The 124,600-nt window shown below is 32.8% G+C and overlaps 3 protein-coding genes across 5 annotated transcripts; 2 read left to right on the plus strand and 1 right to left on the minus strand.

Annotated features, from left to right (window-relative positions):
• The first annotated feature begins 1,953 nt into the window (after positions 1-1,953).
• Positions 1,954-4,101, plus strand: LOC140438682 (uncharacterized). Its single transcript, XM_072528327.1, has one exon. The coding sequence runs from the start codon at positions 1,954-1,956 to the stop codon at positions 4,099-4,101; it is 2,148 nt and encodes a 715-aa protein (XP_072384428.1).
• Positions 4,102-38,258: 34,157 nt separating this feature from the next.
• On the plus strand, positions 38,259-101,483 carry dikar (CECR2 histone acetyl-lysine reader dikar). 2 transcript variants are annotated; one of them, XM_072529519.1, is made up of 12 exons: positions 38,259-38,649; positions 38,734-38,822; positions 39,146-39,778; positions 59,972-60,221; positions 68,515-68,701; positions 77,727-77,989; positions 79,099-79,757; positions 80,809-81,088; positions 82,594-85,662; positions 87,494-88,000; positions 92,847-93,463; positions 93,762-101,483. In XM_072529519.1, the coding sequence occupies exons 1-11, from the start codon at positions 38,622-38,624 to the stop codon at positions 93,422-93,424; spliced, it is 6,543 nt and encodes a 2,180-aa protein (XP_072385620.1). In that variant the 5' UTR covers positions 38,259-38,621; the 3' UTR covers positions 93,425-93,463; positions 93,762-101,483. The 2 variants fall into 2 exon arrangements, with proteins under 2 accessions (XP_072385620.1, XP_072385619.1); XM_072529518.1 differs by having other exon boundaries at positions 92,847-101,483.
• A 2,955-nt stretch (positions 101,484-104,438) lies between these two features.
• LOC140439545 (probable cytochrome P450 49a1) lies at positions 104,439-121,599 on the minus strand. 2 transcript variants are annotated; one of them, XM_072529521.1, is made up of 7 exons: positions 120,569-121,599; positions 120,058-120,489; positions 119,742-119,934; positions 115,372-115,523; positions 113,739-113,956; positions 110,403-110,603; positions 104,439-104,615 (listed from the first exon to the last, which is right to left on the minus strand). In XM_072529521.1, exons 2-7 carry the CDS (start codon positions 120,341-120,343, stop codon positions 104,499-104,501), a joined length of 1,167 nt encoding a protein of 388 aa, XP_072385622.1. In that variant the 5' UTR covers positions 120,344-120,489; positions 120,569-121,599; the 3' UTR covers positions 104,439-104,498. The 2 variants fall into 2 exon arrangements, with proteins under 2 accessions (XP_072385622.1, XP_072385621.1); XM_072529520.1 differs by having other exon boundaries at positions 120,058-120,471; positions 120,569-121,598.
• Between the last annotated feature and the right edge of the window lie 3,001 nt (positions 121,600-124,600).

Consider the following 124,600-nt stretch of genomic DNA (forward strand, 5'->3'; position numbering starts at 1 on the left):
ATTAATAGAGTACCGGCATCATTTTAACTTTGTATCGTGACCTGAAGATGCTTTGCATATTATAGAAAGCGAAACCGGTCGTCCGATTAGTTAAATTAAATTGATTGTGAGTAAGTCTAACTTATTATTTCTCTTACCTTTTGAAATGGACTCACACAAGCAACACATTCATGATTTAAATTAAACAAATTTTGTTTTGTTGTTACATGGTGAAAAATTCTTCTAATAATTTAATTTTATCTGACTCATTTATATTGCCAAATCAGACATATGTTATACATTTTACAGTAGACTTTAAAATGATATTGCCAATATTGTTGAGATGCGGTCCTGGGACCATGGGACCACTTTACTTGTAAGATAGTTCATTCGATTACATGAAATCAAGTTTAACTTAAGAATATCCATCAGAAAAAATCATAGCATGTAATTTGTCTTTAAAAAGACAACCACATGTCATGATGACAGTAAAATTCTCCTGTTACTTAAAAAATTATTGTCCATGATCCGCGAAAGGTTGCAATTTCATATATCTAATTTATTTTTTGTTGAACAAGATATTGTCAGCATTGAAGATTTGCTTTTCAATGTAATATCAAATTCTGATTTTGATCAAATTATTTTTAGTTTACTTATAGTATATGAAAATTCATATAAGAAACAAAGAAATATACATTTAAATAAATTTAATATTCTTTTGGAACAAAACAGTATACACACTTTAGATAACCTCAATAGAAATAATGACATATTAGCGACAGTTCTCAATCTATAAAATAGACATTTAAATTCAACGAAGAGTTTAATACTGTCAAAGAGTCTAAACTTTGTTGTTACTCATCCATCTATTCCAAAATTAGACATAATAAGCTCAGTGGAAAAAATATCTCAATGTTTACCAATCCATAAAAAGGAAGAATACAGAGGATTATGTAATCTTGGATTGGAAAATTTCCTACCAGCAGACAAGAGGAATGCAACTGTGATAATGGATAAAATTCAATATGAAAACAAAATTAAAGATCCAATAATAAACAAACCTTATACAAAATTAACAAAGGATCCAACAAAGACTTTGGAAAACAGAATATATGGAACTTTATTCAAGTTTAAAGATTGTTTACCAAGTTAGCAAAGAAGATTAATTACATCCCATTGCACTAAGACCCCTCATTACACCCCTCATTTTTATGGAGTACCGAAAGTTCATAAAACGAATATACCACTTAAACGCATTTGTAGTACCATGAATTCTCCTTGTAGTGAACTATCAAAATTTTTAATAAATATGATACAACTATTTGCAAATAAAAATGACACATTTATAAAAAATACACAACATTTTTTAAATAAATTATCAAATATTGAATTTAAGTCAAATAATATTTTGGTAAGTTTCGACATAAATAGTGTCAGAGACACTCAGTAGATTATTTTAGTAGTATTATTGCTTATTAAGCATAAGACGCACTTAAAAGATGTTTATTCTAAATATTAGGGCGACGTGGTTTTTATGTTTATATCTCACGTCTAGAATGTGTAATTAAATTTAACGACTTCCCGCTTTGATTATATTTTTATTTCGGAGAAGCCGTGGCATGTTTGTATTAATATAAAAGATTGTAAAATCAGTACCTTTGTGAACTTACCACCGATATATTCTTTAGAATTATTTCATTTTAAAACTGCCTGTAATTTTTGAATAGAAGTTATTGTTAATAATTTTGGACTTTTATTCCATCGAACGATATTGATGTAGAACGGGTAGATTTACATTGATACAACCAACATTTGGCGACCGTGACAGGACGGGCAGTTTACGGGAATAATCGTTTTTGAGTATACCGGGTGTGCCGAAAGTGTAGTGATCTAACCGGACACACTTGACCGCACGTTTAATTTGTTGTTGTTCCGATAAACGTGTGTAGTTTGTTCAAGTGTGCATTGTGAATCATGGATCAAAACAAAAAGCACCGTAAAGTACTCCGTACCACCTTTACTAAATCGGCGAAAGAGTTGGAAGAGCTGTTGTCGGTGCCGGAAGGAAAGGTACGTTTAATCATGGTGACCTTAGAAATTTTGAAACAAAAATATGAGGATCTAAGGAAAGTTGACAGCGATATATACCAGTGTCTGTTGGAAAGTGATGAAAGTGAAGCAGACTTGTTGGCAGAGATAGATGGCAGCGAAGTTTATCTAAGGAAATTTACCGACCTGAACACACAGGCTGAGGATTTTCTACAGAAGCCGCGGGACGAGCCAGGTAAAGAGGTAGACTCCATGGTCTCGGAAAGTAGTGTAGGCAGCAGATCAGGTAGGCGTAAATTTAAATTACCTACTCTAGAACTTAAGAAGTTTGATGGAAATATCAGAAACTGGTTGCCCTTCTGGTCCCAGTTTCAAAAGATACATAATGATCCGGATATAGATTTAAATGATAAAGTGGAATATCTGGTCCAATGTACGTTAATGGGTAGTCGGGCAAGACAGTTAGTTGATAGTTTTCCAGCCACTGGGGACAATTATGGTAAAATGGTAGACTGTCTTCTTTCGCGATTCGGGCGGGATGATTTGCAAATAGAGGTATACGTGCAGGAGTTGCTAAAATTAGTAATTAATAACACCTCGTCTGGCAATAAAAGGGATCTATCTTTGTTGTACGACAATCTCGAAACTCAATTACGGGCGTTAGAGACACTTGGGATAAAATCAGATAATTACGCGGCGATGCTGTTTCCGTTAGTAGAATCGTGTTTACCATCGGAACTATTGAGAGTTTGGCAACGTATTCCCGAGGGACCCGAGGTCGCTGGATCAGAAGCTTTTATAAATACGGTGGGCGTTTCTACTGTAGAAAATCGACTTAACAATCTCATGCACTTTTTGAAAAAGGAAGTCGATAATGAACAGCACATTTCTTTAGCGGTGGAAGGCTTTGATCTACCTAGTGCAGCAAATAGAGATGTTAAACGGCCTAGTCAGAAATCGCAGATACCACAAGAAAACTTTTCTACGGCAATGGGTCTAATAAATTCAGAAGTGACAACGAAGTGCCTTTTTTGCCAAAATTTGCACGACAGTACTGGCTGCTTTAAAGCTCAGAAGTTGACCTACGAGCAAAAAAGAAATATTTTGGCACAAAAGGGTGCATGCTTTCGATGCTTAAAAATTGGCCATCAAGCTCGAAAATGTCGAGGTCATTTAAGTTGCTTAGTTTGTAGTAGATCACATGTTTCTCTAATGTGTCCGACACTTTCATTTAATAGAACAAAGGCAAATAATTTGGAGCAAAAACAACAAGATGATACGGTAGCGAAAGTCGATCAGGCACTTGCGAATAGTTCTAATACGAACACACAGGTTTTTTTGCAGACGCTGCGCGTAAAAATGACTCATTTAGGTAAATCGAGACATGTGCGAGCATTGATTGATACTGGATCGCAGAAATCATATATTTTGAAGGCGACAGCTAAATTTTTGGGATATCAGTCAAAAGGAAAAATTAGTCTCGTTCATGGGTTATTCGGAGGAAGTAATTTGATGCAAAATCATGATTGCTATGACGTGAAATTAAATCACGATACTTATAGTTGTACCTTTGAAGCACTGGATCAAGCTGTTATTTGCAATAGTGTATCTTCCATATTCGATGGGCCCTGGACGGAAGAGCTTCGTAAATTAAATATTGAAATATCTGACTCATATGATTCTACTCCAATTGAACTTTTGATAGGATCAGATATCGCGGGCAAACTTTATACTGGAAGAAGACATATTTTGAATTGTAACTTGGTAGCGATAGAGACCCTATTAGGCTGGACTCTAATGGGAAAGATACCAGTTGAAACGCATAGTAACTTATCTATGATCTCGCTCTCTCTTTTTGTCAATAATGCCCCTATTACGAATCTTTGGGAGCTCGACGTACTAGGCATAAATGATCCAGTGGAAAGGAAGACTCGCGATGAAACCGCATTAGCAGCAAAGAAACTTTTTCTGGAAACCATTTCTGTTGACACCGATGGACGATATGAAGTTAGGCTCCCATGGTTGGAGGGACATCCAGCGCTGCCTAGTAACTCTTGGCAAAAAGTAGATTAGATAACACGGTGAAGAAGATTACTAAGGATGGTTATTTTGAGGCATATGACCAAGTATTTCAAGAGTGGTTCAATGACAATATTATTGAGGAGGTAGTGGAAGAGCAAAGGAACCAGGAAGCCCATTACCTACCACACCGGCCAGTGATTAAACCAAGTAGCATTACTACGAAAATACGACCAGTTTTCGATGCATCAGCCAGAGAAAAGGATAGCCCTTCTTTGAACCAGTGTCTAGAAAAGGGGGTGAATTTAATTGAGCTAATTCCCGCTATTTTGTTGAGGTTCAGACAGCAGAAATTTGTAGTAACTTCAGACATTAGCAAAGCTTTTCTACAGATCAGTGTACATCCGAAAGACAGAGATTTCCTTCGATTTCTATGGTATGATAAGGAGAACAACCTTAAAGTGTTTCGTCATCGACGGGTAGTGTTTGGAATCAACAGTAGCCGTTCTTGTTGGGAGCTTCATTAGAATATCATCTGTCAAAACTTGTGGATGAGTATGACTCGAAAGCTTCTTTTACTACAGACACTGTTAAGAAACTGTCAAACAGTTTTTACGTGGACAACTGTGTTACTAGTGTTGCTAGTGAAATAGAATTGAAAACCTTTATCAAAGAGGCAAATATGATAATGGCTAAAGGAAAATTCGACTTAAGAGGGTGGGAGTTTACTCACCAAGTTCAAAATGATTCCTTTAACATTTTTACGGTGGTTCTGGGAATTAAGTGGAACAAGCTGGATGACACTTTATCTATAAACCAAGATGACGAAGATATCGAACAGATTTTAAGTAAATCGGTAACCAAAAGATTGATGCTATCCCAAGCACAACGAATATTTGACCCCATAGGTTACAGCTGCCCAGTCACCCTACTACCAAAGCTGTGGTTACAGAAAACATGGGAGAAGCAACTGGGATGGGACACGCCGGTTGACGAGGAACTGGAAACTCTTTTCCGTAGCTGGATAAAGTTAAATTGTCGTGGCTGTCCAGTTGCACTCTCTTTATTAAAAAAATATACGAAGCCACTTACAATCTCCAAGGCCAAGAAAGATTATCTCTTAGAATTACCACCCCCTATTCCAGATGTGTACAAAAGCTTTTATAAGCAACTTGTACATTCAAATGCAACAGCTGACGTTGACCCAGAATTAGAAGACCTAGATCCAGACGCAATACAATTACAATGCAACATTGAAGACCTTACGAAAGTAAACGACTAAGAGGAAGACCACAGATGAGATGGGTTGATGATATTAAAAGAATAGCCGGAACAAATTGGAAATATGTTGCTCAGGATAGAGACCGATGGAAGGAGTTGGGAGAGGCCTATGTCCAAACATGGACGACAGAAGGCTAAGAAGAAGAAGAAGATCCAGACGCTGCAAATCCAGACGTAGAAGAGGTACATACGTAATAAACATTTGCATTGATGCATTTTACTTGTATTGTTGTTTTTTCAGCGAATAAAACTTAATCCGTTATTTTACGTTTCTGTATTTACCTGTATTTCTGGATGTTATTTAAACACTAAAGTGTTACCATACTTATCATTATTCAACCAGAATAACAGTCTTGTCATTATTACTATAATGGCTAGTATGTTAGTTCACATAGGCTTATGTCAGCAATCGCAAGTCAGATCCACAAGACATAAGTCAATGAAAAATCATCAATTTGAAAAGACATAACTTACTTGATTATTGTCTATACGGTTGATTAATATATTGTATTATAATATTAGTATAAACGTAAGTTTAATTTAAAAATAAATTTATACGAGAAGAATGAAACCTTTCATAAATTCATCTGAAAAACAACAGATTTCGACTTATACCCTTTCTCCAACACTCGAGATATGTAGACATCAATCTAATGTAACAGCTCGAAAATCGATAAGCTTTAATAATTTAATATCTGCTGTAGATCAACAATATGGGAAATAACATACATATATTTACTTTTATTTCATTAACTTAATCTTAGATATTAAACTATTAGGTAATTTTTATTTTGCTTTTTTCTTCTTGACTACTTACAGATCAAACTCCAAGTTGTTTGCCAGCCCGCGGACTATAGAGATACGTTTTAAGATGGAGTTAGTTAACATTGCATTTTATCTAAAAATGAAAAGAGATGGAGCAACAAAAGTAGAGAGAGAACGATATCTCTCGTACGGAAAGCAGAGCTTGAGTGAAAACTTAATTTTTCATTAAAATAAGTAAGTTTATAGAAACTGGCTTAAAAGAGATTCTAGCAATAATTGTCAAGCAGGATCGTCTTCAGGTACCTGGCTAAGTGCATGTGCACATTAGGATTTAAATTATGGGGGGTTTTATACTATGAGAATAAAGTACATTATTCGGGACACTATATGAATATATAAGTAGAATAAGCATGTAAAGCAAATGATATTAATCGTTTAAGCTGACGAAATTATGGCTGATACATAGAGTGTAGGAGTACTTACTCAACACTTATACATTTTATATAGAGATTAGTCGACAAAAGGAAGCCTGAATGTGAAACTGCTTATGACATTTAAATACCACATTAGGAAAATTATCGAGTAAACCAAAAGATATTAAGTGAGATATATCGAAGTGGAGTGCAAGATCTAGTTGTGCAGTCAAGACAAAAATAGAAAAAAAAATTCCAGGTCTTTAGTTGACTTTAAGAGACTTCTAAAAACTTACGTACAAAAAAATGCGAGTGTCCTTAAATATCCATACATACACTATATTCAATAAACATTCAATTAAAAAAATACTCTCGTTGTATTTCCACTTAATTTTGTCAATTAGATTTACTTTTATTATTACTTTGGTAATTACTAATTTGTTTATTTTTTTATTTTAGCTTTGGTTTACGACCTTTAGCCGCCTAATTGCATACAAATATTAGTATTCATTCAATCAGAATTGTACAGGGAGGACACTTTCCACGCTCAAAGGTTCATCAGAGCGACTTCATTATAACACACAAGACAGAAACCACGAGAAAACGAGAAGAAGCGTAAATTTGACTTCGAAAACATTAAAATTTTAACAACCGAAAAAAACAAAAAGAAGAGGAAGATATACGAATAAATAGAAATAAAAAGAAATACCAACGCAATCAATGACAAAGAAAAATACACAGAATCTAAATAAAATATATTTCAATCTGATTTAAATAATAATAAATATAACACCATAAAAAGCTCTTAAAGTCGTAACATATCTACACTTTACCTTTTTCGAAAACACCAACAATACGCCCCAATAAGAATAATTATATACTAATGACAGTAAATCATGAGATATCAAATATCAATTTTTACTTCAGTCAATTCATTAATGTCAGTGTCCCGTTTTACGTTTTGGTAAGTTTTTTATATATTTTACAATAACTTTTTATTCCTAATCTTGAACATTCTAGAATCTTGACAAAGGCAAGGGTTTCCTGTCGAAACGTTGATCTCGATGGAAAAATCTAGTTCCAAATTTAATATTACTTATTGAACCTAAACCCAAGAAATACTAATTTTATATTTATATATTTATATAATTTAATAAGTTTGTTTCAATTTATTATTGGATGATGAATATAGTATTTTTTATTAAAGAAGAAAAATCAGAGTTTTGTCATTATGTTTTTGATACACATTTCCGTATACACAGTTCGCCACTGGCAAACAGGAAACTTATAGTTGTGTGTATTCTGACCAACACTTTGAAAAGCCAGTACTTCTTCCTATACTTTTATTATCTTCCTCAGCTCAACAGGTCCCAAAGAATTTGGTTTGGATGACAATTTTGCTCCACCCCTTCTTGTCAATAACTTTGTTTCACATTTTCTCATGTTTAGATTTTGTAGATCTTCTTCTATCGCGTCTTGCCATTTTCTTAGGGGTCTTTCTTTCTTTCTTTTCCCTGCTAGTCTTGTTTTTAATATGTTCTTTGTTGTCTTATTCTCTGGAAGTCGCTGTACACGTCCTAGCAGCTTTTGTCCTGTAGCCTAGGGCTACGAGTAGTATAATATAAGTATAGAATACTATTTTGGATTTTAGCAATTTCAGCAACCCTGCTGCACTTGTTTATTGTTTACTATATAGTTAATTTCTCTTCTTTCTTTATTTCTAGTGTTAATGTGTACTCTTAAGGAAACAAAATTGTCTGTGGTCATAAATTTATACCTTTTCCTTCCATGTTGTTATTCCACTTCATTCAGTTCATCCACTCTATTGCCACTTCTTATTACTATATATTTTGTTTTCATTTATAAACCAGGGAAATAAGTAAAAATAAAAAAAGTACTCTGTTTCTGCAGTCGATTTTTTGTACTTAATTAATTATTAACAAATTAAGATCAAAAAAAGGAAATTTTCACTTTCGCCTATAAGCAAAAAGTGAAGCATTTGAAACAAATTTAAGTAAAATATACCTATAAGTCATATAAAAACCTTATAAATGGTGTTTTTTAAGTGTTTTTATCCTTATTTGTTGCTTAGAAAGTTGCAAAATAAGTTAGAAATTTTGGTTTTCTATATATACTAGTAACTTTTTTATTTAAAATCTGGTTAACGTATCAAAGCGATCGTCAAATTGTTTAAAAGTTAATTTATTTGTTTATTTCAAATTATTATTATTTTTTTTTTCAACAATTTAAGTCAGTAAGAAGAATCATTCCATCAACTTTATTTAAAAAATAAAGAAAAATGATGTTAAATATTGCAAAATTATTTTCCAAAAACATATCAATTTTTTCTTATAAACAATTACAATAACTTTTTAATTGTTGTTTGCAGGAAAATTATTATTTCGTATTTGGAAAGCTTGCATTTTTCTACAAATTAAATGTTTCATGTCTTATGACAGATTTATCAGCATCGTCGAATTTCTCTTTAACAACACTTACTTCTCATTTAATGGTAAATTCTATCAACAAACTTTCGGTACCCCTATGGGAGCAAAGATTTCTCCTATCATTGCAACTTACGTTATATCCTTTCAAATTCCTTTTATTAAAAAATATGTTGATGATATCATTTTGGCTATACCCAATGACAAGGTAGATGAACTATTAGATACTTTCAATGGTTATGACCCCTACATCTAGTTCACTATAGAAAGGGAAGATGGTAATTGGTCTATCCCCTTTCTCGACATAAGGATGATCAGGGAAAACAACAACATTAAAATAGATTGGTATCAAAAACCGACCCATTCTGGTAGATACCTTAACTACCACTCTTACCATAATAATTCTACCAAAGTGAACTTAATCAAACAGATGAAAAATAGAGTAATAAAACTATCAGATCCTTCATTTCATACAAAAAACCTACAAATACTACAGAAACTTTTTATTTCAAACGCTTATCCAACATCATTAGTGCATAAGATTTTGTTTAATACTATCCATAACGAAGATACTTCACCTTCCTTCGCGACTAACAATGCTGATCCTGATGTCTTAAGTGGGAACCCAGTCTCGGATACTCCTATCAACAAATATTTTTCATTACCATATTTCAGAGATATCACTCCGGGGTTAACAAGGATTCTGAAAAGTGTTGAAAATAGCTTTGGTAATAATAATAACAACATTAAACTTAATGTGGCTTGTAGATCAGCTCTAACAATTAATAATCTTTATTCTAAGATAAAATATAAGACTCGCATAGATAGGCTTAGTAACATTGTCTACAACATTCCATGCCTCTCTTGCAGCAATTCCTACATCGGCCAAACATCTCAATTATTGAAATCACGTATTATACTACACAAAAGTGATTCTCGACTTTACCCTGACCGCTGTGCATTAGCCAAACATGTCCATTCCACTGATCATCTCATGGACTATACTAACACTACAATTCTCCACCGAGAGAACAATAAATCCAATAGAGAGTTCATTGAAAAGTCTTATATTTTCCTTAACGATTTCTCCATCAATCTTAAGAGTGACATTAAGTTTTTTAACATTCTAACTCTACAATTTTAAGTTACGGTAAGATCAATAATGTTTTTAATAGATAATATATGGTAGCTAATTATAATTTATTCTCTTTCAGCCCTGAAGAAGCCAAATTAATTCTCTTTGGCGAAAACGTTCGGCGAAACAATTGATACTCATTAGAGTCTTTCTTGCAGATTTCCCCAATATTTAAGAGTTTACTATATATATATATATATATATATATATATATATATATATATATATATATATATATATATATATATATATATATATATATATATAATAAAGACTAAAAAGATTATAGCAGGAGCAGGTAAATGTATGGCTATATCGTTCGACTTTGAACAAAACCTACCATTACCGCATATAAGAACTAGCGACGTATTTTTTAAAGGCCAACTGTGATACTATGTATTTGGCATTTACGACATGGCGGATGATTCAGCATCAATGTACGTCTATACTGAAGATATTACAAATAAAGGATCAAACAATGTCTATGTAACAAACTTCTATGCTATCTTAATCATAAAGATCTATCTAATGATTATTTAGTTCTTTATATTATATATCATTATTAATGGATGTTCTGGCCAGAACAAAAACCATGGTATGGTTTATTTACAATATATGCTGGTGCATTCTTTAAAGATTTAAAAAAAAAATAACGCACATATTTCCCATCAGGGGTCATTCCTCTCTTTCGAATGACCAGAACTTTGCCCTGATTGAGAAAAAAAATAGAATATGTAGTCCAGAAGTTCCAGAAGATTGGGATTAACTCATACGTCAATGAAGAGAAAAGCCATCCTCATTTAAGGTGGTCAATATGACTCAGAAAATTTTTTTCGATATAAATAGAGCATGTTCTCAATACTTTCTAAAGAGCCCAAGACCAAGTTTGGGTTTTAGAGAAGCACGTACTATCAAGATATCTATAAATTCTCCATACGTTAAAACGCGTAGTACATATTATGGTCCAAGGACTCACTGTTGTGTTCGGAATATAAGAGCATTGGCCAATGCTATAGACTTAGATAAGTTATATGAGTGTCCGATTGCTATGAAAAGTCAGAATATTGTATCACTATCTGCATTTCTAAAAAAAAACATTCCCTTTTATCAAAAATTTCGAGTCACTGAAACGGCACCAACTATTGACGTTGATGAAGACGACGCTCGCAGTGAATGCGAATAACTAAAATGTTTAACCCTGTATCTCTCAAAGTGCTTCAAAATATTTAAAATAATATGAAATTTGATTTATGGTATCAGTTTGATACAACAAATGATAAGCAAAAAAAATAAAACTCATAAAACTAAAGGAAAGTGACTTTTGAATTTGTAGCTAAAAAGTTACATTGCCACTTTGAGGTACAGTCTTTTATAGCTAAGTTCTGGGGTGAGGTAGAAATTACATTATCAAATATTTTATGTTCATTTAGAATCAAAAATTAATAATCAAACATTTAAAATTAAAAATATGTAAGAAGAATATATGAAATGCTGCCAAGGAGCATTTCATATATTCTTCTTACATACTAAACTTTTATGCTTCATCGTGAAAAAAATATAAAAACAATTTTTACTTTTAGTCAAAAATAGTCATAGATAGATATCGCATTTACTGCATGCTATAACAGTAAATCCAGATGTACAATATCTACACCTACCCTTGGTGATATGTTTGGGCCAATGAGCAACTGAATCCTGTGTAGTGGCTTTATCTGGTCTCAGTGCAAGAGATTGAATTTTATTTTTCAGCTGCAGGGAAGGCTCCTTTCCTTTCTTTTCCTGTGTGTGAGAGAGAATTTGCTAGCTGTAGTCTAAATGCTTTCAAAGGTGTAGGTTTTTCTTTCAGAGCAGTGCAGCCATTTTTATAGAGAAACTATGCATTTATGGCCCATATGACCAATATTCAAGGCAGAATGGGAAAAGACCATCTCTTGGCTCTACTTGAACCGTTCCCATGTGCTTGTCATATTGGGTAATTAGAGAGGGACAATGTTCTTGCTCAAACTTATAACAACGCTAGCAGCTATACCAAAAGAAGTTTCTTCTTCAGTAAGCGCGTTTAGAGTATCGTACAACTCAGAAAATGTAAAAGCCTCTTGATATGCAATAAAATCAGCAGCTCGAATAAACATTTTGTATCGTTATTTATGAGGCTTATTTAGAATATATTTCCTGAGATTCACTGAACGAGTACCTTTACATGTAATCATAGTTCTGTCTATAAAATACTGCTTTTTAAATTGATGTTTCTGACAATTAAATCTGACTGCATCCAAAAGTGGTCTGATTTTGAAATATCGATCTTTCGTTTCGTCTGTAACTAGGCTGTTGTCCAGTGTATAAATATTCTGAGAAGTTGAAATTGTTTTAGTGGCATGATATCCGCAATTTGGGATATTCTACAGAATGTCGCCCAATAGTCTTTTACTGCTGGTAAATTTATAACTCCCATCAATAACAGACAGATACAAAATCTGTTATTTCACGGGACAAAGTGTTGATGGATTTTCCTCTTACCTCCGTCCTGTACAAATTGGTACAACCGACTGGTACACGATATTTTTAATAACATCAAGTAAAAACAATTTGGTAAAGTACTCCAAAGGCCCAACTTCCTCTCACTGAGAAATCGATCTGGATTAGAAATGGAAGTAGTTGTAATATCATCTTCTGTCCAATTGAAATGGGTAGAATCTCTTTTTTTTTCTTCGTACAACTTCCTTTTCTTCCTTTGTTCCTTCCTCATCAGCTTCTCTATCTTTATCTATTTCTTATATAACCATATTGTTTGGACCTGCTTTATCATCAGAGTTTTCGAAAATATTTTCGTATTGCAAATGATTTTCTTCCTAATCAAAAGATAAATCGGAAATATCCGAAATATTTGGATCTACCGGATTTATTGCAAGCGTTAGTTTCTTTCAATAAAAACATGCAGCCCTGATTGGCTTAAAAACTATTATAAAAATAGTTTTCTTTCTCAAATCTGTAACAAAAAACACTTGCTATAAATTGTCAATGTCGCTTTTTACCTACATAGTTTTTTGAATGCAGATTTTACCATTATATAGGTCTTTTATTACCTACTGTGAATATTTGAAAAAACTAAAGTAATGAACCTTTATAATCATTGTAAAGCCAACATATCGTCCAAAAAGGGTTTTTACTTACTTTTATGATGCAATATTTATTTACTTTTAAGCAGCATGTACGCACACAGCTGTTCACTTTCGGTTATACTGAAATAAAATTTCTCAAACCTTGTAATAGATGGTGCTACCAGCCTTAACACTAATAAAAGACGTAGTTTAAGGCCACGGTTCGTAGTTTAAGGACACGGTTCGTAGACTTACTACGGTTGCCTCTTCCGCCTAACCAATGAACATTAAGCTCGAAACTGTACTCTCGTGACGTAATTCTTCCCCTTCAACCAATCAACACTGCAATCGACCTGCCCTTTACATTCAGTTTCAATCGCGAATAAATGGGTTTTGTATTCTTGTGTACTCTGGTGACGTAACTCAACCATCCCCACCCCAGTCGGAAGAGGCAACCGTAGTAAGTCTACGGACCGTGGTTTAAGGCAACCTTTCTAGATAGGGTATGTAAAGCACCAGAGCATATATCCCCCTAGTAAGGTAAGTGCCGGAGAAAAAGTGGGAAGAGAGTTTCTAGCGCCAAATAAGTTCGGAATCGGGAACTAAAATATTTAGCGGCAAATTCAAAATATAGGATCTGAAATTAAAACGGGAAATTCAAAAAGGATATACTGAATTTCAGGCGGGAAATTCAAAATGTTCCGAATTTTATATGGAAAATAACTATAGTCATAAAATAATAAATAAAAACTTATTCTATGTCAAAATATATTCTCTGTCCAAAAATATGCAATTTTATATACCATAAATGTATAACATATCAGATAGAGACATATGTTTTGGTACATAATAAGTTTTTATTTATTATTTTATGACTATATCTGTTTTCCATTACATTAAAACATCAACATAAAGACAGATATTCTTAAAAATTTATTTATTTCTGTAATTTATAAAATTTGCGGAATCACAGAGGTATAATATATTATATAGATCTAAGTCATCACTGCCATTGTGGTGGTCTTCACCTGTATCCCTGTATAGGAATCTGTGTCCACGAAACTAGGTTCCATTCTGAACTTAACCATCTACTCACTGCAACCTACTAAATGATATATGGAATTACACACAAACAAGCAACCAAAATAAGTAAGCCCTACCGGCGGAGACTTGCATGCCCATACGGACATTCAGGCATACAATTCATTGAGGTGAGAAGGATTGGTCCTAGTAAATTAGAGACCACTCCTTCAAGCCCCAATGCCAGTGTATATGTTAGAGCTTTATTATTTATCTAATGTATTTTATACACAAACATATATAAATAAAAAATAAACTATTTTTATGTGAAAAATAAAAGTAAAATATGTAACTATGTACAATAAAAGGAAAATATGTGACTATGTATAATTAAAGTGAAATATGTAACTATTTAAATAAAACAATGGAACAACAAGGGTATACCTAAACATCATTTCTATAAACTTTAACAGCACAAGGTAGATACAGATGGAAGCAATTGTGAGAGAGGAGCAGATGGAAAATGTTTGATGATGAAGATATATGTAAAATAATCAAAAGAATTTTAAAGATTCCATATGAGACCAGTAAATAGAAAACACAATTTTATTTGTTTACAACAAAATGGAAATATGAGACTGTAAACAGAAATTATTTACAAAAAAAAGCAGAGACGTTTTTTGTAAAACATGTATATAATATAAAAAGCGTAGGATAATATATTATTAATGAAGAAGCTTTTCAAAATAGATTGAAGAGAACTATAACATACAAATTGTAGTTTTATACTGGAAATAATTTAATTACATTTATCACCTGTACTTACAAAATTGTTTTCTCCTACTTTCATATTTTCTATGAGCAATTAATTTCGTATTATCTATCCTAGTGCATTCTGGTTTACTTTTAAGGAAGTTAATAAATTTCTGGTCTTTGCCATTTACAATATTGCATTTACACTTTTACACCACATAATATACAAAGTCCTATAAATTTACATATTTCCGTCTTACTACACTATCATGGTACCCTTTTATTTTGTTCCATTTTAACGATCGTGGAAAAATGTTTAAAACTTTTTTTACAATTCAAGATGATTACAACAAAGACAACACAAAATTAAAATTGTAATGGCGTACCAACACCATTATTCATTCATTATCTTCACTTCAATTCTTCCACGGCACATGCGTCTCCCTTTATGTCATACCCCCACCTAGAGTGACTGTAGCGCCGCCGCCATTACGTACGAGTGGAATCGTCAAAACAGACTTCCCCGATGTCCTATCTCTCTTGCACTACTATTTTTTTTTATGTACTATGGTAAAGCACTATGCCATTGAAATTATCGTTCAAACTTGTTGTCAAAAAGCTACAGGACCAGATACAGGGTTAAAAAATATACTATGTTTTCATCTATGTTTTGGTTAATAAAATATTTGCAGCAAAACGTTGTATTTCTTTTTGTATTTCAGTCAAAAACAGCCAATGTCATGTGTCTTTTATTATTTTTTCAAAAAGTAAATACCCTTTTGGCGTCTAGTATATTAAATAATATTTGTTTGCATATATCCTAATTCATAAAAATTAGAAAAAAGCATTGGCTTCGATATTACCAGTTTATTAAGTTTTTATTAATTTCTGAAAATTTACTTTTTTTGATATTGGTTGTTTTTTAAATAAACCCTTCATTTGCTAAGATACTTTTTTATTTAGAAACAAAATTTTATTTTATTTACTTTAACCATGCCAATACGATCATAACAATATATTTTATTGTTTTAAAAATTTTCCAGTTTTTGATCGTACTATATAATGTAGAGTTATACCGAATCGCAGAAAATTTTAACCGTAAACCCGGAATTACCTGGTAGGAATCCAAAACAACAAAAACGTTTCTCTTTAATATCAGGAATGATATTTCCACAAATACAGCCGAGAATGTGAAAATCCGGAATAAATTTGTCTTTCGCGTCTTGAATTCCGCTACGTTCGGCTCGGTTATGAATTTCATAGCCAAAGACATTATATTTACAGAGTACTTGTCGAAACCAGTTTTACGGTTCGAATATTAAAGCCGACAAAAATGAACAAAAGCAACTATACGAATTTGTTGCTACTTTAAAGATAAGAATTAAATCTTCGAGAAATATGAAAACTGCAACGGCTAAAGATACACATGCAGAAAATTTGATCTTTTGATTCCTTATATGTATATCTCTTGAGACTTTACCAAATAATGTATGTCTTAAAATTTTATATTACTAAAGGATATGTGTCTTATAGCTTCTTTCTAGAGAAACTCAAAAACGTATATTTAATCATAGTGTTATATACATTTACATAGTACATTTAAGTGTTCTTGACGTTTACCTAGGTACACAGTACAAACTATTTTCATATTACCATCTCTCTCGATACGTAAAGATATTTTAGATTATTGTGCAACCAAATTTGTTATTTAACCTATCAGACCTGTTTTTCCATAATCTTTAGTCCCGCTTTTTATATCAAATTTCATTTTTGATTTATTCGTTTAGAAATAAATAAATAATGTTTAAACACATGCTTTGTACTATACTAAATAAAGAAATAATGCTAGTCTAGGCAACATAGTAAAAATATACAATTTCAGGGATATAAATAAATGAGACTTGTTTTACTTATAGGAGGCGACATCAGAATGTTCTTTACCATTCTTGCAAAAAACGGTTTTTGATTCTCAAATATAACTTTAAATTTTAACTTTTTTTTCTTGCTAAAATTTTTTTCTTGAGACTTTGTAAGTTAGTTCAGGGGTGTAGAGGTGAGTTATAGAGGTAATTCCTTTTATTGGAACGACCACATCGAGCGTCATAGACGGGAGATGGTTCTTGATAACTGGTCCTCATAAGACACCTAACTCTCACTTATGGCTCCACGTGCCACACCCCTGGCAACTGCATTGGTCTTCAGACTAAACTAAGTGAGGGTAGCCAGATATGGCGAAAATTTCACCGAGCGATTGCCGGTATAAGCAGTCCCCACTTAATGACCAATGGCTTGGGGCGGACGAGTCAGTAAGTGTTTAGGGCACTCTTTTGTCCTGGAGTTGAGAAATCGGCTCCAAAGGCGGATGAACCAACAATGTGTCAACGGCATAAGGATCAAGCAGGCAAACGGAAAACCACTTGTTGGAGTGACTGGAAACCCAAAAATAAAACTACGTACAAAACACCTTATAGCCACATTGAACGCTAGAGGTTTGTTAGAACCAGTAAAACTACGTATCTTAGAACAAGAGCTTATGAGAGAAAAAGTAGACATATGTGTTTCAGAGTTTCAAAAACCGACTGGAAAGGTCAGGGTCACTGGGTTGCCAACTACTATAAAATATTCATGTCGGGAGCCAATAAAACCGGTCAAAAAGGCGTAGCAATACTGGTACAGAAGAACCTGGCAAAATGTGTATATGAATACCTTCCAATAAATGACCGCCTAATTAAAATTACTCTCGATGGACAGCAAACAAATATCCATGTACTACAAGTGTATATGCCAACATGCGATGGAACAGATGAAGAAGTGGAAGAGATGTACCAGTTATTAAACAGTAGCATCGCTAATATGTCCAAAAAAGAACCAGTCATAATATTGGGTGACTGGAACGCAAAAATAGGCAAAACAGCAACAGAAGATCTGCTGAAAAGAACAGTTGGTGGGTTTGGAATAGGTGAACGAAATGAGAGAGGAAAAAAGCTAATTTGTCATCGACACTGAACTTCGTATCTTGAACACCATGTTTAAGCATCATCCGCGAAGACTATCAACTTGGACTTCACCGGGGGGGAAGATATAAAAATCAAATAGATTATATTCTTGTCAGCAAACGATGGAAAAGTTCAGTAATCAACGTAAAGACAAAACCAGCGGCTGATTGCGGAACAGACCATAAACTGTTACAATCCGAATTCCGTATAAAATTTCGTAAAAAATCGCGATCCCAATCAAACATGGGAACATACAAAGACGTGGATGATTATAGACGCAATAAATATTACAAACCCCAAGGAAAGAAAAACACTGGATGACTAATGAGACACTGAACCTAGTAGAAGAACGAAGAAAAATTAGAAACAATGCCTCAAATCCAACAGAAACTGAAAACAAGATAGCAAATGTAAACAGACGCATAAAATCATCAAGTAGAAGAGACAAAAATAATCATATTAAAGAAATATGCAAGCAACTACAAGAACACGCCGACCGTCAAGAATCGCAGATAATTAAAGATAACTTGGGAACGATCATCCCTAATCCAGAGGGCATAGCAGCGACATGTTGACCTTCAACAATCATATGAATCAAGCTGAATTTTGCGGACAATGTTAATTTTGGGACCCCAAAAAAGATGCAAAAAAGTTTACCACCTACCCTCGGGCTTCCCCCTAAAACCCCGCTCGTAGGGGTGTAAAAACGAAAACAAATCGATTTACCAAGATTTTGTACTCCGAAGAAAAAATTGTTTCAAATACAAAATGTAGCCAAGATAATTTTAAACAAAAATATTTGTTAGCACTTCTTGTGTATGAACCGTTCTCCCACAAACAACGCTTAAAGCGACCGTCGTTTTTGAATATCAGTCACGATTGATCAATAAAATTTGTATCAACTCGACGGTAAAAATTCGATATCTTTTGATCCAAATGTTCTATCGACAAAAATCAGGATATGTTTTAAAGGTAAAGAGTGCAGCATTTAGATGCAGTTTTTGTATTTTGCCGCGAGTAAACTCAGTTTTATAAAGATGTTAAATAAATAAACGTTGCGCGATTTTTGCCATTTTTTACGATTCTCGTGAGGTCAGTAAAATTGATCGCTTTCATTGACCAGTCGTAGCAAAATTTCCATTTTTAGGGATTAATCTTTAAAACATATGACATGAAATTTCAATTTTGGGTTGTGGCAACAAAGATGGGGCATTTGAAATAATAATAAAAAACAGAATAAAAACAGAATTTAATGCTTTACAGAAAATGCCTAAAAGAAGACGGCTTTAAGTGTAGTTTATAAAAGAAGTTTGGTCCTTTTGAAAAACGGACTAGTTTAATTGAAAAAAAAGTTTTAAATGTTCTAGATAGTTTGTTATGTGAAATTTTATATTCAACGTTTTTTAAGCATATTTCAAATGCATCACATTTGTTGCCAAAACTCAAAACTAAAATTTCATGCTATAGGTTTTAAAAGTTATTCTCTAATAATCGAGACTTTAGTGGCCAGTCATTAAAAGTGATATATTGTATCGATCTCATGAGAATCATAAAAAATGGCAAAAATCGCACCACGTTTATTTATTTAACACCTTAATAAAATATGAATTTACTTGCGGTAAAATACAAAAATTGCATGCGAAAGCTGAACTCTTCACCTTTAAAACGAATCTTGATTTTTGTCGATAGAACACTTAAATCAAAAGATATCAAATTTTTACCGTCGAACTAATAAAAATTGTATTGAACATTGATTTTGCGTGCGTAACCGACATTCATAAACGAAGGGCGCTTCAAGCATTTTTTGTGAGAGAACGGTTCATTCTACACAAAAAGTGTAAACATTTTTATTTAAAATTATCTCAGCTACATTTTTTATTTATTAAAACATGTTTTTCTACGGCGTACGGATGATTCTTCGTAAATCTATTTTTTTTTTTTTGTGTTTTTGCCCCCTTACGAGAGAGGTTTTAGGGGGAATCCCTAAGGTAAAATTTTTTGCATTTTTTTGGGGTTCCAAAATTAATAAACTCGGCAAAATTCAGCTTTTTCGTATGATTTTCAGAGGTTTAGTGGCATTTTCGTCTCTGACGACTGGAGTAAGTATAATATGGTTAATTTGTTTATGAGAAATTAGCAAAAGACTGTCTAAAATGACTGTTATTTGAAATTTATTTATTTAATGTAAAAAAACACTATATTATAGTCTATTTAATCTTGAAAGGAAGCTTTTTCAATGACGAATCAATCAATGCGGTTGTGAAAAAAATGCATCAAGTCGGCGGCGCACCAAAAAATTTTGCATATCTCCGGGAAAACTAAACCGATATTGATTTAACCCTTTAAACAACCACGATTGTTATTTTAATGCATGAATTTGCCTGAAGTCAGAAGTTGAATTCTGACTTTCAATTGAATTAATTTTATTATAAATAATGTATATAATTATATATATATATATATATTATATATATATATATATATAATATATATATATTATATATATATATATATATGTATTACAGGATCCAACTTGTAAATACAATACATTTTGGAGACGGCTATCGCCGTATTCCCGTTCTCCTCCGCCAATCCTCCTGGTCCAAGGCATTCTCCTCCTCCAAACCTCTCGATTCCATCGCTCTTCTAATTCATTCATTCCATGAGCGTCGAGGTCTACCTCTTTTTCTTCTTCCAGGGGGCTTCCATCTGTGAAGTTTTTGGGGCCAAAGTTCGTCAGGCATTCTCAGTAAGTAGGTGTCCAAACCATTTTAAACCTCTTCTTTCTATTCTATCAATGACCGTTTCTGTAACATTCATTTTATTTCTTATAAATTCGTTGGTCTTCCTTTCCAGCCTTAATATTCTAGCACTTCTTAAATATTCCATTTCAACTGCCAACAATCTACTCTTCAGGTCTGCATTAATTGTCCGTACTTCAGAGCCATAACAAAGAACTGATTTAACCATGGTTTGCCCTATTATTTTTTGTTCCTTTTGGAAATGTTGCGATTCCATCATAAGAAGTTCAGACATCCTACAATTTTACGTCCCTGATTAATTCGGTGTTTAATTTCGGTTTCTCCTAATCCGTTCTTATCAATGAGTGCACCTAAATATTTAAATTTTTCGCCTTCTTTGATTTTCACGTCCTTGTCTATGAACACTTCAAACCTTGCATCTGAATCGATAAATAAATATTCTGTTTTCTTCATGCTTACTTGTAACCCCCATTTTACCTATTCTCCGTATAGACGCTTTATTATAAATTCTAGATCATAATAATCTTGAGCTAGGACGACTTGGTAATCCGCAAAGTTTAAAGAGAACACTACGTCATTTCCTATGGGGATTCCCATTCCCTGGCAGTGGTTTTTCCAATTTTTGAGGGCTGCCTCAATATATAAATTAAACAGTAAGGGTGACATACTGCATCCTAGCCTTAGTCCTTTAGTTACTTTTATTGGCTTTGATAGTCTATTTACGATTTTTAGGTAAGTAGTGTTATCCCTGTATGTTTCTGTGATTATTCCGTGATATTATATTATATTAGATTATATATATACGCGTTCATAATTTTCTTATTTAATTTCATTGCATATTTAGTTTAGTTTTATATTATTTTTATAGGTTTAAATGTCCATTAACAAGCATATGAATCTTCCGGAACTATAATTTAGCATTCGGCATCACAAGGTAAACAGATTGAACATAGTATCAAGTGTTTCAAATTTCAAATATTATGAAAATCTGTAATAAAATCTTAATGTGCATCAATTGTATAGCCTAAAGTTTTCTTAAATGTTTATTCACTTCGCCAAGGCTGAAAGACAGAAAAATCAATTAGACATAATATATTCTATGTAAAATGTTAGTTATATTACCAATACGCTGAATTGTAGATTTCAGGTTTTCAGGAAAAAATATATCAAAAAGGATATGCAAACGGTATCATTCTTAAATTTTATTCAAGAGCACTGCGTATAATTTAACAATCATAATATTTTGTGTTTAACACTCAATCGTGTATGTAAGTTTCTACATTATTTTGTCGGAATAAACAGTAGACTGTCAGTAATAACTAATGTGATTGTCGATGTTTTGTTGTACCAATATTTAAAATTAGAGCATTTAAAGAAACAAAAAGTATTGGTTATAACGTACAAAATTGTTTTTTGTGTAAAATAAACGTATTATAGGGTCAGTTTTTCTAATTTCACTTTAATTGAATAAGTCATATCATATAATGAGTAGAGCAAAAAATGAAAAGAAATAAAAACTACGTACCATAATTTTTTGCTACTGCTTTCTTAAATGGAGACACAACTGAACGGGATGGATTGTTTTATTTCTGGGGATTAATATTAATAATATTATCAACATTAATCGCAAAACACCTGTACGCACGTGGTCAGATAACATTTAAAAAGAAATCGACTATATTTATTGCGACCAATTTGTGGCATTGCTCCTGTAGTGATCCTTTCTTAAGTTAGCATGCTCCTCTTCTAACTTGGCTGCACCGTACTGAATAGTCCACGACCAATAGTCAGAAATACGTATATGCGGTTGCCTTCCATCGATATACCTTTTTTGGTTTTCTGTTTTGCGGGACATGCCATTACATTTTACTTATATGTATATATATATATATATATATATATATATATATATATATATATATATATATATATATATATATATATATATATATATTATATCAATGGTATTCCGGGTTTGACTCCGCGTTAAATGTTGTTGGTTTTGATAAAAACCATTTTGACGACGTTTCGGCAAGATCTCACTTGCCATTTTCAAGTCTCTCTGGATGGTCTGCTTCTTGTCGATGTTCGAGTGGAACTTCCACTCGAACATCGACAAGAAGCAGACCATCCAGAGAGACTTGAAAATGGCAAGTGAGATCTTGCCGAAACGTCGTCAAAATGGTTTTTATCAAAACCAACAACATTTAACGCGGAGTCAAACCCGGAATACCATTGATATAACATACAGCTCCCGCGGAAATATCAAAACTAACATATATATATATATATATATATATATATATATATATATATATATATATATATATATATATATATATATATATATATATGTATATATATATATGTGTGTATATATATATATATATATACACATATATATATATATATATATATATATATATATATAATATATTAAAAATATATTAAAATTAGTAGTTTTTGTGGATAGGTGACGCTGGGATTTTCATTACGGAAAGACAGACAGAATAAGCAAATTATAATATTGATGGAATTAAGCCAAAATTAATTGTAATAAAAATTACATTTTTAACTACTATTTGACGTTTCGATTTCCAGTCCGGAAATAATTTTTTTTTAAAATGATTTCAAAAAATAGTGAGCTGTTATAAATAAAAGTTGTTTAGCGGTTATGTTTTTCAAACTTGACGGGTGAGTTACTGTGGCCTCGATTTTGTTGGTAAATAACCTTACTTTTGGTTGCAAATTCTTAGGGTGGTATTTTTACCCTCAGCATGTTATCAAATCCTGATTATTTTGTGTGTTGGTGTATTATTTGTTTGTATATTATTCGTTTGTTTATTATTTATTTATGTATTATATCTTTATGTATTGTGTTATATATGTGTAATTATAGATTATGTATCTCCGACTTTCTATTAATCCTGCTACATTGTTCTGATGAGTTTGCTCCAAATTTTTCTTTATTAAGTAGGATGAGGGCTTCTTCTTTGGTTTTACTCTTTTTCATTGTCCCAAGCATGTTTGCATATCTGTGGTTTGTCAAAGTCTTTGTTTTTTATGTATGTTTAATGTTTGTTCATCCTGACACTGACAATATGTCTGAAAAATGAATTGGTCATGGCAGGAAACTTATAAACACAATTCAAATAAGAAAAACATCGTATCTGGGCCACATACTTCAAAACGATAAATACTGTCTTCTACACTTCAGCATGCAAGGAAGAGTAAAGGGAAGAAAAGGCTTGGGAAGAAAGAAGAAATCTTGGGAGAGGAATATCAGATATTGGACTAACCTCAGTGTTGAGGTTGATAATTCTAAACAGATCAAGAGAAATAAATAAAAAATCAAGAATTATTTAATTAATTACTAATAAATTTGACTGATATAAGGTTGAATGCTTGAATAAATGAACTTTGAAAATTAAAGGCAGATATCGAGCACAGTTTTATTAATTAAATCTTGCCCAAGTACTTTCGCTTCATAGAGCATCTTCAGCGGCATTTCGTCAATTTTGGCCTATCCAAAAACTGCAGAATGTCATACACATAAAACTAAACTGTTCAACTTTATGTTTATGAAATGTGCAAGAAGGAAGAACTCCCAAATATTTACAAGATGCTCTTGGTCTTTTCTGTTTACAGTTAAAGGAAAAATACTGTGAGCATAAATTAAAAGCACTTAATTAATTAAGTCCAATATATGAGATGTTTTTGAAATAGCAAAATTAAAGCAAACTATGCTATTGTTAGAAAAAAATGTTAGCGACCTTTCAGTGGACTATTGAATGATTTGAATTTTAAATAGGTATCCTATTTTTTATGGCAAGGAGTTTAAAATATGCTTGAAACAAAAAAAAATACATCGATTTATTGCGAACTAGCCTTGTGTCGGTACTTTTCTTAAACATAAAATCTTTGTTTGTACCACCGTGTAAATTTTTAAAATAAAATAAAAAATAATACGTATGTAGGTACTTACGGTTTTGCCACAACATGAGCAATAGTCTTTATCCATATCCATAGCTCTTTGTAAGGTTTTATCCAAGTTGAAACATTGCTTATTTTCGACATTTTCAAAGCACAATAATTATTCACAATAAGAAATACACGTTGTTTACGCCTCCAATTTTACAACAAAAGTGAAACTGACCGTCAAAATAAAAATTTTTACCTAGAGATATAAACTGGCAAACACAAACTCTTAATTCCAGGACAAAACGTGACAAAACTATAAGCCGCTGTCTTTTATTAGTTTCTATACCAAAAATTTAAATACCAAGTGATTATAAAACAAAATTCAATATTGGCATTTTCATGCTATCTGTAAGTTTGAATATAAAAATACATAGGTAACACCAAATTTTCAAATGATATGCACTTTATGCTCACTTTTATAAAAATATGCAAAATTTGACATTTTTGCATTTTTTATGTATAAAATAATAATAAACAGCATTGTGCCAAAATGTGGATATATTTACCAACTGAAAATAATAAAAGAATTATTCTATGTATACTAATATAATAGTGGCGCCATCTCTCAGAAAGCTTTAAAACCTATTTGGACGATCACTGCTGTGCTTTTAGTAAAGACAACATCTCGACAGACAAACAACTGAGTACAAATATTTTCTATCTATCGAATTTATAAAAAATATATATTGGTTCTTTTATTATATAAATTCTAATTCAGATAAAATTATTTCAGTTGTAAACTAACAAACACATTTCAGCATTATTTTCTGTAAACCTAGTTCCGTTCCGTATATTTCTAACAGATGGCGCAAAAAGTTTCAATTTTTATTTCTTAAAAAAGATTATACGAAGTTAATAAAATATCAATTTAATTCAATAAATAGATATAATAATTAATTAATGAACATTTTGATACCTATATAACATTGAAAGTTATATGTATAACGTAGATTGTATTAAACAAACAAAATAGAAAATGGTTAGAATAATGAAGCATAAAACCGTGGTGCACCCGTATATTTATGTGTGAAAAAATCATTGATTTCATGTATAAGTCTTATACAGATATTTGAAGGTTCTAAAAGGTACCTATATGAAGGGTAGTTGATGAAAAATTTGTGATGATTTACCTACAGCTGATTTTGCTTTATTTTTTTTTACAATCTTGAAAAGCACAAAAAAAAACATTTTTTGGCTATTAAAAATTTGTTATACCTAGATGTTAGAAAAAATTTCAAGGCCTTAAGAAATCTTTAATTTGCGAGTTTCTTAATTAAAATACATAATCAATTGACCAAGATAGTTGCAAAAAAACCCTTATTTTTGCAGTAATTTATAAATTTTAATAACTTTGTTTTTTCACGACGTGTAATGTAAGTACTCAAAATTGTGGCAATTAATAAGTTATTAAAGTGTGCTAAATTTTAAACAGATCGACCAAATAGTTTATAAGTTATTTAATTTGTTTACCCGGAGTGCAATTGTTTAAACAACTGTGCTTGCCCAAACAGTCATTCTAGACTGGTTTAACCCCCCAGGTCACATAAAGTAAAAAATATATAAAGAATAATAGGAAAATGTAACTTGTCTTTCACACACAATATAAAAAATCCAAAACGCTAATTTAATAATTAAATTATTACTTTAAATATGTAGAATACAATAATTATTTTATAAATACACAATAATTAATAATATTTTTTCATTATATTTATATATAGATACCTAATATTTGACTCATGATAAAAGTATACAGAACGAGTCTGTTGCGATTAGCATGCACCTACTGGACTGTATCTGCGGTAAACTTGAGACTATCACGGGTTGTGTTCCTCTGCATGTGTTAGCACTAGAAAGGAGACTCTATAAGAGATCTCTATAAGAGATGACAGCATTTGACAACAGCCATAAAAAAAGAAGAAAGGGAAATATCAATGAAAAGATGGCAAGAAGAATGGAACAACGCGGAAGATGTTGCCCAGTGGACCAAGATGCTGATCCCGAGCCTAAGGGAGTGGGTAGAATGCCTGTTTTAGGGCGTATCTTCATAGGTTTAGAAAGACAGATACAGATAAATGCGATACTGCGAATATTCCGACACTGTTACTCGCACAATGCTGGAGTGTAATAGATGTACAGTGGAGAGAAACAGAATGTATAGAGAAATAGGTATGAACCCTGTGACTGTGAGAGAGATGATCGTGAAGATGACGGGAAGTAAGAAGGGATGGAATAGTGTTCAAAATTACTTCCGAACGGTAATTAAAAAGAAAAAAGAAAAAGAAAAACACCAACTGGACCAACGACATAGATAAGATCTAGATAAGAGAAGGGAGTGTTCCAAAAATATCGTCAGCCTTACAACGACCATCCCACTTTCGGAAGTACAATTTGCGACAATCAACTGCGTACCTACAAGTAGGAGAGGGTGGTTTTAGTTGGTAGGCAGGATAACAGATACCTAAATCTTTGGCACTGCTGTCTTTAGTACTTTAAATTTAACTAAAACCCAAATTTTAAGGACTCAAAATGGAGGTAACATAAAATAAATGTCGGAGTCAAACCAAACCCCTCGCGACACATGCACATTTTAGGTACGCCACTTATTCTAGAGGTATTCTGTAAATTGCAATCGATTCTATAAGTTCATTTTTAAGGTACGATAAAAAAACATCAACATTTGATTAAATGTGTTGTTTAAAAATAGTTTGAAAACAGTTAGTTTTTAGCTTATAAACATTTATAATATCTAACTTTGACATTTTGTCACACGATTGTAAGTGGGCTTAATAAAAAGCTGGTGAAAAAACACTTTTTCCAAAAAAACAGAACCTTCTATGACTATTAGGAAACAATATAGCATTTTTTTAAAACCATATTTCCATTGTTTATTAGCATTAAGAGCTGAAAATTGAACAGATTGTAAATGAAGATCTGAATTTTATGATCCAACTTATAGATGGCATTACATAATGAAGAAGTAAAAATATACAACCCGTTAAAGCGATGAGACTCGTAAAATACCGCCAAGGAAAAGTGGAGTGGAGAGCTGTCAGCTGCAATAGCTCGACTTATTTCTTGTTATTGGTCATAAAAGGTTCTGTTTTTTTTACCGTGTGAGTAAAAAATATCAAAGTTATTATAAATATCTATAAGCTAAAAAGTTAAACCATTTTTAAATAACAAATTTAATAAAAAGTTTTTTTTTAATATACTTACCCTAAAAATGAAGCCTCAATGAATCGATTGCGATTTACAAAATACTTCTCAAGTGACTGTTTGTGCAAATACAGTTAAATAATCGTCCGTGATAAACAAATTGAATAACTTATAAACTATTTGGTTGATCTGTTTGAAATTTGACACATACACACATAACTCGTTAACTGTCACAATTTTGAGTAGTTATATTACATGTTATACAAAAAACAATGTTATTCAAATTTATAAATAACTACAAAAATAAGGATTTTTTGGAATTATCTTGGTCAATTGTTTATGTATTTTAATTTGGAACCTCTTAACATTCAGAGAACTTTTTATGGTCTACAACTTTTATAGGCAAAAATGATTTTTTCACTTTTTAAGATTGTTAAAAAAGACAAAGCAAAATCACTCTTTACGGTTTTTTTATCAGCTACCCATCATATATCTTGTAAAACCTTCAAATATCGGTATAAGATTTTTTCAGGTTGTTTTCTTCCTTGACTGGGGTATAGGTTTCACAATCAATATCGCAATAGCACACACAGACACACTCATATTAAGAAGTAAAATTATTGAAACGTGAAAAATGAACAATTATAAATTTACTCAATTCTATTTTCTTTCATGTGAACCGAGTTTATTAGTCTAATTTATTAACTTTGTTTATTATAAAATATTCTAACACTTAGTTTATTTAAGTCTTTATTTGTACAATATTATACTAATTTATTTCACACTATAATTATATAATTTATTTACAACATTTATTACAATTTATACTTTATACTCCCGACAATACGCGACGCGTTACATTTCAAAACTCGACTCGATATTCATTTTTGAGTGACTTCAACAGTAAAAATTTCTCTATATATATATATATATATATATATATATATATATATATCAAACAGCCGTTAGCCTGGAATCTCTCGAAGCGGACGGATGTTGACCTGTGCTGACCCTTCACGAATGAAAGGGAACGCCAGACCGGTTTCTAGCGGGTCAAAGAATATACGAGAACATTCTTGTTAAGAATAATAACATGTTTAGAGGTTAAATATTAGTCATAGTTATCGTAACATTGCCCCCCTCTTAAAAGATGGTTCCTCCTGGAACCTTGTCAGGACTGGAACTGGAACAGTATGCTAGTATTGGCAACTGGACTCTCTTTTACAACTTCCAGTTGTATAAAAATGACAAGGGACGGTTTTCTCTCCGCACCAGTAACTATGCGGATTGCAACAGACTAACACCTGGACTTCGGTGTCTTTAAAGATCTCCTCCACCATACTTCGGATAACCCTCCAATCTAATTGGCGGCACTCTAACTTTGGCATGGCTAACTTTTGCACTTCGGACTCTTGTACGTGCTCTCTCAATTGAAATAAGCCTTCCCATACATCTCGGTAGGTAGGTTGTTACCAGGTAGAAAAGGTTACGTGATGGATCTTGGAGTTTCAAGGCTTTCCCGGCAGCTGGCACTTGGCATTGAAGTTCGAGCGGCAACTCGACCGAACTTCCTTCGAAAGACAAATGCCAACCCTGGTGCGTCTTTGATACTGGCCGGAATGGTAAGGGCCAGCGAGTAGTCATCGGGAAAGGCGAGTAGATCTTGCTTTTCCTCAGTGGTAACACCATGTCTTGCTTTACCGGCACCTCCATAGGCCCCCATGAATTCTTCAAACGTGAGGTCAGACACATCTTGGACTTGGTTTACTTTCACTTATTCATCTACGTCGTGGTCACCTTCGAAAGACGCTAACCGGTTATGGTGTACTATCATCGGTTTTCCCGTCGGAATCTTGCTTATTCGGTAGATGACATCAATGATCTTCTTCATAATGAGGTATGGACCTTCCCAAAACTGCTACAACTTTGGAGAACAACCTTTTCGCTTCTTGGGATTATGGAGCCAGACTTTGTCGTTCTTCTTAAAGCACCCCTTTACCGTACCGTATCTGAAGATGGGAACGGACAAACTCGTGTACATCGTCCATTCTTCTTCGTAATTCGATCACATAATCTTCACCTGCTATACCTTCTCCATATCGATACCCAAACTCTAGATCACAAGGTAGTCGCATCTTGCGTCCGAATAGGACTCTGGCTGGTCTCTAGCCTGTTGACTCGTTAACAGCAGATCTGTGGCAATCTCGCTGATGATCGGACATCATCTTTGTCAAATACTTGCCAACTGTCCTATTCATCCGTTCTACCATACCATCCGATTGCGGATGATATGCTGTAGTTCTTGTTTTCTTATCTGCACTCAAGTGAAGTAATCCATTACTATCAACATGTACTTGCCTCCATTTTCACTTTCTGAAAATGGCCCAGCAATGTCCAAAGCTATTTTTTCAAACGGGCTTCCAACATTATATTGTCTCATAGGAGCTCTCCTTTTTCGGTAAGGCCCGTTACTCGTAGCACAAATAGTACATTTCTTACACCAGTCTTTTACGTCGTCGGAACTGTTCATCCAATAAAACCGTTCCCGAATTTGCTGAAGGGTTTTCTTTATACCGAAATGCCCTCCTGGTGGATTGTAGTGTAACTGACGAAGTACTTGGGCTATTCTGCTCTTTGGGATCACCAACTATCTTCTCTTCTCTGAACCGTCATCATTTTCCAGTACTCGTTTGAGCAAGCTATCTTCCATGATAAATGAGTCCTACTAGGCCCAATATATCTTAACTACTGAACATAAGTTTGCCAGGGTGGTCGACGGTTTTCCTCTTTCCATTGTTGAATTTTTTGTATAACTGGATCTCCTCTTGTTCTTCCCTTATCTTAATAGGCGTCCAATCGTCGTTGACCATCGTTGTTCTTAGCACTGCTGCTTCCTTGGATTCCGTTTTGTTGCAGTGGAAACACTCTGCTGGGCATGGCCTTCTGGAAAGAGAATCAGCGTTTCTGTGGTTAACTCCGGCCCGGTGCTCAATCTTGAAATCGTATTCTTGGAGTCGTTCGATCCATCTGGCTATCTGACCCTCTGGATTCTTAAACTGCATCAACCACTTAAGGGCGGCATGGTCGGTTCGGATTAAAAACTTCCTTTCATAGAGGTGTTGATAGAAGTGCTCTACTGATTTCACTACTGCTAGAAGTTCTCTTCTCGTTACGCAATAATTCGGCTCAGATTGTGAAAGAACTTTACTAAAATATCCAATGACTCGTTCCTGTCCTCCTTGAATCTGAGATAGCACTCCTCCAATTCCCACATTACTTGCCAATCGATTTTTCCCTTATCCACGGCCACTCCTTCTTTACTGACTATATGACCCAGATAATTCACTTTACCTTGAAATAGCTGGCACTCCAAGATAACCCTCTCAACACATTTTCCATAAGCCTCTCAGGAGGCCTAAATGTCGCAGGAGCATTACAGAGTCCATATGGCATAACGTTGAATTGGCACAATCCAGATTCTGTGGTGAAGGCTGTCTTCTCTTTATCTACTGGGTCCATTTCTACCTGCCAGTATCCAGACTTCAAATCCAAAGTAGAAAACAATTCACTTTTACACAGTTTACTGCCTTATCTTGACGGCCGTCGAGACCGTGTTCCGGATTTAAATCCTATCGAACATGTATCGGATATAATGTGAAGGAGACTGTCCACTTTTCACCATCCTGCACAGACTCTGGCACAGTTAATATATGAAGTTTAAGTTGCTTAGAACGAGGAGCCACAAGCAGACATTGAACATCTCATTTTGTCCATGCCTAGACGTATACAGGAGTGTATTCAGCTACGGGGTCGCCAAACACATTATTATTATTTTTTTTTGATTACTTGTTAATAAAAATTCTTGACAACGTTATCGTTTCATTCTTGATGTAAATCTACCATGTTGCCAAAAAATTAAGTTCAAGAAATTATTCCTTCTGGGTGTAACACTTCTAATGTCACTGAGTATATTTATTCCGCCTGTGTCATATTTTACTCCACTAAATACTTCTTAAAGTATTAGGCAATTGAAAAGATACATTAATGTGGGTACCTATGTATAAGTATTTGCCGACTTATTAGAAGCCGGCATAAGGATTGTAACTGAATTAAAAATACTTCTCGGGTACGCGGTATGATCAATTACGTGAATAAATTCGTTTCTAATTTAAGTGATATTGCTCATTCAGTATACGAGTTGTTCCGCTCTAATCCTGAATGGATATGGAACACTAGTCAAGATAAAGCTTTCCAAAAACTAAGAGATGTTCTCATTAGTGCACCAGTTTTAGCATTGTATGACACTTCCAAAGAGACCTTGCTCTCTGTACATAGTTCTTCATATGGTTTAGGTGCTGCTCTTCTTCAGAAATAGGAAAATGGTGAATGCAAGCTGGTGGCGGTGGCATATTCATCAAGAATATTGAGCTCTACTGAGAAACGCTATGCCCAAAAACAATATTTAGCTATGTATAGTTAAAAGTTCTTAAACTTGATTACTAACAAAACAATCTTAGTTTAAACAGACCACAAACTGTTAGAATTTTGGAACAAAAAACTTAGATTCTCTTACTCTATGCCTAAAGAGAGTAAAACTAAGACATGAGATATTCATATGATATTAAATATACTTCTAGTACGCAATTGATATTCTTCTTCTTCTAGTGATGACTCCACTAACCCTTATCCAGGCAACACGTTTTACTTACGTAACCAGGTAACTCGGGTCCGTTGGGCCCATCACTGTTCTTGAATGTACCATTCATATTTACCCATATATTTCTGATATTCTTTTTTGATTTTTATTAACGTTACATTTAAATTGTCTAGATTAAAAAAAAGGTGCTACTATAGTATGCAGTCTACTTTGAGGGTGCGATCTACCTGAAGGATTTGCACAAAATATTGAAATGCAAGAAAACTTTTGTAGAAAAAATATTTATTCACAAGTAATAAACATTTGGAGCCAAATAAAGACTTAATTAGTAAATAAATAAAAACTTTTGTAAATCTACCAGGCCATTTTATTTGAAAAGAGGGGTTGATATTTACGCTTACCTTGGAAAAAATTACGATGTTGTTGCCCTTCATTATTGTGTGAAAACAGTTCTGAGAAAAGATTATGGTAATTAGCAGCTCATGTATAAAGTACCGACAAAAACAATCTTTACAAAATGAATAACACGCATAAGTCAGAAGCATGGACGTATAAACACAGATGTGTTTATACGTCCATGGGTCTATCCTATGCTTTTAATATTATTTTCATTGTGACGTTTATGTATACTTTGTTAGCACCGAATTTTTACATACAAAGCACGTCGTGGTGTTCGTGTGTATTAAGGTATAAAAACTGCTTATTACAAGCTTAAAATTTTTTATTTTAAGATCTTTTCGGAATTAAATCATTCCATCATCAGTTTAATAAAAAGTTGTTAAAAACATTGTATGGCCACATAAAAACATTGGAAGGACATCCGTATTAAAATATAATCCTCATGGTATTTATCAAGGTAAATTCATATCATGGATATCTCCACTTCATGGTTTGTTCCAGTTTCACTTTGAATTTTTACATGTTTGGTAAGTCAAAAGTTTTACTTTTAAATTGTATTATGTCTTTGATAAAATGTTCTTTTAGTCCATATTACTTCTTGAAAAAGGCATGGATTACTTCTTGAAAAAAGCATTCCTGCCGAAACGTCAAAAAAAAATATAAAAATGTCTTAGTATCAAAGCAATTTTATTTATGAACCTAAGCCCAAGATAATCCACTAATATATATATATATATATATATATATATATATATATATATATATATATATATATATATATAATCGAGGTTCCTACAGCATCTGCCGCTTCTCGCATTTCGACCGCCATCTTTTTCTGTCCATCCATTCGTCTTCTTTGATGGCTCTATCTCTCATTATGTGCCGTACATTTTCTTCCCAGGCAACTGAAGGCCTTCCCCTTCTTCTTCTTTGTTGTGGTATGTAATTTAAAGCTTTCTTTGGCCATCTATCTTCATTCATTCGCTTCACGTGACCATACCACACTATAGTTGTCTCGTTTCAATCCTGTCTATACTGGAATATAGAGTATTTTCCTTCTTCTAATATTTTCATTCCTGATATGATCTTTTTTGGATATACCACACACTCTGCTTAGAAAACCCATTTCTACTACTTCTATTCTTTTGCTATCTTCTTTCGTGATCTGCCAAACTTCTGCCCCATAAGTCATAATAGGCTCTACCAAGGTTCGATAGATTGTCAATTTCGTTTCTTGTCAATATGTTTAGACCATAGTAGAGAGTTTAGAATGTTTACCGCTTTTTTACCTGCTGCGTTCTGTTTTCGATGTCTCTTTTGGTAGTGCCTTCTTTAGATATTATAGATCCGAGATATTTATATTCATTGCATGTTTTTGTGTTTCTAATTTCTAACACTGGATCTTCTTTATCATCTCCTATTTTAAGATACTCTGTCTTTGACATATTCATATTAAGGCCCCATTTTTCATATTCTTTCTTTAGTTTTTTAAACATGTAGTCCATGTCTTCCTCATCATTTGCTACTACTACCTGATGATCTGCGAAAGATAAAGTTGTTAGACATTTACCACCGCCTATGTCTATTCCCATTCCGGATACTTGTTTCCTCCACTGCTCTAGCGATGATTGAATATATATTTTAAATAAGTTCGGAGATAGACAACATCCTTGTTTAAGCCCCTTTGTTATTGGAAATGATTCAGATATAAAGTTTACTTCTTTAACGACACTTCTTGCATTTTTGTATATATTTGCGATAGCATCCACATACTCTCTACTGAGACCTACTTTCGTCAATGTTTGAAACAGTTTTTTCAAAGGTACCGTATCGTATGCCTTCTCTAAATCTACAAACAATAGGTGGGTAGATAGATTCCTTGCCTTCCGTTTTTCGATTACCTGCTGCAGAACGAATATACCATCAGTGCACGATCTTCCTGCACGAAATCCATTTTGTTCTTCTATGTCTTTGTATTCTGATTCTATTCTTTCTTTTATTATTCGACCGTACAACCTCCCCACTGAGCTGATAACTGTTATTCTCCTATAATTAGAGCATTTGCGTTTATCCCCTTTCTTGAATATTGAGCTGATGTATCCAACATTCCAATCATCAGGGATATTTTGTCCTTTTAAGCATTTGTTAAATAGTTGAACCAACATCTCATGTAATATTTTTGGTCCATACTTTACCAACTCAATTGGGATATCTCCAGGTCCTGCTGCTTTACCGTTTTTCTATCTTTTGAGGGCATCACTTAACTCTCCGGTTGTTATCTCAATTATTTGTGAATGTTCGGGTATTTGTTCCATTTCGATCTCTTGGAATTTGCATATATCCACTGTCAGTAAGACCTCATAATGGTGGTTCCACTGTTTTACATCTATTAACTTTAAGTTAGATTTTTCCTTTCCTTCCCTCCGGAGAGACTTTATCGCCTTCCACGCTTGTCCAACTCTTGTTCCACCCATATACCTATCCACCTCTGGACATCTTCGATCCTACATCTCATTTTTACTTTTCACTACTTCTCTTTTTACATCTCGATTTAATTTTTTATATATCTTGTAATCTTCCTCCTTTCTCGTTGAGATCCAGTTCTGATAAGCAGTTTTCTTCTTGTTCACTAACGTTTGCATATTCTCCGACCACCATTCTTGATTGTTTGTTTCATGTTTCATGTGTCTTTATACCCAAAAACTTCACTTGCAGCCTCATGAATGTATTTTTTAAGTTACTGGTATAATTTTTCGGCTGATATATTTTGTGGCCAGTCGTAATTTGTAAAGAAATTTCGTTGAATCTTCTTTTATGCTTTCTAGGTTATATTTAGGGGATGTTACTTCTTGTCCCTTTTCTATATTATATACCTGCGTGTTATTGTTTTTGCGATAGTTAACTATCGCGTTGGCCATAAGTAAATGATGGTCGGATCCACATTCTGATCCACGGTATACCCTTACGTCAGTTGTTTTCAGCTGGGAAGTTTGACGTTGGATTACATAGTCGATTATCTAGCGCAGATTCCTAGTGGATTGTATCCATGTAAATTTGTGAATGTCTCTATGTTGAAAAAATCCATTCATAATTTTGAGAGACATTGTTTCACAAAAATCTTTGAGACGCATTCCGTTATCATTGGTTATTTGTTCCCCATATTTTCCTACGACTCTGTTATTTTCTTCTCTCCCTACTCTACCGTTTAAATCTCCTAGTATAAAGATTTCACAGTTTTCTTTAACTTCAGAGATAGAAATCGTCTTTACTTTCTGGATCTGAATCTTCATTTGGGGCATACACTCCTACAATTACGATGTTGTGCCCATTCTTTTTCATTTCCAGCATTAGCAATTGTTCATTTACTTTAGTCCACGATTTAATATTGTTTTTAAGGTTTTTTTGAATGACAATAGAGACTCCTTTCTTAGCTCTGTTATCTGTACTCACTCCACTGTAGATATGTAGATATTCTCCTATCTCTTCATTTCCTTTTCCCTTTTTCTTGGTCTCGGTGAGAATACATATATCTATTTTTCTTTCCGCTAATTATTTGAATACTCCTGCTTATTTGGTTCTAAGTCCTTGTACATTCCATGTACCAATATCATTTTCCTTTTCCGTTGCATTAGTCGTCTTTGTTTTGATCCATCCTTTGTATTCCCAGGCTTTTGGTCGAAATTTTTAGCATTTATTTCTTTTGGCAAGGGAAGAGTTACTAGCCCATCGCCTCAACCCTCCTCATTTGTCCGGGCTTGGGACCGGCACCGGCATTTACTGAGCTACTTAATCCACCCAGCACTTACCGGAGGCGGAGTTAAACCTGCCCTCTTACATGTTCAAAACTTTTACGTAAAACGGGACGCAAAGGAGATTATTTTTCTTCGTTTGAAAGAAATAATGGCATTATATTCTTAAGGTGGTTGGACAATAATGAGGTGACAATTGCTTCGAATGGCTATGGTATGAGGACGCCTTTGTCCCAAGCAAAAAGAAACTCTAAACCGAACACAAACATATTCAAGTACCATTACCTTTTGCCATAAGTCAGTATAATAGTGGAATGGGTGGAACTGACCTAATGGACGGACATGTAAGTCTACATAGGATTGCAATACGTTCGAAAAAATGGTGTTTGGTGATATTTACATGGTTGGTTGATGTATCGATTGTAAATGCTTGGATTATTCATCGACCATCTATGTTTACAAAAATGTCACAACTGGACTTCAGACGTGAAATTGCAAATATATATCTATCTTGATATGGAACTGCGCGTCAACGGGGTGAAAGACCAGCTACATCAAGAAATAGGATTTCCTTGAACAGAATTAAGGATGATTTGAGGTATGATGGAAGAGATCATCTTTTGATACCCACTAGAGAAAAAAAAAGAAGAGATGTGCAGGTGAAGGATGTTCGTCAATTTATTCGCACAATGTGCAAAAAATATAATGTCTGGTTATGTTTTGAATGTAATTTTATATTTCATCAAAAATGAGTAATAAACCTGAATAAATGTTTTTAACATGAATGTATAGTAATTTTTTGAAATAGGTAGTCTGTGCAATCTTATAAAGATCTAGCGTTGCCATAAGGCAACATGCATTGTTGAGAAAACTACAAATCTTTTTTGAAATAATAAATATTTTGGTTTAATTCAACTCATTGGGGATTAACTTCAGTAAAAAATCAACAATTTTCAAAAAAAAAGTAATTCGGGCTTTAATGGGTTAAATCAATATTAACAGTCCAAGTTTCGGTGCCATAAACAAGAATCCACTTGTTCAATATCTTCATTTTTTATTTGGATCCTTGTTATGACTTTACCTCTCCTACTGATAACCATGGTTTTTGTTTTCTTGTTTCTTATTAAACTTAACTGTTCCCCAGTACCTATCACAAATTGTATTTAGTAGCGCCTTCAGGTCTTTCTCATCTGCAGCGATAATGACTGTATCATCGGAATAATATATGTTTATATTTTCACCATTTATCTTGATCCCTTCTGTACAATTTGCAAATGCTGATGTAAATAACTGTTCGGAGTATATATTAAATAGTAATGGAGAAAGTACACAGATTTGCCTTATAGATACTTAAATATACAAAATGAATCCAAAATAAGTCCGTAAGTGATTAATTTGATGTAGAATTTATTATGTAAAAGTATCTTTCACTTCGTTTTTCTGAAATAAACCATTTCATCACTTGAAACCCCTTAGCTTCCAATCATATCAAAATTATTATTTAATTTTATAAAATTAAGATTAAGTACATGTACGCCTATGTTTGACAAGCGAAGCCACGCCTGCGTAGTAAGTAGTATTTGACGTTATTTGCAGTAGACAGTTCTTTTCTCGTTCTTGGCTTTAAAAGTAATACGTAGTTTTCAGTGTGTTTCACTCTTTACTTTGTGAGCCAATATGTAGCCCTCTTTATCTGAAGAATTCCGAACTAAACACTAGTGACAAAGGAAGAAAAATCAGTTATTGAGGGTGGAGTGGAACAACGAACAGGCAAGCTACTGAGGAAAGAGAAGAGCTTGTTGCAAATGGCATTTTTGACAACCCGAGAGTATACAAATAAATTAAATGTGCATTTTTTAGAAAAATTTCCTTAATCTGTCACCAGTATTTTATTTTTGATGATTTTGTTGGTGTTGAAAGTTGTATCTTATGTCTTTGTATGTACTGATCTACGAATAGGTTATGTTTCCAACTTTCATTAGCATCCTAGGTGTGTTTATAAACCATTATAATCGAAATTTGTTTATATATATGTTAGGTTTGTATTTATTATAATTTCTATTTTATTTTTAAGATATTCAATCATGGTGGGAGGTCCCAAGTATCGCTCACTTTTGTTCGCTTTTTCGAACAGCTTTTAATCTCTTAGATTTTGATATTGAGGTGAGTAGCTTGTCTTAAAATATTTTGTTAATTTTTAATTAAATAAATAAGGCGTTTATTTACTTTGCAAACGTTTAGAGACATAAGTTCAAGTAAAATAATATAAATCCAAAAGAATATTTAGGGAGTGAAAAATATAGTGAGTGTTATAATAAAAAATATGAAAACTAGTTTGCATGGATTTGGTTTAGAGTATACACAAGATATTTTTTTTTATTCACAAAGATATACTTTTACCTATGAGGCAACAAATACAAGGTGTATCTTTTATATTAACATTATCAAATATATTTAAACTTCTTTTAAAGAAAGTTTTGTTTTAGGATCTTGAAGAAGCTCTTCTTACTGATGGTACAGAAGAATATTCTTGGCTACAAGATTTAATAGTACGCCTTTTAAGCGGTTGTCTTAAAAATAATGGAATCTCAACTTTTAATTACCAGATGTTCCTGAGAAGGTTGTTCCGCCAAAAATGCCAGGAACACGATCGTTATAATCCTTTTAACACAGATATTGATTTTCAGCTTCTACCACTTAGAACTAAAGTTGATATTTTGCATGCTCTTTGTGACTTTCGCCTAGATGCTACTGATGTGTTAGACCAGCTAAAAAACCTAGAAGCAGATAGTCTTAGAGTGGAACCTCTTGGATATGACAGTAATGACTCTGCATATTGGTACTTTTATGGGACTAGACTATATAGGGAAGATTTTGCATCAAAGAATGATAAAAAGAAGACTGTATGGCAAGTTATTTGTTTTACACAAGATGATTGGTTGCAATTAACCAAGAAATTTAAGAAGTCCACAAATAAAGCAGAAAGGCAGTTACATCATACTTTAAGTGAAAATTTTCTACCAGAATTGCCAAGATTGTTTAAAGAAAAAGAAATCTTAGCTAGGAAGAGGTTGTTGGCTAGGTTGCCTAAGAGGAGTTCTGATAGGTTAAAACAGCAGGTAAGCACAGCAGAATACAGTTTTATTACAATAGTTTTTATTTTTGATAAGTTAAAAAACATGAAGTAAAAAAAATGTTATTTGGTAAAGTAATAAAATTTTAACGAAATGAGGGGACAAAAGTAAATTAACACTTACATAATTATAAAATATAAAAATTGTAACATATCAGCAAATCCTGGTCAAGCCATAGTTAGCCCTTTGCTGCGTCAAATACTTGTTCAACCATTGTTTTTTGTACATGTATTAAAACTGACTATAATATTTTTTCTTCAGATTTTTTGCAAGACACACATGTGTGCTGTACTCAGTTTTCAAGGAATTTCTTTTAAAAAAGTGAAGGGCGCACTTGTGTGCTTTAATACAAATTGTTGTATTTCATAAATTAACCTTTTTAAGGCCACACCGATTTCAGATGTGCTTGCAAGTTTATTCGACTTTTGAACCCACGGAACCACATTTGGTTCACAAATATATATATATATATATATATATATATATATATATATATATATATATATATATATTGTTATGCTATTTAAATTGTATTATATTGCTTACTTAGGAAAAATCCTGTCTATATTTATTAAATGAACTAATCTCCAATTAATCACAATAAATCAGCATTAATTAATTACAATCTCAGGCTATTTAAATTGTACGATTTACCTTTGATCGTGGATTCAAAATATTTTCCAATTGGCGTCCTAATCGGGATAGGTAATATGACCTGAATAAAATACATAGAATTTCAACTGAACTATATGTGAGATGTCCTTTATTTTAATGAAATTTTATACAACAATCAATCCTGTAATATTTGCAATATACTAACTTTAAATATATGAGAAGTTGTTTTCTATCATGGACCCAAATGTTATTTTACATTGATTTTTAATATGTGTTATAACTAAGCTCTTTTTATAATTCCTTTTTTTTTTAGTGATCGCAAAATTAACTGTCTCTATTTTTTATTCAATTTACTTAATTAATAAATGAAAATCACACTCCGGCTCTAATGAAATTTGACTGACCTTTCCTTCTCTGCCGTTGCAATTCTATGGCCACGCCACAACAAAAAAATCCTTTCTCTGCTTCTGCTCCTATTGTGGTCCAGATGACGTACACCTTTCTCCTATCTGTCCTTGTATCTCCAAATGTTTCCGGCTTCGTCTGCTATTAATATTCTTAGGCCCTTTGGTTTTCTATCTCTCTGTACCCCGTTCCTCACACTGGTCAGCTTTTCCACCGCAAATAAACACACCCGGTAAATTACGTCTTCGGGACTTCAAACAAACACAAATCACAAAGCTCCTTCCTTCTTGGACGACGAAAACTGACTAACCAACCTTTTTTTCTCTCTCCTATCTCATAGCCAAAACCAAACCTCCTTGCATTCAAAATTTGACCAATAAAAATCATCCACCTCTTGTGAGTATATCGTTACCACCCAACTCTCTCTATAAAACGTCATTCGGGTAATTCCAGAAAACAAATCTTCTTTAATTATTCTAACTAAATCTATCTACTTTACAAATATTTCTTACTAATAGCTACAAACGATACCTGTTTCTCAATTCAATGTCTTTTGTTAATAAACTTTTACCGATATAATCTTTCGGGGAGAAAACCACCGCAAATCCCGGTCCATTGTTCAACACTTTCTATATACACTTTTATTCCGGGTAAAACCATTTCACAATAACCGACTTATTTAAATTTCTTATCGATAATATTTGAAAGTCTTGTCTCTGAGGCCTAATGAACAATTCTTCGAACAACTTAAACTACATATTTTGTCTTATACAGGATGTTTGAAAATTCATATGCCCGTGTCTTTATGAAATATCAATAATTTTAATTTTTATTTAAGTAATAAAATTTGTATATCGGTTTTTTATTGCTTATGGACATTCAAAAGTACAACAAATCCCCGCCTTTGTAATCGATAAAATTTATCAATTTATGCAACTAAATTTTCTCGAGGCAAAATAAACGCACTTCCTGTATGCTATCTGTACTTATGCTACGTATTATCCTATCCTACTATCTACTTTATACAAATTTAAATCTTCATTCGTGATATTTATATACATCATGGATATTATAAATACCTCTGATCTTTTCAGAATCCATATGTTTCAACTCATAGCTGTTTACTCCATCTTCGTTGTTTACTATGTATGGCCCTTCGAAAACAGGCATCAATTTTGCGCAAATACCGGTCTGAAGATTTGACACTCTTAATGCTCTTACCATTACTTTGTCACCCTTTTGGAAAGTTACTGGTCTTCGTTTCCTATTATGACCCTGTCTCTGGATGTATTTCTCATTGCTTCTTCTTAATCTCCTCTGAACGGTTTCTATAACCTGTCGATACTCTCTTTGTTCTGGATCTTCCCACGGTCTTATCGGCATGACGCCTTTCATGATGTATTCTGGTGTTTCTTTCGTTACTGTACTTGGCATGGAATTTAGGTACATCTCTATTTCTCCCAATTTTCTGTCCCATCGCCGATGTTGACCATCCGTTGCAATACGAAGAAATTTCGTTACCTCTTGTATAAATCGCTCAGAAGGATTACTTTGGGGATGCCTGATGCTTACAAAGTTCGTCTCGATTCCCCGTTCTCTAAGCTGTCCCTTGAAACGATCATTTCGGAAGTACGTTGCATTGTCTAGTAAAATTTTTCTTGGGGTTCCTACCGTAGCGATGAAATTGTCTATTTTTCTCAATATTTCTTCCCCTTTTGTGGTGCGGCAACTATATAATTTTACGTATTTTGAGAACACATCCACCATCACCAGAATATGCTTGTTCCTTTGCGTGGTCACAATTAGATCGCTTAACATGTCGATGGCTATAATGTCCAGGTTGTTCCGGGAAACAATGCTCTTTGCAATATTTTCGTTTTTAAAATTCCTGCTCTTGTATTTCTGGCATACTTCGCATTTCTGTGTGATCTCTTTTGCAATGCGGTAATCTTGTCGACTGATGTAGTTTTCCCTAAATACAAGCCATACCTTTCTACTGCCAATATGTCCATTTTCCTCGTGTAGTTTCTTGATGATTCTTTCTGCCAATGTCGGTGTCACTAAATATAATTCCTTTCCGTCTATTCTCTTAAAAAATATCTCGTTTTCTAGCTCTGCTCTTCTCTTTTCTCTTTCTTCTAGGCCTTCCTGGTCGGTCCTTATCTCATTTAACGAAAATATCCCTTCGTCTTGTGTCAGTATATTCAATCCCACATGTAATGTAATTGTCTCCTTTTTTCCTGTATCTTCGTCCCGTGTTAAAGCGTCAGCTATTATGTTGTCTTTCCCTTTGATGTATCGAAATTGGAAATCATACTCTTGTAAGAGCAGAATGCCTCTGTGTATTCTGTTATTTACCAATCGATTCTTCATGATGTGTATCAATGCTGCATGATCCGTTTCGATGGTGAATTTAGCTCCCAATAAGTAAAACCTTAATTTGTTTACGCAAAATAGTACACTGGCGAATTCCAACTCGGTGACACTGTATTTTCTCTCATGTGTTTTAGTCACTCGAGATATAAAACATATCGGAACCTCTTGGCCGTTTTGTATTTGCGACAACACTCCTGCAAATTTCTGTATCGACGCATCCGTACGGAGTATAAACGGCAAATTGTAAATAGGGTGATATATTTTTGTTCCTTTAGCAAATTCTTGTTTCAATATTTTGAAAGCTTCCTCCTGTTCTTCTTTCCAATTCCATTTTGTCCCTTTCTTTAACAATTTTATTAAAGGAATTTCTTTTTGGCTTAAATCGGGAATTAATTTCTTGAAATAATTTATCGTACCGAGAAACCCTCGCAATGTTTTTAGATTTGTTGGTCTTGGGTATTCGTCGATGAGCTTTACTCTGTCCTCGGCTAGACTTACAGTTTCGGTGTCAAGTTTGAAACCCAAATAAATCACTTCCTTTTGAAAAAATTGACATTTTTCAATGTTTAGTTTTAATCCCGCTGTGTCCAATTCTTTCAAAATTATTTTGATATGTTCCACATGACTCTGCATATCTTGTGAAAAAATTAATAAATCGTCGATGTAATGGACGATGAACTCTTCATGGTGATTCAAAATGGTATGCAAAGCTCGTACAAGTGCTGCACAGGCGCTTTGTAATCCAAACGGAACTACCTTAAATCGGTATACTATACCATCAATTGAAAAGGCAGTGTAGTTTCTACACTTTTCAGCCAAAGGTATTAACCAAAAACTATGCTTTAGATCAATTTTTGAGAAAATATGTGATCCCGTGATCCTTCCAAAAATGGCCTCGATATTTAACGGTGATTCATATTGTGATACTGTGTGTTGGTTGATATTTCGGGCATCTAAACAGAGTCTTAACTCTCCACTGCTCTTCTTCACTATCACAATTGGGTTAATATAGGGTGAGTCACATCTCTCAATGATTTGATCTTCCAACATTTTTTTGATTTCTTGCTTTACTTCTTGCCGATACTTATAAGGAATTGGATAAGTCTTCGATCGAAAATTTCTCAAGTTTTTCACCTCAAATGAGTGCTCGTATTTTGTGGCCACTCGGTTTTCCTCATTTATCAGCGTTTCATAGTCTCTTAAAATTATACGCAAATCATTTTCTTTGCCTTCTCCACATATCAATTTTTTTTCTCTCCCATCAAATTTTTCGCACATATTCACCGTGTACTCCGTGTCTTCTTCAAACACCACTGTCTCCATTGTGTCCTCTTCATTTTCCTTTGTGTGTTTTTTTGTTGGGCTCGTCTCTTCTTTTGAGGAATCCCAAGTTTTGCTTTTATTTCTTGTCAAAATTTTTCCATCTTCTTCTCCTGAGCTCGTCTCATCTTTTGAGGAATCCCAGGTTTTTTTTCTTTGATCTTTTTCAGACCTTTTCCCCTCTTTCTTCCTTTTCCTTTCTTCGTCGCCAGGTTCATTTCCACCGTTTGTTCTTTCTCTGATTCGTCCGTAATTTGTTTCTCTTGTTCCTTATCCTGTTCTTCTTCTTTTTCCTTGGTTATTTTCATCGTATTGGTTTTGAAGTCGATCACTACATGTTTTTCCGTTAATTCGTCAACGCCTACAATCATGTCATGTGACATATTCGGCATTATTACACATTGAAGTGCATACATATTTTTTTCAATCGTACCATTACTCGTATACCTTCATTTATTGTTGCCAATGTCCGTTTATTTGCGCCCACTAAATTCACCCTAGGTATTTTATAAATTAGACTTGTTAAATTTACTTCTTCGATTAATTTTCTGTTGACCAGTGTTATTTCAGAGCCTGTGTCTATCATAATTTTAATTGGTTTCTCATTTATAAATCCATCCACAAATTTTAAATTAACTCCATTTCTCTTTTCATTGTTTCCTGCCAGTTTAATAAATTCCTTGGGGTGACAAAAAATTCCTGTTTGTTTCTTCGTTTTTAGTGAGCGCCTTCTTGAAAACACGCCTGTTGTTCTTCTGTGTTTTCTCTCCCGTCATCTTCTCTCTCATATTCATTTTCTTCTCTTTGCATATTATTTATTTCTCTTCTGTTCTCTTTTGGTCTATCATTCCCGTATCGATTACCGCGAGATTCCTGTTCATTCCGTGGGTTATTGTATCTGTTTCCTTGGTATGGGCGGTTATTTCTACTCTGATTTTCCCGATCCCTGTTTTCATTCCATCTCTGGGTTCTGGGTTCATAATTCTCTCTTCCGTTCGGTCTATTTTCATATCCCCGTCTAGGTATGAATTCTCGTCTTGTATAATCTCTTCTAAAATTTTGACCTCTATCTCTATATTCTTGGTTTTCTCTTTGTCTATAATTTTCTTGCGGTCTTCTTTCTCTTCTTTCATGCCTATGTGATTCTCTCATTTGCAAAAATTGACATAAGCTGTCAATGTCCTTGTAATTTTGGAGATTTATGTGGTCTTCCAAGGTATCTTCAAAATGTCGCGATATCAACTCTACCAATTGTTCTGATGAATAATTATATTGCAAATGTTTTGCATTATTATAGAGTTGTAATGCGTACATCTTTTCTGATACGCCCATCCTCTCATGGTATTTTCCATTTTGTAACTCTTTATTTACTTGTAGTTGCTGGATTTTTCCCCAGAAATAATTTAAGAATCTTCTCTCAAAATCTTGCCAATTGTCCAATTCTTCTTCCTTGCTGACAAACCAAAGATTTGCCTCTTCTGTGAGATGGTTTCTGATGGTTTCCTTTGCTGTTGCAAACGGTCCTATGTATTTGACTTTTTCCTTTAGGTTATTTATAAAAGGCACTGGGTGTATTTTCCTTATATCCCCGCCAAATCGTACTTTTACGTCTTCTGTGCTATGTACGATGACTTCCTTTCTTTCTACTCCTCTTATCTCCATCTCTGCAATTTGATTAAATCTCCTTTCCGTTTCTTTCCGGTCTTCTTGTAGCGCATTTTCAAATTTTATTTCTATCTGTTCTAATTCCCTTTTTTGCATACTCTGAATATCCTTCATTTTAGTTTCGATTTCTTCTCTCTGCAATTCTATTTTCCTCTCTGTTTCTTCCCTACTTCTTTCTAAACAGACTTTTATTTCGTTTTCATATTTGTCCATACGCGTTTCCATTTTTTGTTCCATTTTTCTTTGGTTTTCTTCCAAATTGTCCAATTTTTGTTCCGTTCTTTGTTGTGATTCATCCATTATGTGTTTTGTTTCCAGTTGATTTTTATCCATTTTTTGTGACGATTCTTGTATTTGTTGTGTCTGTATTTGCATCATAGCTAATAATTTTTCTAACATCCCTGTTTCTTTTCTTTCCTCCATTATTGTAGCATTTCCTTCATTATCCGATCCTTCATCAATAATTGTTTCCTCTTCTATCTTATCCTCTTTCCTTTCTTGCGTTTTGCTTTGACTCCTTGTGGCCGACATGTTCGTTAGATTATTTATCCCCGCCAAATATGAAACTTTGAAATTTGTGCAATAATTTCCCCGCCAAATATAAAATTCTACTGGTCTGTTGCAACAAACGGGACTTTTCCTGTTCAAATGTAATAACTCTTGAGTACGAGTATCAAATTTCAATATCCCACAAATAAATCAAATGGTAAAATATCAAATGTCAAAATCAATCAAATCATTCAAGTATGGTAAAATTATCAAATTTAAATATCACACAAATAAATCAATTATGGTAACCTATAAATTGTCAATATCACGAATAAATCAATTATGGTAAATTGTATCTTAAAAAAAATATATAATCTTTATGTCCTCAATTTTTACATAATATTTCACTTTATCCCCGGCATATAAACTTTCAAATATCTGCTCGTCTACTCCTATCCTTTCAAATTTGCCAACTAGAAATATTTTTCAAAGCTTTACACGTTGGGGGCCATTTTGTTATGCTATTTAAATTGTATTATATTGCTTACTTAGGAAAAATCCTGTCTATATTTATTAAATGAACTAATCTCCAATTAATCACAATAAATCAGCATTAATTAATTACAATCTCAGGCTATTTAAATTGTACGATTTACCTTTGATCGTGGATTCAAAATATTTTCCAATTGGCGTCCTAATCGGGATAGGTAATATGACCTGAATAAAATACATAGAATTTCAACTGAACTATATGTGAGATGTCCTTTATTTTAATGAAATTTTATACAACAATCAATCCTGTAATATTTGCAATATACTAACTTTAAATATATGAGAAGTTGTTTTCTATCATGGACCCAAATGTTATTTTACATTGATTTTTAATATGTGTTATAACTAAGCTCTTTTTATAATTCCTTTTTTTTTTAGTGATCGCAAAATTAACTGTCTCTATTTTTTATTCAATTTACTTAATTAATAAATGAAAATCACACTCCGGCTCTAATGAAATTTGACTGACCTTTCCTTCTCTGCCGTTGCAATTCTATGGCCACGCCACAACAAAAAAATCCTTTCTCTGCTTCTGCTCCTATTGTGGTCCAGATGACGTACACCTTTCTCCTATCTGTCCTTGTATCTCCAAATGTTTCCGGCTTCGTCTGCTATTAATATTCTTAGGCCCTTTGGTTTTCTATCTCTCTGTACCCCGTTCCTCACACTGGTCAGCTTTTCCACCGCAAATAAACACACCCGGTAAATTACGTCTTCGGGACTTCAAACAAACACAAATCACAAAGCTCCTTCCTTCTTGGACGACGAAAACTGACTAACCAACCTTTTTTTCTCTCTCCTATCTCATAGCCAAAACCAAACCTCCTTGCATTCAAAATTTGACCAATAAAAATCATCCACCTCTTGTGAGTATATCGTTACCACCCAACTCTCTCTATAAAACGTCATTCGGGTAATTCCAGAAAACAAATCTTCTTTAATTATTCTAACTAAATCTATCTACTTTACAAATATTTCTTACTAATAGCTACAAACGATACCTGTTTCTCAATTCAATGTCTTTTGTTAATAAACTTTTACCGATATAATCTTTCGGGGAGAAAACCACCGCAAATCCCGGTCCATTGTTCAACACTTTCTATATACACTTTTATTCCGGGTAAAACCATTTCACAATAACCGACTTATTTAAATTTCTTATCGATAATATTTGAAAGTCTTGTCTCTGAGGCCTAATGAACAATTCTTCGAACAACTTAAACTACATATTTTGTCTTATACAGGATGTTTGAAAATTCATATGCCCGTGTCTTTATGAAATATCAATAATTTTAATTTTTATTTAAGTAATAAAATTTGTATATCGGTTTTTTATTGCTTATGGACATTCAAAAGTACAACAATATATATATATATATATATATATATATATATATATATATATATATATATATATATATATATATATATATATATATATATATATATATATATATATATATATATATATATATATATTTAGTATTATTATAAGTATATTTATGAAAATAAATAATTTTTGAGAAGCAAATCAAAATCAATATCATCAAAATATATTTTATTAACAAGAAAAAAAATTGCACAAAAAAATTAAAATTTTAGAACCTTATGATATCGCTCAAAGCATCTAATAACACATCGTGCTATGTTACATGGTTCACATATAGGCTGTTTCTCTTCTTTTATTCTGCTTTGCACAAACAACACACAGCTTGTCATCAGATTTATTTATTATTATCATACCTGTTAAGATAAATTGAAGAAAAATGTCTTTTAATATGTTGTAATGGATTGTGACCATTTTGAGGTCTACTGATAGTAGAACTTCTAGGTGCCACCTTTTTGTATTTTTCATTCTCAATTTGACTAAATTCCCCTGAAAGTCCAATAATGGAATATTATTTCCTGTTTTCATTTTATATATCACATGGGAATTCAGCACTGCTAAATCTAGTTAATGAAAAAACACTTTCTTATACCACTTTACTGTTTTTCTTACACTTGCTGTGGTACTCAGTAGCATATCCGTTTTGTCTACTTCTCCCATTTTGATTATACTCAAGAATCGCCTCTGGTTTCTGAATTTGTTCACCTTTTTTATTTGTCAGAGTATTTATTTTATTGCTGTGGACTGTAGATAACATATGGACGTCTCTTTTATCTTTCCATTTCCAAGCCAGTAAAGTTTTGTTTGAAAAATAATCAACCGAACCTTTTTCAATTTTTTCAAAATTCGGCATGAACATCCTATTTGGTCTCACTGTTCCACAGCAGTAAACTTTTCTTTCTAAAAGACTCTGATACAGAATGGGACTTGCATACCAATTATCTGTGTATAGATGATGTGCTTTGTCGAAATAAGGCTCCATCAAAATCATTACTATGATGCCAGAAGTTCCCAGATTTTCGTTGAACTTTGTTATTTCTGTTGTAGCACCTGTGTATATAAGTAGATCAAGTGTATAGCCCGTTTCGCAATCCACAATAATAAAAAAATTTATCCCAAATGTTTTTAAACAACACTTTATGACAAAGGGGAGGTAGGATATTAAAACATCCAAATTTTTTATGACATAGTTTATGGATGTTCCCTAACTTGGTAACCCACTCTTCATGTTGATTGCATAATCTATGCATATGCAGCAAATACCTTATGCATCTCAAAGATATTTTGGGCCACTCTTAGGAAATTGTTTGTGAATTTCAAGAAACATCACAGATATTAGCACTTTTAATATAGCACTATTAAGAATGTTAAAAAAGCTGTAGTTAGATCTTCAGTCTTAAGATAAAAACAGTGTTTTTATCAGTATCAATTGAATTACTTCTGCTTTTCATAAGCCTAAAATATGCTCTAATCAGATTTTTATATCTTGTTCCATAATCGAAGAATTGGAAGCAACCATTGAATTGAATTTTGTTAGTATTCATTTGTACCAGTATTTATTATGGCAAGAGTCATCCCAGGAAATTACTCCATATGACTGTGAAGTAATACAAAATAGTATGAGTGTACTTTTCGGAACCAAATAACCAAATTGGGTATCACAATTATGACACTAGTAATACTTGAATGAGGGTTTGAATACTCCAGTTTAAATTATAACATAAAAATATCCCTAGTGGTTTTATATATCCTACAATATGTGTTCAAAATAGACTAAAAATTTTGTTTTGATTTTTGTCTATTTAGTGTTAGTTTCTTATGCAGAAACCAGTTTTTGACTTTAAAACCATCATTCTGTAATTAATTTTTTAAATTACATTCATTTTAGTGTTGTGTCATCTAAAAACATACACATTTAGAGGGAAACATGTATTGAAATATGCACCTATATGATTTAAGTATGTATATAATAACTAATGAGCCCTACTATAGAACTTTGAAGTCTATATATTTTATCTAGAAGAAAGAGTCAATCAGAGGCTTTGGATAAGTATAAGTTATAATGAACTAAATCTCTAAGCCATCCACTAGTATCTCTCACAATTTCCTGAATAGCTTTAGACCCTTTTCTAAAACTATATTGATCACTAACTATTAAGTATTTTATGTTTTTCTATAAGCAAGCATTTATAAAATTTAGAGCACAGTAATTTCTTCTAGAATCCTTTTTTAACTTGATAATATGTTTGTTAATTTTAATACAACAAAAAAAGTTCCTTCAGTAGGCTACATATTACAAAATGTAACTTACATAACAATAATATCCAATGTTTCAATGATTAATTTCGTGTTTAAAAGTAATAAATTTAATCTCTATCATTAAAACTTATTTTAACTCTATCATGTGAATTAAATATTGGCAATAATATCCTTAATGTAAGGTTTTGTCAGATACAAAGTTTTTAAACAAAAATGTTATATTTTTCTGCTTGCAACTTGAGTAATCAAATCTTTATGGTTTCTGTTAAAACACGATAAACAATATCCTGGCTGGTCTGTACAATTGCTAATTACTTTTCTCATTTTGTTACCTTCCCAAAAGCAATTACAGTAATATTTTATAGCATCTAATACTTTTTTTTCAGTTTGTCACCTTCACCTTCCAATTTTATAAAGGTTTGAATGCTTCTCTTTGATATTCTCTTATTTCCTATATTTTCATCATGAATATTAACCCTTAACTGGAGAGACCCTATTTTAATACACACAGAGAGACATGCCGTCTGACAGACTACAATGTAGGAGAGGGGATAAGAACTAAACTTACAAACTTTTTTAATATATTTGATAGTACTCTAAAAGCTGTTTGTAGTTGCAATTGAACACAGTAAAGAAACTCAAAATATTGTCAGAGTATAAAAAAATAACTACGACTTTCTAAGAGCTAATCATTTACAGTTCGTGACAGTCACATTTTTTACTTTTCATTACAGTGAAAAAATAAATATACATCAAGTAAGCTTTTTTTATAAGAAAGGCACTAACACATACTGGATTACGTAAAAATTAACTCGCGAAATTATTTTGATGTTGAAAAAAATGTCCAGCAACTGTAAAAGTTACATACAATTGGTACAAATTGGTTTCGTACACTGAAGACAGGTTTTCTACATCGGCCACAAAGGTATTTTGTCATACGGTTCTTCTTGCGAGGGCACAAATAACATATTTTTCGCTTCTCGAGTACTAATGGCTCGTTATCATCTACTTGGTTATTCTCAGCAATTCCAAGAATCCTCGCTATACTAGCACGAATTAGCCGCGGTACGTGAAAATTACCCATTCTTCGCTTCATATGATCTTCTACTAATTGTTTTGCTAATATTTTAGCAAAAGCAGATGTTTCTTGAATTTTAGAATTGTTTTTGTAACTTTGGTGCAGTATGTATGCATGTACGCTATGAGATGCTATTTATATGCTATCAGATTCCAAATAAACATCATCTTCTACTTAATCAACATCACTAGCGTCACTATCTAATTCATCAAACCACTTCAAAGCTGTATCTTCAAAATCAGCATCGGTAAAACAGATTTTTTTTTATGGACCGACTATGATTGTAACAAATAGGCGACGTTTTCAATGAAACAAAATGTAACCTGAACCGAGACGTGACGTCTAACAGACTAACTAAAACTGATTTTCGGTTATTTTTCCAAATATGCGTATTTCTTTACCTAAGTCGGGTCACTAATATAGTCAACGAATAAAAAATATATGAAGTGATGTGCCGATAGGCGGAGTTATTTGTACAGAGTGTTAAAAATTCTTTATGCTGTAGTCTGTCAGACGGCACGTCTCCAGTTAAGGGTTAACCATTGACTGGACTAGTACCCTTCTAGACTAAAAAACTGCATGAAATAAAGCTTTGTATACCATTTAGTGACTTTCTTGTAAATGCTTTAAGACAGTTGACATTTGGTCACTAATATTTATACCTTTTTTAGATTTCAGTCAAAAATTAATTTTTTCTTTTCTATTCTATTCTTAAATTACCACTTGATTTGTCTGTAATATTTTATGTCTTTTATACAAAGCTTTCACTGAAGAAATGCTGGATTATAAATTATCATTGTATAAGATTCTACCCTCCAGGTCCAAACTTTAAAATAATGTTATAGTCAAACCATCTTAGATGGCCGGTTTGGGATTCAGCGATGATTATTGTCTCTCAAATAGTTATTACTTTAAAATTTAGTTTGAAAGTTAAATGATTTAATTTCATATATTTTACATTAAGGTTGTATTTTGTTCTATTAAAACCAAATGAAATGAATATAATATTTATATATAATTTATTACATACAATATAATTTTTTTTGTTAATGACATTTTAAAAATAGTAATCATCTAGTTTACTACACTATATTGAATACTAATTACTAATTGAGAATATTTCTTATTGTACCATCTTCTAACGAAGGTTGGCAATCACTTCTTTAAATGCTTCCCTATCTTTTGCAACGTGAAATATCTGTTCAACACTGAGGTTATTGCAATGTTTGATATTCCTCGGCCAAGATTTCTTCTTTCTTCCCAAGCCCTTTCTTCCCTCAACTCTTCCTTGCACGATGATATGTATCATAAAGTATCTATTGTTTCGAAATATGTGACCCAGATACAATGTTTTTCATATTTTAATTCTGTTCATAAGCTTTCTGCCATGTCCTATTCGTCTTAAAACTTTTTTTGTTTGTGACTTTTGCAGTCCAAGGAATTTTAAGAATACGCCTATATAGCCGCATTTCGAATACCCCAATTTTTTTTACAGATTGGGCTTTTAGAGTCTAAGCTTCTACCCTATGTAGCAGTAGAAACCATATATAACATTTGACGAACCTCAATTTGATAGCCAGACTCAACTTCTTATTTGTAAAAATTGACATGTATTTTATAAATCCTTTTTGAGCTATTTCAATTCTGACCTTTATCTCCTCATCTTGATCTAACTGTGAGTTTATAATTGCTCCGAGGTATTTATACTTGTCGACCCTCTCTAACGGTTTACCCTCTAATGTGAAATGTATCTTGTCAACAGGGGTTTTCAAGATCACCATGTATTTGGTTTTTTCTATATTCATTGGTAGTCCCATCTTTTTGCTTTTTTTGTTAATGATTTTTCATAATCGTCCATATTTTCTGCATGATTGCAGTATCATCTGCACATCTTATGTTATTAATGATGCTCTCTCCAATCCTTACACTTTCAGTTATTTCCCATAGTGCCTCCTGAAATATAGATAGATATATCTTTTTTTTTTTCAAATAGGTAACCTAATAGGTATAAAAAAACTTAAATATTTTTTTTACATATAAACAAAAGAAAATGAATCAATAACAAATTGAAAGCAATAAAATGTTTAACAACAAAAAAAGTCAATAAAAGTATACAAGAATATTGTGTATGTTCACTGTCAGTTTCAATATAACTTTGTATTCCTACGAAAAACCTTTAATTTATTCTCAAAATCAATAACAAATTACAATAAATACTACAAATTCAACAAATAATTAAAAATATTAGTTACCTGTCTGATTTCTACTTGGTTTGTTGCATTATCTTCCAGTATGACTGCTGTTTGATTTTACTTGGGATCTAGATGTATGTGTTTCAATGCATGTATGAGTTTACCATGTTAAACTCTGTCAAACGCTTTTTGGAAATCTATATAACATATGAAAACGATTTTATTATATTCCCTGCATTTTTGTAATAGTAACGTCATTGCGCACAATGCCTCTCTTGTTCTCATTGCACATCTAAATCCAAACAGTGTGTTGTCTAATTGTTCTTCACATTGTTTTTTATATAAAAAAATTAAGAATACTAAATAAATTTAAACTAAAGATAAATTGATCAGTTTTATTTATTAATATTTATGGTGATCTTTGCATTTGCACATTGGTGTAAAGTGAATAATATTGCCTATTATTCAATGTAAGACATCACCCAATGAATATGCTTATATTCAGTATCTCATACTTCACCATCGAGTCATCACTATCTGAATTATCTAAGCGAATAATTCTTGTAGGTCACACCTTATCCAAAACATGCTCAATTTGAAAGGACTCAAAGGTTAGATCTTCTGTATGTCTAATACTAGTTTGCCACTGTTCTGTCTTTATTTGTTCTAACAATTCTTCCATAGAAACCCAGCGTCACTGTTTTGTTGGATGCATACTTATCATAGTATTTTTTTTACTATACCCCAAACCAACCCAATTGTATTGTAGTGGCAATGATAGAGCGCAATTCAAAGAACTTCATGGCCATATTTAAGAGCCATTTGGTTGATTTCTACAAATATCTTTAGAATTTTGTAACCATTTCACTAAATCAGCTTTTAAAAAATATGTCAGTGTGATTATTTTTTTTTCTGTTAGCTACCTTTAGTTCTTGGTCGCTCTTTTCAAATTGTCTTCAAACCTTCCCCAAATTCTTTAAAAATATTTACATGCATATTAAACTGGCGATCTTTTACAATTGCCAGAACTGCTAGGGGAATATCAGTTCATGGTGCCATCTTGCTATTAGGATGATTTCTTCATATTTCCTTTAGCGAACATCTTAGTTTCATTTAAAAATACAACTTTGTCTCGGATTATTAGAGGTTTATGTATACGTTATGTTATGTTTATTTATTTTCTTTAAAAATGCCACAGTTTTGATACAACATTGGAGAGTTCACTCAATATTTTTGTCGTTTATATTGAAAACCTAAATGTTTTAGCAGTCAAACTGGTTAAACTAATATTACACAATTCCTTACCCCTTATTTTTTGTAACACAGCACTTTTTATTGGCTTTTCTATAGCTTTATACATGTAAATAATTATTTTTAATTGTAAACTTAATTGAGTGAGACAAATCTGAAGTTTTTGGATGTCCACGATTTCTCATACTTTATTTATTTCATCCTGAATCACGCTGCTAATTCTCTGGAATGTCCTCTCTGAGATATCGCACGCATCACACGTGCATTTCTGAACTGCCATATCAAATATCAATGACGCATGTTATTTTTTTCCAAATTAAAATAACTTTCCACTTTCAGAACTAAACGCCATTCTTATGGAGATAAACTCCATGTTTTGACTGTTTTTGATTTTCTTTCAAATTGTTCATTTTATTTTATTTAAGCACCGCTATGAATACAACTACTACACTCTGAAAAGTACGAGAGGTCCTACATCAGGATCAACAAAAACCAAAAAACAAAACAGACTCAGAACAGCATAACAAGCAAGCAATACAAGTAAGTCTGTCGCAAAAATACAAAAAGAAAGTTCTGTAATGTCTGATCTTACATCAACAAATTTTTAATGAGCCATTGGAAAGTATTATCTGATTTAGGCGTAATGGGTTTTAAATTTGTTTATTTATGTATGTAAAATAAATCGCTTATTTCTACCCAGAAAGTTATACCTCTAAATAGTCAAGTTTTATATAAATATAAGGTTACCTATAGAAAAAGGATTAAAATATCATGTGACATTGTAGTCCGTTTTAAGGAACCTGTTTTTTTAATAATAATATCAACGGCTGAAAGGCAAAAATTAGCAAGCGCTATTTGGCTAACTTTACACTAGAGCGATTTAAAGTTTAAAATTTTGAAAAAAAAATTCATAAAACATGATTTAGTGGTTATATTGTAATAATTCCAACGAACTTTAAATGCAGTTTAGATACTTTATAAACTGTCATTTGAAGACTATTTTATGTATTTTTTTTAATAGTTTATGAAATAGTGTCGGTTAGTAATATTTTCTGCTAAATCGCAACCATGAAATACTTACTTACCGACTATATTTTTTTACTTTCAACTGGAAAAAAATACCGAAGGTGATTGATTTTTATTATTGAAACTGGTAAAATTTACTAAACCTGGTACATTTTTGACTGTTTTTTAAGAAATGTAACTTATCCGAAAAGCATTCATGATTTGTAACAGGTAAAATGGTTGAACTAGAAAACTAAAAAATATAATATACAGTAATTATCATATTAATAACAGGCCTTGCTTGTAATCTCTGTCGTCTTTATTTATACGACATGCATTATCAGTGAAATGTATAAATTTCTTATTTGAAAAAATACTAATTTCTTGGCATACTGCTAAAGTGTTAGCAATTTTGATAAGTAAATTAAATACATACCAATGACCTATTTATACAACAGTAAAATAATACTTTATGGTGACGATTCAGCAGTGTGTATTCTCTAGATATATTTATGACTATTGGTTTTAAAAACCCTTACTCAATAATAACATCCCATTGAATGAAATAAAGATAAGGTCAACAAATTTGTCCAATGTTTATATTTTTTTATTGAGTGGATGTTATAATCAAACAAAATTTATAATTCAGTTTATTACAGTCAAAAATATAGAGGGTAAATTGTTTCTTTAAATTTAAACAATAACATTTTTAGTATAATATATTCTATAAATAGGACGCTGGGGTATAATGGGTTAAAGAGGAAGTAAATAAAATCAAATTGATTTTTTTAGTAGTTTATTAGTATGTATATTCTAAATAATAAGAAATGGATGTTACAAATTGTCAAAGTTGCAATCAAACATAAGGTACACTATTAAATAAACAATTCAAAATGAAATCAAATCCAGAATTATTACAAAAATATCAAAAGTTAAAATGATTTTTGATCATTAGTAGGATCAACGTCTTCGATGTCTGATCCTGGTAAAGCATCTTTTATGTTTTCGGAATAAGGTAGATTAGCGAATAACTCATCCATAAAAAAATTGTCAGCTATTGGACCAATGATAATGATTTTATCGTCATTGTAGTAGTCCCAGTTGATGTCATGGAAAGATTATCATCGGACACGGTCTCTCCTTGAAAACAAAACAGTAATTAGTTATGTGTAGTTACTAACATCAGACACTAATATAGTATTAGAAACACTAAAAATATTAGACATATATATAGGTACTTCATCATCATCATCATCATATAACGGGGGTCCTACGGCGATTGCCGCTTCCCGCATTTCAGCCTCCATCTTTTCCTATCTCTCCAATCTCCCTCTTCTAAGCCTCTAGATTGCATTGTTTTTGTAATTTCTCTTCTCCAGGAATTTGGTGGTCTTCCCCTTTTCCTTCTTTCTGGCGGAACATACATTAAGGCTTTCTTTGGCCACCGCTCCTCCTCCATTCTCATCACGTGACCATACCATTGTAATTGCCTTCCTTGTATTCTATCTGAAAGAGTATCTCTAATTCCTGTACGGTTTCGTATTTCCTCATTCCTGATTCTTTCCATTCTCGATACTCGACATGACCTTCTAAGATAATAATATTTCCACGACGTCTACTTTATCTCGTTCATTCTTTGTCATCGTCCAACATTCGGCACCATATGTAGTAATTGGTTCTACAATTGCTCTGTATACGCGAAGTTTGGTATGCATCTTTATTTTATTAGACCACAGTAATGAATTCAGTATTCTGATGCATTTTTTCCCTTGGGTTATTCGGTTTTGTACATCTATCTTAACTCTGCCATCTGCTGATATGATGCTTCCTAGATATTTATACTGGTTGCAGCCTTTTATGACTGCGTTTTCAAGCCTCAGATCTGTGGTATTTCCTCCAATTTTTAAATATTCTGTTTTGCTTATGTTTACAGTAAGCCCCCATTTGGCATATTCCTCAAATAATTTTCGATTCATATAATTTATATCTTCCTCATCGGTTGCAACCACCACCTGATCATCTGCAAACAACAATGTATACAGAGTTTCTTGTCCCACTTCGATGCCCATAAATCTACATTTATTAGATAGGTACTTACCATATTAGATATATAGGTACTTACCAAAAGTAAATCTTTGGTAGATGCCCCTGCGCTTGCCAAAGCTAGGTTTAGGATGTTATGTACTCGTTTTCTACTATCCATTATACTAACAAAACCATACAATTACGTTGATCCTAAAATGAGTTCAAAATAGAGTAATACCTACACAATAGTAAAAAATATACACAATAAAATAGTAATACACAATAGTAAAAATATACTTATATAGCTATTTATTTTTTTATGAGTGAGTTAACCATATTGACAGGTGAGTACTTACAAATTTTATTGACCACAAACGAAAAATACAATATAGTATCAAAATAGCTCTTAAAAGAACTGTGTTCAAGTAAATACGACTGATTATTAAAATTTACAAACCTTACCAAATCTATCCTAACACAAACGTAAACAAAACAATTTGAACTTTGAAAGTGGAACCAGTTATAATGGAAATAGAATCCGCCAGATTATAGTAGACTAGTACGATTACTCGAATAGTAGTTTATACAATCATTATGTCTACTAATGTTGAATGTTTTTCTAAGAATTACGTTAAAAGGACAGAATAGTAAAGTGGGAGTTTAAATGTTCTACTAAATTAATTTAACTACTTTTAACAATGGTATCGCCGTCTCACTCTGTCAATTAGAAATGTGTAACTGCGTATGTTTTGGATAACGTTTTTGTTTAGTATACAACACTTAATAATCTAATTCTTTCGTTTGTTGTTTATTGAAAAAGACAGCAAATACAAAATATGTGCTTAATATCATCGTTCATGGGTAATCTTTAATTTTCACGACTGTAGAAGAGCTATGGAAAGATAAATGCTGTATATATTGCGAAACAGAAAGAAGAATGAATGGTTAAAGAGCAAAATCAAAATAGCAAATACCGTCAAACATGGTCTAGAACTAAAATGGAGATGGCTAGACTAGATATAACCAAAGATATATGAAGATGAAGATCTAACAAAGAGGTTGGACGCTGGAGGCCATATACCGAAACAAATTAAGAGTTCAATCTTCCAGAAAAAAGATGGAGTGATGATTAAGCAAACTGTCAGCACTTCCAATGCTGTCAAGACAGTAAACATAAGACAACATAAGTGAGGGATAAATGGGAGAGACCTATTCCCGTTTAGCAGAAGGAACTGAGGTGGTTATTAGATTATTGGAAAAACATACTGAAACAGTTTATGGCAAAAGACTAGAGATGAACTAGAGTTTTTTGTGATCAATCAAGCTCTGTCATGACCAAATGGCAAGACAATAAACAAGTAATCTTATAGAGCAACTGTAGTTTCAAGACTGACAAATATAAATATTTGATAATTTTAAAAAAATAAATCCACTGTGCATTCTAGATCTAGGTAGATATTTGAGATAAACATCAAATAACATTTTTTTAAAATATAAAACAATTAAAATCTTATCTTAATATTTAGTGCAAATTTTTATTACTATATTTTTCACTACAGGAAAAAGAGGAAGATCCGAAAAAAGAAGCATGCCCATTAGTGATTGAAGAAAATAGTTTTTTGAATCAATATCGGAAGGAGCAGGAATCTAAGGAAGCTGAGGCAGAGGTAAAGAGGAAAGATTTAGAGACAAGGAGGCAGGAGGCTTACGAAAGGCGTATTAAATTAAGGGAGAATAAGGAGTGTGATGCTTTGAGTGAGACCTCAGTAGATGAAATGGCAGGTACAAGGAGTAAAAAAGCAAAAAAAGGTTAGTAAATGAATAACTTTTATATATTATATAAAATAATATGAAATATTGTACCGATACGAAAACTAAAAGTGCCTGTAAACATGTGTGATAGGTTTTATCCTTATCGAGGTATTGAATTTTTTTGTATTAAATGAGCTCTGACTGAACTAAAATTTATTGGCCACTGGTTTCTAAAATTCATAAAAAATTACCATTTTTTTCTAGTTATACATTTCAAATCACGTGTTCAAAACGAATTGCTCGATTTATTGGAGATAGCATTATTGGGAATAATATTACAGCCTTCTACTATCCAATTTTGTAGTTTTACTAAATATACAATCTAGTTTTTGTAAACCAACGATTTTAAATATGCTATTAGAGTAAAATCCATGGGATTATTTCCCACGGGGAGCCACCGGTGTATAGTGCCCCTTCATATCTAGAAAAACAGACCATTCGATAGGAAGGGGATCTATACAAAGGGGGACAGTCATTATTTAAAAATTCCTTTATTAATATTGCAGCACTATCATATATGAACAAAATATGTTTTCTAATACCGATAAATGGCTCTTTCAAAAGAGCTGGAGGGAATTTTTCCAGAAAAGTAAGATATGATTTATCATTGAGTAAAGGAAAATTGCCAGAATATGCTTTAATGCTTCAACTGTGGCAGGTGAATTTTCATCAGCACGTACACTGTTATAAAATTCATAGTGCCATATCTTGGGAAGGTGATTTTATCAATAACCAGTAGAATTGTAGCAAAATTGAGTTTCCGTAAATCTTGCGTAAAAACCATTGGTAATACTGCATATGAAGCAGATATTTCATCATCAGTCTGGCTTTACAACGCTGCATGGGTCCTAGCCTCCTTAAGAATTTCTCTCCAGTCGTCCCTATCCATCGCCTTCCTCCGCTAAGCACGTATTCCCATATTTCTGATGTCCTCATTGATGTTATCAAGGAATTTTGTTCTGGGTCTTCCTCTTCTCTGATCAATGGGTCTATCAAGGAGCGTTTTTCTAGCTGGGTCATTTTGTTCCATGTTCCATTACATGCCCTAAATTGCAAGTTTAAAATGCAGTTTAAAATACGAAAAATAAGTAGAATTATTACGACAAATAGTCATTTAAAAAAAAGTCCAAAAATAAATTCAGAAGGCTGGCTCGTTGAGACATCTGTTACACGGAAGGCATCAGGTCTGCTGTAGAGCTCGATGGCGGAGTATTAGAGTATAGCTTTCTAACACTCCGTGGTTCTCCCCACTGTTCTCTTGACTTCAACCCATGTTGAAGTCAATGGCTTGTTGCCTTCTGTGAATCAGGAACTGAGTCGCAGGTTCGGATTTTAATCCATAGTTGGGCACCATGGGGGGGTAACTTAACGGTAAAATTGTCTCCCATACCGTACGCTCTGCTCTAGCGTATACGTGTATTAGTGCACGAAATACCCTAGGCACTTATCCCTCTTCAGGTCGGGATGCTGAATTGTATCGAATAATGATAAAATAAAACGCCAATTGTAGAATACAAAACAAAGCCACAGAGTCTAAGGAAGGTAGGTGAAGTAGAGCCTCGCTGATGGGCTCCCTAGAGTTTAGGGCTCTAGGAGAGACCAGGTCGACTGTCTCTGGCTTCGATTCATTGTAGCGTTGGTTTTTGTGAGTGTGTGTTTATCTTCTGTATTGGATGTGTCTGATGTCCTGCTTTAGGCTTGTGCCTCTTCAGGACGTGTTTTCTTTTTTGGTGGGTGTGGCACTGGGATTTTGGAAGTGTCCACTGGTGTTGCGGTGTTGTTGGTGGTTGTGCTGCTTTGCTAGTCCTGGACGATCGGGGGCGAAAGGGTTAGAAGTGAACGGTTCCTTTCAGAATATTTTTTGGTCTAAAACAGAATTAGTAAATATATGAAATTTATATGTTTATTAATTTAAAAAATCAATTTAATTTTTGAGTGAATATCGCGACGCGTGAGGGCAGCTGTGGACTGGTAACCTCGAAAAACGACGGGGTATCGTTGTGTGCAATGGGATCGGAAAACCACAGAAAACCGATCCCCCCCCCCCCCCCCCCGTCGGTGTCAGTTCGAAGTGAACTTTCGGTATTATAATATACGGCGGTAATAGAGGGGAGTTGCCTCCTGTATGTCAATGTATTCGTCAGGGAGCTCGTTGCTGGCGAGTTCCAGCAGAATAGTGGGTAGGAATGGGAGTTTGGGTTTAGGTCGTCTTCTGAATACATTGCCGAGGGACGAGCAGGTAGTTTTTAGAATGCTTTGGGCTCTGAGGTTTTGGCCCCGGATGGTGCGAATTGTATAACTCCTGCTCAGAGAGGAAAGCCTCTCATTGATGGGCTGGATTGTTCGACAGGCGATGAATGAGTGCAGAGGGATAGTCGCGTCGTTTTCTGTTGAGTTTACGTAAGATTCTCCTTTCCAGTGAGATTAGTCTATTGTTGAGGTGCTTTGGCATCACAGCACAGATGCAAGATCTGTACTCGATGACCGGTCTGATAAATGTTTTGTAAGTATGGATAAGTGTACGTGGTTGAGTGCGGCCGAATCTGCCAGTAAGAGCGTTGAGAAGTCCGAGTCGGCTCCTAACCTTACTACAGGTTTTTTCAGTGTCGTCCCTCCAGCTTAGTGTTTGTGTAAACACCACGCCGAGGTAATCGACCTGGTTTCGGAGACGGAGTCGTTCTCCCCATAGACTCAAATTGTGCCTTTCGGTGATGATAGGTGTAATGTATTGGCTGCGATATGGGTGTCTGAAAAGGATCATCTGTGTTTTGTTAGGGTTAGGTGTCACTCGTCTCTGGCTTGAAAATCAACTAATATTTATACATAATATTTTACAAGATTCCAAGCCAAAAGACCAATGACAAAATTGGAAAAGAAGGAAAGGCGGGGCGATGCGCGCCAAGAGTGCTCATTGATCACTCTGACCGAGCACTTGGCGACATATCCATGTCAGGCGTCTTATCTTAATATGTTTTACGATGTCTGGTTTCTGGTATATTCTATAAAGTTCGAAGTTGTATCGTCTTCTTCACACTCCATTGTCATTCACTGCTCCATAGATTCTGCTCCAGATTTCTGACCCATATGTTAGGACTGGCGTATGATTGTTTTGTAGTTTTATTTTTGTATTTCTCAATATAATTGTGGATTTGCAGTTTCTCGTAAAAATTGACAATATTGCCTGCTTGCTTTTGCGCTTTTCTGTTCCTAAATATTTGCATCATGGTTCAGTATAAAAAAAGAAGAATCTAGAATAAGTTATGTCAAAATTATTAAACTGATTATTTATCACCAAGATATAATTTTTTTACAACGAACAAATTGAAAGATATTGATGAAAAAATCATTATGCGAATCAGTACTACCTTATCTATATTTATATCTTTTTTTATTTATATGCTCACTGTCAAAATATGTTATGATTTAATTTAATTATGTTTTTCTTTTTCTATGTTTACTCCGTCTATTTGTATATTTATCAGATGCAATTCTTCACTTACTACCATCACTTTGGATTTATTTTTATTTAATTTTATTCCATGTTCTTTTAATGTCGAATTCCAGATCTCCAAGATTTTTTTAGAGTTGTTTTTCACTTTCTGGTATGATTATTATGTTATCTCCAAATGCCTCTTCTGAAATTTCAGTCCTTTGCAAATACAGTAGAACCTCATTAAGTAGAACCTAAGAACGATAAGTCGAAAACCTCCAAAACTCGAAATCTCAACCCTCTTTTAGTCGAAATAATCAGTGAGTCCCACAATCCATTTTGGGACACGTTTTTCCTCTATAACTCGAAAAATTAAATTGGACTTCTGTATCTAGAATATAACAATGTTTTTTATTATACGATATTTACAACTCGATTATTTGAAAGTACATACCTCTATAGTTCGATACCTCTTAGAGAATTTGCCGACCATTGTTTCTTAGAAAACAATTTAGGAATATACAAAAAAGAGGAATTTACCACTTGAGGAATTTATGACTCACGTTAACACGTGTTTGCTTGCTGGGAATCAGGTGTTTAATTTTATTATTTTTTAATGCATTTGAACTTCAGCGAAACAGTCATTTGTTGTCGATTGAAAAATAATCAGAATTACTTTTTAATTCTCTCGCAATACACATAAATTTGTACAATAGTTTAGAAATAAAATTGTTAACACATTAGTGTTGTAAAATATAACCTGCAAACTTTCGAATTTCGCTGAAAAGTTAGAAGCGTTCAAAGCTGTCAAAAGAAGAAATATGTTGCTGTACAATTTGGCCTACCAATGAGTACTCTGTCAACAATGATATAAAAAATATATCAGAGAGCAAAACAATTCAAAAGGATCAAAAGTTGTCCTGTAAATCACGACGAATTGCAAAATTTCTGGGCTTGGAGAACTGCTTAATTAAATGATTTAAGCAATGTAATACCCAATATAACAGTGGGACCATTGTTACAAGAAAATGCCGAAATATAATCTAAATTATTAGATGTGGCTAATTTTAGAGGCAGTAATCAATGGATAAAAAACAAAAAAGAAAAATGGATTGAAAACTTAAAAAGAAGGCATGAACTTGCGTTGAAAAAAGTTTGTGGGGAAATGTGCAATTGTCAACATTGACACCTGCAACAAATATAAAAGTGAATTGCAAGATTTGTTACATGGTTACGAACCTGACAATATCTTCAATGCTGACGAAACGGGACTGTTTTTAAATGTCTTCCTGAGAAGACCCTACATTTTAAAAGTGATAAATGCCATGGTGGGAAGCATAGTAAGAAACGTTTAACTAATCTACAACAGCAAGCATTAGTCATCGGTAAATACAAAAAACCTCATTGTGGATGCAAGTACTACCTTTTAAATATGAAGCAAATACAAACGTATCGATGACTTTTGCAATTTTCAAAAACTGGAATTTCATAAATATTGATAAGAAAATGACCAAAAAAAGAAAAATCTTGTTATTCAATAATAATTAGAGAGCCCATAATGATATTCCACAAATAAAAGCTGTTAAAATCCAATATCTACCCGCCAATACCACATCAAAATTACAGCCTAAGAATCAAGGTATCATTTAAAGGTCATTATATCGAAAAGAAGTTATCAGAAACATGTTCGATAATATGGAAGAAAAAAAGAATTCTACTATAGAAGTATTAGAAGAAGTATAGAAATATTGCAAGATATGAGAATGGCTGATAAATTTGGCGAACTTTAACTACAACTACTATAAAAAAAATTATGTACACTGTGGTTTTCCATCGTCGTCAACAGAAGAAGCTGAAACCGAAGATATTTCTATTTCACCTCCTGCAGAATGGAATACAGTGGTATCTGAATCAGGAATATCCTTTGAGGACTTTGTTATGTGCGGTGATGGAGTTATGCTTGCTGGGACATTATCTGATAACGAAATTATCGATTCAGTAGCTCAGAAAATCGATACTAATGACTTAGATGACGTAGAAGACTTGAATAATACTACATCGCTCCATGAGTTGTTATCAAAGAAGCAAAAATAGCATTAAATACTTTAAGGAACTTCATAGAGCAAACCAGACACCTGGACACAATTTATGTTATTTTTGTAAATTATTTAATATTTTAATATTCTTATTATTTTACTGTCAATGTCTCTTTTCCGCAGTATATCCCAAAGTTTCCTTCTGTACATCATCTCAAAAGCCTTTTCCAGATCTATAAATCCAATGTATATATTTTTCCTCTATACTCTTTTCAGTTATATGTTTCACTGTGAGTATGTGGTTTTATAAACTTCTTCCCTTCCTAAATCCGCTTTGTCATTCTTGCAGCGTATTTTTGTATTGCAACATCTCCAAAACTATTGCAATGGCGAAGATTTTACAGGTGTGTAAATAATCATTTGGCCCACAAGAATTCATTACAGGCACTGAACAGAACTTTGAAGGGGATATTCGTGACAATCAAAAACAATTTTGGCGGAGCCACGATTCTATTGTCAGACTGTTCCTTATTTAATAATTATTCTGTAATTAACTTCTGCGCGAACGAACTAAACGCATGCCTAACATCATCCAATTTGTGGCGGTACGTAAAGGCGATGCAATTGACAACTAACATGCGAGTGTTTTTGCTACAAGATCAAAGTGCAATTGTGTTGTCGAAGCAGTTGTTAGATATTGGAAATGGTAAAGTCGCTATTGACACCGACCGGATTCATTTCCTTACCCAGAGATTTGTGTTACTTAATAGACTCGAAAGATGAGCTTACTAAACTTTGACACCTTATTTAAATATAAGACGGTTCAACTAGTTATTTATAATTCAGTTTTTCAACCCTTTATCCCCAATATATTTGGGCACAAGTATATAAATATATTTTTAATTTAGTAATTAGTTTTGATTTGTACTTTTATCTACATTTATTATTTATATATTGCTAAAACTAAATAGGTTCAAGTAAATAATGATGTAAATATTAATATAAAATATTTTTACAAAATTGTGATAGGCAATAATAAATAAATACATATTATGTAGGACACATATAAACATGTGTAATTCATAAACATTCTTTAAGAATAAAAAGCAATCATTAACATTTTACATACAACAATAATACATATTAATTAGGTAATTAATGAGGTTAATATTAATTAGGTAATTAATTCTTTTCGAGGATCATGTTTCTTTATTATCTAATATTTTTTTAAAGTTTCCACAATGAAATTGTACATTCTTTAAAAATATCTTTTTGTGCAAGTTTTTGATATGAACTTTAAGTGTTACGTGAATCCCTAAAAAATCCATGTATTTATTGATATTTTTAACATTGTTTAGTACTTACTGTGCTTATACATATCATAATTGTGTTTCTTTTCTTCTTTTGTCTGTTCTTGGTGCCAATAATGATATGAAATGTTCTTAAACTTATATTCAAGGCGTTGCCTCTCTGAAATTATAAAACGAAACAAAAATTGATTGAAATTTCTTATAGACAGCATAGTACAAAACTTACGTCTCTTACTACATTCAGGAGCAAAAAGGGGCTGCAATTTTCTCGTTTTAGACAATTCAAACAATAAAAAAAACCGCTGCGAAAATCGCAGAGATTATGTGTTCTTTCCTAGTTTTAATAGTAACAGAACAAAAAGAATTCCAGTGTAAATCAAATCCGTGAAAATTTGATAAATCAAAAATTGTGTTGGCGCACATTAATGTAAAAAACATACATAGCTGCATTGGTAAAGTGAATATCCTATATCAATTAAGGCCAAACTTATCACACATATTTGTATTCTTAAGAGTCTTATCGCACATGTTTATGGTATTTTAGTCTAGGAAAGTGTTATAAATTAAAATAGGTAAAAAGAAATAAAGAGTAAGATTTACTCTCAATCAATTTATTCTACCACCAACGATCGATTTCGCATACTATAAGACCATCTTCAGGTCAACGGTACATGGTAAACTTGACGTGTGATTATTAAATATGGCTTTAAATTGATTAAATAAAACTTAATTGAAAAACGAACTAGTAAAATTGAAATTAAATAAACAAATATTACTTATATGCCGATACAAGGATTATTATTAAAAGTTTTTGAAAACGTAGTTAAAACTGTTATGGTAAACTGGTGGCAGGTGATCATCGGTTTTACTGCAACTATTTAACGGATAAAGGGAAAGTTCTTGAGGGGAAAAGATATTAACAAGTAGACAAGTAATGTAGGTACTGTGTAAATTGTTTGTTGAAAATTAAATGTGATGTGTTATATTATTTAATAAAAGTTACTTATATTTATTCAAGAGGTATATTTTGAAAATGTGTGTTATTTATTGAAATTATTTATTTAGAACAGACAGTACTGATAATGCAGAAAAAGATAGATATTCTATTTTTTATGATAGTTTTGGTGTGCAATAACTTGTAATTATCAAATTAATGATGAACCAATTTTGGTCTGTATCGGCTCCTGGCTGTATCTCAGCCAGTCCCAACGACTTCTTCACGTTCCAAAAGATCAAGAATTCAATGCGTGGGCAGCGATTCCAGTCGCAAGAAGAAGCCGTCGATGCCTTTAAAACAGCGATTTTGCAGGTGTCAACTGAAGACTGGAATAACTGTTTTACCAATTGGTTTTTAGTGTGTACAAAAGTGTATCGATTTTGGGGGGAGATATTTTGAAAAGCAATAAAGTACTTTAAGTCTATACATTTTTGTCATCATGGCTATATGCAAAACTAAAAAAACAATCCCCGTATTAGTCTATTTTGCACTTTTATTCAAAATAATAATTTTTTAGTTGAAGAAACCAAGATTTCAAAGTCTGGCAAAAAGAAGGATAAGCAGAGCGATGAACCAACAATATATACATCCAAACCGAACGCTGTTGGGAGGCAGACCAATAACTCTCTTTCAGCAGCTACCGGTCAAATAGTTATAGAGCAAGTGAAAAACCCCCATAAGAAAAAACTGAAAACATCTCAAGTGTAAGTACTGTTTTATTTGTCGTTTAATAATAATAATTATGTATATATATATATATATATATATATATATATATATATATATTAATTAAATTATTTAACGTCTATAAAATTTGAAGTTCTTAACCGATATTACCAATTTTTTCTTTGCATATTATGTAATAATAATGTCTACTTCGGGACATAATTTAAAATGTTTATTCAAATTTTCAGTGCATACTACGATATATTTGCTTAGTAAAAATGGAAAAATTTAATTAGATATTGTTTTATTAAAACAGTTCAATTGTGGCTTCAAATAACTATGATAAAAATTTCATTGAAATATATTTTTTAATAAAAAAGCTATGACAATTTAAAATTTTAAAACTCACTAAACTACGAGTCACAACAGAACGTCCTTTATCAACAGACTGTCCTGAAAACATAATTTTAGTTTAAATCCTAGTTGCCACTACCAATCACCGCCTAATTGGATACATTACTGGTAGCACTTAAACATATTTGTAATTATATTTCTTAGCTGTTGGGGAGTAATACTGCAAATACCTTTCGAATTCTTGCACGAAGCTCGTCTACGTCTCTTGGGCGAGCTTTGTAAAATTTTGTTTGATAATCCCCAGAGGAAGAAGTCTAAAATTGTGAGATCTGGGTAGCCAAACTATCAACGGACTACCCTAGCTTATCCAACGGTTTGGAAAATTTTTATTTAGCCATTGCCAAACACAGTTCTAGTCTAATGAAAAGAGCACCCGTCTAACTGGATACACAAATTTAATTGTTCGTTAAGTCGAAGCTCATTTAGCATTCTATAAGTCAGTATTGCTCTATAAGTCAGTGTCAGTAAGATTTAAGACTTCCCTGAGGTGTGAAACAATTTTATTTGATTTAGAATAAACTTAATAGTAATTATTATGTTATAAGAACAGATAAGAAGCAAAATTATTAAATTATCTATCAGAAGACAAAAGAACACAATTTTAAGCTTATTTCACATAACACTCAATCTCTGAATCAATATAAAAATGTCACTAACTTAAAGATCCACCGTTTTGATATTTTAAAACGCTTATTGCTATAACCAGTTTCTCTACAACATGTAGAAGAGACATGTGGTTTTATTGGTCCATACAATCCGTATCAAATAACTTAATCCCAATATTCATACAAATAAAATTATTCTTAAAATAATCCATAAATATACTTCTCAAAAAAATATAGCCGATCGGTGTGCTCACTTAAAGATACGAAACAAGACAGCGAGTCAAAATTAATTACTTTGATTCGAAACGTTGACCATAGCGACAGCGACTTTGACACACCCATCAAAGAGAACTTAAATTTTTCTATTAGCTGAACTTAAAATAGGCCTTATGGCTAGACAACTCATTATACATTTTAAATGCATTTTTAATGTAACAATATTAACAGACTTGGAAGTAAAGATTGTTGCTAAAATTTCTGACAAATGTTAAACAGTCATATCATGTTCATGTCAACTAAGATTTAAGTAAAATATTAGGTTTTATAGCTAAAGTTAATAATCTAGGTGTTTTACTTTCCAACACCAATAAAACGAAATACATGAAAATAGGTACGCAACCACAAATACTACGGCCACTTGTTATAGAAAACGACGTCATCGAAGCAGTTAACGAATTTGTATACCTGGGAACGCTCGTCAATACTGAAAATGACACTAACGCAGAGATAAACCGCAGAATTTGCACGGCTATTAGATGCTATTTTGGGCTTAATCTCCTTTTTAAATCTACAGTTATATCAAGAAATACAAAAGTAAAACTCTACAAAACAATAATACGCCCAGTCCTAACATATGGTTCAGAAACCTGGACTTTAACAAAAAGGTTTCGAAAGAAAAATACTAAGGCGAATCTATGGAGCGGTAAATGAAAATGGTGTCTGGAGAAGACGATACAACTTCGAACTCTATAGAATATACCAGGAACCAGATATCGTAAAACACATTAAGATAGGACGTCTGAGGTGGGTAGGCCATGTAATGCGGATGGAGCAAACCGACCCATCTAGAAAAACGCTCCTTGATAGACCTATTGGTCAAAGAAGAAGAGGAAGACCCAGAACAAGATTCCTAGATAACATCGATGAAGACATGAGAAATATGGAAATACATGCTTGGCGGAGGAAGGCGATGGATAGGGACGACTGGAGAAAAATTCTTGGGGAGGCTAGGACCCACACAGGGTTGTAAAGCCAAAATGATGTTTTACTTTCCTTAAATTTTTGTGCCGTTTTCAACATTTTTGTCGTTCAGGTTTATTATTAAAATCATTTATCAAATAAAAATGTTCATGGCTATCTGTCGATACAAGGTGTTCTTTTGTCTCCCGTAGTTTAGTGAGTTTTAAAATTTTTATAAGTTGTCATAATAAATACATTTGAATAAAAATTTTGTCATAGCTATTTAAAGCTACTCTAAATCGAGTGCCGTAGGCATTTCTTTAATAAAAATTCTCCCTTTTCGACTAACAAAAAAATGCCCTGGAAATTTGAATAAACATTTTAAATTATGTCCCGAAGTAAACATTTTATTACATCACATTTGAAAAAAAAGTCGGTTACCAACCTCAAATTTTATGGAGTTGTTTCCAATCTAAACATATATATATATATATATATATATATATATATATATATATATATATATATATATATATATATATATATATATATATATATATATATATATATATATATATATATATATATATATATATATATATACATATTAGACATTGACCGCCAGTTGCAGTAACATCAAGTATACATTAATTTTATGTTAGAATATGATTATATTATGTATTACTATATATTATATTAATGAGTTTGATTTAAACGCAGAAAGTATTGTGTGTTCATATGCAAAAATAGTAATAACATTAATAAAATAAAAAACACATGTTCGATATCAATTTAAGTATCAGGTAAAATGAGGTGTTATATTGAAAAATTTAGTTGGTATTTGAGTATGAACACTCCAACTGATCGTGTAATATAATGATCATTTAATTTTTGAAGCGAAGTTTCTATACTGGCATTGTATTACTTTTTCTGTAGTAATTTTACTATAGAGAAAAAGTAATACAATGCCAGTATAGAAGCTCGCTTCAAAAATTACAGAAGCTAGTTTCAAGGAAGTAGCGCCACGAAACATGTTTATATTACCTCCGTATAGAGGTTCGTGGTTCGAAGTCACAATAAACAGTTGGAAGAGTCCCTTTACTCGAGACTAGTACGGTATACATCAAAATTTCTTCCCACAGTATAATCAACTATGCAGTTGGTTCTATTGTGACGACAGAAATCCCATTGATGAGATGCAACGAACTTAAATGAAAAACATGTATCTCTCGAGATAGAGGGAAAGTGAAGTGGTATTTATTGAATGTTATTGCAACCGACAGTACAAATGTCCACACTTTAAAACAGTAATTTTATATAATATTTTCAATGAATTTTTTTCTTTCAATCTTAAAACTATCATCATTGGACAAAATTACTATTACACCCTTTCAATATTAAATAAAATCAAACTTTCTCTTCAATCTAAATATAATCAGATATTTATAACATCATCTGTACATCGAATTTATTTTTTTAGACAAATTAAGAGAAATCTATGTGGTGGGGTCGCTACAGGGAAACGAAAGAGATCCTAAACCGAAAACGTTTAAAGTTACAAACAAAATAAATTTGGTTGTAATAGTAAACAGTGATGTTACTTAAGAACTTAATAAAATTTTAGACTATCCATTTTGGCTTTTTTTTCAAATTTAACCCTTTCAAAATTGTCATGACAAATGGAAAGTATATAAGAAAAATTTTCATTTGTGTTCTGTACTAAACAGACATTCTTTTTATCTATTTGCTTAAGGAATGCTAAAATGGCCATGCGCAGTATAGCATCACATTAACTTAACTTTAATAGTGTGAAGCCTGTCATTGCTAAATATATATTTTTAATTTTCAAAATAATATATTCATTCAACTTATCAGTGGCTCAATGAGCCAACCGAAATTAGATCTGAAGGGAAAGAATTCGAAGAAGTTTCTATATATTGTGTAATTCATAAAGAGCATGTATTTGATCTGCAGATTTTATAGAACCAAATATTAATCACTTGTTTGATAACTGAGAGTAACTATAGTACATATTGAGATAAAGGTTGTTTAATTATATAAATAATTAAGTAATATTCATTCAATATATTTCAGCCATTTTTCACACATAAAAGAGTAAATATGATGGATAGTTGATGTACTCGGTCGAAGCCATGCGTGCTCTTCCACCTCGAGTGTTCGTATTCCCTCCCATATACATCAAGGAAATCACAATAATACTAGTGAGAAAGTTATCGGTCAAGTGAAGTTGGAGATAAAACAAAAGGATATTGGTTCAAGATAAATATGGTTCATATAATAAATGGTATTCAATAAGAATGGTGAAATAGCAATAGTCCTTTGACCTACAACTTCACTTGACAGATGGGCCTCTATTGAAATTAACTCTCTTACGACATATAGGATGGTGCTTAGTCTCTATAGGAAAACTACTTATATCCTAAGTTTTTTTCTTCATAGAACTATACAGGGCCATTAACACTGCAATTTAAAAATGTGAATGTGAATTATACAGGGTGCTCCAAAATAGAGTGGTATATCAAAGTTATATATTTTCTTATGGAACACCCTATATTTGATGACATTTTTGAATGTTCCGTAAAAAATAAGCTATACTTTTATAAGGGTTCCCTATACCTAATTATTTTGATTTATTTCGATTTTTCTAAAAATGTAAGGTTTTAGAAAATATTAAGTATCTACTAATCTAAGAATTAGAGACTAAAGTTTTTAGGCCTTAATAATAGACTATTTGTCATATTTAAACAGATGTTTATTATTTCAGAATTTTTTACAGGATGTTCAAATTTTTGATTGTTCTATTAGCAATCAAGCTGTAATAACGTACTTATTTTAAATTAAAGGTCCTGTATTCGGTTGTTTTATTTAAATTTGTTGTATTTAGCTTTCAATCTATGTTAGGGTTTCCTATACCTATCTCCTTTCCTTTTTTGAAATATTTAAAGATTTCATAATTTGTAAGCTTTAAAAATTATTATCAAATATGCCGTGGAACACATCACCAAACACCGGCGTTATGCCTAGCCAAGGTACTGTTAAAAATAACATTTAAATTTTATTTTTCTTGTCGAACTGTTTAACTTACTAGATAGAAATGTCAAACTGTATGTAAGTCACAATTGTAAATACAATTAAATGCATTGACTACTTTCGTGGAAACGATCGTCTTAACGAAAATATGTGTAATGTAAAAAATAGGTATTTACTGAATAACCGGTGAATTTGGGTATAGGGAAGATTTATTGGCAATGAAAGATAATTTAAATGTATTTCATTATAAAGTATAGAATATGGAGTGCTATTTAAAATACGAATATTATTCAATGTCACAGTAGTCCAAATTGAACTAATTCACTTAGTCACTTTAAACAATTTCTTTAGTTTATAATCTTTATTATTGAATTTTATTTGTTTCTTGCTGTTTTCTTTTGTCGATTTTTTATTAAATATTTTTTCGATAAAAAATAGCCTTATTTTGCACAATTAAACATTTGCTTAACATTGAAAAGTGAAAATTTTGTTAATGCGAAATAAAGTGTTTTGGTTAATGCGCTAAGCATTTTTATTTAGGTATTATTCAGCCTGTTTTGCCTCTTGAACTACCTTTGACTAAAAGACACAAATATTCATATAAAAAGTGGTGGTTTTAAATTTACTTAATCCTACTTAATACCATTAATAAATGAATGGAAAACAAACAAAGACATAAATAAGGGTGGTTATTAATGGATTATATTATGAAAATACCTGTATAAATACTCAAAATATATTTGAGTTCTACATAAGTAAGAGGGAAATATTGTCATTGTCTATTTCCAGAAAAGAGTAACATTGCTTCATATGTTACGTTTTTGTTCTTCATGTTCGGTATTATGCTAAAAGTTTATACCGGTGACATAATAATTATATATTAAAAGTATGGAATTACCAAAGTAAACACTCATATTGGCTTCAGAAATTCTTGTAGTTTATATATCTGTTTGTATTGAATATACATATATACATATAGTATTCAGTTATCAGTATTAACCTAATATTTTCCGTATATTTATATCTGTTTGTATTGAATATACAATATACATATAGTATTCAGTTATCAGTATCAACCTAATATTTTCCGTATATTTATATCTGTTTGTATTGAATATATATTTCACTACCCCTTTTTATTCACTTCTAATTTTTTTTATTTAGTATATCCCTTTATACTTATATTATACTTATATTTAATATATAGTCTTTTTGGCTATCACTATGGTTATCCATATTTCTGTGATATTTCACTTGTGTGTTTTGGTGTCCACATTATGTATGTTTGTATAAACGTATTCCATCTAATTCCACATTGGACAAGCTCTGGTTACTGTTTTCACTCTACACACTATAGCAGAAATTCTTATCTACGAAGCTTTTTTACGTATTTAAGTTATCAGATACTATGTCCCCTTGTCACTGCCATATTATTGAATTTTCATAAACATTTTAATGGATTCTTTAATGCAAAACAAAGAACATACATTTTTAAATGCTTTTATTTTGTGAACAATAAATTCAAATTCTAGTTATCTCCTCCCTGAAACAACAGACATTCATGCCTTCAGGTGAATTTTGCGCTTTTATAAAACAAATTACACACTTTTTTTCTGAAACGCAAGGGTATTTTCCAAATATTTTAGCGATCGCTGCGAAATTGTGGCACAAGCAGTGGTGCCTATTTTCTGTCATCCTTAGTAAATGGCATCTAGCTAGCGTGACTACTCTGTTAATTAGGAGACTTTGTGAAGAATCATGAGTTTCTCTTTTCTAGTCTGTCATCAGTTCTATCACTATTCAATATCATCATCATCATCATCTTGGTGCTACAGCCCTTAGAGGGCCTCGACCTTCTCAAGCTTTCTACGCCATTCTATTCTGTCCATCGCTTGCATTTTCCAGTTGCCGACTCCGATCTTCTCGGCATCTTGTGTTACCCCGTCCATCCACCTTAGCTTTGGTCTACCCCGTCTTCTAATTCCTACGGGTTGCGCTGTTAGAATCTTTTTTATCATGTTTGACTCAGGGGCCCGGGCTACATGTCCTGCCCACTGCAGGCGGTTTCGCTTAATTATAGTGGTAATATCTTTACCACCAAACGTATGCTTGTAGATATTCTGCAGTTCAAAGTTATATCTACGCCTCCATACTTCGTTCTCACAGACCGCTCCGAATATCTTGCGTAGCACCTTTCTTTCAAAAATGGATAGAGCGGATTCATCTGTTTTCGTTAGCGTCCATGCCTCTGATCCATATGTGAGAACGGGGACTATCATTGTTCTATACAGCCTTATACGAGTTTTTTGAGACAGACGTTTGTTAGCTAAGTACTTTGATAGACCATGATAACACCTGTTTGCAATTATTATTCGCCTTTTTATTTCCTCAGATGTGTTATTATTGGGGTTAACCGATGTCCCTAGATATATGAACTCTTTGACTGCTTCGAAGTTTTGGTCATTGATGATTAAATTTGTGTCAACATTTCCAGCTCTTGTGTTTGTGTTAGTCGCCATGAATTTGGTTTTATTTTGATTTATCTGTAACCCCATTCGTTCTGCTGCTGCTACTAGCTCGGTTAGGATTTCCGCAGTTCTCGCCCTAGTTCTTGTTATAATGTCCACGTCGTCTGCATATGCTAGAATTTGGACTGATCTATTAAATATTGTTCCCCTGTTATTTCAGTATAAGGCTTACAAACAATTTCTCGCATCACCTTGGTGAGCTGCTCTCCACCGTGCTTAAATAACTCTGCTGGGATGCCATCGCTACCTGGGGACCTATGGTTCCTTAGTTTTTCTATAGATATTTTCACTTCATCTACCGAGGGGGGTTCCACGAGTTCCTCATTTCGATATTCCAGCTCTATATTGTTAGTAGGTTCCCCTTCCAGCAACTCTCGAAAGTGCTCTACCCATCGTAAAAGGATATCCTCTTTGTTGGTAAGTAAGTTACCTTCCTTATCATTACAATAGTTGATTCTTGGTTTGAATTCTTTTCTAATACTATTTATTTGATGATAGAACTTTCTTGTTTCTCCTTGACTCATATGGCTTTCGAGCCGTTCTAATATGTCATTTTCCGAGTCTCGTTTCTTTTTCGGTGTATGCGTTTTTCCTCTCTCCTTAAGTTTTTGTATCTATCTATTGTTGTTCTAGTTTTTCGTTGTTGCATGGTCCTAAATGCCTCGTTCTTCTCATCTGTTATTTTTTTGCAGTCTTGGTCGAACCAGTCGTTTCTTTCTTGGGTTCGGGATATTCCCAATGTGCTTTCGGCTGCTAATTTCAGAGCCTCCACAGAGTTCCACATTTCCGTGCTTGATTGGTCGACTGCCCAGGTGTGTTCTAGGGTTTCTTTTATATGTGACTGGAACTGTTTCTCTTTGTTTTCATTTTTTAGCATATGTAAATTATATTTTACTTGTCTAGTGCCCCTTTCTTTCTTGGCATTGGAAATTCTTTGTCGTAACTTGGCCCTTACCATAAAATGGTCTGAGTCAATATTTGCGCCTCTAACTTGTAACTTCTTACGTCCATTAGGTTTGTAAAGTGCCTTCTGTCAATTATAACATGGTCAATTTGATTGACCACTATTCAATAAGGTCTAACTAAACCGAAAAATGTCACAGTGTGGACGAAAAACAGACGTTAAATTATTGATCTTCAAAATTGTTTGTATAGTGCAATTAGATATGACGAAATACTTATTTTACTTCCATTTCAATCAGAATTCTCTTTGTTGAATTCTGTTATCTAGAAAATATTAACTCATATTTTTGCACTTCAATTCTATTAAACTTTATTCTTTACAGATTTCGTCAAACTGACGAAGATTTGCTGACAGGAATGCACAAAATTTTGGATTACGTCAAAAACCACGAAGATGCATGGCCGTTTACAGATCCGGTAGAAGAAGAATACGCCCCTAACTATTACACGGTCATCAGAAAACCCATGGATCTGCAACGTATGGAGGAGAGACTAGATTCTGGTTTCTACAAATCGTTTGACAGATTCCGTGCAGATTTTCAATTGATCGTTGATAACTGTAAACTCTACAACGGTGCAGAAAATGGTAATTATATACAAGGGTGGGTCAAATACGGACCCCCTTTTTAATAACTTTTATTGAAATAGGATTATATTTTTTTTTTCTATATACATTTCTTCATTTTGATACACAAATGAAGGTTATTCTTAAAAAGTTTTGCCAATAACTGCTTTATTGTCATCAAAACGCACCTTTGTTATAGAGACGATACATACAATAATCCCGTCGCAAATCTCCCGGACTTTTCAGAGAAATGCTCCACGATATTCTTATGCATGTACGTTCTTTTTTCGTGCATTGGGTGGGGCTTATGGTATTTACCCATTTTTACAATTAAAAATCATTAAAAATATTTTTCGAAATTAAATATTGATATAAATTACAATAATTATTATATTAAGTAAACAAGTTTAGGTCATTTTATTTGCAGTTTACATACGAGTAATATATTAAAAGTGCTAATAATTTCGCTGATCTATGACACTAGATGTCGCTCTTTCCAACTTGCATATAGCGAATATATAGTAGGGCGTTATCATGTTATAGCAACACTTATATTTAAATCTCTTTTTTGTATAGAGGACTCAAAACACCTTCTTAATGGTAACAGTAATAAGATGCATAAAAAACATCTATAATTCCTAAAACCATTGTTGCCAAAATTTTAGTCTCAGAATTTTCGAATTTACCTAGCAAATTTCACCTTTTTATATTTCTTTCCTCACTTGTACTTTTATACTCCGATTTATAATGATGTACATAAGTTATGTCGTTATAAGCTAACAAATCGCTCGATATCTTCCTGGGTGGTGCATTTTTTTGAGCGAACTGGTTAATTTTTTTCTGCTCAAAACCTCATCCTCCTCGAAATTTTTTATGTTAAAATGTTACTCTCGTTTGGGTCAATGTTGCTTTGAATATACAATATTCACACCAAACTAAAAATGGTATCTATTTCTCTTGTTTGCATCATAAGAGCAACTGACTATCCGCAGGGACACATCACATATTACATCGAGGCGTAGAACATCAGGTTTCGTCTTCCTATTAAAAATATGTGTGCCTCTCAACTGTACTTTATCCCCTACTAATTTAATGTGTCCATAACTTTTCAACTATATTTTTGTTCTTAGAATATACTGAAATGGTCGACAATCTCCTTCAAGTATTCGAAAAAGCCACAGAAAAATATTTAGACCACATCTCCTCATCTGACGATGAAATAGCCATAGAATTCTCGAATGAAGAAAAAGTAAAGTCCAAAAATAGGTCAGATGAGCCAATAAACGAAAAAACTTCGTCGTCTCGAAGAAAACCTATGTTGGTAGCTCAGACAGACAGAAAAAGAGAACGATCAGAATCGGAAGAGTCCATCAGTAGCGTAACATCCCATGAATCTCCTCATCGAGAGGTCAACACAAGATCTGCCAAGCACAGAAAAATTGAACCCGTAGAAGAGACACCAGAAAAGATTAGCAAAGCTGCTAAGTCAAAAAAAGAAAAAGATGAATCAAAAGTAAAGAAGGAAAAAGAAGTTAGTATCAAAAAAGAAAACGAGAAGAACGTAAAGTTAAAAAATGAAAAGGTACTGGTGAAAACGAAAAAAGAAAAGGAGGAAGTGAAAACGAAGAAGGAAAAAGAAGAGGTGAAAACGAAGAAGGAAAAGGAAGATGTGAAAACGAAGAAGGAAAAGGAAGAGGTGAAAACGAAGAAGGAGAAGGAAGAGGTGAAAACAAAGAAGGAAAAGGAGATAAAACCTAAAAATGAGAACGAGGAATCAAAAAAAATTAAGGTATGTGTTCCCAATTAAGTTAAATACTCTATTTAAATAAGATATGTGGATGTTATATGTTCATCCAATAACATAGGCCATCTACGTTTTTGATTGTTTTTATTTTCTTTTTGCTTTTCCTCCAACCTATCCTTTATTGTCAGCTTTAAAACAGCTTTTCTTCTGCTGTCTAAATTTGGTATATTCTTTTTTAATTTTATACTTATATTATATTTTTAAGATTTTTCTCTTTTGTTCATTAGTGCTTCCCAAAAAAATTATCTTTTTATTGGAATTATTATATTGGTATTAGTTTTAATTGAACCTAATGAGGTAATATTCTAAAATGTTAAAATACCTAGGATTTGAATAGTTACTTACAAGAATTACATGGCGTAGTTACATGGCGAATTACTTACAGTAACATGGCGTGTTACCTAATCGCCATGTTACCTAATCCAACGGTAACTTTAACATCCTAAGTATTTATAAGATATAATGTCGAACAAATGTAACTAATTATTTGTTAACGGGTTTTTACCCATATATTTAGTGGCTACATTCATGTACTCCTAGACACCGATGATGGAATGATATATTCCGAAAACGTTTTGTCTAACACAGCCCGTTTGGGTTTTTAAATATATACCTTTTACAAAGGATTTTAATTAATTTTTTAATATATGGTATATAGCCAAATACAGGAACGTAGATTCCTTGTGGACTTTCTGTAAGTATTAAGGCAAACTACCATTACCAAAGTAAATAGTTCCTCTAGTCGGTTTAGCTCACGCTGGGTGAAGCTTTTTTCAATAGCGACTAGATTAATAGTACTTATGAATGACAGTTTTATGGACTTCAAACATGTGATTTCCATATAATTACAATTTACGCCGTTATTAATCAAAATTCCGAGTTGGTGCAATGATATGAAATGATTGTAATTTCGAGAGGAATCCATTCATTTAAATTTTATTGCACTTGAGTGACATTACATTTTCTATAAGATGTGTGCGATCTGCTTTCGACATATTGCTTATTTACTTATATATTATTGTTTTATTGCTTTTAGGCTTCTGAAAAGAAAAACAAAGCGGAGGTGAAAGAAAAAGAGACAAAGAAAGAAAAATATTTATCCAAGAAGGCGTTAAAAAATAAAACCAAAAAAGGCAACAAGAAGGATAAAAAGAAAAAGGGCAAAACCAAGACTGTGAGTAGAAGTCCGAGCTTAAGTCCTCCACCAAGCGATAGTCCCCCTCCTTCGAGTCCTGATATTAGATTCGATTTCTTCCCTAGGACCCTGAAGAAACCGCATCAGTATGAGTCTGATATTGAAAATTCCATTCAAGAAGGTAAGATACAATTAAAGTAAATTTTTATAGGAACTTTTTGTTTAAAAAAATGTTTATAACTAACCTACAAAAGGTTATAACTAGAGAGCGGAATATATGTAACAGAACACTGCAAATATGCAAAAAATGTTACAGAATATATGTAATATATATGCGTAAGAATACAAATATGCAGACAATTATCGTCTTGTTCATAATTTTGCATTTAAAAACCAATTTATATAATAAAAATAATCTAAAATCCCGTCCAAAGAGTATTTAAAAAGTCCTATTTTTTATGTAGATTATAACTGCAATAAGATTGAAATACAATTTTGGCATTTATTTATTTTAACTTTGAACTTGTATTAAAATGAAAATAGTGACTTACAATTTTAGAGCAAGCTCGACAAAATACTCTTCCTCCATCCTCCATCCTGCTTTAATTGAATGATATGGCTGAATCCAACCACTTAGTTTGCACTTTTAAAATTTGCATCAATGCACACGTTTACACAGTTTGACGCGAAAATCATAAATGAAACTAATGTAAATTTCCGATATTTATACAGCTACTTATTCCTAAAAAGGTTCACCGATGCTTCAATTCCTTTTGGATCTCTCACCCGTCTCTCTAAAAGTGTTAATGTATATTTCATTTTGTTTGTATATTAGGGTTGTTAATTATTTATCAGTTTACTTAAAACCTTTTATTACAATAATAGCAGGTACGCCCAAAATTATTTAAAGAAACAGAGGTTTTATTACTAGGGAATTTGAATGAACAATTTCGAGAAAAGTTCGACACATTCAGCAAATATTGACATTATACATTTTTTTATAAAATTATGTAGATATATGCGATTTCTTGTAAAATGATGATATTTATGCAAAATATGCCACATATGCAAAAAATGCATTCCGGTCTCTAGTTATAACGTTACTTTATGCTTAATTATTTGATTACGTTTTAAATTATGAATACTTAAATAGGGCTAGACCTTTAAAAAAATAAACTTTTCACGCGCAGTGTAGTAAGAAGTCATAATGTAATCGTCAATATCGTATGTACATTCGTTTTTGCACTGTTATGGAAAACAGTTACCAAACAAAACTGTTACATTTCATTTCATTACGGTATAGAAAAAAATTGAATGATTTACAACTTTAGGTACTTTTCCCAACTTTATGTTGTTTAAAAGATATTCGAGATGAAAAAAGGTTAATTACATTTCTATTATGCTGCGAATGTAACTTTTATGGTTAAAAGATTTAAAATTTTTTTTTAAACACAAAACTTTGTAGAAAAATTATAGTAGATAACTCGTGTATTGATTTTCTTACGCAGTTTATCGAATTATTACACACACTCCTCTCGCACTTTCGTGGTATGATATTTTATTTTGCGTAATTTACCGTCCTCATTTTGTATTTTAGTAATGTTACATTTTAAACAAAAAGTTCAATTTTACCATATAACTTTGTTCACTACCTATGGAATACTATAACATACTTTTTTTTTTTAGATAAACACCGTACAAAGTTCGACAAATTTTTCGACGATTTCAATGTACTTGACCATCATTTTGACCAGAAAATAAAAAGAGACGACGAGCTGTTACCATTTTTTCCAAAGCCAAAAGAAAAGCACAACAAACTAAGAGAAACTATAGAAAAACTCAAAGCCCTAAGTGAAAATAAACTAAAAGACGAATTTGATTTTGAATTGGATCATTCCAAAGAGAATAAAGATAAGTCTAAGAAAGTTGAAAAAGAAGAGAAACATAAGACTAAGAATAAGGAGAAGTCTCATAAGCCGTTCGCTAAGGAAGCGGAGCTAGAACTGGAAGAGGGAAACAATACAATGGATAGCATTCAATCAGATGGACAGAAAACTAAAAAATCTCCGACCTCAACAAGTTCAAATATTGTCAGCAAGGCCCAGGCTGCTAATTTTGACGCTTTGACTATAGCCACTGAACAAACATTAAAAGACATAAACAAATGGCTAGATGACACTCCTAAATTCGCAGAATTCAGCTCCGCCAGTAATTCTCCATCATACGCCGGTTTGGACGACCTTGACACACTTCCAGGAAAAATAGATCAAGTTCCCGGCAAAAAATTGGACAAACCTTTAACGACAATTAAAAAGGATGCAGCTAACAAAGATCCTAAAAAGAAACCGTTTCGAGATCCTTCCAAGTTCTTTAAGAGAAGGGAAGTTCAAAGAACTATAGATCGGCTACAGCCGGGGAAAAGTAAAGGAAATCTCATATCGAACGTTCAGGCTACAAATAAAGCGGATGAAGTATTTGCACTTGGTCCGCTTTCCAAATTAAAAGATACTAAGAACTCTCTAATTGTTAAAACAAATACCAATGCTCCCAAGTTAAGTTTAGGATCTGTTTTGGATAGTTTCGGAAAGCATAAGTTTGTTGATGATCAAAAGAAAGAAGAAAAACAGTTGGAAGAGGTTAAATCAGAAGAGAAACCTGCCACGCCTGATATAAAAATGGACGTTGAAAGCTCAATCAGTATTAAGAAATCGGAAGAAGAAACTGAGAAAAAAATGCAAGAGCCACCTGTTGCAGATGATACTGGAAGCGGTGGTGCAACCCCTAATCTCAGCGCTTGGTTCAAGGCTTTCGGGGCCCCAAAAATACAACCTGTCACTAAAAGGAACGACGCTAAATCGGAAGTTGAAAAAGAAAAGAATGACGAAAGCAAATCAGTGGATGTGCGTAAAGTGGCAGTACCACTGGCCTCCCCAAGTACGGACACTCACGGGCAGCCCGTATCCAGACAAAGACGAATCAGTACAGGAAGCAGCATGTCTGAGCGTTCTAGTTTTAGCCAAGACATGGATTCGCCTAGAGTTGGAATGGATGAAAGAGGAGCTTATCCTGCTCCGTATCCTTCACCATTACATAGATCTCCTACGGGGGCATCTCCGATTATGGCGTCTCCTCGGCCGGATATTTCTCCAAAAACTGCGTACTCCACTATCAATGGACAAATCAGGGTAGGGTTTTATCAAGACACTGTATCGAATAAGAGCAGTCCAGATAAATCTTGCAGTCCTCGGGAGAATTCGCAGTCTCCTTATCCACATTATTCTGAACATGTTTATACGCCAAACACGACTGATAATTCTTACTATTCATATACAAATCCTCCATATTACACTCATGTTCCTAATTATTCTAGTACAAATCCTACACCTCCTTACAATTCCGAAGGCAACTATTCATTCTATGACAGTAACAAAGCACAGACACCTCAAAACTACACTGCCAATTCGCCTGCTAGTAATCATTCTTCTCCTCATCACCAGCTATCAGCTAACGTATCTCCAAATATGAACGCTGATCGATCGCCAGGAATGAATTCACCTAGTGTACATTCACCCAGTATCCATTCTCCAACAGTTTACTCCCCTCATTCGCCAACAGTTTTACCACAACACTCACCTAATATCAACCCCCAGTATTCTCCCGGGTTACTTCCACAACCATCTCCTGGCGTTCACCCACAACATTCTCCTGGAGTTCACCCGCAACATTCTCCTGGAGGTCTCCCTCAACATTCTCCTGGAGTTCTCCCGCAACATTCTCCTGGAATTCTCCCGCAACATTCTCCTGGGATTCTCCCGCAACATTCTCCAGGTGTGCACCCCCAACATTCCCCTGGCGTTCACTCACAACACTCTCCCGGCGTTCATCCACAACACTCGCCCGGTATTCATCCACAACATTCTCCCGGTGTTCATCCACAACATTCTCCCGGTGTTCATCCACAACATTCTCCCGGTGTTCATCCACAACATTCTCCGGGTGTGCATCCACAACATTCTCCTGGTATACCTCCACAGCCCTCTCCTGGTGTACATTCCCAACACTCCTCAATTGTTCAACGACCTCCTAGTCCTCTATCTGCAAGCATGTGTTCAAATTCACCTGAGGTGGAACGCTTCCAGCCTCAAGAAGACCTTAGCAAACGTAGTGACAAGATACACTCTCAGGCAGCAATTTTCCCTGTTAAGAAAAGAGCTTACAATGATAATGAAATATTGCAAATTAGTAATCAAAAGTTCGAAATCGATCCGCGTCTAACGCAACAAATAGAAATGAAGAAGAACCAAGATACGCCCAAGGAAAAAGTAGATGCCAAACCGTATGTTCACCAAAACATCCCAGATCCTAAGAGCTTAAACATCCCGAATTCTGAAGACTTTTATCCAAAACCTCCTGCGCATACTTCTCAATTGCCTACAGCTCAGGCAACATCTGCCTATAACTTTAACACCGAGTCAAATTATTCTCTAAACATACCAAATAGAGATAGAACGATAGCTTCTTCACAATCCAGCAAAATCGATATGTCGAAATACACTAACATGGGCTATACAGGACCTGATGTCAATACTAGATCTATTTCGCAGCTAAGTTTTCCTTCCACATCAATCCCTGCTACTTTGTCACAGAAGCAAGCGTCTGCACAGCCGTCACTCGTGACGTCTGCAGCTTCATCTAGCGACATGTCGATGAGATATGGTAATCCTAACTTAGCTTTACAACAAATGGGATATAAAGGTAAGTCTTTTATTTTAACCATTTCTTAATAAAATAGTTTTTTTTTATTTTCTTAATGACTTGGACTCTTGGGCATTTAGCTAGTCGCAAAAAATTAGGATAATAAAAACATAAAACAACACAAAGGAATAAACTGAGTCACTCGCTTTTCGTCCAGGTGCCCATTAATACATTTCTTATAATAGACAAACTAAAGTTAGGCCTCAGATAGAAAAGATATCACAGAATGTGTTAAAACAACGGTTATACAATTAATGATAAATATTAAGTTTACAACTTAATGTCACATTTTGCTAAGAACTCTATTAATACACCATATATATTCTGAATTATTTATTACTAAAAGAAACATGCTAATTGTTCTAACATCATTTACTTTAATCAAGTTCATACACAACTCAGTGCTTAACTTTGTGTACTTTAAACGTTCAAAAAAATTAAAAAGGTATTTTGGATCACCAATGTCTTCATAAGTACTACAGTTTTCATTTGGAACTATATTCATTCTACTTGAATATATTGAATATTAAACCAGCTTGTCAATATGTTTTTGGAATACTTGTATACCGCATCTCCTAGGATTAGTGAAAGAGACTTATTTCCATACCTACTTAAACCCAACTTTGACGTAATTGAATTTTAGTCTGATTTATAACTTACGGACACCAAGATCATAATTATCAGAAAGTGTTTCTGCTTTTATACTTGACTTGCTAGCTGATTAACATAATCGTTAGCTGTAATACTGTGTGTGCATTAACCCATAATTTACTTCCCATCCGGTGAAAGTTATGTAACCAGTTTTTTTATTTTAAAGTCTATCCAAGGAATCTTCAGCAGCGATGAAATATCCACATCTCAAAACTTTACAGTTTTCAATTGTATTGCATTGTACTGACTTTCAATGTTCATGCTTCCATGGCATACAACAGGATGCTATTAATATGCATAATATTTCACCATGTGGTACCGCAGTGTAAGTTTAAAATCATTTACAAAGAACGGTAGCTTTCTTAGGAAAGCGTTTCTGGATCAAGTGTATTGTTGATTAGTCAGCCAAGGCATATGAATCTTTCTACCTGCTCTATGGGATTCCCGTTAATTGATGTGTGTATTGCGGGTGGGTTAATTGTGGAAATAATCATTCTTTTTGTTTTCTTTTCATACTTTTCTCCTTCCTGCACAATTCTATCCACCAGAGTTTGTGTATCTTGCTCGCTGTCAGCGATTAGTACCGTGTCATTGATATTGTTAATAATTGTTCCTTTACTTTTATACCTTCATCTGCATGTGCCATGTAAGGCATTTGTAAAGATTTCGTCTGAATATAAGTTAAACAACAGAGGATATAAAATGCAACCCTGTCTAACGCTTCTTTGAATATTCATGATTTTGATTTCACCATTAACTGGTCTAACAAAGGCATCTTGATTCCAATACATATTTTGTATTATTCTGATGTCATTTGGATCCAGGTCTTACTTTTCTAGCATTCCATCAATTTTTCATGTTTTGCTTTCTCGAAAGCTTTCTCATAATCTATAAAACATATTTACATAGATGTCTTTTTGTTGATCTCGACACTTTTGCATTAATACTACGAAACTAAGTAATCCTTCTCTGGTTCCTTGACCGTTTCTGAAACCAAATTGCTCTGGACCCATGTATTGCTGTCATTTTCGATACATTCAACTGAGTATAATTTTTAGAAACAGCTTGAGAACATGTGACATGAGACTTATGAGTCTGAAATCGTTACATTTTTTACCTCTTATTTTAATTTGACTATTCATTTGTTGGATGATCTTAAAATATAAACATTTGTTTCTAGGTGTTGAATCAACAACTCCGCAGCAGGCTCACACAAACTACGAGTCGTCTGTCCCACCGAACGCAAGAACCGAAGGAATTAACGAACGATTGTCCCAAATGCAAAACGTTTCCAATTCCAGCATGTCCAGGTCTAACTACAGCGCTTCCTCAGTGGATGTAAGTAGAACCATGGCCAATCTGTCACATATCGTAGACAGATTTAGCAACGAGGAGAGAGTGATGGTCGGTCTCCAAAACACACCATCCTTTTATGGCGATAAAGGTTTAAGTTCGTCCCATATCTTGAATAAACCCATATCAAGCAACGCCTCAGCTATGCCGATATTCAGTCAGGGTAATATGGCGGCTATACAGTCGTACAACCAGAATTTGCAGGCTTCTTCAACCTCGTTGTACAACAGGCCTATGGCTGATCTGCAAAATGCTGGAGTTATGCAGAGTGACTTGAAGAATAACCAGCAAATACAAGAGAAGAAATCCAAAAAGAGAAAGAGTAGTAAAAATGGTAAGTTGGTCAGTTACTTCTTGATAGAAGATATTTTTTCAATAAGTTTGTTTGTTTTTGAGTCTAACGTATTAGCGTATTAACGTACTTAGCGAAGTATTTAACAAATATTTTGTTTACTTAAATTTTTTCTTTACAACTTTATTCCACTATAAAATCACCTCTTCATTTTATTCAAAACGTTGTCCAGTCCCAAAAATCCATATGGAACCAAAAATCGCGAATACAGTTTAGGTTACTACCATGTATCCTTTAAATTCCACAATTTTTACATTTACATCCCAGGTCCGGATACGATTACGAATGAATTACTAAAGTATGGAGGAAGAGCATAAACCGAAAATATTACGAAACGATTTCAAAAGATACTTGAAATGAAATGCATATCAAAGGAATGGAAATCAAGTATAACAATTCCCTATACACAAAAAAGAGGACAAAAATGACTCATGTAAGTAACTATCGAACTATTACATTGCTTGACACCATTTTGAAATTATTGACTAAGATACTTGCTGAGAAAATAATTGAAAAATGTTAAACATGCAAAGAGCAATAAGGGTTTCGGTGTAACAGATCAACTGTCGATGCCATATTCATAATAAGGCAAATAGAGATAAAGACTTCAATTGTATTAGACTACAAGATGTGATTGAACTTTCACACAGAGAGATAACACATATAATAAAGGATATTAACCCTGATCACAAAACAAGAATAAAAATAGGAACCGAACTAACGGAGGAAGTCAACATTCAATCAGGTATAAGACAGGATGATAGCTTGACCCGTTATTGTTTAACTTGATAATGGACAAACTAATAGAAGTAAAACAAGTCAGGAACAGGGTACAAAATGGGCAACAGAGCAATAAAGATTCTATGCTACGGACATGACGCAGTAATAATATCAAATAATCAACATGACCTATAACGAATGGTCTACGCTTTGGAATGTAACACAGAAAAGTTTAACCTGAAAATATCAGCACTAAAAACGAAGTCCCTCGTTATTGCTAGGGAGCCAGTGAGATGCAAAATTGTAATAAACGAAGAAATAATAGAACAAGTATCGAAATGCAACTATCTGGGAACGCAAATATCGTATTATGGAAATATCTCCGAAGGAACCCGCACACGAGCTATTAAAGCAGCGTACGTGTCAGGCTGCCTACGAGACGTGATATTTTAGAAGACAAAACACGCATATAATAAGACTTGTGTACGACTGATATTAACCTATGCTATAGAAGTATAGAAACAAGAGCAGAACCAATAATTACAAAAAAAAAGAACAGCAGAGATGAAAACACTGATGGGGATAGCAGGTAAAACTTTAAGAGACATAATCCCTAATTCATCAATCAGAGACATGACCTTAAGACAACAAACAATAGGCCTTAAGACCTAACATACGAAGAAGAAGACATACACATTTACGTATATCATGAATCGTACATTGTTTTATCCATTTTTGGACGTACCCCCCCTTATCTTCTCCGCTGGTCTCTACCCAGTGTTATTATGTTGTTCAATTTGGACAGTGTGTATTAGTGATGGTGAATGTGGTGATTTTTAAATCATGCCGTGATCGGTGACCGTAATTTTGAATAAGGGATTGACTGTGATATTGAATAATATAAACGCTTACCATAATCTAATACGGTGAGCGTATTGCTTATATTGAATAAGTAATGGTTTGATTTACAATAATAAAATTACAATACTAATAATAAAGTAATCAATTTAAATCACTATAAAACTTTCTTTACAATGCTTCTTCTTTAAATAAAACTAAAAATTATCTTTAGAATTTCACATTTTTTTTTTATAAACTTTTAAGAATGTTTTTATGAAAGAAAAAAACATATTCAGTACGTTTAATGACATTATTTTAAAGTTGTTATTTAAAAAGAGAAATATCAGTAAATAATAATTTAAAATACCTCATTTCGTAAAAGGCAGCCTACTTACTGTTTAACTCAGAACCTTGTAATTTTCAGTTAGCTAGGTACTATTTACGTCATCGTTCCTAAAATTCACCGTTGTTAAATCACTAGAAGTTAGTCGCCTTGACCGTCGTGTTCACTGTGAATATCATAATATTTATTATATAAACATTTTTTGTTGAGAGCGTGACGAATTTGGTAACTGATATATCTGGTCACTGATCACGGTTATCGAAGTTAGCAAGGAAGGGTAGTTATCGGTGATTTCTAAATTATTGGGATTCAATCACCGGTAGTGAAATTACGTCTCATTACTATTGTGTAAGGTACTTTATGGTATTATTACTCATTACTTCCCGACTGTCTATTTTCTTCGCTAATCGAAGGGGAATGTCAATGAAATGATCCAAATCAGTATTCAGTACGTTTAATGCCATTATTTTAGAGTTGTTATTTAAAAACCAGTAACCATCGACTAATCGAAGGGAAATGTCAATGAAATGATCCAAATCCTGAAGATAATAATACATTAATACATACGAACCATTTTATTTTATTTACATTGAATTGTTCCCTTCCGAATGTCCCAATAACGGACTATATGAAAGTACCATAATTGTAGCAAGTGACTCATGTTTTAATGATTTTTACAGGTCAGTAAAATTGGACGTTTACCTTTTAGAAAAAAATATTTTTGTCCCGGCAAAAGGAGAAAAGAATCTGTTTAATCTCATCAAAATTGATAAAAACTTTCTTCTTCTGACTGTTCAAAGAATATACGTTCAGATAGAAGAGATCTCATTTTATATGAGATACATTTCAATAATCTGACTGGTCCATTTTTAAACTGTTCAAATGTTTTGGCAAAAATTTGGGTTCTAGGGAAAATGTAACGTTGTCAGCGTGTATTATTTAACTTAAAGTAATCTGCAATGTTGTAGTTTATATCTTTCTCTAACGGTAGATAATGTCTTAGATCTTAACAACGTAGTCGTAAATTAAGGCGATATAACTGGCAACAACGCTAGTGTTCGGGTAGCTATTTTATTGTCTGTTATCTGTAGGTCGGTTTCATAAGCGCACTGATAGTGGTTTCATAAAGCAGAGAACAGAATATTTGTAGTATTATTATAATGTTATATTTGTTTATATTATTTTATATTATTGTAATGGAAGGAGCTTTTACGTTTACTTTTTGTGAATTGTCAGTAATTTAGTTTAATTTAATTTGGTGACAAATAATAAATATGACAGACAGTAGTTATAGTGAACCGTATATCAAAACGAGACGTCACAATTTAACACCCGAAGAAAAAAGTATGATCGGAAATGTGTTTGAAGGACTTCGAGCCAGAGAACAAAATATAAATATAAGTAATGTAGTTACATTATGTAGTATTTTGACAAAAGTTACCGAAGATAGTGTGCACAGAATAATTAAAACAGACGATGAAACCAACGATAATAATACTTGTAAGGTTGAGACAAGAGGAAGGAAACAAATAAAATTGGATGATACAACCAAACAATCCATTTGTCGTACAGTACATGAATTTTATTTCAAAAAGCAATTACCGACTATAAAAAAAATTGCTTCTTCTCGTCAATCTAATTAAAATATTGCAAAAATATCAAGACATGTTTTGTTACGTACTTTATGGGAAATGAACTGTAGGTATTTAAATAGAATGAGGAATAGTACCCTTATTGAAAAAGAATAAATTATTTTATGGCGCAGAAAGTATGTTAAATGAAGAACATAGTGTGACAAAAATTTTGTATGATTTAAATGTGAAACCGTCGTAAATAAACGACAAGCGACAGGTTTAAAAGTCCCATCTGGAAAGGGAAAACGCCTTATTGTTAGCCATATTGGTAGCTACTCAAGATTTGTTGAAGGAGGTTTAAATCCATTTGTTTCTAAAAAGATTGGAGATTTCCATGAGAAAATGGATGCAGATCATTATGAAAAATGGTTTACAGATATTCTGTTAAAAATCGAACCAGGATGTTATTGTTATGGATAACGCTCCATATCACTACCGACGTGTAGAACAGTTAGCAACCACTAATAAAGAGAAGCAAAGATTGCGGATTGGTTTAATAAAAAAAATATTAAATTCAATGAACCAAGTTTGAAAACCGAGTTACTAAACTTAGCACGGTGTCATAAACATAAATCTATTAAACATGTAGTAGATGAAATAGCGCGAGAACGAGGCGTAATTATTGTAGTTCGATTGCCGCCATACCATTGTGAGTTAAACCGATATAACTTATGTGGGCTCAAATAATAATGAAGTAGCAAGGAACAATCTTACTTTCAAATTCAATGATTAAAAAAATCTGCTTAAATAAAATAATAAAATATATCGAGCTTGTGGTGAAAGAAGAGCACAATATGTGGAACCTTGATAACTTCATTGAAATTACCATGGAACCAATAGTTGTGGATCTAGGCGAAGATACTACTGATGAGTCTGAAGATGAATAAATGACTCAAATTAGATTATATATAATGTTAGTTTTTATTTGAACATATTGTTTATATTTTATGGAAATACATATCCTTGAATCAGTCATGTTTGTTAATTTAAACGGATTAAGGGTTTTTCCCAAAAAAATATATTTAACAAGGATTAGAGAAGAAAATAATTTTTATGACAATCAATTCGTTCTAAAATCCCGATTATTTTTTTAATAATAACCGCACGCCTATGACTCGCCGATTTCCTTTGCCCTCAAACCCGCAAAGGCCTACATTGAAAATATGAGTCACTTGTTATACTTTTGGTACTGTGGTGTATTTAATGTTTTCTTTATCCACTTCATAGATGTAATGAAATATGTAATGCAGTGTGCACTGGTGTGTTATATATTCTGTTTATTTTTTAACAGTTCCTGCCAGTTCTTCGGAACCTCAGCAACAAACCTCCACCAACCAGGGCTTCCAATCGTACGCAGGTTTGAAAGGAAATTCATCTCTTGAACCCAGTGCAATATCGCTTAAAACTTCCAGTGTGGTGCCGGGAAGTGCATTTAACTTCGGACCTACACCTGCCGGTCTCGGTATTGGTTCGGGTCTCTACGCGGACAAAGACGCTTACTCGAACTTCCTTGACGAGTTTCGATCTACACCGAACTACTACATAGCTGCTGCGGCCGCTGCTCACCATCGAACACCCGAAAACGCGGAGAAACAGACGCGTCCGGCTCACCAGAACTCAAATCCCCAGACTTACCCATTTTTGGGTGCTCCACATGCTCGATCTACTTACCCGATCGCGGGACCCTTTATCCCCAATGCCCAGGCCCAACTGATGGACACTAGCTCGCCGTTGTACCAGCATTACCTGCAGGCGGGTGTGCTGAATCAGAGCCTGTTGCAGCACCCAGGGTCGTATCCGCCCGGATACCATTCGGCGTTGAGCATGAGACAGCCCTACGATTCTATGAACAGGCCGCCGTGGTTGTAGTTTCCTTTAGGCTAAAAGATCATTACCAAAGACGTGCAGGTGTGTACATAGTAGGTTTTTATATATATTATATACTGTGTATATAGATAGATATCAGTGATGGTACATATAATTTGTCAAAGTCTCTACCATAGTATAATATTGCCGTGGTATCACGTCATTTTTGTTTAGGTATACCCAGGCCTTGTAACAACTCCAGTTACCTGTAATATTGGCGTAATATTCACTATGATGTGATTTTTCTTTTGATTAAAAATATGAAATCTGCAAATAATTTTAAATAAAAATTTATAATTCAATATGCTAAATCCATTTTTAACAGTTATTATATTTTTAGATAAGAAAATCGGAAAGTAATACACTAATTATATAACGAACTGTTCTGGATGTCACCAGAAGTAGAATATATTTGTTAATGTTTGATGGTGCGTTTTATTTTTTGTATTACGGATGCTTTAAGATAATTAATTTTAGTAACTAATGTAATACACAGTTTATCCCACATTGAATTGAGCATTAAATAAATGTAAGTAAATTTAGTAGTACTTTTGCAAAATAAAATGCAAATGATTGAAACAATTGTTTACTTATTAATATGATTGTTATAATTACAGTTGTTGTTTCAATGTATTTAAGTCTTTTACAAATCAAAAAAATAATTAAACGTTAAAAAGTAATTAAATGAAAATAATTAACAAAATGAAGCATTTTAAAAACAAGACAGCAACAAATAATAATTGTTGAAACTGTTCGTCATTTACTTAAATACTTAATCGAAATCGTTTACAATATTTTTCCACAACACTTGACAGTTTTTTCTTTTTGCTAACAGATGACTATAAATCAGGTAGCCCTAAAAGTAAAAAATCTAGGGTATTTAGATCGGTATTACTTGCTGCCCATGAGTATACGCTATCTCTACCATTTGTGAGGGTAAATTATATCTAGATAATTTCCAACTTCTAGACTGTACCGTGGTGGAACACCATCGTGTATTTATAAATACATGCATATCTTAAATATACAGATATTTCTTCTAAACTAATTGGTACATCTTCTCTCAAAGAATTGGGATATGTTGTTACATCAAACCTTCATCGGTAAATATATTTTTAGTAGAACATTGAATCGACTAAATGTCATTCTCTAATAAACCAACAATATTGGAGCCTTGGTGAAAAGTTATTTCGAACATCGAAGCTTTGCTTATACCCGTAGCTGCAGAAACACGTATTGTACTGGGTTTATGTGCCTTCTGCAACACGTACTAAAATTTCATACTCCATGTTCAAGTCAATTACTCTTGGTCTTTCACCATTCCAGATTTTGGATGAAATGGATCTGTATAATGAATTCAAAATTTTATACTCAGGTTACGTTACACCGAGATAAACTTCTTATAAACTTCTAAATAACATTGTACTGCTGAATACCACGCATTTGTGGATTGGAAAAATAATTATGGGGTGGCGTATTAACTAATATCTTGGTGGCTTATAAAGAACTTTATATATACGCCTTGATATTAAATTCAAAGACTATTTTTCGAAAAAATAAATACAGATATACATGAAGTTCCAAAAATACATATATTTCGAAAACTGAGTTCGTTTAGGTGAGTTCGTTTTCGATATAAAACAAGAATACCTTTTTAGTGAAAGCTTTAAGGTAATTTGCGAGGACGTGTATAAGCGGGGGACAAAAAGAATGTACTTATAATGAACCAATTTTGATATCAAAACGTTAATCTGTTTAATCTCAAACGCTTTGTGTTCAATAAATTGTGGGACGAGCTGTTTAAAGCGGCTTCGAGTCTAATTTAACGAATATCAGTGATATTCTTTTAAATTGATCCCAAAATTGTATCGAGGCCTTTGGTACATACTTTGACAAATTTACTATCATCTAGCCACATTTTTGTACTTTCACCATATTTTTAAGTATTGCTAATTGATTTATTAGTTCTAATTTATATGTCACAGGATTAATCAAAATATTTTTAATTCATATCAAAATATTCTGTCCTTTACAGAAATTATAGCTCTCTAGAATTGTATACGCTAAAATAGAATCTGCAAAAAAAAAACAAATGAAATATCAAACAAGTTATTATTTATTTACATTATTACTTTTCGATTAATTTTATTGTGTTTCCTTGATGTATAATATAGCACATTACTTTGATATAATTTCTTTTAGACTGACTCTAGTGACCAGAATTGTTTGTCTGAACGTCTGATTGAAAACGATTAAAATACCTTATACATAAAAGTCAGATTGAGTTAAATCTGGCGAATAGGGAGGATATTCCAACCATAAATCATTAATTATATTTTCACGCAACCAAATTACCTATTGTGAGCGTGTGCTTCTTATGAAATAGGATTCTTTTTGTTTTGCCAACAAATTCTTTTCTTTTATCTTTTTTTACACATAACCACAAGGGGCGATGTCATTTGTTTGGCTTACTTCAATGCAGGGTTGCACTGTTGTTGTGATTCGATTAAATCCACATTTCATATACCGTAACAAATCAATACAGAAAATCCATTAGATTCTTTTTAAAATAGCGCCAACATGAATAAATATTTGTTTCATGCTTGTGATCAGATTTCTACAATCACAATTACAACGTCAGGTTTAAGCCCTACTGTACATTATTTTACTGGTGATAACTAAGGTACTTTCTTCTTCTCTTTTATACAGTATCAGAAAATCAATATAAATCACAAATAAACATGACTCGTCCTGTAATCAGATTTCAACAACATTTTAACTAAGCCCAGAACCTTTCATATTGCCTTATTATACAATTATTGTATGATGTAGAAATCGATTCATTTTTTTGTTTATATTTTAAATCTCATTTTTGTGAATCTCGCTAAGACCTTTGCAATTCTCCGTTGTCTCTGAGACAAATTTGTCTGTAATAACAGTTTCTAAACTATTGCATGTGTTTTATACGTCTTCATCATCGAGAGGCGGTCCATGGCAATGTAAACATATATCAAAGGAAAACTATTTGTTGTAAAAATTATCCAAAGTAGATTGATGCAGCTAAATATTGTCAGAGCCCAACTGTATTTATATAATCAAACTGTGATAGTCTTCAATGAATCATCTTACCATTTTAAATATTCACTAACAAACAAAAAGTGATATATTCAACGTTTTTCTAAAATCGATACCAATTTTTTTTTTAATTTTAATTCACTTGAGATAATTATTTTTAGTTGATAATTTCATTATTGTATTATATTGCGGCGAAGTTTAATTTGTTTTTGATGTGCCAATTATAATATTCTTAAGTTTTTTTAATGTTTAACGCTTTGTGTGAATTATTTATTACAATATATTCTAATTAAATGCATCTCGTTGTAAAATCCTGTTACACAAAAAAGTTAAAATTCTGATTCAAAAGTGTAATGGAAAAGTTACAAATTTTGTTGATAATTATATATCTTAACAATACAGTTATCATTTTGTTTTAAATAACAACAGATTAAATTATCAATATGCGAAGAAATTGAAATCACATACTGTGTACTACTTATTTACTTCTTCCGCGTTTATATCCTTTAAAAGGATACTGCCTGCATCAACGGAGCCCATTCATTTCTCTCTTTAAACTATTTCCCATATATCTATTCCATGGCCTATAACTCTAAGACTCCTAGATTCACTTACTGATATCAGGATCTTTCTAGAAACAAGGTAGATCCTTGTTTCTTTTTAACTCCTCAGATACCATCGCATTACTCTCTTTCAGACATAAGCACGTTCTTGCTAGCCTTGGTCCCGTCTCACCATTACATAGATGACCAAAAGTCATCTATGCGAAGGTGAGACTACATTCACTATTTTGTAGTTTTTTTACTACTCTGTATAATACACCGTCGGATTCCAATACGAAGTTAAACCACGATTTGATCCTTTCTGCCTTTTTGTGTACTGAAAATGTCATACGAGATAAACTAAAAGAAAAGGAAATTTAGAGTTAAACCGGGTTTGTTTTTCTGAAAGTCGAATATTCCTTATTTTCGGCATCTTTTCCAAGGTAAAATTTTTCATTCAGGACCTGCCGTTATCTCTTTTTTGCAGGTTCCTTATCGTGAAAACTAACAAACTGTCAAGTGACTGACCTACACACAACCAAACTTATATGCAATCATAAGTTAATAGTATACAAAATTTCAACGTACAAGGAATGATGTTTAAATTGTTTTTATTTATTTGTTTTTTTTTTAGTAGTCGGCGTTACTACCCTAGGCCCTACGCAAGCCTTAATTCGCGTGGGCATGCTACAAAACAAATTGTCAAGATTTTATTGTGGTAGATTATTTTCTTTCTTCGAGAGCAGCTTGTACTAGCTGTACAGTGTTTTGTGAATTATACCGGCAATGTCTAATTCTTTTCTTAAACAAATCCCACAAATGCTCTATAGAGTTAAGGTCGGGTGAGCAAGCAGGCCACTACAGAATAGTGATATCTTCTGCTTCAAGGAAGCCTGTAGTGACTCTGCTGGTATGTGGAGGTGTAAATTTGTTTCCACTGCGGTTTTCAGAGTCTAACTACAGGTTCTAGAATCAAATCAACATACCTCGAGTTATTAAAGTTGGTTAAATGGAAATTAAAGGAATTTTTTCACCGACCATATTACTTCCCCAGAATCCTGGTTTCGTCTGAAAATAGCACATTTTGCCAATTTCCTATGTTCCAGTTTTGGTAACGAAGACACCAATTTAATCGATCAATCTTGTGCTGCCTGGTTAACTCGTGAACCCGTAACTATCTACTACTGTATAGTCTTTGGGCATGAAGTCTTCTTCTTATCGTTTCGACTGAAATACTTACACGTGTACCTTCCAAAAGCTGCTTTTGAAGTTTCGGGTGAGAAAATCTTGGGTCTCTTCTAGCTACTTGGACAATAAAACGATCGTGGCAAGCCTTTGTTACTTTTTGGCAACTTTCTCTTTGTCTATTCTTAAGCGTTCCTAACTCCTGATACCTAGCATAGGTTTTTAACACAACGACCTGTGTTACGCCTACGCCCTGAGACATTCCTTGCTCCACAAGTCCCACATAATCTTTCCCCTTTGCACATCAGTTAACCCCACATAAGGCATATTTTCGTTTTTGAAAGCGAGAGTTAGTTTATTTATTTTCCTTCAATTTACAACTAAAACAATTAATCTATACCTTACCGGGCTGTGTCATCTGATTGTTTCATTGGTTTGTTTATTTTCAATAAAATCCTTGATTATTCGCAACAGTAACAAGTTTTTTCAAAAGAAATAAATATTGGTTTGAAATACATGGTGATTCCATATATAAGTTTGGTTGTGTGTATTAACATTACATGTTTAGGACATAATTAACACCCTTAGGACACCAGCAGTCCTTATGCCAAAATTTTTAAATATAGAATTAATACCCCTCTATCGATTCGTAAAATGACATAAGGTAGAAAATCATCGCAGCACATTTGATTTTCTTTACTAAAGAAAATCCAATTTTCACGCAAATTTCCCTAGGAAACCCCAAGTTTTACATAGTCTACTCTCCTTTATCTAGGAGCTTTGGCAGAATCATCTGTTTACATATGTTATTGGAAATTTTTTTCCTTTGTTAGTAAATCTGACAGCAATGCAAACTAGCGCTTATTTCAGTGTGAATATTCTAGAGGTTTCATTGTTGATCATCAGCAGATTGATGAGTAGTATGGTAAGATATGGAAACTTACGGCTAAGTATCACTTATTCAATTGATCTCTACTGGAAAGCGTTAAAAGTCTAGAAAACCGGAAAACACGCATTCCTTTTTCAATTTCATGTATCTGTACACCTAGATATTTAAATTATCTAGCTTTTCAGAACTGTCTTATTTTCTAGCAATCCGTGTGTTCACTAATGCTTGATTCTAGAATCTATGAAGTATTTTTCCGTTGTTTCATTTTGATTCCGACATTCTTAACAGGCATCTTCCAAGATGATATATCCCTTTACAACTCATGTCCAGTTCTATTGATAAGATTTAAGTTGTTAGCAAAGTAAAGTAAATATTGCACCAAGTGAATGGGATAAAGACCTCAGATTACATTTCTTATTCTTCTTCTTCAAGTTCCGCTCCTGTCGGAGATTGGAAATCATTCTGGCAATTATAATTTTGTTGGTTACGCGCCTGAATATTTAAATTTAATTGCATTCCAAACCATTTTACGCTTCTTCTGCCTTTTATTTTTCCCTGAATTATATTCCTTAATGTTCGTATATTTCATCTCTCATGATGTGCCTCAAGTATTCCAACTTTGTGATTTTTATGGAATTTAAAACTTCGCATTGTTTTCCCTGTTGGTCGAGAACTTGTGCGTTTGTTTTACGAACCATCCATGATATTTTCAGAATACGCCGGTAACACCACATTTCGAATACTTCCAGGTTTTTAATGTTGGATTGTTTCAGTGTCCAGGCCTAAACCCCATACAAAAGGGTGGAGAAGATAACATCAAAACATTCTTATTCTGAGTGCTATATTGATATTGCGATTAATTAAATTTTTTGTCATTCTGTTGACCGTTCAATTTCAATGTGGTATCTTATTTCTTTTGTTTGATCAGTATCTTCTGTGATCCGTGCTCCAAGGTATTTGTACAAAGATATTTTTCAATTTTTGTATTTTCTAGTAGTAGCTTAACTTTAATGTTTTGTGCTTTTGTAAATACCATGAACTTGGTTTTCTTCAAATTTATTTGTAGTCCAGTGTTCCCGCCAGAAGAACTGTATCGTCAGCATATCTTATGTTATTAAGTGGCTCACCGTTTATTATTAGGCCCTCATTGACTTCGGCCAACGCTAATTCTGGGATGGCTTCACTGTATATATAACTATATAAATTAAACAACAATGGTGAAAATACACCCTTGGCACTCCCCCACGGAGAATCTAGATATTCTCAGTCAGTTCATTTTCAATTTTCACTTTCGCTGTTTGATTCCAATAGAGGTTACATATAATTCTAATGTCTGTACTGTCTATTTTTTTATTTAACAAAACTTATTTAAACCGATTATGCTCCACTCTGTCAAATGCCTTCTCAAAAGGTTTTGGGATGACAATGCAGGCATATACTTCCTGATTCATATCTAGGCATCTCTGCGAAAGAACATTCACCGCAAACAGTGCATCCCGTGTTCCCAGACCTTTCCTAATTTCTTATTGCATTTATTTTTAATCTGAAAAATTAAAAAAATGTGATGCCATTTTTCCAATGGGATTAAATTTTCGGAAAACACAACGCATATTAATTATTTTATTTTAATTAATTAATTAATTATTAAAAAAAATAACATTTTGATGAAAAGATTACAAAATAAGCATTCGAGGAAAGAACAAGTTTATTTTACCTTTGGGCCGTTTTATCAAATTTATAAAAATGTTGAATGAGCTTTTCAGTTGTTAGTGATTTTATCTATACAAGCTACTGATTAATCCTGTATTAAGAATAGGAGCATTGAATGTTGATCAATGTGCATATGTTTTTAAAAGTTCTGTGATTTTTGTGTTTTTGTTAGTAAGCGTTTTTAGGTTGCTTACCTGTAGGAATCTCTATAGTATATTGTATACTATTTTAATTTTTAATTTTTTGCTATATAATTTTTAACGTTTTGTTACATTTAAAATGTATAAAAAAACTATGCAATTTGTTTTAAATCGATTTTTTTTTTGTAAGTACGATTGGTAAATAGAAGAGGCGTCAAGATGGGGCACTAGGGAAAAATTTAATTAATTAAAAATTAAATGTACAAAATAAATAAATTTTTGGCTGTTAGCTAAATTTATAGAAAACTATGACTGTGTTTTTTTCTTTTTTATAATCATATAGTTTTGCTTTTGATGCTGCTGCCAGATTATCACCCCTCGTATCATCCTTAACCAAAGTTTTATCAAATATTTTAGAGTGCATAGAGGGACTTGATTTTTATTTCAACTACGAATTATACTTCTGTTTAAAATTCCCATTAGAATAACCATGTCCGCCTATTTGAATTTCATATTGTTGATCTTATAGGAATATTAATAGTAGGAGTGTCTAATGCACCTAAGTTGCAATATGAAATCAAAGATTTGGTTGAGTTTACCGTAAATACAAGCTGATTATAGCCGCAAATGTCAAACATGGAACAAAAAATTTCGGTTTAGCAGTGTTGTGCATGTTTTTATAATGTAGATGCTGTAAGCTTCAAATATAAACAGATAAAGCTTTAGAAAAGTACATTTTGTTTATATTATGTTATGAATTCTGCAATTTTTGACTTATATAAAACAAGGATGAATAAATATTCGTTTCTTTGGAGATTAATTGCAGTTAATTATTAGAAATTTTTTTTGGCAATTACCCTTTGATTAGATTAGGGTTGGGGGTTAGGGATTAGGTTGCCAGATATTTTCAATTAATCTCGAAAGAGACAAATATTTACTCGTTATTGTTTCATATAAATTAAAAATTACAGAATTCATAAAATAGTATAATCAAAATGTACTTTTAAAAACGCTTTCTCTCTTTATATTTGAAGCCTACAACATATGCGTTATAAAAACATCCCAACACTGCCAAACCTAAATATTTTATTTCATGGTTGACATATTCAGCTTGTACTTTCGGTAAACTCAACCAAAGATTTATCTTTAAACGCCTTATTTATTAGCTTATTGTTCAATAATATCCCTGTATATATTGCTTTGATATTACATTTCTATTTCATCTTTAAATTAGTTTATATTGAAATAATCAGTCAGTTTTTAGGTGGAGTTAACACTCAACTTGGTCCTACTTGATATATGGTTTGTTGCGATATGAAGTCTTAATTACATAAAATTCCATAAAATAGCAAAACTATGTAGCATCTCAGTGTTCTAGAATTACAGAATAGTATTTAAGCATATTTTTACAAAAATCATTTAGTGATATATTCTTGTTTTAGTCGTGCTTTACGACATCCAGGGCTCTTTCGTTGGCTTGCTGTAGGTCTTTTGTTGTAGCTGTTTGCACACCAGCACATCGTCATTGGTTTATACTAAGTCACAGTCACACAAGTCATCTTCAGCATATATCACAATCTTATTTAGATTGTACTTATTTTGAGCTTATGGCTTTTAGATACATTTTATAGCAGCTTCTACTTCCGCTTCGATAATTGTTGGTCTGGTGTCATCTTGTGTTCTGTATGGTGATGTTATTTCTGTTCTCTTCAAATGTTGTCACATATTTTTCAATATTTTTATTTCTTCCGTGACAATTACTGGATTTCTTTGAACTTGTGTTAAATATCTCTCATTTATCAATCTCTTGATATCTTTCTACATACCATTTCTGCTTTGCTTATCTTATCGACTTTTTCTATATGTAGTTGCATCTTTTTCTATTTTAAGGTTTCACAAATTTATATAAGCGGAACTGTCAGTATTTACCAACTGCTACTCCCATCTCTTCTGCACGATCATTTATTTTAATTATTTTAGACGGAATTTTACTGAAGGTCTGTTTTTGTCGTTGTATCTTGTACATTTTCATATATGATTATCAGAACGATTATATAGCGCACTTTAGGTGGAACAGTAGATATTCCCTAAGTACCGATCTGACGGTTCTTTCGTCCTCAAAACTAGATCTCTTTCTAGTATAAATATATTTACCTTTTAGTACTGTATAATTTATTTGTTGTTTTTAAAGTTGAATATTTTTACATAGCAAAAAAGAGATATTTATTTATGGGCAAGATTATGTTTAAGATTTAAATAGTATTTGATAAAACTGACAAAAAATCGATGTAGGTAATTGTTTTTATTTGAATAGTTTCTTTATTATTTGAGTTTGTTCAGTCGGTTTATTAAATAATGTTAATTTAGGTTTTATTCTAGACACATTCCGGCAATGTTACGTTTTAGCACTTAGATGTATGTGTAACACACTTTTGTAAAGACATTTTTTGTTTGTATTATTAGGGCTACTTTAAAAAGTTTTTGTACAGCAGCTGGTGGGCAATTAGACATTCTATGATTGTATGTAACTAAAAATTTTTATTACATTGGACAATTAAGTCAATCATTTGTTTAATAAAAAATAATAATCAACATTAAATTAATTAATAATGAATGCCTTAGTTTTAACTGAAAAGTGAAATATATCTCCATTAGAATATCATGAATTTTTTATGTAATTTCTAGTGGCTTTTCTTCGTTGTTTTCTACTCATACCTTTCTTATATATCTGTTTCCACATCTACCCCCTATTATATTTGCATATTTGAAATTTCTAGGGCGTCGTAATTTTTCCAACGCCATCTTTCCAATATGGCCGCTATAGCGTTACCGGTCAATTATTAATAGTCAATTGTAAACTATCATTTATTTAGTAACATTTGTAATTTGAAGTAAGAAAAGGTCTTATTCAGTTTGTTCATTTCAAATCCATTCAATCAAATTTCATAGTCTTGAACTCACGTATTGGTGGCCAATTATCTAAGACATATTTTACACCTCATTTTCTGAAATTTTACGTAGTCCGTTTGGTACTCTTTTTCTGGTCTATTCCAGTCTAGTTTGTTTGGAGACCCGCTCTGGCTAACTTATTCCTGGGTCTTCCCTAGAATTTGGGTGTTTACGGTGATCAATTATCCATAATCCCATATCTACAGTCACACGACTTTTTTTATTTATTTACAGATCACCGGTACATCGTACTGGAATATTCCCAAGTTTCTTCTTCAATCACTTGTTAATAAGCTGATTCTAGTTGTACAGAAATACAGTTACCATTTTTGTTCTTCAAAATATATCCAAATTGATCTCCAGCTCTGTTACTATATATTTTTAGGTTTCATTTTGTACGTAAATGACAATAGGAAAAAGTTTATCATTATACATCATCAGACATATGAAAATTCGTCATTTAAGCTTTAAAAATCAAATTTTATTGTACAAAATCTAAGACATAAGGTAGGAAATTATTAAATAAATTGTATATAAAAATGTATATTAAGACATTATGTATTGTTGTACAATGACCTAATAAATATTTAGTGATTTGTATCTAAAAATTTAATATCGATAGGCCTATCCGGGATCCTGTTCATCCTGTACACCATACCCATTTTCCTCTTGTCGTCCACTTCCAATCTGAAGTTTTTTAAAATCTAAAATAGAATTTATTCAATGAGCATTTAGTGATAAGAGAATTTACGATACAGCAAGACAAGTTCCTTAATAATTATTTATTTCATACTGTCACGTATATTAAAATTTATGTACTACTAAATTTCAATGCGGTAAAATAATTTTCTCAACCAAAACGCCATAATAGTTTAGAATATTGTTAATGAACTTTTTAATTCGAGAGTAATCCACAAGTTTACTTTAAAATAAGTTTATTTTGACCTTTCGATTTCCACCTCGGAAATCGTTCCCAATATACAAATTAAACAAGATTTCATGTCATCGAATGAACTATCTTCCAAAGTCGTCCCAGGAACGCAACTTAAAAAATTGACAATATCATTTTAAAGTTATCTACTATAAAATATATAATATGTCTGAATTGTCAATATGAACCTAATTTTCCCAAGAAAAAATCATGGAAATGGCTAATAAATACAACGGCCCCGAGTACGGGCGCTCCTTCAATGGAGCAGGGGTGCTAAGAATCTCCCGATCAACTAGAAACATGAACACATTTTCTAAAGAAAGAAAAATAGGTACATGGAATATAAGAAGCATGTACGAACCAGGAAAAATTCACAACACCATTAAAGAAATGAAGCGTCTAAATATAAGTATCCTTGGAATAAGTGAAATGAGATGGCCAGGGTCTGGAAAAGTAACTGTAGATGATTACATTGTATACTATTCAGGAGAAGACAGCTCAAAACACAAAAATGGTGTAGCAATAATTGTGTCGAAGGAAACAGATAAAGCTGTAAAAAACGTCGTCCTATTCTCAGGCAGGATACTGACGATACAAATACAATCAACAACAATCAATGTGAACATATTACAAGTATATGCACCCACACAAGACTATGAACAAGAAGAAATTGAAAAATTCTATCATGATTTAGAACAAGTATTAGCACCTACAAAGAAACACGATCTCAATATTATCATGGGAGATTTTAATGCAAAGATTGGTGAAGGTGAACAGGAAGATATCATAGGAAAATATGGTCTGGGAATACGAAATGAAAGAGGAGATATGTTGGCATCTTTTTGCGTAGAAAAGCAATTAGTAATAACAAACACAATTTTCAAACTTCCAAAACGTCGTCTTTACACCTGAAAATCACCAGCAGATACACCTGAACGAGTTGTTCGTAACCAAATAGACTTCATATGTATAAATAAGAGATACAGAAATTCAGTATTAGCAGTAAAAACATATCCAGGCGCAGATATACCAACAGATCACAATATTTTAGTCGGAAAAATAAGACAGATTAAAAAGAGTTGCAAGGACGAATAAGCAAACAGTTACTATTGATAGGGAAAGGATGTTAAATGATACTGTAAAACAAAAAATAACTAGTATATTAGAACAAAAAATGAAGTTAACATCAAGCAAAGAGGAAAGTACTGAGGAAAACTGGACGAGAATTAAAGACTGTTCAAGAAACAAAATTGAGTGCGCTAAAAGCAAGAAAAAAACAAGTGTGGATGACAGAAGAAATACTGAGACTTATGGATCAAAGAAGAGAAGTCAGAAATAAAGATAAAAACGAATACAAGAGGATCCACGCGATAATCAGGCAGAAGATAAGACACGCGAAAACACAATTTCATAGTAAAGAATGTAATGAAATTGAACAATATGAAAAGAAACACGATACATTTCATCTGCACAAGAAATTAAAAGGGGTCGCTGGAAACAAGTATCCCAAAGTTTAGAAGGCAGAAACGGACACAGAATATTAGACATCAATGAACAGTTAAAAGAATGGGAAAACTACATTTCTGAATTATTTGAAGATGAGAGAGTAGAACACTATACACCGATTGCTATATCAGGTCCATCTATAACAGAAAGTGAGGTTACACGTTCAATACAAACGGCAAAAAATGGAAAAGCACTTGGCCCCGATGAAGTAAGTGCTGAAATACTAAAGTTTTTGGGAGAAAATGGAATTGAAGCTCTGTGTAATCTCTAACAGAATTTATGACACTGGGATATTACCAACTGATTGGTTAAAGTCGACATTTGTCACAATACCTAAGAAACATCGTCCAAACACATGCGGTGTTTATCGGACAATAAGTCTGATGAGTCACGTTTTGAAGATGTTCCTGCGAGTAATACACAGCAGAATTTACACGCTGTTAGAGGACAGAATTAGCAATACTCAATTTGGGTTTAGGAGTGGCTTGGGTACAAGAGAAGCCTTGTTTAGTATACAGGTGCTAGTACAGAGATGCAGAGATATAAATCAAAATGAGTACATTTGTGCAATCGATTTTGAAAAGGCTTTTGACAAAATCCGACATAACAAAATGCTAGAAATATTAGAAACAGCAGGATTGGACGATAAAGATCTACGAATAATTACAAATCTATACTGGCATCAAGTGGCAAGAATAAAGGTTGAACAAGAACTGTCGGATGAAATAAATATAAAAAGAGGAGTGAGACAAGGCTGTATATTGTCGCCTTTACTTTTTAACTTATATTCGGAGGAAATATTTAAGGAAGCTTTAATGGAGACAACCGAAGGTATAATTATTGTGAATGGAGTAACCGTCAACAATATTAGATATGCCGACGATACCTTAGTGCTTGCTAATTGCGGAGAAGACCTTCAAAATCTAATGAACAAAATAAAACAGACTTGTGATCAGTATGGATTAAAACTCAACGTTAAGAAAACTAAATATATGATAGTTAGCAAACAAAATTATATACAGGATGACGGTATAAAAGTCGGAGATGCCACACTGGACAGAGTAGAGAAACTCATGTATCTCGGCAGTAATATCAATGAGAGCTGGGATCCAACCGCAGAAATTAAAAGCCGAATAGAACAAGCCCGAGCTGCCTTTGTAAAAATGAGAAACGTACTTTGCAGTCACGATCTTAGCATTGACCTTAGAGTTCGAATGACATCTTGCTACATCTTTCCTGTCCTGCTGTATGGAGTGGAAGCGTGGACTTTAACTGAGGCTATCCTTAGACGCTTGACAGCCTTTTGAGATGTGGGTATACAGACGACTACTGAAAATAAGCTGGGTCGACAGAATTAGAAATCAGGAGGTCCTTAGACGGCTGAACCAAACAACACAACTGGTCAATATAATAAAGAAACGCAAGCTGGAATACTTCGGTCACATTATGAGACACATAACATGTAGAAGAAGAACATCATGGCTGAAAAATCTAAGGCAGTGGCATGGAAAATCAACTACATCGTTATTTAGAGCTGCTGTCAATAAAGTCACGATAGCGAATATGGTAGCCAACATGATATCCAACGAACGATAACGGTCATGGAACTAGAAGAAGAAGAAGTCAATATGAACGTATCAGATAAAATTAAATTAGAAGAATTTTATTACCAAGTAATAAAAACAAAATAATTTGTATTTTGAGAATGATTTCCGAAATGAAAATCGAAACGTCGAATAAACTTATTCGCAGTAAAAATAGTAAACGAATATTGCCTACGCAGAATATCCTTATCCTTAAAGAACTTAAGTTGATCTTTTTTTATTTGATCATAGTGCTCCGCGAACACTAGCGCGAATCAACAAAAAAATAAAAACGATGTAAAAATGTCATCATATAACTCACCGGTTGTATTATACTTCGCTTTGCCTTGATTTTAGATTCTTTCGCAATTGAAATTTGAAATAATTTCAAATTTTATCAAATATCACGTAATCAGTGATCAGTTCACTGTCTATGTTGAAGGAATAAGGCAAAGGAAGAAAACTTTTTCTTATCGAATAGTTAGAGGTAGAACTATTATCAATAGAACGTATTAGAATTCCTAAATACCAGCCAACCCTTGCATTTAATACATCCGAATCTTTACCTGTCACGGGGTGCAGGTAGGCCAGTGATCAGTTTACAAATCTCTCCAGCTCTCTTTTAAAAGCCTGGTTTTATTGAAATGATGAGTGTACGATCTACGAGTACTTTTATGTTAATTGGTGATGAGTTTCCGTGTACCCATACTTAATGGCATCGTTATTATGTATAACATCCAAACTATTCCAAACATCTTATGATTAATATAATTAACATTACTATTATAGTGCTTTGATTCGCTTAGTTTTAATACGAGCCCAGACGCATATGAATTGGACCAAAAGCAATATTCAACACAATTTTACTTTTCTGAATTAGAATTTGTTGAACTATTATAAATTAAAAGGATTCGATTGAGGTTATTTGATACTATGTGGTTTTGGTAATTAATTAACAATATATAATACTTTTATTAAGTATAATAATTATAAAATAAAGAACAAAGAATGTCTGATTCACACTTATGATTTAAAACGACATCAATTCTCTTTGTCGTAGTTTACAACGCCTAATAATGTTTGGCAATAATCTAGTTGAAAGTTATCCCAAATTTCCTGAACTTCACACTTCAATTCAGCAATTCTGAATTCATTCAGGAATTGTGCGAACTGATGTAGTTCGAAGTACACTTGTCATTTGATGTCAAAGAGTCCCGATAGGGGATAGATCAGAACTGATTGAAGGCCCATTTTAAAACTGATTGACGGCAGACTGCGCCGTCCTGTTGAAATATAAATATGTCACTTAGCAGTTGAAATTCATTAAGGGAGGGCAATAAATCTTCTTGTAAAATACTTTTGTACGTCCTAGCATTGAGTGCCACCAATTAAAATGAGATGTTCATCTCCGTGATAGGACATACAACCCCAGACCAACAGATATCGGGAACTTAACGTTTCTCTTGAGGTAATCTCTGTGGTTTTGAGATTTTCCAATGACATTCGAATATGTCTACTTTGTATCATCAACACAGACCTCAAACTTAAATTCATCACAGCAAATAACTGAATCCCATTGACGTTGATGCTCTTTTGCCCATAAAAATCGGTTTCTTTTTGGTAGTCTACTCACTTTGGGTGCGAGTACTTTTTCGAGATTTTTTTTCTTCACATTTTAAATTTTGTTATATTTTTAGATACTTCCTTGTGCATTCTTCTTCTTCTTTTTCGTTAGTTATTGTATTACCAGGTTCTTGATCTTTCTCATTTTCTTGAAATGGTTCTCAATAGTCTTCTGAAAATATAATAAATAATTCTTCTAACTCGGGTTGCGGTATTTGCAATATTATTTCGGTATGCTTTATTTTTCATTACTTTTTTAATATTAAATTAATGTAAATCAACGGATATACTTGCATACTATTATCTAAGGCTACAATAAAAGAGCCTTCTACAACCGTGGAACCAATATTAAAATGAATAATCGACAGCAAACATGCTAAATCAAAAAATATTACACACTGTGTTTCTTCTACGACTAGCTTCCAATCAAAATTGTTATTAAAATAATCATCACTGCGATGTGAGTTAATTCAGCTGTCCCATATTTAAAAAAAAATATACAGTAGGCGGCACTGTGGACTAACGCGAAACTTCATACAATGTTTTAGGTATTTTTTAAAATTTAAATAATATTTTTAAAATGGAATACAGTAATTTTATTATTATTTTTTCATAAATCGTCGCGTAAATGGACTCTTCCAACTGTTGATTGTGACTGCAAACCACGAACCGCTATTTCGTGGCGCTGTGTCGCTACGTCCTTTTTAACGCTTGCCTCAGCATTTTACTGTACAGAAAAAGTAATACAATGCCAGCATAGATGCTTCACTTCAAAATCGCACATCAGGCGCTATCATAAATTGATAATTGTTAAAACATTGTAAATATAGTTACCCGACTGTACATACCTCTTTCAACAAAGTTACCATCTCCATTTCAGCTACTCGTTTTCCTGGACACATCCTTGGACCATAACCAAAAGGCAACGATACGAACTTGTGAAATTTTTTATTTGAGTTTCTTAACCACCTATCTGGTATGTATTGATCGTGATTTTCGAAATATTCTGGGCTGTTCGACATCACCGAACTAAATGCAGCTACCAGCGTCTAAAAACATATCATGTTGAAAATAATATTAATGAGTCAACCAATACGTGACTCCAACTCAATCTTACAGTGTTTAATACTAATACATGAACATATTAGACAGTTCAAACAAGTTTCAAACATGCCGTAGAAAATATGAACGAGAGAATTTTAATGAACAGAGAAAAACTCAACAACATGAGATTTGCGGAGGATCGAGTTGACTTATGTTGACTTGGTTGAAAGGTCGAGTTCTTATGAGCGACGTGAAATCGACTGCCTCATTCTCCTGCATACTCTCACAGACAGCGGCGATGTTTTCAGTCCTCCCGTTAGGACGATTAAAGCGACCTTAAAATGGACAAAGCGCGCAAAACGTGCCCGGAAAAGAACACCCATTTTGATAAAACAATTGCACGTGTTGTTGTACGCTATATCCATCCATGGTGATTTGAAAAAATAGATTAAATCAATGACAGCCAATTAGCCAGATATTTTTAACAATATGGCCGCTACCAATTGTCAAGGTTGGAAAGTTCCTATTGGAAGACCCTGTATATACAGGCAAATACACTCAGATGCAAAAAAACGCAACGGAGAAAATTTTGGTCAAATTCAAAGTATTTCAGTTTTTTTTTATTTTTAGCCCTCTTTTGATGATATTTTTATCACACTGTAAAAATTTATAAATTTTAATTTAGTATAGTGAGTTTTTTAGTAAAATTTTTTATTTGACTTATGATACGGGGTTAATCGAAAAGTGGTATTTTATCCTAACTTTGAAACATCCTGTGGAATAATTCCGTTAGCGGATTTTCGTAAAACCTTATTTTTCGGTTGCAACCATGTCTTCTAAGTATTATGCTTTTTGTTTCATGTGAAAATATGGATTGGTTCATTTTTAGGAGCGAAATGTCCTTGCCACCCACAATTTACGACTTTTCCTATTACCATTATCTTTTGTATTAATTTGTAATACGACGATGGGGGCTTTGGTGACTGATATCGAAGAAATGTCATATCGGCATCCCAGAAGCACTGTATTTAAATAATGATTAAAAGCAACGACATGATCTTGGTTTTAATGAACAATAACAACAATAACAAAACAAAAAAACAACTTAAATGTAACTTAACCTAAGTACGCAAATAACAAAGAAAAACTACTAAAATTAACTTAATACTTTGTATTGCCTCCCCTAGCCTATATAACTGCCTATACACATCGGCTAATGCTGTCTATGAGGTTGCGAATATCATCTTGCTGGATGTTTTGCCATTCCTCTTCTAGAGCCAAGCGAAGTTCGTTAATTGAGGCTGCTGCGACTTAGCGACCTCTAATATTTCTACCAAGTATGTCCCAAACGTGCTCTATTGGGTTCAGATCTGGCGAACACGCTGGCCAGTTAATTTTATTAATACCAACTTCCTCTAAATATAGCGTGACACACATTGCAGTGTGGGGTAGCGCATTATCTTGCACTAATAGAAAATCATCGCCGATATATTGAGAAAAGGGTACTACGTGATTCGCTAAAATTTTCTTAATATACCAGTGTGCAGTCAACGAACCCTCAATAAATACCAATTCAGTGTGCGCCTCTCGGGATATTCCTGCCCATACCATCACCGAACCCTCTCCATGGCTAACGCGGGGACTGAAAGCGCACTCCGCAAATCTCTCTCTCCAGTTCGATGCCATACTCGTTCTCTCCCATCTGATGAGTGAAGACAGTATCTCGACTCATCCGTAAAAAGAACATTACTCCATTGTCCTAAATTTCAATGTAAATGTTCCCTGGAAAATTGTAGTCTAGCCACTCTGTGCCGTGGAAGTAATTTGGGTTCAGTTGCGATCTGCAACTTTGCAAACCAAATTCTTGTAATCTTCGACGAACTGTAAATACATTTACGTTATTGCCTCGAACCTCTTGAAGTTGATTTCTTGTTTCCACCGCTGTTAAATGACGATCCCGCAAAGCGTTGACTCGTATAAAACGATCATCTAAAGCGGTAGTTTTGCGCTTCTTGTCACTTCCCGCTTTACGCTTGTTTGTTCCAGTTTGTATAAAACGTTCCACTACCCTTGGGATGGTAGAGCGATGAGTGTGTAGTTCTCTAGCGACATATTCATAATTTCGCCCATCTTTAACCAGAGCAACGACTTTCGCACAATCTTCGACACTAATAACCATGATCAATCATAGGTAAACAAAATGTAAGTGTCAATCTGACATAATGATAACAGTCACCAAAGCCACCTCGTCGTATTACAAAATAACTTTAAGATAATCATAATTTAAAAAGTCCTAAATTGTGGGTGGCAAATTCATTTGACTCTAAAAAATGAACCAAGGCATATTTTGACATAAAACAAAAAACACAATGCTTAGGAGACATGGTTGCAACCGAAAAATAAGGTTTCACGAAAATTCGCAAACGGGATTATTCCACAGGATGTTTCAAAGTTAGGATAATAAAACAACGTTTTAATTAACCCCGTACAATAAGTCAAATATAAATTTTTATTACAAAACTGACTATATCAAATCTCTGGATATCAATATAAATTGAGGATGTGAACATTCTGTATTCTGTAGAGATAAAACAGCTGTTAGCAAAGGCCAGATTAGAAGTTATTTAGATGAACTCGATTTTTAAAAGTCACGAGAAGATAACATATTTCCTGATCTATATAAGTAGTTCCAGTGAACAAAGTTTCTCAGAAATTTGTTTAATATGATAAGTCCAAAGCCTGTTTCAAACAGCTGTAAACAAAATCAAAATTGCCAGAAGGAGTGCGAATATACGGAACTTATAAGCACCACAAAAAGAAGACGAGTTCGGCGGAGAAGTAATAATTAAAAACGTCGTTATTGTCATAATAAAAAATAGTAAACTCAAGATTAAAATAATATTAAGGGTATTAATTATTTAAAAATAAAACTAATGTTGTGCCGTTATCGGCATACAACACCGTTCGGGCTGGAGCAGTACAAAAATAAAAATTTGCGTAGAGCGTAGTTATAAAAAACTTTATCATAATCATCTTACGTTATACTGTCACCAAAGCACACACTTTACGTGTCGTCGTCGTTTTAAAAAGAGGAGAATATTAAAACAATATAATAAAAACAAACATTAACAAACACATACGTTTTTTGGTATAAGATAACCTCCAATAATAGCGTCTTGTGCCAAAAATCTACTATTTGCACCTGCAGTAGGGGAGAGTCTCAAAGTTTCCTTTAAACAGGCCCTTAAATATGTATCATCATCAAGTATGGATTGTCGAGCTTTGTCTTGGATATTTTCATTTTGTGCGAAATAGAACATAGTCAGAGCTAAGGTTGTAGCTGTTGTGTCAATTCCCCCTAAAATGATAAGAAAGAAACAATATTTTAAAACTTCTCCTTTTTTTGTTAAGTAGTAAGCTACATAATTAAAAAATAAAGGTTAGTATGTGTTAATAAGTAATACAAAGGAAATGGGCGAAGTTGTAAAATAAACACAACAAAGTAGAGAATGGAAACTGAAAACCAATGATTTACCGGTTACACTTTTAGCAAATTTTGTTATACCATTCTATAAACTAGAATTTAATACGATCTTCAAAAAACCAAATATTATACCTATTTCCGAAATATTCAGATTCACATCAAATAAGTAACGAGTTGCTGAACTTCATATTGAGTGAATATACTAATAAAACCATAATTTACACAGATGGCTCTAAACTGAACGGTGGGAAGGTAGGGTCTGCAGTGTACATTCCTTCCAATAACAAATCATTTAAAATAAAACTTCCTCTACATTGATCTATTTACACTGCAGAAGCGGTACACTATTAAGAAAGCTCTGGATTTGCTAGAGCACGAAAATTTGCAAGATGCTGTGATCATCTCAGACTCTAAGTTAGTTCTTAGTGGACTTAATCCTGAGTTTACTATAAGACATGTGAGCTGATAGGTGACATTAAACAAAAAATTAGAAACAAAGATGTAACATTTATTTGGGCAAAAAGTCACACCGGGATAAAAGATAATGAAATAGTAGACGAGCTCGCTAAGGATTCTATTCATTCTGGTATACAAGAACAAATATACACACTATTAGATCTATTCAATTTTTATAATAAAAAAATAAATTTTAACTGGCAAGACAGATGGAAAATATTGGCGAATATATCAAATAATCATTATTACAAGATTCATCCTACGTTACCGTCCTTCAGAACTACCACACATATGCCAATATAACATATTCAAACGATCAGCAGCAACTTTTTGAAGATTAAAAACTAGTCATGGTGTTGTTCCTGCTCACCTGGCTAGATTAAACATAGAATTAGGAAAGTGTTCATGCAATAATATTTCCCAGTGTGATGTTAATCACATCCTCTTTGGATGTATTAAAAACAAAGCATTCTCATCTACATGTTATGAAAACCTGATTAAAAGTAATGTGCAACTTCCAATAAACATAATCCACCTACTGTCAATGAATCAGAAATCAATATACGAACTCGTATGCAATCACTTACATGCATCCGGATATATAATATAAATTTGTTACAATCAAGTTTTAATTCATAAACATAACATAAATCCTTCAAAAATCTGTGGCAAATGGACTAGTTTTCATGCCAAACACACTATCATCATCATCAAAGTAGAGAATGGCTACAAGAAAGCACAGATAATTTATTAATAGATACCATGAGAGTTAGTTTGCACTAAAAAGAAACAATTTAAGTTAGTTGATACAACAACGATTCATAATTACATACCTAAAAACACTTCTATTGCTAACATGTTACGATCGTCTTGCGTAAATTTTTTATTATCGAATAATGTGTACATGTATGGATGAGTTTCCTTTAAAGATTCGGGATGAGTGTCATATATCTTTTTAAGAGATTTCAAAATTTGTTCCAAAGTCCTACAAGAAGTACAAACAGAAAACGAATATTATGTAAACCAACCAAATAATTGTGAGAATTGAGTAAAAATGAAGGAAAATATATAGTGTAAATAGGACACGACAAATTAGTGTGTTCAAAAGTATCGTAACTTTCAAATAACTCGATTCCTCATACGTTTAAAAAAATCTTAAAAAAGAACATAATCAAGTTTGAAATGACGATAACAAATATCCAATGATTATAAGTATTACCTACTTTATGCACTGCTATTAAACTTTCTAGCATAGAAAGAAAGTTTAATTGCTAAAGCATAGAAGAAAAGGGCCGTAGCCGAAAATTTGTTTTTGAAAAGTGGTAGAAGTATCATGGGTCCAAACAAAGTAATGATAGCTATCATCATCATCATCTTTGGCTCAACAATCCTCTGTGGATCCTGGCCTGCTCTAAGATTTGTCGCCATTCTGTTCGGTTTCTGGCAATGTGTTGCCATCTTCTGATCTCTAGTATCCCTAAGTCGGTCTCAACTCCATCTAACCACCTAATCTACTTCTTCTTCCTATAGGTATTCCTGTCGTTAGCTTTTTAGCAATCATGTCAGCATTCGTATTATGTATCCGGCCCATCTAAGTCGCTGTGTTTTAATGAACGTTGCGACATCTGGTTCATTAAAGAGTTGGTATAACTCGAAATTAAATCTTTTGCGCCACTGACCTTGATCGTGTATAGCACCAAATATGTTGCGGAGTATCTTATGCTCGAATATTCCCAGAAGTCTTTCATCCTTCTGCGTTAGAGTCCATGTTTCCGCCCCGTATATGAGGACCGGCCTCAGCAGTGTTTTGTACATAATACTTGTTAGTTTTTCGTTGGATATTTCTTAAGTGGAATTGTTTTTGGGATTCATACTAGGCACTATTTGTAAGGTTTATTCGTCTTTTAATTGCTTCGCTTGTTTTATTGGTAGTAGTCACTAGATCCTTAGCAACCAACAATGATAGGTATACTGAAAGGAAAAAGCAATTAGGCTGAGTGGAAGTACAAAATGGACATTCTGTTAAGAAACATTCCAAAATCGAGTTGATACTTTGTAGATAAACAACGACCACACTTTTAGCTGATTTAATTAGCAACAGTTAACATGATACCGATTAACGGAAATATTGACAAAACCAATGATACAGTAAGTGCAAGTTATGAAGATTCTTCACAGATCCTCATTTTCTGGTTCTCTTTGTTCCATAATCAATTATAAAACTATAATTGTAACTTTGTTAGCTAATCAGAGGATTACATAAATGATAGTATTAACCTTTGTGTATATTTATTGAACAAAAAATTATATATGATATTTGATGATATTTATGATGATATTTATCGTCGGTGATGTGAAAATACGTCTTATCTACACTTTTGGACGAAAATGAGTTATTTGGTGTACTCTCTCTAAAATTTCATTGCGCATGTCCCAGCAATATCTCCTAAGTCTAAAAAAGTATTAACAGTGAATATTCCGTCTAAAACAATACCTCATATCTCATTGCATGTTGTAGCATTTCGATTTCCCATCGTATATGTTAAAACACCGAAAAATATTCTCAATATTTTTGCGTCATAGATTGGTATTTCGCGTTTGCTCTTCATGATCAAATAGACAGGAATATTTCCGTTTATACCGGGTTGGGCGAATGATATCACTGTACGATGGATCGCAAAAGTGGTCAGTTCATTGTTTAGTCCGGATATTTTTTTTCTTTTTTAAATTCGTTATTGTTGTTCGTTATTCATTTTTGTCATGGAAATATAGTGTAAAGTGGTAGTAGCAGTTAAGTAAAACAGTGAGAGGTGATTTATATTTGGGAAGAGACAGCTTTTGGCGTGTAGTATTCAAAAGCCGGCAATTTTTTTTAAGTTGAGAAGTGAATTTGGGCTCAAGATGCTATTTGGTAGTTTTTGTTGGGTTAATCACCGATTGGTTGTGCTGTGCCCTATGTGGGAGATTTGCAAGACGGCGTTTCCAACCATTTGAGAGGTCCACATGGTTTTAAGAAGGAATTGAGTGGCCGAGTTTTGAAGATTGTAGTGTTGTCATCCAGGATAATCCGAAGCCCGAATCAGTGTCCAACTTCCCAAGAATTGTCCATTTGTGTTCCATGGTTACCCTAGACTATTTCCAGTTTGTGTGGGACACAGTTGTGTGTTGTTTGCAGTGTTTTTGATTCAATTCCAATCCCAAAAACTTTCTTAAAGAAATACACCAGCCAGTGATACCAGGTCCTTTTTATTAAAATTATTCAAAGTAAAAATAAACAATTTTTCATTAATAAAAAATTTGCTTTCATGACAAATTAAAAAATTAAAAATAAATAAAATTATAAGTTTTATGGATTAGCAAATTGTCATATTAGTCTTCTTTTCTACTGTTCTTCTTCTTATTTCTAGGTTTGGTACTTTATCTCTGATGGTAAAATACCTAATATTGATCTTTCCATAGTATGTTGTGTAACTCTTATTTTATCTATTGTTCTTTTTGTCAGAGTCAGTGTTTCTGCACCATATGTAAGAACAAACAAACTGGGATAATAGACTTGAAAATGTTATTCAATCTACCAAACACAACCCATGTAAAACCTATCCTTCTTTGTATTTCAGTTGTCTGATTATCTCGGCCTAAGAGAATCTCATGCCCTAGATATTTGTAAGCTATTACTTGGTCGATGTTATGGCTCTCAATCAGAATTTTACAGCTGACTACAAAGTTGGTCATAAATTTTGTGTTTGAGATGTTAATTTTAAGACCAATTCTGACAGGGTGAAGCGAAATGACATCTTAAATTTATTACAAGCTGAACAAATAGACCATCAGATAATATGGAAAATTAATGAAATTAACAAGAACAAGACCAGAGTTATAATGCTAACAGGGGAAACAGAATGCATAGAACTAAAAGGATTAATCCGCCAAGGAGACTCGCTCATCCCATTGGTATTCAATATGGTGATGAATCAAATAATTCACGAAGTAAGAAAACGACAAGGATACCACATGGGAGCGCATAAAATCACAATACTATGCCATGCCGATGATGTGAAGTACTAATTGCTGATAACGAAAATGACCTACAAAGGCAGCTCCACACCTTCAATATCACAGCAAACAAACTTAATATGAGAATGTCAGTAGAAAAAACTAAATGTATAGTGATCAGTAAAGAGCCGCATAGATGCAAACTAGAAATAGATGGCAAAATTGTAGAACCAAGTAATGATATTCAATTACCTAGGAGTAGAGCACTAGTGACAGGAATATAAGAACAGATGGCACAAGGCAAGTATCAAAAGGGGCAAGAGTAAGTGATTGCCTCTAAGAAACCATATGGAGAAACAAATATCTGAGCACGGAAAGCAAAATGAAAGTATACAAGACAACAGTAAGACCAATCCTAACATATGTAGCGGAGACAAGGACTGATACAAGAAAGATGAAACAACAAATCAACAATAGCAAAATGAAAGTATTAAGATCAATAGCGGGCATATAATTAAGAGACAGACAAACCAACAGAAGTATATGCGAACAATGCAAAATTCAAAATATTAACAGGTGGATAAAAACAAGAAAAAAAACTGGAACGAATATGTAAACCAAATGGGACCAGATAGATTAGTGAACATCTGTAAAAACAACAAGCCATATAGCAGAAGATCCATTGGAAGGCCGCCAAAAAGGTGGAAAGATAATGTACAGTCAACAACAACTGTAACAGAATAAGAGACAGACAAACAGGAGTAATCCTAGTCGCATGAAGAAGAAGAAGTATGTATCTTTATACATGGCAATGACAAGCTCTTGCAACTGAATTCACAGAATGTAGAGGATGTAATAGAATGTAATATCTACCACATGAATAATTTCTTCATGAAAAGTATGCAGCTAATGCTGTATACCAATGTTATCTAATTGCTGGAGTGAATTGAATTAGTGTAGTGAGTGGAAACTTTAATATCCTTCCTACAGTTTCGACTTTTCCTTTTTTGGGACTATTACAGATCTATATGTTCACAGTAAATATTAGGACATAGTTTAGAACTTAATCAAAGTATGGCAGTGCAATTGCTAAATATTAGTTAATAATGAATCATTTTGATTATTTGATGAAAGAATTATTAAAATTGAGCCATACTGATCATTAGTGTGTTTATACATCAAGTACAGGTTGAATCTTATACAACTTTACCTATAGATAAATTCATGGGAAGTTTTCAACTGCTTGTATCCAGAAGTTTCAAACACTTTCCATATTGGAGGACCAATAAGTGTCTTGTAAAGTCCATCTAAAAACTCCTTGCTAGCATGGATTATAGCTTCAGCTTGTTTATTCTGCCCAGATATACAATGAAATCTGTATCCAGGGCAAACAACTGAAATGGCTGAAAAGTAAACATCTTATGTTTACAACTAAACATCTCTTAGGTAGTTACAAAGAATATACTCATATGCATCTATATTCTTTGGTAGTAATATAAAATAAAAAAAAAATAATCTTCACATACCTTCAATAGCAAATTTCAACAGGTGCTCAAGGATATTATATACAACTTTATCTTGATCCATCTCTTTTCTAATATAAGTAACAAACTTTTCAGCAATATCTTGTTGTTCTCTTTTAAAAGAATCAATCAAGTTAGTCTTCAGTAAAGGATTAACACCACCTCTAAATTTATACCAGTCTTCACCATTACCAGGAACAACTCCTACACTGTTAAAACGTTTTGTGCGATAATGATGTAGTGCTAGAAAAGGAGGTCTACCAGGTCTAATACCTTCATTTCTGAACATAGTTTCAGCATCATCAGCATTTGTAGTGATCACAAGATTTGTACCACCTAAATTTAAACGAAAAATTGGACCTAATTGTTTTTTAATATCTTCAACAGCCTCAGTCAATCTTTCTGACTTATACTTGCCTTAAATAAAAAGGTTTACTACATAATATATAGAATATCAAAGTATACATGGAGTCATGTTTCAAATTAATTAATAATACAATGATATAAATATTACCTCCGGGAAGAAATAAGTAAGTATGCTGAAGTATTGGTAAAGTTGTTAAGGTAGGTATTTCCTTAAAAGATTTAATGGACTTCATATTTTATCAATGTAAACTACAACTATTTAAGTTTACTAACGTACGTTTGTCAGCAAAATGACCAATGTTTGTGTTTTATGTTTGTAATTTGAATTTCTAAAACCAAATCAAAGTATTTATTTATCATAAATTTTAAATTCAAAATCAAATGTGTTGAATATCTTTTCTATCTCTGTCTCTCATACGATAGACATAGCAAAGAATATAGACGCTTATAGAAGAATTTTTCACTGTTATTTTTGAGCATAGCAAAAGATGTGACATAGATAAAGAAAAGTGGGACGAGTGGAACGCACGTGTTGCACGTGGTACCACTAAGGAGCGGTTTGCTTCTAAAATATGAAAGAGTGGGGCAATAAATGCAACTTTAGATATTTTTATATGTAGATGCCGCGTGCTCGTAGAATAGGATTAAATTTTTGCGTTTTATAAAATTGTTTAAAGAAAATAATATTATTTTAACTTTTAATAAATTAATCTTTTTAGAAAAATTATTATAATTCAAATTTTTAATTGAAATATGTACAAATCTTAAGTATAAATCAGTTTAAGACTATATTGTAATAATTTCACCAATATTCATTCATTGTGAAAATTATGTTTTAGATACTATTAGTTGTTATTTTAAAACAAGATTAAATAGTACCCATACAGCGTAAAAACTTTCACATATAGGTACTATTCATTAAAATGTACTGTTAAAGTTTATTTTGTTATTTCAAAAATAAATCAGGAATGCTTTTTGTTGTTATTGAAAAATTATGGATGAAATGGAAGTTTTGGCGAAATGGAAAATTTCATAATTTAGTAAAAAGTTTCATTGAATACTTTTTTTTTTAAATTGAAATTTTTTAAAATTGTTTCGTTAATTTCTGGGCAGAAAAACAGTATAATAAAAAGTTATGTGACGGTTTTTCGTTGTGTTGGAACAAACCAATTTTTAATTCAAAGTTATACAATTAAAAAAATAAATACTTTGAATATTGTAAATATACATTTTTAAGTTTTAAAATTAAAAATTTAACAATTTAATATATTGAAAATAAAGATTTTATTGTGAAAAAACAAAAAAAAAGACAGTTTGCAAATCAATGGCATCGAAATTTGTTTAGGCGTAGATGCAAAGTTACCCGTTCGTACTCCTTTCCCACTTCCCCCTAACTACATATTTCATTATGAAATTTTCAAGATAGTTTTAAGCCGACGGCCACGGCACCACGCTGTGAGTTTATGCAGCCACCCTCTTAAACCGTAACCAAATCGCCCATTTGAACTGGTCTTCTATAAGCGTCTATTCTTCTTTGGACATAGACCGATAGACAATAGATACTGACAACTGACAAGTCATATCTAATGTTTTGGTTTGATCTGTGAAGTTGGTCACAGTTTGAAATACTCATTGGTGGGAACATAAACTTTATTGTGGGGTTAGTTCCAGAATATAGTTAAGAAAATACCCCAGAATAAGGTTCAAGAGTAGAGAAGGAATTGTATCGGTCGGTCAACAATTTTTTTAGGTTTCTTGGATCAATATGAACTGAAAACGTTTTTTGTAATTTTTCTCTAAAGTTGATAATTTTCGAGTTATAAACAATTTAAAAATATAAAGAAGAAAAATGACGATTTTAAGGCTCAAAACACAAGTAAAAAAACGGGTGTGGCAGTCCAGTGGGACTGCCGGTAGAAGTTATACTTCTGTACACGCGTTCGCCGTTATAAATTTATATAGGAGTCAATCTGCACAATCATTACATATGTAATGCTATAGGTAAGAGAGAGCAGAAAGGGAAAAAGAATTAGTTATATAGGTATATGGTGCATCGTTTGCTGTATATAAACATTTGACCTGTAATAGGAGTATAGTAAATGAAGGATTGTATCAATATTTTAATGAAAATATATATTTTTATTTTTATATATGTATAAAAGAAGTTGAATGCAAAAAAATTTTACACATACTCTGCAGTAAAATTCATTGTGTATTTTGTTATTAATATAAAAATTACAATACAATAAATACACTGCAACATAATTCAATATAATAATACAATATATATTAAAATGTAATATTATAAGTATTTAAAACTGCCAATATACATAACTTACTTTACGAAGATAAAAATAAAAAACCAACAACTCGGATTATGTTGTAAATTTTCATTTTATTTTAAAATTTATGTTTTTTGCGTATATTACATTTATTGAATAAGATTAACGTGAGGTTTTTAAATATTTCAAAAATAAAAAAGGAAATTCATAATTGGGATTCGAACTCACAACCACCAGCGTATGAACCAAACACGTAAAGGATTTGCCAATTAGACATGACACTAATGGAATTCAAAATTGACAGTTCTCGGTAAAACAGTGATTATTTTGAAATACAAAAGCCTAAATAAATAATTAGAAACGTTTAATTTTAAATAATACAAAACATATCACATAAATAATAATATTAATACATATTATATATAATATTATATATATATATATATATATATATATATATATATATATATATATATATATATATATATATATATATGAATATATATAACTGTTTTGGATGGGTTGGAGTCAATAAAAGGGCTATTGGTTAACTATTTTTTTATTCTCGAGCTTTCAATTGTGTTTACAATTATTATAAAGAGCTAAAAAAGACAAAATACTTACAAGGTTGAACTAAAAAGAAAAAACAATTTTTGTTAACTTACAAAATAAAAATTAGTTTAGTAAGTAAAAATTACTGCTTACATCTTCAAAATATTTAATACAAAAATGCTTTAATCTAATACATTTTTTTCCGAAAATTTTTATAATTTTGAAAACATTTTTTTAATACATTATTATTTATAAATTCAATTATTTTTGTATTAAAAAAATGTTTTCAAAATTATAAAAATTTTCGGAAAAAAAATTTATTAGATTAAAGCATTTTTGTATTAAATATTTTGAAGATGTAAGCAGTAATTTTTACTTACTAAACTAATTTTTATTTGGTAAGTTAACAAAAATTGTTTTTTCTTTTTAGTTCAACCTTGTAAGTATTTTGTCTTTTTTAGCTCTTGATAATAATTGTAAACACAATTGAAAGATCGAGAATAAAAAAATAGTTAACCAATAGCCCTTTTATTGACTCCAACCCATCCAAAACAGTTATATATTTGTTCCAAACGAGTCACAAGTACTTCTTTTTTCTTATATATATATATATATATATATATATATATATATATATATATATATATATATATATATACAATATTATATATATATATAATATTAAATATATATACAAAAGGAACATTTTTATTCTCGAGAGAAGAAGAGAGAGAAAATATAACTTCTGTCTCTCTCTTACTCATTATCTTACATATGTAATGGTTTTACAGATTCACTCTCATGCAAATTTCCAACGCCGACCATGCGTATAGAAGTATAACTTCAAAAATAGTAATTTTTAATTCACCGTGTGCCTAAATTTAAGTTCAAACATTTTTCTATCAGTTTTGGATGAAAATTTGTGACAGGCTTATGCTTATGACAGGACGGGCGCTCATTTAGTAAGAATAACTAACTAGCAAACATAAATCTTGTTTCTCTCTTAGGGCAGATACAAAGTCAGATACTTCAGAAAATAACTCATTTCTGTCTTCTTCTGGGCAATTCCCTTTTGTCTCGTGTAAATTTTATTCCCACTAGTTAGGACGAAATGATAAAATGTTGTCAGGTGAGGTACAACAGTTTACCTTACCGTGACGAGGCCATAATCCCTTGGAGTTTGTCAGATCCCCAACTTTTCCCCATGCATTGGTTGAGCACGATGGAGTTATAGCGAATTGGGGAGCGTCGTACTCGCAGAACAAATCTCACCATATGATGAGTTAGTTGTCGCGCGACTGTTTGGTGATTTATCGATCAATGACATATAGCTACAGCCCCTATAT

The sequence above is a fragment of the Diabrotica undecimpunctata genome, chromosome 4, assembly GCF_040954645.1.
Source record: "Diabrotica undecimpunctata isolate CICGRU chromosome 4, icDiaUnde3, whole genome shotgun sequence".
NCBI classification, from domain to species: Eukaryota; Metazoa; Arthropoda; class Insecta; order Coleoptera; family Chrysomelidae; genus Diabrotica; species Diabrotica undecimpunctata.

Coding starts and splice junctions, on each gene's coding strand:
- LOC140438682 (XM_072528327.1), top strand. CDS start 1,954: ATGGATCAAAACAAAAAGCACCGTAAAGTACTCCGTACCACCTTTACT.
- dikar (XM_072529518.1), top strand. CDS start 38,622: ATGTTTCCAACTTTCATTAGCATCCTAG. Junction 81,089..82,593: donor TGAAAATTCCATTCAAGAAG/GTAAGATACAAT, acceptor TTTTTTTTTTAG/ATAAACACCGTACAAAGTTC. Junction 88,001..92,846: donor GAGAAAGAGTAGTAAAAATG/GTAAGTTGGTCA, acceptor ATTTTTTAACAG/TTCCTGCCAGTTCTTCGGAA.
- LOC140439545 (XM_072529520.1), bottom strand. CDS start 120,653: ATGAAGTCCATTAAATCTTTTAAGGAAATACCTACCTTAACAACTTTA. Junction 115,524..119,741: donor TCCCATGAATTTATCTATAG/GTAAAGTTGTAT, acceptor TACTTCTTGTAG/GACTTTGGAACAAATTTTGA. Junction 113,957..115,371: donor AGCAATAGAAGTGTTTTTAG/GTATGTAATTAT, acceptor TTATCATTTTAG/GGGGAATTGACACAACAGCT.